This window comes from Cibotium barometz, chromosome 25 (genome assembly GCF_041138505.1).
Source record: "Cibotium barometz isolate CiBa-2024 chromosome 25, ASM4113850v1, whole genome shotgun sequence".
NCBI lineage: Eukaryota > Viridiplantae > Streptophyta > Polypodiopsida > Cyatheales > Cibotiaceae > Cibotium > Cibotium barometz.
In genome coordinates, this window is record NC_141070.1 from 14,502,109 (window position 1) to 14,646,287 (window position 144,179).

The following is a 144,179-nucleotide window of genomic DNA, read 5'->3' on the forward strand; positions in this document are numbered from 1 at the left end:
AATGTCCTGACACAAGCACAAGCAAAACAAGTGGGCGAGGGGAAAAACCCAGGAGGTGGTACAACCTCTAAAACTGGGAGAAGGAGAAGAGTGAAGAAAGTGGGCAAAGGTGCTACCATGATCAAAATTCAGGATGGATTAGACGAAGATAATATTGACACCGGATCCACCCAATCAAAGGAAGAAGACAACAAAGTGCTGAAACAGGACGGGCATGCCCAAGAAACTATAAAGAAGAGACTACAAACCCCTAAGGGGATTGAGAATATCCAAACGTTGACGAAGAAATAAAGAAGCTTGAAGATGCTAAGGCCATGGTTGAGGAGTGCCAACAAAATCACAAAGCCAAATTAAGGGCTAACAAAGCTAGGGATACATTGTATCCAAAGGAAAAATGAGTTGATAAAGGAAAGGAAATTGGATGTGCCTACTCCAATTCTAGAAGGGTCCAAGGAAGGGACTCACAGGTGACCTCATGGTAAGAATTTTTGAGGAAGCAGAGCAAGAATTGTCCATCCATTCATTCCCTAGGGTTGAATATGTGACAAACACATGTAAGGAATCCTCACTTGCCAAGGAGCCTAGAGACATAGGTAGTCTCGCAGCCATATTGTCCACCACCATCATCAAAATGCCACTGGGACCATTGTTACGCAATATGCCAGCATTATGGGCATATGTCAAGGACTGGGTAGAGGGAAGATTAAACCCAATCTCCACTCTAGAGGAGACTCAGTCAATAGGATTCCTTGTAGAGTGATTTGGAAAAACTTGATGAAATCAGGCTAATTGCATCACATGGCTTATGGTCGGAGAAACTATGAAGGAAACATTGGTTTGACCATAACCTGAAACACAAGGAGCTAGAAACGGGGGACCTCATCCTCATGTATGGTGTTGGAAGCACCAAGAAAAAGAAGCTCAAATATAGAGGGTTAGGACCCTTCAAAGTGTCTGAAAGCACCCCTCAAGGGTCGGTCCGAATTAAAACCATCGAGGGAGTAGAAATGGAAGGATACATCAATGGGAGAAAACTCAAAAAGTATTTCGGACTCCTAACCTAGGAAATGCTCACACAAGAGCATCTTCTCAAATACAAGAAGGAGCTAGCCAAAGAAAAATTAGACAAGTTGAGAAGAAGCCAAGGCAAGGAAAGCCAAGGAAAAGCAAATACTTCGGGGAAAAATGCTACATGTGAACATGGCTTCACTCACCTTGCTTGATGAGGATGACTTGGACATTAAGCCTGCACGTCCTAGTGTAAAAGTCTCTACGAAAGAGAGTCACACTAAGAGCATTGCATTAATTGATATGGGATCAAGTCATAACTTGATCTCCTATGAAACATGGGTTGCTCTAGACAAACCTCACCTCGAGTCCCCTAATGAACAAGTTCGCAGAGTGTGCATTTGTCAACTACGAAAACCATGGGATTTTTTAATGTTAATAATTCTATAACAAATAATCCCTTAGTTGGAAAGGTTTCATGCTTGTAGGATCCATGGAAGAATAGATGATTCTTGGATGATCCTGGAGTTACGCCAGTAATTGTCACATGCAATGGGAAGAACGGGCAGTGCAATTCAATGATGGCAAGGACACCATCATTGTGCCATTGTGGAGTCCATTAAATAAAGGAAAGCAGGCAATCCCATGTGACATGGAACCGCCAATACCAAAGAAAGCTGAGGCCATAACAGAGAAAGCGTCCACGTCACAACCTCCTCTCCATATAAGAAAACCACAAGAAAAACAACAAAAGTATCAAGTACGTTAACAGTGGATTCCCAAAGCCCAACTTTCTGCAAGCCCAAGGGTACTATGATACAGACAAGACCTCATGGGAATCCAACCAAAAAAGCCACGCTACAGGTAAGGGAGTAGGAAAGCACCCCAAGGACGACATGAAGTAGTATTCCAAGCAAGCCCATACTTAATTCAGCATTTAAAAGCGGTGGATCCAAAAGCAGTGGGTCCAAAAAGGATTTACTAGCAGCACATGGCTACTATCAAGGGAATGCAACAATATGGGTGCCAAAGACCAATCTAAGACCCAAATCTGTGTGCACCTTCACAACAGCATACGAGGCCCATAAACACAAACAAACCAATCCACTGCTAAATCGTGTGATAAAGAAGAACCAACATTGGTCTGGCAAAAGAAAGTTGTTCAACCAAGTAAACAGGGAAGTGCGAAACCGCCAATGTCATCCACCATAGAGAAAAAGCTGAACCAAATTATGGACCACGGTAAAGAAGACGTGCACTCACATGCACAAGAAATACCAGGATTCAGTGGATGCACTCCTCAACTAGATGGAGGGAAAGATCCGAAGCTCTCACTCTGAATTGAAACGGTTGTAACAACAAATACCCACAGGTTCCAAAGTACCCCATTGGTTTATGTGGCAATAAACGGAGAAGGATCATAAGAGGTACCCATCCCTAAAGCAAGTGGGTACAAGGTAAAGGAGTATGCCTTTCATGCTGTGAAACATGTTCACTTGTTTCACGTGTAATCTTGTTCTCCTCTAAATGCATAATGTGTGGCCTTGAGTGTTTGAGCATGTAGGAAGCCATAGGGTATCAAAATTTACATGCATAAGGGATCGAACAATTTCACGTTGTGAACTAGTCCGGATTACTTCACACCGTGAAATGCTCGGAACTATCTCACGCCATGTGTTAATCCCATTTTGGATTAACAAACATGATCCTCCAATTGAGGACATTAATAAGTGTCATGAAACGGCACTATAAAAGTTGTACATTACGAGATATTGGCCACCCAAGGCCTAGTTAAGTAAGTTTTGGAGGCCCAAGTGTGAATAAGGGCCAAATGTATATAAGGCATTTTCTCATAAAATGAAAAGACACAATCCCCTTTGTGCTACAGAGAGCTCTTCCTTGTGTCTTGAGAGAGAGAGAGAGAGAGAGAGAGAGAGAGAGAGAGAGAGAGAGAGAGAGCATTATAGCATTGTTCCTCTTCTATGCTTGTATGATTCATGCTTATGTAGGAGAGTGAGTGAGAGTGATTGCCTTATGTAGGAGAGTGAGAGAGAGTGATTGCCTTATGCGACGGTGCAAGCGACTCTACAGTGACAACGTGGAGGTGGAGCTTGGAGGTTGGAACTTCACAAGTGAGCTTGGAGGCCTCAAGGGACTCAAGTTCAAAGCTTGGTATGTGCCCTACGATAGTTGTGATCTATTTCTCATCCTTTAGGTGAATACATTGAGTTCCCTCTTGGAGGTGTGGTAGCCCATAGCATTTTTGGCGCTGCTGTCAGGGAAAACACCTTTTTTTCTTCCATCCTCTTGGAGTTTTAGATCCCATTGCATAAGATTCATGATTGCCCTTGCATTCTGGTAGTGCATTATGTAGAAAATGAATGGATAAGATTTGTGTGGTAGTAAGAAATTATGTAAAATTGGTTGTGATGTATATGTGTGTGGTGGAGTGGTCTTAGAATAGAGCTTCACTGTTTTTTCTTGTTAATTTTGATATTTGCATCATTGGAAGCATTAGTGAATGAACAGGTTGGCGTTCTATTTTCTTCTTTTTTTAAAATTCATAAAAATAAAAAACATAAGGAGCCATTGACTGTGCCATGAACTTGTATTCCACTCCTTAGGTGTGTGGCATAATCAATTTGGGATCCATTGGATAAGTATTTTGCACCCAAAAACATAACATTCGACGTGGGAAGTTTCCACGTGAAACTAAAGAAAAACGCTCACGCCGTGAACTTTTTCTACAACTTCACGCAGCGAATTGCTCTCGACATCAACGCTGCATTAACGTTGCAAATCACGAGATTGCCTTGCCAAAAATAGGTAACCTTATCCTAACACCTCTGATGTCATAAAGTCTGACAAAATTTTTGAACATTTGAAAGTTCAGAAAAACATTCACACATGAACTTTTTCAGAACTGTGAACCAATTTGTTCACGATGTGAATCAATTCACGGCATGAACCCTTTTTTGTTCACGATGTGAACTTTTCCAGCAAACTCACGATTTAGTCCAATCCAACCGAACAGTCAAAGTCAAAGTCAAAGCTAAGGCCATGAAGGTCAGTGTAAGGGAGGGATGCCTATACAACAAAGAAGAGGGGTTTTGACCCTAAAAGCAAAAAATTTTGAACACGTGAAAGTTCAAAAAAACGTTCACATCGTGGACCGTTTTTTGACACTTCACGCCCGTGAACTATTCTTTGCAGTCTCACGGCTTCAGAAACAGAGTGATAGAATCAGATCAAAATCAAATTGGGTCAACAAAGTAGCTTATCAAATCATACATACATGCACTTAAGATCTGGAAAACTCATCGAAGACAATCTTACACTTGACGATAGTGCATCGAATCACCCAAGATCTTCCTATCAAAAAAGTGTGGGTTCCGGTTATTCAGCCAAGCACCCACCTAAGTGTCTTAAGGAACCTGACCATCGTTGAAACTAGTAGTGAAGAATCCATGGAAGAAGGTACTCTGGGTTTGGGGAAGAGGAGAAACCACCCTCCCAAATCGAGCCCAGTGGTATCATTGATATGGTCTGGGGATTTTTTGTTCTCCAAACCAGTCATGACAAAGAAGCACAATCTATGGGCATGGGTTGGTCAACCAGCGCTGGACTTGGTCCACGACAAGAAGTGCCCATCCAAACGTCGAATTCTAGGCTGTCACACACCTGCACCCCCCGAATGAGATGGGACTTGGAAAGTGCGGCCAAGATGGGTCAAATATTCTTCCCCACCTCAAAGGAAGTAGAGTTAGATCTCAAAAGGCGTGAGGTGGGACAACACCTACGAGAGTTGAGCTTAAGGAAATAAGAGCTCGATACTCGAAGGGCGAGAGCTGAGCAAAAGGAAATGGGAAGTTTAAACCTACTCCAATCATAGGGTAAGGAACCGGAATTGGTTATTGGAGGAAGTGAGGGAGAAATTCCAAACTTGGAACCCATAAATGAGGAGCCCACAGCTGAGGAAGCGTTTACAACCATAGAAGAAGAGGATAACCTAACAAGAGTGTGGCGGGCGAAGTGGAGGACCGTCTGTAAATGAGGAGCCCACAGCTGAGGAAGCATTTACAACCATAAAAGAAGAGGATAACCTAGCAAGAGTGGCGGGTGGAGTGGAGGACCGTCTATACACCAAAAACGATATTGAGCAGATGATAATGATGAGCCACTCCAAGGTACAGCGGGACCATCCCATGGACCGGAGATACCTAGAAGAGCCAATACAGGAAGGGGACGAGGTCTAGGAAGGGAAGGGGACGAGGTCTAGGAAGGGGGGGGGAACAATTCCTCAAAGGCCAAGAATGGATCCAACCATTGACGTTAATGCAACCACAAGGACAGATCTACTAAATATGGCGGTAGAGTTGGGACGAGGAATGGTCAGACAACTAGGCACTGCTCTAGAATCCCAACCCTCCCAGATGAAGCTAGATACCATTTCCAAACTCGTCCAAAAATTCTCTAGGGACGGAGATCCTATCCAACATGTAGAGATTTTTGAATCCAAATGTGAAACTTGGGGGCCTGTCAGTGATGTGACAATGATTCATGCCTTCTCACACTGACCTTGGAAGGGAAAGCACATCAGTGGTTCCGAACCCTCAAGCCTGAGGATAAGGTTAACTTCACAAGACTCAAGAATGTTTTTGTGCCCAACTTTGCCCGAAGTGGTGACATGGAGCCCTATAGCACAGTTACATAATATCAAACAAAAGGAAGTTGAGTCGATGAGAGACTATGTATCTCGACTTAAGCTCTTAAATTCAAGGTGCAAACTACGGGAGAGGTCGATCAGTTATTGCCTTGCTTCTGGAGAGGGGTTAGAGACCACAAGATGCATGATTATCTGGTACTAGCCTGACTCACTACTCTTGATGCATGTTGCAAACTGGTAATTGAATATGAATATAATATGCTGGAATTGCTGCAGCCGAAAGATGTCAAAACATCTTCAGCAACTACGACTTCACGTGTCTCGAGTCAGCAAGAAATTGGAACTCGGAGCAAGCAAGTCGGAAACATGAGGGTGGATGAGCTCAATAATGCTATATTAGAGAAATTGAAATTAAAGGAGAGGGACTAGAAATATTTGGGCATGGTGTGGTGATCTATGTGCAAATTAAATCACACTACCACCAAATGTCCACAATTAAGAGCAAGGGCATTATTCTATTATGCCCACTGTGTAAAATTAAGGAATCATGACACTTTAATGTGCACCAACCCCAACAAGTGGCTGCTATGCCCAATGACATGCCAGTACTCACTTGTACTAAATGTGCGATTAATCATTTGATCAAGGATTGTCCATACCACGCAAGTGGTTTGACTTCTACTGCCAATCAAGCCACCATCCGAACCATTAGTGTGCAACCTGGAAATATCACACTACTCAATGTCCTAACTAAAGCTCAAACTCAATTAGGAGACAAGGGAAAGAACCGAGCAAATGTGACTATTTGCAGAACTGGCCATAGGAGAAGAGTGAAAAAAGTGGGTAAGGGTGACACAAGGGTCATAATCCGATGGATCTGAAGAAGATACAATCGACACCGTATCCACCCAATCGAGAGAAGCGGGATATCAAAGGATCAATCACAAGGGGCCTAGAAGAGCAAAGGGAGCAACTAACAACTCCTAAAGGAGTCGGTGAATACCCCAATGCCGACGAGGAAATAAGAAAGCTCGAAGACGTCAGGGCTTTAGTCGAAGAATGCCAACGGCTTCATAAAGCCAAGCTAAGGGCTAACCGGGTCAGGGATACAATTTATCCACAAAACGAGCCAACCAAGGAAAGGGAATTGGACGTACCTACCCTAATTCCAGAAGAAATAGAAGAGGGATCCCAAGCAAACACAATGTCCAAAATGTTTGAAGAAAATGCGTTGGGGGACTCCATCCATTCCTTCCCTATGGAGGAATGCGAGTCACACACGTGGGAAGAACCCTCTATCTCCAAAGAACCCAGAGATATATGAAGCCTCGCAGTTGTACGTACTGTCCACTCCTATACAAATGCCATTAGGGCAACTATTACGCAATTTACCAACCCATGGACAGACATAAAAGAATGAGTAGAGGGTAGCCGATAGTATAGATGAGGCTCTGCCACCTCTGGTAGAAAGAACCTTGAGATACACAAGGAAAACTCGAGTCATTAAGATACCAGTTAATCAATTGGGGCGTTATTACGAAAGCGACGACACAAATGCTACAATCCCGATTCATCATAATGGGTACTAGGCACTGGCTATCCTCGATGGGGGGGCGGGGGTTAGCATCATCACAAAACCTTGTTGGGAAAATTGGGGAAAACCTTATCTAAAAAAGCAAATCTAATTGTTAAAATGGCTGACGAAACATCTTCAAGGTCCATTGGACTTTTGGAGAATGTGAAACTAAAACTCTTTACATTTTGCTACCATCATACATTTGTGGTCATGGACTTCCTGCGCCAACTTGATTCATATGACATAATATTGGGGAGACCCTTCATGAGGGAATCCAAATTGGTGTATGATTGGGCCTTAGAACACGTGTATGTATGTAGGGATTCACAAATTTTAAAGATAGATCTGCGAACATGGAAAGCACACCCCATGGAAGGGCAATTGTTTGGTAATGATTCGGTCACAACAGAACGGACCACCTCTGTACAAATATGTCAGCCATGGTGGGAAATCCCAAGGAAGAAGAGGAAACGGAAATGTATGCATCACTTCCTCCTCCGGGCTTCAGTGAAAACTAGATGCATGTGTTGGCTACCATAGATGTGATGCAACCCAGGGGGACCCAGTATGTGGAATCTGGAACTGTCCCTTATGACCTCTATCTGTATGGTTAATTGGTAGACCATTGATAAAGCATCAGAAGAGGAGACATCAAGTACATAAGGGAACATAGCACAAGGCCGTACCAATGCCCAACGCCTTAGAAGGTGGTAGAAACAGAAAAGATATATTGCTCGACGAAATGCCCTAAACCCACGGATGCCTAGCGGCGGCGGCTGAGATACCTTGAGGCCACTAATGTACACGATGAGTTGTCTAAGGATGGGGTGAGGAGTTAAGTAAGATATCACTGGAGGGAAGACACAAGGAGAAAGTCACACTTCAAGATCCAGAAACACCTAAGCTTACAAAAGCTGGGCGTCGAAAACACAATAAAGCCTTGGCAGAAGTAGAACGTGAGGCTAGAAAGATCATGACTACAACCAAAAGTGAAAATGAAGACAAACCAGACTTGCTCTCAATACCCGACCACTTCAAAACCTATACTATTGATGAGCGAAAAGTGGTCCGACTGATGGCAACAAGGGTTAAGGAGGATGGGCTGTCCACATCATACGATGGCCCACCAAGACAAAAGTCAAGGAAGTGGATATTGCGGGACTAGGGGAGGAATCTCAACTCATATACATTGCTAAGGACTTGACTTTGGCTGAAGAAGATGAGCTTGTCACTCTCCTTAAAGAATTTAACGACTGTTTTTCCTGGAATTACAAGGCGATGAAGGGGGTACCACCTGATGTAGTATAGTATACGATTCCAATCATGGAAGGGTCGAGACCAACTAGGCAAAAACCATACTAGATGAATCCTAAGTATGTGGAAATTGTAAAGGAGGAAATAGACAAGCTCATTGTTGTGGATTTCATCTTTGAAATCGAACATACAGATTGGTTGTCACTAATCGTAATAGTGCCAAAAAAGAATGGAAAACTTAGGGTATGTGTTGATCTTAAAAAGGTCAACGCAGCTACTAGGAAAAACCATTATCCACTGCCCCTATATGGAACATGTTTTGGAAAGAGTGGCTGGGGAAGAAGCTTACAGCTTCTTGGATGGATTCTGCAGTTACAATCAGGTATCCATAGCACCAGAGGACTAGCATAAGACAGCTTTGAATACAATGTGGGAGACATTTGCATACAAGGTTATGCCCTTCGTCCTCACCAATGCCCTAGCAACATTTCAATGATCAATGTTCACAGCCTTCAAGGACTACTTACAGAAGTGGTTGGAGGTATTCATTGATGATCTGCGTGCACACTCTTGATGGGCAGACCATCTGGCCTGCTTAAGAAAAATGTTCGAGCGATGTCGATTATATCGTATATCCTTGAACCCTTTAAAGTGTCAGTTTTGGGTCAAACATGGTGTGATATTGGGACACATTATCTCAAAGAATGGTATATCCACGGATGATAGCAAGGTCAAGCTAATATTAGAGCTACCACTGCCCACCAATTACAAAGGTGTGCAAAGATTTATGGGCCATGTGGGGTATTATCGCCGCTTCATAATTTTCTATGTTGAAATAGCCAGACCATTGTACAAGCTCCTCATTATCCTTGAATGGAGTGAGGAATGCTAGGAAGCATATGATCGACTGAAGCAAGCATTGGCTAGCGCGCTAATTCTACGACCCCCCAATTGGGATCTCATATTTCACGTGCATATTGATGCATCAAATTTTGCTATTGGTTGCGTACTAGCCCATCTTGGTGAGTTCAAATTGGACTATCTAGTCTACTTTGCTAGTCGTCAGTTAAATGATGCGCAGAGGTGAACTACACCACCACAGAGGGAAGGATTGGCCATGGTTTATGCCATCAAGAAGAAGATGAGTTCGTCACAATATTGGATGAAGCTCATTCGGGGATAGCAGGTGAGCATTTTGTTGGAGAGATCACAACTCAAAAAGTGCTTCAAGCAGGACTATGGTGGCGTAAGTTATTCAGAGATGCCATAGAATTTGTCAAAAGGTGCGAAGAATGTCAACGTTTCGCTATCCCACAACAAAACGACAAGATGTCGGTCAACCCTATTATTGTAAGGCAACCATTCGAGAAATGGGAAGTAGATTTTGTTGGACCTATTAGTCCAGCGACACATCCATCCCAAGCCCTATACGTGATCATGGGCCATTGACTATTTCACAAAATGGGCAGAAGCTAGAGCCTCAAAGAGAGCTAATGCATGAACAACAGCAAAATTCTTATAGCAAATTATCTTGAGGTTCGGCTGCCCATTAGAATTAGTTAGTGATCGTGGCTCACATTTTATTACTGAGGTGATTGATCATCTACTTGCAAGATTCTTAGTGGTCCATTGGAAATCATCACCTTATTATCCACAAGCCAATGGTTAAGTAGAGAGTACAAACAAAATTTTATGTACTATCTTGACAAAAACCTTGGAAGCAAGTCGAACAGACTGGGAACATAAGCTGACAGCAGACCTATGGGCATATCGAACATCATATAAGGTAGCAACAGGATATACTCCCTTTCGTCTAGCTTATGGTGTTGGGACAGTAATGCCTATATGGAATACCTAGTCTTGAGCTTAAGGATTGCAGTACAAGAACGTTTGACAAAGAATGCATTAGCTGAAAGGTTAATTGACTTAGAGAAGCTTGATGAGACTAGGTTAATAGCATCACATGGACTCATGGTCGAAAAACTACGTAGGAAACATTGGTTCGACAAAAATCTAAAACAAAAAGAACTGGAAACAGGGGACCTTGTCCTCATGTATGGAAGCACCAGGAAAAAGAAACTCAAATACCAAGGTCTGGGACCATTCCGAGTATCTGAGATCACACCTTAGGGTTCTGTTCGAATTGAGACAATTGACGACATTCAGACGGAGGGTTACGTCAATGGAAGTAAATTAAAAAAATATTTTGGACCACTAACCCTAGAGATGCTCTTGCAAGAACATCTCTTAAAACAAAAGAAATAGCTCGCAAAGGAAAAAATCCAGCAAGCTCAAGAAGAAGCTAAGGCCAGGGAGGCCAAAGCTAAACAATTACTACAGAAGAGACTGATACATGTTAACATGGCTTCTGTGACTCTCTTGGACGAAGAGGATCTAAACATTGAGCCAGCACGACTCAGGGTGGGACTTACTACAGCTAAAGGCCATGAAACAATCATTGCATTAATAGATATGTTGTCAAGTTGATCTCGTATGAGACCTGGGTAGTATTAGATAGACCACGCCTCGAACCCACTAATGTGCAAGTACATAGTGTTCACTTAATAACTACGTGACTTGAGGGATTTTTAAATGTTAAAATTTCCATAAAAAATAATTCCTTGGTCGTCGGGAAGGTGTTTGTCATGCCTGCAGGTTCCATGGAAGAGGAAATGATTCTAGGATGATCGTGGATCTATGCCAGTAAATGCAATATCCAATGGGAAGAGAGGACAGCGTTGTTGAGTGTGGGCGACAAGGTCATGTCCATACCCTTATATGGAGCTTGACAAACAGAGGGAAACAGATTATAAATGATGAACAAACAACACCGAATACAGTGGCAACACATCTTAAAACAGAACAAGCATTAGTCCCACGAAGTCGCACACACAATACCCAAAATCTAAGGGTACACAGAAGTGGGTGCCCAAGATTCAACTTAAATATCAACCAGACAAAAAGGACACCATGAAAAATATGGGGACCACAAGAAGAATCTACAAAAAAAAAAAAAAGTCAAGCCTTGCTGACATAAACAGATTGGCAGGACTGCAAGCATCCCAATAGACCTCAAGGGTTCCATAAGCAATGGGTCCGAAAAGACTTACTAGCACAAGGATACTACCAAGGCAATACGGCAATATGGGTACCCAAATCCCAATCAGTGTGACCAACACCACAAGCAGTTCAAAGTCATAAAAAAGAGAGTAGTAAAAGCATACAGCATCAACTCCCAACTCAAGCAGGAACCTCACCAACCTTTGTGTGGAGGAAAAAGACAACTCAACAAAATGGGTTGGGAATTGCCAAAGCAATGACAGTTGCCACCCAACATTGTTTAGGTGGGTGGAAGGAACAACTAAAAACTCCCGCATAGAGCTAAAACAACTGCATCAACAAATGCCCAAAATTTCTTTCCTCTCTTCGGTCATTTTGCATCATGTGACCTTTGCTTTCCGATTGCACGTCGCTTCCATCCCAGATTTTGGGCCTAATCGACTGTCTCCTATCGAGGTGGGAGCTTGATCCTTTGCCTTTTCTTTTCTTTTTTCTTCTTGTATTTTTTGATCTTCATGATTGATTGATCAAAATCTTGTCAGCAATGCTTATTGTACATACATCATAATTATTCTAAAAATTTCTTCATGGTATCCTCACATGCATTAAGCACAGTTGGCATCTTAACAACGAAAGCAAAAATGAAAACCCTCATAACAAATGGCACCTTCACTAAAGATTCACGATATTATCACGGAACCTTAGGTTCGTGAACCTGCAGTTTCACGAAACCTAACCGAACCACGGAACCTCAATGTTTCAGGGAACCTCAACAGTTCATGGAACCTCACTACTTCTCACGAAACTTCAACGGTTCAACGGTTCATAAAACCTACCCGGTCCACAGAACCTCAACGATTCACGAAACCTAACCACTTCATGGAACCTCACTGTTTCACGGCTAACCATTTCATGAAACCTCAACGATTCACGAAACCTAACCACTTCACGGAACCTCAACGATTCACAAAACCCAACCACTTCATGGAACCTCAATGGTTCACAAAACCCAACCACTTCTTCACGGAATCTCAACGATTCACGAAACCTAACCACTTCACGGAACCTCAATGGTTCACGAAACCTAACCACTTCACAGAACCTCACTATTTCATGGCTAACCATTTCACGAAACCTCAACAGTTCACGAAACCTAACCACTTCACGGAACCTCACTGTTTCACGGAACCTAACTTCACGGCCTACAAGTTCACAAAACCACTCTAACCCTGCACCTTCATGCCACAGCCTTCACCTGTCTATTAACCCACCCTATGATTGCTCCTACACTAACACACTCCTCAATTCAACTAACTAGTTACCCACCATTAACCACAAAAAAAAAGATGGTATCCACCCCATGTGTCGGAAGACTAATGTGCTTTTCATGTACAGATGTCAGCCTCAAAGTCGCAAGCTCTCGAGACCCCAACTACAGCTCAAGCCAGCACCACTTGATCCCCACCAGCAAGTTAGAAAAAGAGGCCAGTGCAGGTCCCAAATTTGCATTTTTGGGGCCCTTATGCCCAGGCCTTCCATTGGGCCATCATCAAAGAAGCCCTCACGGCCCATGGAAAGGTAGCCCTACATTACCATAGCCCAGAATGCCTCCAAATTCTAGAAGAGGCCAAAGTCAAAGCAAAGCTGTGGACAAGGTTGGCTTGGGAAAAATGGCACAAATACTCCCAAGAAGTATCGACACAGGACTTTGCGCCGAAACCTCAAGACCTACGACAAGGGCACCAAAAGGGGAACTATCACCAAGGCTGACGTCACTATAGAGCAACTCCTCATCACAAAAGAGCTCATACGGGATGCTCTGCACAGCAGCTCCCGCCCCTCGCAGTCAAGGTCCATGCCCACGCAATCGACAAAATGCCTCTAGACGCAATGCTCAAGAAAAGTTCTTACAACTCAATGGGGTTGAGTATGAAAACATCCGTGAAGAGGCTACGAAAAAAGCTTGCAGGGCCATGTCATTAATGATGCAGGTGAAGCCCGTGGATAGATATAAAAGGGTGCCCTTGAACAGAATTGCAAAGGTACATGAGGAGGAGAAAGAGGAGGATTGGGCCTACTATGTCCATAGAGAGATGGAGAACTACTTGAAGGCCCACCAATCCAAGATTTGTAACCCGTACCTACTCACAACACAAGTTCTAAATCACGTAGCAAAAAGGCCTCTCCTAGAGCCCAAACCAGTGGAGCACTCAGCTGGCATTGTTGGCAGAATAACCAGGCAGAATAACCAACACTAACAGCTGCTGACGATATGCAAGAGGGGCAGGCTATCTTTATGGAGACCCATGCAATAATGAAGGAAATCAAGAAGGGGAGAAAGAGGAAGATGGATGAGAAGGTGAGAGGAGTAATTCCAGATATAGCTACCGAATCGCAAAGATTAGAGACGGAAGTGGCCCAGGAAATCCGAACATACCAAGAGGCATTGCAAGAGACCAAGCCACACAGGAGCCCCTGCAACAAGTTACTCCTCCGACAAGCTCGGCTCAACTAATATTTACGGATCTATCTCCTCTCAAAGAATTAGCTTTGGCAGACATGCCAACAGAGAGAGCACCCAAACAAGAAGCACCAGTACAAGCTGAGGAAAGACAGGCGTTGAGGCGGCCATAGCTCAAGTACAAGAAACAGAGGCTCCCAATGAAGTAAGCAAAAGACAAAGAAGTGCAGAGCCCTCTAGTCAAGGCAAAAGAAGGCAGTTGGAAGATGAAGAAAGAATACCCCAGCTGGGGCCTCCCTATAGAAAATGGACTATCAACAATTCTTGCAAGAGACCATGGAAGGGCTAGATGAGCTGCTCAACCAACCACAGGCTGGGCTCGAAGAAGAAGCAAGCACAAGTGCAATCTGGGAGCAAGAACAAAAGGTTTGGCGGTGCCACCTCCTCACAACGCACATGCTCCACGACCGTAACGCCGCCCTTTGGAAGAAGCTTAATGATGCATGCACACAAGTGCAAACATTAAAAGACCACTTTTGGCAGCACAGCTGAAGCCACCCATAAGGATGTAATCATGAAAAGCTTGAAGGCCACGGAGGAGTAAGAGAACAGGTATAAAGCCCTGGAAAGCAATAACATGGTCCTCACCCAAACAATTGTACAAAGAATCAAAGAAAATGTGGACCTCAAGGCAAAATTAAAACAAGCTAAGGAGCAGCTTCAGAAAGAGGTCACCCACACCACCCAATGAGCTCACTACACTTCATGCCCACCAAGTACAGGAGCTCCAAACCAATGCTAGGGCCAAAGAAGAAGAATTGCAAAGCCAAATCCAGCAGCTAACCTCACAGCTAAAGGCAGCGGAGGAGAGGGCAACTCACTGACATCAAGAGAGGAAACAAACAAACAAGGCCCATGCAGAAAAGATTAGAACACTTCACGACACAATAAGTGCAAGCCAGGTCGAAGTACAAAGGAAAGAGTTGGCCCACCAAGAGGCAATGGCACATCTTACACAACAACAACTACACGACATTCAGAGGGACATTCAGAGGCTGGCTGCTGCCCAAAGGCTCCAACAAATCACCGAAGCTCAAGAAAGAGAAGCAATGGCTAGGCATGCCCAAGAGGATGCAACCAGAAGATTCGAGGAGTTAGATGCTGCAAGGATGGTTCAGGAAACTGCAATTTCAAACCTCCTCAGCAACATTGACTCTCACTTACAAGAGTTAGAGCGTCAGCAGAGCAGGCGATCCAAGACAGAAGTCAGTGTAGTCGGAGCCTAACGATGATCTTTGCCTCCTCCTTGAGCGTGCCTCTGAGTTGGGTTAGTTGGCCAGTAACTCCTCGGGCCCCTGCTCAAACTCTCACCTTGTTTTTGTCTACACGTGAATAAGGGCCAAATGTATATAAGGCATTTTCTCATAATGAAAAGACACAATCTTCTTTGTGCTATAGAGAGTTCTTCCATGTGTCTTGAGAGAGATTGAGAGAGAGAGAGAGCATTCTAGCTTTGTTCCTCTTCTATGCTTGTATGATTCATGCTTGTGTGGGAGAGTGATTGCCTTATGCGATGGTGCAAGCGACTCTACGGTGACAGCGTGGAGGTGGAGGTTGGAGCTTAACAAGTGAGCTTGGAGGCCTCAAGGGACTCAAGTTTGAAGCATTGGTAAGTGCCCTACGACAGTTGTGATCTATTGCTCATCCTTTAGGTGAATGCATTGAGTTCCCTCTTGGAGCTTGGAGGCCTCAAGGGACTCAAGTTTGAAGCATTGGTAAGTGCCCTACGACAGTTGTGATCTATTGCTCATCCTTTAGGTGAATGCATTGAGTTCCCTCTTGGAGGTATGGTAGCCCATAACACCATGAAACACTTCGAAATGGTTTACGTCTCATGAACCGACTCTAGCACTTCACGTTGTGAAACGATCACAAGCCCTCCAACAAACACAAGGGGATACCATTTAAGCTAGCCGCCCCACCAAGACCGACGGTTGAATCATAAATACTTCTTCTTTCTCTTTTTGTGCATTTTTCCTTGATCTCCTCTATATGATCTTCGTTTGCCCTTGCATAGTGGGTAGTGCAGGTAAAGTGGCCATTGCAATTAAATAGATAAAGAAGTGCCATTTAATAATGCAAATAAATAAATGATGGAAAACTTAGCTCTTGAAATCGTTGAATTTGTTGTCAGATGTTTAGTTTACGCACCGTCCTCCATGAATTGCTGATATTTCTTTGACGTCCTTTGATGCCAAAAATCTTATTGCAAGAGACTCTCAATTTTTCAGAAGAAGAGATGAAATCTTTTTTTTCCTGAAATTGTTCTGTAAATTTTTCTGAAATTTGAAAATCTAAAATTTTCCTCTTTTCTTTGAACTCCCTTTTGAAACCTTTTTAAGATAGTCTTTTTGAAGCTTATATAAGGTTATATTGTAAGGCTTTACTTTTGGGCTTCCTATAATATAAAGCCTTTTTTCAAACAAAACTTACTAAAATTTAAACAAACGTCTTCTCTCTCTTCTGGGGAAACTAGGAATAAATATGTGTGAATTCTCCTCAATCTTTGGAATCCTCTTCAGCTATATAAAATAACCAACAATAAATTGGTAAACAAATATTTTATAAGTATACAAACCATAACTACACACATGTTTTCCAAGCACAAGTAACCCAGGAATCACCTTTCTATACAAACCAACTAAAACAAACATTTGAGGCCCCAAACATACGTTAATATCCACCAAACTTATTAATATTTATAATGGCATTACCCATGATATTAACATGATTTGGCTTGACGCAAAGATAATCCAAGCATCCCCGAATTATCTAAGAGGGTAGAATAATATTTTTAAGAGGGCTTAAAATATATTCCCATAACAACTTTTTTAATGCATTTCAAGTTTTTAGGTTTTTGGTTTAATTGTTGCACTTTTTTCCAGGAAAAAATCATACTTGTATATGCAACGGATTATGATTGAAAATTTGAACTGTGCAAAATAGAATGAAGTCAAAAGATTATATCCAAAAACAAGTAATCCATCATAGTTGGAGAGATTTTTACCTTTGTTCTAAAAAATGATGAGTAATTATGAATCCTTCTACTTTGTCTTTCGGCACTTTGGATTCTAGAATCTCTTTTGTAAGCTCAAAATCTTGTCAAATTGGATTCCATAATGCAAAATGTCTTCATCAAGTGTTTTGTGTTTTTAGTCTTCATTTTTATTCTAGTTTCTAGGTTTAAAATTCTTTACCTTTTTTGGGAATCAAGAATCCGAATTTAGTAGTCAACGCAGCTCTATTGTTTGTTTAGTAAAGCCTTTCCTTCTTGTTCTCTCTAATAATCTCTTTATATTTTTTATGAGAATCAAGACCCACGTGCTAGCTTGAAGAGCATTCCTCATTACTTTGAGCAACATTTTTCTCGTTGTTGTTGACAAGAAAGAAAGAGGCAAGAGGAGGCACAAGTAGAGAATATTTTCAAATGTGATTACATTTGTTTCTGACAATGTTGATGAAATTCCGATGAAGTGGTACGTGCATGCGGGAAGGGTTGAATAAATGGACCATTTTGTTATAGCACTAGCACAAAAGGCCTTCTCTGATATGAATATAGTGTACCAACTCATTGTTTGGTAAGTTCAAATCAATCGTAAGTTTTGTCATTACTCAAAGTTTTAAGTTTTGTTTTGATATTAGCTTTATTTTCTTATGCAAGACAAAACCAAACATTCATGGTTACAAACTTGATCAACTTTCATGGACTTGTGAGTTTGCCACAATCGATTTTCACTCTGCTTCAGATTTGCAAGGGAAAGGAAGCTCTAACTTTGCCACAAAAATAAGCTACACAAATGTTTTTGAAACACTTAGCATCTATAAGAAGTTTAAGCACAACAATGGTGAGTTACAATGTTTCATTAATCCATATCAAAAACCCCAGCTTTTGATGATGGATTCAGTTGACCTTCCTTCAATCAAGGGAGAGTGGATAATGGACCCCTTTACAGTTACAGTTACTACAACTGTGAGTGTAATTAAAAGAGGCAGAAATGTGGTTGCAGTGGAGTGTGAAGACCCACTGCAAGTCAAGTTCATTAAGCAAAGAGTGAGTTCCCTAAAAGAGTTTCCTGATCAATTCCAAGAGGTTGGGATAATAAGCGTGCAGTTTGATTCTCAATTTCTTGACACATCAGGAAAGCCCCAACCTCCCATTGGTGACCGGGATGTTGGAGAGATTGTGGATCTTGTGGACTATGACTATGATGTTAGAGAGATAGTAGAAAGAGTCATAAGTACCCCTCCGGTGAAAACTCAATGGCGAGGACGAACGCAAGAAGAGGAAAAGAATGCATACGAGGAGCGTGAGCCGGAATACCCTGTCCTTCGGTAGATTTCTAGATAGTTCTTTTGTTGTGCTTAGAAATTATTATACCTTAGAAATGGTTTTTAGTTCACTCTAGAAGGGTTTTGTCACGAGCTAAACATTTTCACATTTGACATCTAAACTTCCTCTTCATTTTGGTGCTCCATTTTCTAGTTGGCAACACACTATAGTTCGTGTGGTTTTTACTTCTCTTTTTTTTAAAAAATTTGTTACGAGCACGATTATTTAAAGTGAGTGCCTTTTTTGCAACATGTGAAACTTGTTCATATTGAACTTCTACTTGCTATGGTTGACACATCAAGATCAATGATTGTAAGAAAAATACAAGTTTTTTAGTTATGCAGGGTATGGTTAGCACATCAATATCACTAGTTGTAAGAAGACTATAGGTTTTAAGTTATGCTCATATTGAACTTCTACTTACTATGGTGAACTTCTACTAACTATGGTTAATACATTAAGATCAATGGTTGTAAGAAGATTTTATTATGTATGCAATATTACCATGATTGATTTTCTTGTATACTTAACAAGTTGTGTTTAAGTTTCTCTATAGTGACACGTGTATTATTAAATTTTAATTTTTTCTTGATTTTGTGTAAAGAAAAACTTGTGAAATTTCTCATATTTCTAAAATATAGTCTTAAACTAAAAAAGTTAGAGAGTTAATTGTACTTTATGCGTACACATTTTAAAAAACAGTCGCTTCTTAAAACCTTTAGCAAATGGAGATGACCTTTTGTAAATGTGCACTCACGACTCGTGCACATTTTTTATGACTCATTGTTAATGGTGTGAAGACGAAGATCATGCTCTAATCATAAAATTTTTGTATTAGCATTTAATTGATCATTTTTAGCCTATCATGTGACTAGAGTTTATGTGCGTATGTGCACAAGATTATTTAATGTGCATGTGTACACAAGTAGTTGTGTTTATATAGATCCATTTGTATTTATTATTGGACAAGATTTTATCATGTAGAAATCTTAAAAACTTGGAACAAGGTGTATTTATTATGACAAAGATTTTATCATGCATAAATCTTAAAAACTTGGGATAACATGTATTTATTATTAGACAAAGATTTTATCATGTATAAACCTTAGAAACTTGCTCTAAGGGCTAAAAATATGAATATGACATAAGTATCATGTGTGGGAGAGAAAGCCACACACGTCGACGAGGAGATCGTATCCAATACTTTTGTTCTTGCATTATTGAGTATTTTCTTCTTCTTAGGGTATGCTATGGTAATGTTTGCACCCTTGTTTATTTGAATGGCAAGCTCACATAATTAATTAGAGATAAGATCATGTTTTGAAGACCTACTAAAACCATCCAACCACTAAGGGCACTATCTAGAATATAAACCAAGCGTATGTGTCAACTCGCTCAACCATGGCTTCTCATCATAATGAGAGCTTGACAAAACATGAGCTAACTAAACCCATACAAAACAAAGTGAGGGTGGACATCGATAATTAACACACAATGAGTAGGTTCTAAAATTTGGATCTACTATGGGACGATTATTATCTAACTATATTAAATAATTCTTAACACATTAATACATAAATTACTACTATTAGTGAATGGGTTTAGGACTTTAGTCCACAAAGGGGAGAAAAAGAGAGCATTGCTCTTCTAGATCCACCCAAGGCCGTCAACTTCCGTCTAAGACCCACATAACTAGAATTTTAAGTACAAACTATTCAACCCTAGTAGAACTCTTGTGGTTTTATGGAGAGAGAGAGAGAGAGAGAGAGAGAGAGAGAGAGATTAACATCTTCAAAAGACCCAATGGGTCTATTAGACTATAAGTAGTAGAGCAAGTCCATGGAGTATTAAATCATGGAAAAGATTGAGAGAGAGCGAGAGAGAGAGAGATGGAATATAAATATTTTTCCCTAGGACTTGAATAACTACGTTTAGCGTGGGACTTACGGAGGATTTGAACCCTCTAATTTGATTCTTTGCCAATACTAATGGTATGGTTTCTATGAGAACCATGTATGAAGATGAGATTGCTACACACACAAGGGTCTTTGCAACTAGTAAAATAAATAAATTCAAGGGACTTTTATCGAGGATAACTGTGCTTCGCTTTCCATAGCAAGATGCTTAATGCATATATTTCTCTCCATGCCCCAACTGTGGATGCAAGCAAATTGGGTGATGCAACAAGAAGCAACGTGACATGGTGTGTAAGCCATGTGAGGAAGAAGGGCAACATTCATTTTTAAGAATAAAAAGATAGAAAAGGTAGATCGAATTGGTCAATTACAATGGTGGACACAGGGAGAGTTGGAAACAAAAAAAAAAAATTTGCAGTTGATCGGAGGTGGTAATAACAGTTACCAGCAGCCTAGCTTTATTCCCCCTTGACTACTGCAAGCAAGTTTTACTAGATGGATGATCGTATATTGACCTTTGATTTGCATAGAGACTACTCAAGACAATGTCTGTAATTATTGAACAACATATGTATATGGCGCATTGGATGTGACGATGCCTTGAACAATGTTAGGAGGACAAAAAAAAAATGTATTTTCCATTGAAAAGAGGTTAGTTACACAACATCATATTCCAAAGGCGATCTTTTATGAGTATATCAAGCGATATAAGCAAGACTGAAGAAAATCAAAGCACAAAAAGGGCATTCTATTTTTAAGAAAAAGTGAATAGGAGTCCCACTCTTTTTTCTTTTTTTTTTAAAGCATCGATGGAGCGGATGGCAAAAAAAAACAATAGGATCCAGAATATTAAGCTCTAATTGAATGTATACAAGCAATTGAAAAATCTATATGTGGCTAGCATGACACTAAAGAAATGTGAACCTGGTCACAGCCACCTTTCAACAAGATTTGGCATATGGAGTTCAAAACATGTCAGCTTAGCCCACACATGTCAACTTAGCCCACACAAGACCACTAACAAGGATGTTTTTTTTTGTTTGGAGTGGCTGGAAATTTGAAAGTACACTACTCACACACACTAGATGCCATAGCTTGCACAGGGGGAGATTTGAAGCCATCACCTAGGGACTCTCAAACTCCTTACCACTGCACTAATGTGTGATTGGCAAGGATGTTAACACAATGCCTGCCCAAAAAACATGTGCTGATACCTTTGCGACTACATATTCTAATTATATACATAATATTGATGTACTTTATCTTTATGCTTACTTACATGAGCCAAAAACACCTTGCTCGAATTTAAAAAAAGCAATTCAGTACATGCTCAACTCCTATTGAGATAACTAAGGACACGTTATGACAGTGAGCCAACCATATAGCATGGAAGAGCAATTACTCCTCAACCCCACCCTCACACCCTCACCCCACCCCCCTCCTTTCCCTTCCTCCTCCAAAAAAAAAAACAAAAGATAAAAGACTTGAATTCTTCGCCATTCAATTCAAAATCCTGAAGCTTCTGCATAATCCATACCAAACTGAGCACTCAATGTACATCACAAGAAAAGCAGGATCTGCATCTAAAGAACGAAAAAGAATCCCTCCCTTCAGTGGTTAAATTGAAACGTTTTGGCAAGTCCACTAATCATGCACTACAAGCATCTTGTCCTCATGCAAACAAATCAATGCCCCAGAATTTGGCAGGCTGGTTGGTACGATACTTCTTGTCCACACTTTTGATAGCATCCATATCCTCTTCCGACAACTCAAAATCAAATAGGTTCATGTTCTCCTCAAGCCTCTCCAGCTTACCAGACTTTGGGATGACTACTGTTTTTCGTTGGATCCCCCATCGAAGAGCAATCTGCGCAGGTGTCCGGCCATGCTTCTTTGCAAGGTTCTGGGGCAAAAGAATGATGACATACTTATCAATGGGTGAGAGAATGCTTATCAATGTGTTACACAAACACACTAAACTTGTGGGTGACCAGGTTTAACAAGAAGAGTGGGAACCAAATTTTCCATACCCTTACTGAGGCCACGTGAACATACGTATATATAACCCGCCCGTCCCCACCTGGCCATAGGATGGGTAGTAGGTGACAGGGCTGCTTTGGAAGGGACATGCGGGTGCAGAATCTGCACCCCTTTCTACTTTCTTGGGATGGAGGTCTATCAGTCTTTTGATGGAGTGTTTCGCCAATACAGATATTTGCAGCATCTTTAACGTTCTTATGCATTCCAAGTATGTTTATTATATTTGAAAATGATACATTAAAATTGGCATTCTGATTGAGATACAAATAATTAAGGCCAATTTTTCATGCAATACTACCCCAATAGCTATCATTAAGATAACAATAAATGTTCCATACATATGGTATCAACATGTTTATTAACAAAGCATACCTGGATGACAGGTTCATCGAGGGCAGAAACAGACCCAAACCACTCGGTGTTTGCAACACCTCCACCTAAAGGAGTATGCGCTGTAACTACAACCCCATGCTTTTGACAAAACTTCACCAGTGACTCCCTCTGAAAGTAAGGATGAGTCTCAATCTGGTTCACTGCCGGCTTGATTTTCGAGTAGGCTAGACAGTCTCGAGTCAAAAAGACATCATAATTGCTACAAGAGGGGAGGGAAATCAATGTAGTTAATAAAAACTACTTCCTCACAAAAATGCCCACTTGTCTGTGCACACACACACACACAGGAAATTTGTACTGTAAATGACAAAACAGTATACCTGATACCAATGCTTCGCGCTAATCCTGCAGAGACTAGATCTTCCATTGCATGCCATGTAGTTTCAAGGGAGATCGTAGTGTCTATGTCCAGCACTCCATCGCTATCCAAAGCACTGCTTGTTGTTCCCACACCTTCACACAACGCAAGAGTACTATGTATTGAGAAGACTGGTGATGTCTGCTCCACAATAGGAGGAAACCAGAGGAAAAGTCGACCTATAACAACAGAATGATATAGACCTGTATGCCTGGTGGCAATAGGAAAGTGAACCAAATAAAGATCCAGATAATCCAGCTGAAGATTTTTCAAACTGTCTTCACAAGCTTCATGAACATGTCCGTGATCAGAGGTCCATAGCTGGGAGGTTAAGCTTGTTTATTAGTAACTGCAACTCACAAGATAGATTTCTTGGACAAAAAAAACAAAGAGACAACTATCACCTTGGTGGTTATAAAGAGATCACTCCTCTTCACCAAGCCTTGCCGTGTGGCTTCCGCAAGAGCCTGACCCACTTCCTTCTCATTCTTATAGTCAGCTGCAGGACATCAAACCCCACAAATGAAGGACTCGATCAGCCCATTTTCCAACAGTTTTGGCAGTACAACCTAACCTCAAGAAGATAAATATAACAAGACAAGGTTGATAGGTCATGAAGTATTTGCATCCCTTTGCTGTATTGGGAAGAATGTGCATGGTGGGTAGCAGCAAAGGGAATAGCAGTGAGAGAAGAGAGGGAGGGGGGGAGGGGGGAGTTGGGGCTGGGGCTGGGGCTGGGGCTGGGGGGGGGGGAGACACACACACACACACACACACACATGTGTTTCCTAACGTCATAGCCAAGCCAGAAGATCACATGATCCCAATGACGGCACCGGAGTGCACATGCATGTGCGCACACAGCAAAAAAAATCTTCTCTGGCAGCCTGTAAGGCTATTTGGACTCTTGTTTACAGAGACAGAGAGAAGACTCCTTCAACTCACTCAACACAGAAAATGACATAAACTGGTGAAGTACGTACAGAGAAATGAAGAAGAAATGTTCTACAAGAGAGATGAACTAGTTTCAGCTACTGTGCAGGATGAAGACAGTAATCTTGACACCCCCCTCTAAACGAAGACAAACGCTGTCTGGTTTCATCCACTCTGCAGGATGAAAACAGTAATCTTGACATCCCCCTCTAAATGAAGACAAACGCTGTCTGGAGGAGCGGTGCTCCTGATGGCTGAAACCACAGGTGCTGAATGCTCATACTGAAAGTGGGGAGGCCCTTAATAAATAGGCCAAATACAGTCCTTAGGTGCAGGTTGGACTGCATACAACCAGATTGGGCTATGAAGATATTACCTTCCTAAAGTGCCTGACTTTGTGTCAATACCTGGGTGCCCAACTCTGCTGTCTGGTTACCCAGCCTGTTGTCTGGCCACCAAAAACTTCCACACAGGGCTCAACTCCTTCCACCACACCTGTGATCAGCCCGCCCCCATCATGGAGAGTGCCTGCCTAGCTTCTGAAACATGCCTGTGACCTTACTAACGGTAACCATGGTTAGATGTGACTCACTTTTCCCCTAAGATTGTCATTTCTAATCTCCTCGCAACATATCCCTCACAAATTTTATCCACTTAAACTTGATTTTCCCTAAATTTTATTGATGTCTTGTCACCAATTGGCCGACCATTTGGTCCATTCCTAGTTATTGCGTCTCGTTCACTTGAGGCCAGGCCGGTGTCTCATGTGAAGAGGCCAGTATTTTGCTGACATGGACGGGAGCCAGACTAGTGCCACCCGTGTGTTAGCAGGATGGTGTCGTATGGACGGGAGCCAGACCAGTGCCACCCGTGTATGACCTGGACTGTGTTCGATCCATGGGACTGTCACGCCATGGAAGAGCCAGTATTCGTGCCGTGTTTTACCTATGGGACTGTCACACCATAGGGAAACTCGTGCCTGGAACTGTGTCTTACCTATGGGACTGTCACTCCATAGGAAGACCAGGTTTTTATGTTTTTATGTCGTGCCAGTTTTGTGCCGACAGATATTTTGTACATGTTCCATGAACGGGAGATATGTCCATGTTACTTTTTGCACATGCACACATATTTTGCATGTTTGAAACTGTTTTCGCATGACATGTATTTGTGTGTTTGCCTGCTTGACGTGTTACTTACTGAGCGGGGACGCCTGCCAGTGAGTCGTGAAGTCTGCTCTGTATTCTGACAAGTTTTAGTGCATGTGAACAGGTGGTAAGTATGTTACACATGTTGTTTTAATATTTTATCTCTAACCCTTTATTTTATAAAGTTAAGGTGTTCACACTTATTTAAAAGTGGGCACCCCCTTTGGGCACCCACTTTGGGGCCAAGGTGGGGAGCCCCACTTTTAAGTGAGTGTGGGGGTGGGCATGGTCACCTACCCCCACTAGTCCCCCACATGCAAACGTGGGTATGACCAAGGTTAACTCCACATGATTATTATTAAATAAAGCTCTCTCCATCAAGCGTAGTACAACATCGCTTCCATCCTAGTACGTGAAATCAGCCGGCGATCACCTTCTGGCGTGGAGAAGACTATTAGGCGATCATCTAGGCGCTTGCTATCTCCAGCAGGCGACTCCTTTTGCTTCTCTACAGGCTGCGCCTGCCACAACCAGCAGGCTGCGTTTCAGCATACAGGTGGCGGCTGAGCCTTAAACAACCGCCGCAGCCAGGCAGAGCTCATCAAACTGCACACCATCCTCAGCAAGCTGAGCCTGTTGTCCAGCCGGCTGCATACTGCACAGTAGGCGGTTACACAGGCTGCAGCCACGTGGTTGTGCACATCAGCTAGGCGGCCCCTGTGCTTTAGGCGGCTGTTTTTCCTACAGGCGTCTGCTCCTATTCGACTGCAACTCCTACTCCCCACAGGCAGCTGCAGCAAGTATCCCCCTTCTCCATACAAGGTGGTTGCACTTGATCTTCAGCAGGTTTCCTTTTTACTCTTGCAGGCAAGTGTGGAAGTACACTCTCTTCATAACAGGCTGCTCCTCCACATAGCAGCCAGGTCTCTATCCGCCCTTGCAAGTGGATACTTCTTCTCGCACAGCAGGCGGCTGTGGTTTTCCTTTACGGTGGTACCTGCCTTGGTGGTTCACCACGAGGCGACTGAGTCTTCATCAAAGGAACTTCGCCTCTCCTGGGAGGCTTCTTCATACTTCGAGTATGGGTTTTCTATCAACCATCTACAAGTAAGTGATTTTCAGATTTGAGTAAAGTATTATATGTTTAAATTTGATAAAAGATTCATCCCGCTCGGCCAACACCCGTTCAGTGCCGGGTTGTCCAAGCTGTATTGGCGAACCTCGGTCCAAAGGTGCTGAGATCGGGAGAGCCAGGCGTTAGTACGAGAGCGCCTGTTTGTGCGTGGTCTCGGAACACCAGTGAGGCGCTCTCCGCGGAGTCCAGTGAAAGCACAGGACCGCAGAGATTGGACCACACTAGTGGTCGTTCTGCTTCGAGCTTCTACATCGAAATTCGAGCCTATTTGTTTGGTACTGTTTTCATATGTACATGGACATTATCTGGTTCTCAGAACCCATGGAGCATTGTATTCATTAAATACTCCCAATAAATATATCATATACTGAGGGGGGGGTCGGCCCGTTCCGGCCCCAGTGCTGGTGTCCATCTTTCCATTTCATTTCATTTAAATTTCAAGTTGTTTTAAGTTGTCCATTTCATATTTGTGGTTTTAAAGTTGTGCTATTAAGCGTGTGGGTGTCCAACGGAGTCTTTCCCACTTGACGGAATCGGTTTCATTGGTATCAGAGCACGGTTGTTTCCCTCTTCCTAGTGGGGAAACGAACCTGTGTGCTGGACATCCCGCTTTTAGCAAACTTTGAACACAATGGACAGCCAAGGCAACCCTTTGGAAGTACCTAATTCGAGGGGTCCCTCTAGTGCCTCTCGTGGGTCTGATGCGGGGATAGAGATCCCAGGACTACAAGCCTATTTTGGAGGGCTTTATTTGATAATATGGGTACTAAGCTTGAGTTTTCATCAGCTTATCATCTCCAAACGGATGGCCAAAGTGAAGCTGCAAATTCAGCCGTGTTGGATTTATTGAAATGTTATGTGGCAGATCAAAAGAGTGCATGGGAGAAGTATCTTCCACTTGTTGAGTTTGCCTACAACAATACGATCCATGCTTCCACAGGAAAGGCTCCGTTTGAGATTATTTATGGCAGAGTGGTCTTGCCACCCATCCTTCGTACTAAGGATGAGATTTTTGCAGCTGATGAATATGTTCGTGACTTGGATGTTGCCTTTGGTCAGGTGCGGACAGCCATTGCAAGATCTCAAGATAAGCATAAAATGGCTGCTGACAAGCATAGAAGGGACATGGAAGTCAAAGAAGGTGATTGGGTATTGCTGAAATTTGAGAAGGCTAGGCTTCGGAAGAGGCCAGGACGAGAAGGATCATATCCTAAGCTTTCTCCTCGCTATTATGGACCCTTCAAGGTGATTCACAAAATCAATGAAGTGTCCTACAGGCTTGCTTTACCTAGTCATTGGAAGATTCACAATGCTTTTCATGTGAGTTTATTTCGGAAATATGTGGGGCCAGATCCTGATGAGCCTGTCACAGAAGATCCGCCAGAGATTGAAGAGCTTGAGGAGATTCTCCAGCCAGAACAGATTGTTTTTCACAAGGAGAGAAAGCTACCTGCAGGAAAGCTTTCCAGGAGATACCTTGTGAAGTTTAAGAATTATTTGCCTATTGATGCCAAATGGGTAAATGAAGATTATTTTGCAGATTATCCGCAATTGTTGCAGGCATATCTTGAGGCTTTTCAGTTGAGGTCAACTCTTTAGAAGCCCGGGGGGATGTCACCAATTGGCCGACCATTTGGTCCATTCCTAGTTTTTGCGTCTCGTTCACTTGAGGCCAGGCCGGTGTCTCATGTGAAGAGGCCAGTATTTTGCTGACATGGACGGGAGCCAGACTGGTGCCACCCGTGTGTTAGCAGGATGGTGTCGTATGGACGGGAGCCAGACCAGTGCCACCCGTGTATGACCTGGACTGTGTTCGATCCATGGGACTGTCACGCCATGGAAGAGCCAGTATTCGTGCCGTGTTTTACCTATGGGACTGTCACACCATAGGGAAACTCGTGCCTGGAACTGTGTCTTACCTATGGGACTGTCACTCCATAGGAAGACCAGGTTTTTATGTTTTTATGTCGTGCCAGTTTTGTGCCGACAGATATTTTGTACATGTTCCATGAACGGGAGATATGTCCATGTTACTTTTTGCACATGCACACATATTTTGCATGTTTGAAACTGTTTTCGCATGACATGTATTTGTGTGTTTGCCTGCTTGACGTGTTACTTACTGAGCGGGGACGCCTGCCAGTGAGTCGTGAAGTCTGCTCTGTATTCTGACAAGTTTTAGTGCATGTGAACAGGTGGTAAGTATGTTACACATGTTGTTTTAATATTTTATCTCTAACCCTTTATTTTATAAAGTTAAGGTGTTCACACTTATTTAAAAGTGGGCACCCCCTTTGGGCACCCACTTTGGGGCCAAGGTGGGGAGCCCCACTTTTAAGTGAGTGTGGGGGTGGGCATGGTCACCTACCCCCACTAGTCCCCCACATGCAAACGTGGGTATGACCAAGGTTAACTCCACATGATTATTATTAAATAAAGATCTCTCCATCAAGCGTAGTACAACATCGCTTCCATCCTAGTACGTGAAATCAGCCGGCGATCACCTTCTGGCGTGGAGAAGACTATTAGGCGATCATCTAGGCGCTTGCTATCTCCAGCAGGCGACTCCTTTTGCTTCTCTACAGGCTGCGCCTGCCACAACCAGCAGGCTGCGTTTCAGCATACAGGTGGCGGCTGAGCCTTAAACAACCGCCGCAGCCAGGCAGAGCTCATCAAACTGCACACCATCCTCAGCAAGCTGAGCCTGTTCTCCAGCCGGCTGCATACTGCACAGTAGGCGGTTACACAGGCTGCAGCCACGTGGTTGTGCACATCAGCTAGGCGGCCCCTGTGCTTTAGGCGGCTGTTTTTCCTACAGGCGTCTGCTCCTATTCGACTGCAACTCCTACTCCCCACAGGCGGCTGCAGCAAGTATCCCCCTTCTCCATACAAGGTGGTTGCACTTGCTCTTCAGCAGGTTTCCTTTTTACTCTTGCAGGCAAGTGTGGAAGTACACTCTCTTCATAACAGGCTGCTCCTCCACATAGCAGCCAGGTCTCTATCCGCCCTTGCAAGTGGATACTTCTTCTCGCACAGCAGGCGGCTGTGGTTTTCCTTTACGGTGGTACCTGCCTTGGTGGTTCACCACGAGGCGACTGAGTCTTCATCAAAGGAACTTCGCCTCTCCTGGGAGGCTTCTTCATACTTCGAGTATGGGTTTTCTATCAACCATCTACAAGTAAGTGATTTTCAGATTTGAGTAAAGTATTATATGTTTAAATCTGATAAAAGATTCATCCCGCTCGGCCAACACCCGTTCAGTGCCGGGTTGTCCAAGCTGTATTGGCGAACCTCGGTCCAAAGGTGCTGAGATCGGGAGAGCCAGGCGTTAGTACGAGAGCGCCTGTTTGTGCGTGGTCTCGGAACACCAGTGAGGCGCTCTCCGCGGAGTCCAGTGAAAGCACAGGACCGCAGAGATTGGACCACACTAGTGGTCGTTCTGCTTCGAGCTTCTACATCGAAATTCGAGCCTATTTGTTTGGTACTGTTTTCATATATACATGGACATTATCTGGTTCTCAGAACCCATGGAGCATTGTATTCATTAAATACTCCCAATAAATATATCATATATTGAGGGGGGGGTCGGCCCGTTCCGGCCCCAGTGCTGGTGTCCATCTTTCCATTTCATTTCATTTAAATTTCAAGTTGTTTTAAGTTGTCCATTTCATATTTGTGGTTTTAAAGTTGTGCTATTAAGCGTGTGGGTGTCCAACGGAGTCTTTCCCACTTGACGGGATCGGTTTCATGTCTCCTCCAAGCTATGATCTTTTTTCCCCCTAAGAATGATCCTTCTATTAGTCGAAAAAAAACCTCCCCACAAAACCGACTATAACCCTCAAAAGAGGTCAATAACAACCCTCTAGTGGTCAAGATGCAATGCAAAAATAGAAGGGGGAGCTCCCTCCTTGGCTGGCCTTGCTCTCAGAGGGAGGCTACATCAGGGGGAGAGGATGGGGATGCCTCTCTTGGGGCCTAGAATGAAAACCACCACTGTTGCATGTGCGGAAGCCTTGCTGTACTGATCCACAACCCTAAGCCTAATTAAGAACAAGATGCTAATTAAACATGATTAAGACGGAGGAGAGAGAAGAAGAGAGAGAGTTCGTGTCACGGTTTTCTTTATTCATATGGTACAAAAAGGTGACTGTATGACTGTACATGACTTAGGCCTTTGGTCAACCCCTTAGGGGTGACCTTTGGCCCCTTCTACATGCTTATGCTGATTTCTAGACTTCTACAAATGATGATTGCTTGATGAATGTGCAAATGAATGACTTTATCCTTATATATCTGCAAGAGGTGCTGGTCGGCCATTTCTAGCTGTCAGCCTGCTCTGGACATGGAATATTTATGAAATTATGCTATAAATGCTGTGCTTGCTTTATTGTCTTGCCCACCCTTGCTGGCTGCCGACCGGCGGCTGCCAACTGGGTCCTCATACCATCCAATGGTGTTGATGCTGATGATGATGTTGAGGCTGAGGCTGATGATGATGATGATATTGATGATGCGACTGCTGGTGATGATGATGCTCTAAATGTTGTCCTGATCAGGGATTATGTTGTTCATGCTGCAGATTAGCCATGGCATGGGCGTGCACGTGACAACCACCACCCTTACACCAGCGGGGGAGAGGCTGTAGCAAAAAGCATCAATGTGGTGAACAATCTTGAAACGGACCTGTATGCCTAGGGGAAAAGCTTGCAAGCTCTACTTGAGTCCCTCGTAGCTCGTGAGGTTTTTACGATGGGAAGTAGTGACAATCCATCTTGATGAGGACACACTCCAGGTGGGAAAAAATGTGCAACTCCACATAAGACCACTCGGGACTTGCTCGGATCCAGGGGACCACAATGTAGAGCTCTTGTGCCTATGTGCTAGAATTTGTGAATAGAAAGAGGAAAGCAGCGGAATTCAAACAAGCATCACACACAATAGCCATAAACTACCGAATTGTATTATGTACAAGAAAATTTGTTACAACTGAATTTCAAGTACAAAAGGTTAATAAAAATGTTTACCACGATTCTCACCCCAATGCTCTACTGAAGTTTCTCCTTGGCCAGCCCACACTTCAGAGAACCGATTTGTAAGGCTCCAACGCATGAGAGTTTCTTGATGACAATGATGATTTTCCCACGCATGTATAAATAGCACCTGTTAGTGCTAGTCGGCCTGTTATAGTGCTATCCGCCTGTTTTGAGGACTGCCCACAACCTGAATGTACCTGGCAGGCTGGCTGACCTCCTGTGTCCACTAGCAAACTGCCATATGGCATCTGCACATGTTCAGAAGCCTTTGCACGCTGCCCAACTGCCTACTAACTGATGCCTGGTTGTCATATAGATCTAACCACCGGCACAACACATTACATATGGGATACTTTTGTGTCTGACCTCAAAGCTAGGTTTCTTCCACTCCAATACATGACAAATTTGGAGGATGAGTTTTACAAACTCTCCTAGAATGGGTCTCCTATTCTGACCTATTCTAACAAGGTCATTACCATGGCATTACAGTTGGGGAAGTCATAAGAAGAGAAGCTGAAACGGTCAATTGTGTGGAAGTTTTCTCCATTAAACTTCTCAATGAGTAAATGGGAAGCCAATTTAGGCAAACAATGGGTCTTAATAAAGGATGAAATCCAATGTCAGTGTCTAGTCCCTTACAGAAAATGCCCCAAAAATTAGGGTTTCTAGAAATTAGGTTTTTAGAATTAGGGTTTTTGAATAATGATGCTATAGAAAGGCTATCGCAACATCTTAATGCAAGGAATGCACCCTCAATTTTCAAAATTGATGAAGTACTAGGGTTTAATGCTTTGATTTAGCAAGATTATACAAAAGAAGGGAAATGCCCAATATTGCTCTGTTGAAATGATGAAAAGCCCCAAGTATACCTTAGCAATGATATTTGTACCTTTGTACTAATTTTGCAAAATGTTGAGTTGCAAGTGCTTGCATGGACTATTCTTCTTCTCTCTGCAGGTGTATGGCCAGGGGAAGCTTCACGGGCAGCAGCCTATTGGTGGTCGACAGCAGCTCGTAGATAATGGGGGCAGCAGCATGCACATCAGATGGCAAAATTAGTACCTTTGTACTAATTTTGCAAAATGTTGAGTTGCAAGTGCTTGCATGGACTATTCTTCTCTCTGCAGGTCAGGCTGCAACACAGCAGCAGGTGTATGGCCAGGGGAAGCTTCACGGGCAGCAGCCTATTGGTGGTCGACAGCAGCTCGTAGATAATGGGGGCAGCAGCATGCACATCAGATGGCAAGGATTGCAACAGAATGCAATGGCGGGAAGCATTGGGAGGATAGAACCATACTCCGATACCATGTTGGATGTGGTGGAGCTTGAGCTGCAGGCTGTAGAGGCTGATAAACAAACTGGCTCAGTGAAAGCTTAACCAGAGAGTGTTAGAATACACTCTAGTGAGAGAGACTTGCACGAGTCACTTGTGTGTTTATTTCAATGAAAGTACAAGTCCTTTATAGGCCCAAAGATTCTTCTCTTCACATCATTGCTTATGTCACATCACACAACTATCTAGATATTATTGAGACCCCTCTAAGAGGTGGCTCACACACACGTACACAAACACATGAGTGACCCCTCTAAGAGGTGCTTCACATGCACACACGAGACCTTGATTCCCAACACAGACAAGCCCCAAACTCTTACAACACAGACACACACACCTTCATCATCCCAGCCACGTAAGGAAGCACAAAACAGCAAAGGCAATAAGGATAGCAAGTCTTACAACAACTTAGGCACGAAGAAAAACATAGAGACCAAGCCTAAAAAGATGTATGAAGAGGAGACAAAGGAGGGCATTATTAGAGGTTATCTCCAGCCAGACGAGCAAAAGTGGTACCAGGCAGAGAACCGATGTTTGACGCTGAAAAGATGCACGCTATATTGGACTAGGATATTCCCAAGACTGCTCAAGAGATCACATTGTTTGTTTTCCAACCTCGAAGCACCTCTCAGAGATCTACTTAAGGGAGTGAAGACGCGTTGCCAAAAAGTATCAGTTACGAACAAGGCTCTTTACACCTTCCATGCATTGAAGAAACTGGCCTTAGAAGCACCACTTCTTAAGCTAGCATTATGGGATGACCCATTTGAGGTTATTACCGTCACTACTAATCTTGCCATTGGCATTGTTTTACAGCAAGATGACAGACCTGAATGTCATCGAGAAGAACTACGGGATTCACAATGACAATTGATAACCATGCACTTAAATGGTTGCAAACCATGCTTAGTGCCGAATGGAGTGATAGGCAAGCCAGGTGGACTCAACACTTCCAACAATTTAGAGGCATGATTGAGTATGTCCCTGGCAAGAATAACCCCGTTTGTTGATGCTCTTAATCGAAAATCCACCATTCAGACATTGCAAGAGTCCACTATGCCGAAAATTCAAGGCAAAGATTTGGTTAGTATGAAGGTGCAATATCCAGATTTTGTGGAATTCAGGACTCCATATAATTTAGCCCTCGGTTCACAACTGGGCCATTATACAATTCAAGTTGATTGGTTGTTCTACAAAAACCAGCTATGTTTATTAAGGAAGAAAATACAGGCTCTTCTTCATGATACCCATGATTTTGGGGGTCATCGTGATTTCAACAGTACCTTAGAGAAGTTAGAGCAGTTATTCTATATTGGCCAAAAATGAGAAGAGATGTCTACCATTATGTCCAAGCATGCCAAATTTACCAAAGTGAAGGTTCCACACTCAAAGCAAGTTGGGTTACTTCAGCCTTGCATGTTCTCGAGGAACCTTTCCAAGATATCAGCATGGACTTCATAGGCCCTCTTCAAATAGCTATGGGAACCAAGATATAGTATGACCATTGCTGACCAATTCAATAAGTTTTGCATGCTTATTCCGTTCAAGCAAACAGACACAACAAAGGATATTGTTTGCCTATTTATCCGACTTTGATACCCTATTTGTGGTTTACCATGGACAATTACTTCAGGACAGAGATCCCAAGTTTACTTCACATTTTTGACGACATTATTTGAAAACTTTGGGACTAAGTTGCAGTTGTCTAGTGCATTTCATCCACAAACTGATCATCTGACAAAAATTTATAATCAGTTTGCCATTGATGTTGTCAAATCCTATTACCATAAAAAGTAGTCGAAATGGAAACAGTATCTTCCTTTGATGCAGTCTATCCTGAACAACACTCACTCATCTGGTATTAGCAAGACTCCATATGAGGCAGCTTTTGGTCATCGTTTCTCATCTCTTCTTATGAGAATGGTGTCACCATCATTGGAGGACAACAAGACCACATAAACATTTTCAAAGATTATCCAATTCGTGAAGGAGAGCCTCACCAAAGCACAGGAAGCCTACAGCAGGCAAGCCAACAAGTCTAGATGAGATATCAACTACAAGAAGGGAGATTGGGTATTTTTTGCATCATGAAGCAATAGTTAAAGCAAATGGGCAAGCGTTGTTTCAAGCCCTCTTTTCAAAGCTTTGGCCCATTTCCCATCGTGAAGAAGCTCGGTGATGTTGTAGGGAACATCATCGTACGAATTGCATGACTGTGATGCATTGTAGCTAGCAACTCACCACCCAACCATAGATTCAATGTCTCGAGCCATCCCCGAGCCTGAGGTCTAATTATCAACGAGCCTGCTTGGTGCCGATTGCCCCAACTATCACGTGCATCCTGCACTTCGATGCCACATGAACATGGCACATATCTGAAAAAAAGGTGTAGAACCTGGAGTGGAAACTAGTCCCATGTGAGCCCAATTTGGGACGAGTCAACCAGGGTTCCACTCTAATGTCCAAGGTCACGTGTGCATTGTCTTGCACATGAAGCAGTGTCATGCCGTACTCTGAATCTCTCTCTGGAATGATGTCAGATGTTCTGAGTGTTGGATTTGCAACCAGACACCACGCATCTGTAGGAAGCATGTAGTACGGGGCCATCCCTTAGGACTGTGCGTTATCTTTGTCGCGAACAATTGTTGATTTCTGAACATTGAAGTTACCGATTCTTCCATCGAGCTTTCACATGTTACATTGATATCAGAGCCTTCTTCAAGTGTGAAGATTCAGCCAAAAAACCAGAAAAAAAGAAAGAATTTTTTTTTCTCGCTTGTGTGGTTTTTTTCTAGACTCGAGAGGACCACCCCTTTCAGTGTGACTCCTGTCCCTAGAAGGACGGTTGGTTTTTAGCCTCCGAAAAGTCTCCCACACGCATAGTAGATTGCGTTCCGGAAGAAAGGAAGTGCATTTTCCCACTATGGCGAGCTTCGATGAAGAGAGAGACCAAAGAACCCGTTTTCCAGCCCCTTTTTCTCTCTCTTCCTCTCTCTCCTTCTGTTTCCCACATCTCAATAGCAAACCCCCTACTAGATAATCCTTCTGAGGAGTTACGGCCGGATAACCCTTCATCTCTGTGGTGGTCAATCACATGGTCACTACGAAACGTATTTCGTTGCTGCTGAAACGTGAAACGTGTCTCACTATTGAAACGTTTTAGTCATGGATGTTTCGTCCAACGTTTCACGGCAACTGAAAAGTCCAGAAGGAAGAAATAAAAACGTTCAATATTGAACATTATTGTAATTTGTGCTTATGGCTCCACCAATTATGAGGCATGTTATTTTTTTTTTATGTAACATGTATATAGTATGACTCACAATGAGGAAATCACTCAGAATTGTCCATGGATACAATCAACAATGCATTGTAGTTTTAAACTTTGTTTGGTTATTCGCTATTGGATTTTAGTACTTTTGTTTTCTTGATTGTAAGTATTAAAGTAAAATTGTAAATAAGTTTGAAGGCCCAAATTTGAAATTTCAGATTTGGGCCCCCAAATTGGAGAGGAAAATTCTTTCGCTCTCCAATTGAAGGTCCAAATCTGAAATTTCACATTTTGGAAGGCCCAAATTTGAGCCCCCAAATTGGAGGGAGAAATTGCACTTTCCCTCTCCAGTTGAAGGCCCAAATCTGAAATTTCTCCTAAATTAGAGGGAAAAATTGCACTTTTCCTCTCCAATTGAAGGCCCAAATGTGAAATTTCAGATTTAGGCTCCCAGCCTTCAGATTTTATGTATATAACCGATTCGGTCTATCGTTTCATTGTCCACTTGCCCGGCATTGAAACGTTTCGTTCCAAAATAAATCATTTCAGCAATGAAACGTTTCGTGGTGACCTTGGTCAGTCATGAAGCCAGTGAATAACAACTCACTCTATAGTCATACTACCACAACCATAAGAGCACCACTCTTCAAGTCTAGGAGATTCACTCCCAATCTGTAGCATCCAGCCACAACCATAGAGCTTCCCTTTTTCATTCAAGGCGCACCGCTCCAAATCTGTAGCACCCCACCATAGCCATGCCAAAGAACACTCCTACCAGGAGCTTCTACAACCACCAGGCACCACCTGGTAAATCAAGGGCTTCATGAACACTCAATCCTACAAATACCCACTCGAAGGACCACCATCATGTGCTGTCCACACTGGTTTTCACCATGACCAGCCATGCTTCATGGCTCAATTTCACCTGTGCACTGCACAAGATTGAATCCAAGTCATCAGCATTCATCAAGATAGATATGAAAGAAGTCCAGAAGACAAAATCCAGAAAAATCCGATATTCGTCAAAATAGAATGGCAACTCTTCTCCTTAGACGTAGGAGGTACTTCAACCCAAAAAAAAAAAAGTAGTTCTAGGCATTGCGGCCATTCCATTGATATATTCAAAATTGTTCCATAAACCAATTCCAGACTTGTCATCCATGAATATCGTCCTGAAACACATTCAAAACACATACCTTTCTCCTTGCCTTTTCAAACCAGAGTGAGTTTGCTTAAAACAAAGCGAAAAGCAAAAAAACTGAGCATGTATATATTATTTCAACAAAAAGTACAACTTATACCTAGTATGGTACTTAGCTGAAAATCAATAATAAACATCAGAGGATTTGACCAAAATCATAGGATAAAGCTACGCCAAAATCATCCTGATACGTACTCCTCATAATATCATCAATTGAAGGATCATCTCAAATGTCTCGAGATTCTCTGACAGTTTCATCTTGCTTAGAATCAACTTGCTTGGTCGGCGGATCGCAAAGCACCATCATGTGTTCGACAAATGCACAATTGTGACAAACTGGGGGTAACACAATCTTTTGGCTGGGTTCACGAGGTCGGAATATTCCACTAAAAGTTGAAAAATTATCTAAGTCATTTAAAAGCACAAGTTTCACGCATTGAGTTAATTCACGACCCTAGAGCCTACAATACTGACAAACTAGATGTGAAGTCTATTGATCTCGGTTTCCAGCTGTCCAGAAAATCGAAGTGTTATATCAAGCTAAAACTGAACATCATTTTCAACCCTGCACTTGGGCTTTTTACCACGAGGCCTATCCCGAAATCGAGGTGGTAAGTCAGGGGTCTTTTTTAAATCTTCGTTCTCAACCAGAGGTGTCACTGAAGAAAGACGATGTCTCTTCTTTTCATAACCCGAGTGAGAGTCCAAACTACCCGGTCTCTTATTTCTATACTGCAGAGGAGGATATGGGATCGTATGCTGATTAATCGGATTTACCTCAATATCCTCGTTCTTCCATAAATATCTATACGCCAAATCTGTGGGGTTCTCTGCAAACATCCGAGCCAAATCACCAAATATGTCCATAACTCTCCTGTCGCGGGCCACCTTGCCACATAGTAACTTATCCACATAAGGATAACGACGTAGCATCTCAGCAAAGCCTCGCAAATCAGCCAACTTATTTGTAAAAAATTCTTTTGAGCATCTAGAGTCTTTTGAAGCTCTGAAGCCATACTCTGAAACAATTTTTTCATGTTATAACCCAATAACGCCGATCTATCCATAACAAGGATGTCTCTGAAACTATGCCAATCCGGATCCTTCCAAGATCTTTGCTCTCCTCCAGTCAGCTAGAGAATCTGTGCTTTGATACCAATGTAACCAGTCAGACCTGAAACACTTCAAGTACACACAAAGTATCACAACAAAAAAACACAAAAAGTGGACAACACTCTGAGCCAGAACGGCTAGCCCCCCATAGGTAACTTCTTTAATAATCAGAAGCTGTTACAAGAAACCCAAGATGAGGGTGCTCTAAGCACTAGATTTCCATAAAATCCCTTCAAAGCTTTTACAAAGCTAGTTCTTCTTCCTTCTACCAACAAAAGGAGTCCCAATCTTCCCTCCAACGAAAGGAGTTATATTCTGTAACCTCAACAATCCTCAAGTGATTGTAGCACAAGCCCTCCTCATAGAAGTTCATCCTTCTGCCAACAAAAGGAGTCCCAATCTTCCCTCCAACAAAAGGAGTTATGTTCTGTAATCTCAATAATCCTTGTGATTGTAGCACAAGCCCTCCACAGAAGTTCATATATTTCACCAACTTCAACCCTATCAAATCAGTCTAAAAAAAACAGACCAAAACTGGCCACAGTTGAGATGATAGCAACCCAGCCAGAAGGGTAGGAGAAGCTGTGATAGTAGCCAGGTGCAGCCCGACTAGAGGAGTGGGTTAATCTGCTGCTGTACGGCCTGTATGTGGGCAACCAGTAGAGAGAGAAAGGAGCGCTGCTATATGGCCAGTTTGAGGGCCCAAGAGAGAAAATCTGCTGCCGGCCTGTATTGTGTGTGAGAGAGAGAGAGCAGCTCGCTTCTGCCGGCTTGATATCTCTGAAGGAGAGGGCATGCTATATTTGTCCAATAGAGAGAGCCTCCCTTCTCTCTAGCGCCTCAGCCCAGCCCCCCTTTTCTAGAGTCGGCCAGCTCTAAAAGGGGTGGCTCATGCTTTTTCTCTTCCAAAAGTGGCTATCCACGCTAATAATGTCCAAACTTATGCTTTCTTTAGCCAAAAATGCTATAAATGATAAAAGTCAGCCATCATTAATATCCATGCTATAAAAATATTCCCCAGAGGTGGGCGCCCAGCTTTTGTTGCCCTCGTAAGCCCAAAAAGCTTGCCCAAATGTCCATGTATGATGCCCATGTACCCATTTAATGTTACCTGAAGTCCATAAAATCCCTTGTTAAGTGCCCAAGCCTCAAATATCAATGTGAACACCTCAGAACTTCTTCAAACAAATGCTCAATCTTATCCGACTTGCCACGGCATTGGGAGGCAAGAATTGTGCATAAAATCTCTGTTTAAAGTCCTCCCATGTCAAAACAGGGCTGCTTGAGAGCTTTTCCCGTGATCCACCTGAAACCGGCCTCTGGTAGAAACCAAAGTGCGGTAGACTAGCAGTCACCCTTCCACTTGTAGTCCAAATAAGAAACAAAATTAACTGGAGCTAGAGTGCCCCAAAACTGAAATGAAATCGACACCTGTTGGCCCCAAAGCTTGGCGCCCCTTTTGGTATTTCTTTATTCAAATTCAAAGAGATGTAGAACGGAGTACAACAAAACCAGCCAGCAGAATACACCTGTATGTCCAATCTGGCAGCCCACAAGACCTCTTAGCACAGAGGATTTACACACAGATCTGTGTCCCACAGCTGGAGATTCAACGCTTGATAATGTTCAGGACTGAACAGTATTGTTTATGTCTGTACATGTCCGTATAGGTCAGCTGTACTCATAGTTGTCACGGTACGAAAATACGATACCGTACGGTACGATACCGTACGGGAATATTCGGTACGATATGAAATTTTGGGATACGGTACGATAAAATACGGTTTTTTAAATTAAAGAACACCTCACCTACAAACATAGACATTTTCAATTTGGAAGAGTAGAGTCTAGAGAAGTTGTTTCAAACCAAAATATCATTAAAAACAACTAAACAAGTTTGAAGTGACAAACAAAAGTACATAAAGTATAGAGGTGCGATGCGATCATGCGCGCTAGGCGCGAGTACAAAAAGAGAGGCTAGAGCCAAGGCCCAAGGAGAGACTAGACAAAGGCATCACTATCAGAGCTCTCGCTGAAATCATCCTCATGAGAAGAGGACACATCAGTGGCCTCGCCGAAGTCGCCATCGCTAAGAAGGTTGCCCTCATCATCGAACTCGGGCTCTCTAAGCTCATGTGAGAAGCCAAAGGGAGCATCCTCATCTGCAAGAGCGAGTGTGGAGCTACCCGATCCATGCCGCACATAGGTATGCACTATGTCCCTGGGAGCACCACGAACCGTGCATCCACGGCTTCCTACTTGCACTCCTCTGCCACTACCTCCACGCCCACGACGAGTGCGAGTAGGTCGTCGATCAAATGACTCGAGCTCTCGATAGATCTCTGCATAGATCCTCTCCTCCTCCTCATCCTGCACTTTGTTTACACTCTGAAGAGTGCCCCCTGTGAGCTTGAATGCATCCACATTCACCTACATTGTACAATGATCAAGTGACAAGCAATGTATTAGAATTTGGTTCCAAATTTCAATAAACATTGAAGTTTGAAATTTGAATGCTTATAACTTATAACTTATAAGTTGTAACTTATACCTGTCTCGCTGATTCCATCTTTTGCATTGCGCGCAGCATGCGCAAGTTAGCGCGACAATACAATAGCCGCTCTAACTGTTGCGTGCTCAAGCGATTACGTAACTTCGTGTGTACAAGTGAGTAGGAACTCCAGTTCCTCTCACATACACCTGAAGAGCAATCCTGAGCTAGGATTCTCAAAGCCACCTTTTGGAGGCTTGAGAGCGCATACCCAAATGTCTCCCACCAAAAGAGGGGCTTCACAAGGGATTCCCTCTTCCAACAGGTAGTAGATGCAAACGCAGCTCCTCCCCTTTGGTCATTGTAGCTTATGAGCTCCTCAAGGAACTTCCCATGGCGATCCTCCGGCAATGCTTTGGGCAAGTAAGCATCTCGGGCTTCAAGTAGCTCCACGTTGGTGAAGAGGGCGGGTGATTTGTAAGCCGGATGCAATAAAGCGGCAAGACCATGGATAGGTCTTCGCATCCACTTCCATCTCTTCTCCACAATGGCCAACATACCATCGCGCTTCTCCTCGTCGATGGAAGGAGAAACGCGTAACTCTGCTATGGCCTCTCCCATGAAGTGAACAAGAAGGCCCATGGTGGCTCCCTCCATGTCGGTCATCCGCAATACCCTATAGAAGGGCGTGACCGCAATGACAATAGTGCGGACCGACTGCCAAAACTCCTCCTTTAGGCAAAGCCGTTGCATGGCTTTGGCCTCCGCCGATTCTCGCTCATCCCACTCATTCCACATTGTGGAGACCACTGTTTGGCGAAGGGAGGATTTCACATCGTGGAGGTGCTCCAAGAGGAGCCACATGTAGGCGAAGCGTGTAGATGAAGGCTTCTTCAATTCCAACTTGCTATGTTCGCGGAACATGGCAAGCACCTTCACCTTTGTGGTGAAGAAGGTAACAATAGAGATAGCTTCGGTCATTACTTCCTTCATCCACACTAACTTGCCCATATCCTCCATGAGCAAGTCAATGCAATGGGAGGCACAAGGCGTCCATACTATGGAGGGATAGTCCTTCTCGAGCAACTTCCCCATCCGACGGCAATTTGAAGCGTTGTCGGTGATGACTTGCACCACGTTCTTCGATCCAACCTACATGTCACAATGCACATGAATGGATGCAATGAGCGTATGCGGTATGAGACTTGAGTCATGACTCATGATATAGCCACATATGATCATATCACATATACTAAAGCCTAAACTTTAAAGACTTTAGTGCAATTTGAAAGTTGAAACTTACCTCCATGATGGCTTGCTTGATATGGCGATATATGAATGCACCCGATGTTTTCCTCCCCGCCTTTCCGGAATCCACGCCCCGCACAAAGTATGTGCCAAGAGGGCAAGAGACAAGTATATTGATGATGCCTCTCTTCTTCCGGTCACTCCATCCGTCGGAGAGGATGCTACACCCATACTTGGACCATGCCGCCCGCACCGGATTGAGAGATCTATCGATTCTTTCCCTCTCGTCCACAAGCCTCTTCGTGCGCATGTCATGATAGGAGACGCCGGTCCATCCTTCACATGGGCCCACATTTGCAATGGCTTTCACCATTGACTTCCATTGATCTACCTTGAGCACATGGAATGAGAGATTGCACTCAATAATGGTGCGTGCAATCTCTATATCCGCTAGCCGTTGCCGTTCTCGGAGATGTGATAGAGAAGAAGAGAACCCCCCGGTGGCTTGGGCTAGAGTGGCTTGCCTCATGGGAGACTCAAGCCTTTGTCTCTTTGAGGAGGCGGAGGCGGAGGCGGCACCGATGGAGGCGGCGGGGGAGGATGTATCACAAGGCGGGGAAATGACCTCATCATCCGCCCTTGAGCTTCTACCACTATCATAGTGAGCACCCAATCCACCCTTGTTCTTGTTGAAGATCTCATCGGATATAGCAAGGGGGACTTCCTTGCATGGCGCAACTTGCCCCCCCACCTTTCCAACATGTTGGAGAAGCCTAGTAACTCCACTTGTGTATTGTTTGCCACAATACTTACAAGTCCACCTATATGACTTGGACTTTCCATCGACTTTCTCTACATGGATAGCATGCACATTGAAGGCTTCATTCTTCTCCCTTGTCATTGTAATAGAGAGAGAGAAGTTAGAAGATTCAAGAGATGGATAGGCTTGAGAGAGAGAGAGAGAGAGAGAGAGAGAGAGAGGCTTGAGAAAATGAGAGAGTGAGGCTTGAGTCTTGACTCTTGAGAGAGAGAGAGCCTAAAGGCTTGAGAGAGAGAGAGGCTTGAGAGAGGGCCTATGGGGGAGAGAGTGGCTTGAAAGTTGAGAGTTGAGAGAGAGAGAGAGAGAGAGAGAGGGGGGGGCTTGATGGTCACTTGAGCAAGACTCAAGAGAGGGGGATGGTTACAACTCACTAGAGTAATGAGCATTGAGAGGCTAGAGCTTTGAGAGAGGCTTAGGGGGTGGGCATTTTATAAGGCCATGTAGCATGGGCCATGGCCAATGGGCACATGGGCCACAAAGCATGCCCAAAACGGCCAGCAAACGGCTACAAAACGGCTACAACAACGGACAGAAACGGCTACAAAACTGCGCAGTCGGCGGCGGCGCAACAGCTAAAAACGGGCAGAACTGGCATATCGTACCGTACGATATCGTACGGTATCGTACCGTACGAATCGTACGTACGAATTGATTCGTACGCGTACGAGAAACAACCATGGCTGTACTCCACTGTACCAGTCCGTACAGCACTGTAGTACTGTGCTGTACTTATCCGTACAGTTTTGTACGTGCAGTTGCTACCTGTTTCAGCTGTCGTACAACAACTGTACCAGCATGTGTCAAGCGTTCTGCTGCACCTGAACTGTTCAGCCTGCACAGTCCCCTTCTGTGCGCTAGTCTGTACCGTACAGTACTCGCCTGCACAACAGCCGCCTGCAGTCTGAACCTGCCAACGCCGCCTGTACTAATCCGTACGCAGCAACCTGAACCTGCAGTCGTATAGCAGCCACGTGACCTGTTCCTGCAAGATCTGTACGGCCTATTCTGTACGGAAAACAGCAGCCAACACTCCTCTAAGCAGTCGACTGTTCTTCTCCTCTCTTCCACGCATGAAACTTGCACGTTTTTTCCAAAAGCAAGAGAGAGAGAGATGAGAGAGGCGTGTAACTCCAAAAGTGGAGTTGCCCCTCTCTCCAAAAATATCTAGGCCCCTTACTTTAAAATTCATTAAAGTTCCTAGGGGCCACCCATGGCTAGAACATTAAAAATATTAATGTTCTTGGTCCCCCTTCACACCTGAAGATGTCCACACATCATTCCCTTTGTCCGGGCACCCCAAATATGAATCATTTAATATTTATTTTGCTCAGCAACCACCATGCTCACACTTGTGCTGTTCCATTTTCACAGGGTCATGACATACCCCCCTCTTGAAAAATGGCAAGCGTCCTCGATTGCAATCTGGTGATATAGCAAAATATCCAAAGTGAAATATACAATATGGCAAGATCAGCGTCCCAATCTTTCTAAGCCATGCATATGAAACAACATTCACTGCAAACCAATGGTGTAGTAATAGTCCAAGTTGTATACCACTGTGAACCATACACAACCACAACATCCAATGTGACTAGTACACATATATCATAGAAGTCCCATAAACAGATGTACTGTCAGCCATCAGTACCTTCGGGTGAGACAAAAACTGCACCAAGCGACCTCTAGATGTCATCTGAGCCTGTCTGTATCAAGGGAGTGGAGGTGCTACCCCCCTCTTGAGCATCAGGCAATGCTCCAGACCCATGCTCTGCTGAACCTGAATGAGCCGTAACAAGAGTCGGCTCCAACTCAAAGGCATCGAGATAAAGCTGCAAAACCTGAGGTGAATCTGTTAAGTCATCTTTCTCCATCCACTTCGCATCCATCGGTGAATAGTTCTTGAACTTCACAAGATAGCGACGGGAAACTTTACCTCGTACCTTTCTTTCCTTATATGCCCGTATTTGCTCTGGAATAAGAACCTCATCAAGTTCCTCAACTTCCGGCTGAGCCTCATCTGATACATCCTCAGGCACATCCCCACGGAAAGGTCTAAGGAGACTCACATGAAATGCATTGTGAATCCTCCAGTGATCTGGTAGCTTCAAGCAATAGGCCACCTCACCAATCTTTTCCAATACCTGAAAAGGCCCATAATAACGCATGCTCAACTTAGGGAATAAGCGCTCTTTACCCTTCATCTTCTTGAGCCTAGCCTTTTCAAATCGCAAAAGAACCCAATCACCCAATGCAAACTCTAAAGCACGTCTGTCACGGCCTACGGCTTTCTTTTGCTTTTGCTGAGTTTTCTGGAGTGCCAACTTAACTCTCCGATAAGCTTCATCCATGTTTTCCACATACTGATCAGCCTCAAAGATCTTATTCTTTGTGTGCAAAATGGGTGGTACCTTCTTCCCTCCTTCCACAATCTCAAAAGGCGCCTTGCCCATCGAGGTATGGACAGTGTTGTTATATGCAAACTCCACCAAAGGAAGATACTTTTCCCATTGTTGCTTGTGCTCTGACACATAACACTTAAGAAGATCTAACACTGTAGAGTTAGCCTCTTCCGATTGACCATCTGTTTGTGGATGAAATGACGATGAAAACTTGAGAGTTGTACCCATGTTGTCAAACAACCCTCTCCAAAATAAACTCGTCATCCGTGGATCATGGTCACTAATGATAGACGTAGGCAAGCCATGATACCTGAAGATGTTCGCCATGAACAACTTCACCATATGATCAACTTTGATCGTCTTACGCACGGGAATGAAATGAGCCTGTTTACTGAACCTACATATGATAGTCCAAATGCCATCATTGCCCGTTTGTGTACATGGAAGATCAAATATAAAATCCATGGCAACGCTCTCCCATGGTCTATCTGGAATAGGTAAAGGCTGTAGTAACCCTGGTGTCTTTTGACGGTCAAACTTTACCTTCTGACATACGATGCATTGCGTAACAAAAGCATCAACATCTCTTCTCAAGGTTGGCCAATAAAAGAAAGTCTCAACTACTTTTACCATGGCGTCAATACCTCTATGACCTGCATACGGTGGAGCATGACTTTCAATCATAACCTTGAGGCGCAATTGCCTGGTAACAGACAGTCTCCCATGAATCAACAAGAACCCATCTCTGAGAGTATAGTGCTCATGCCACTGACCCTCAGATATTTGATCATACAACCTTTCAAAGTCCTCATCATGGGCATATTGCTCTTTCATTTCATCAAGCTCATGATGATAAGCAAGTGAAACTGCTGAGACCTGTGGCTTGCGTGACAAAGCATCTGCCACAACATTCTTTTTGCCTTCCACATGCACAATCTGGAAGTGGAACATAGACAAAAAGTTTGCCCATCGCATATGCTTCTCTGAAAGCTTAGTTTGCGTGAGGAAATATCGCAAAGTCTGATGATCTGTCTGCACAGTGAAATCAGCCCCAAGCAAATAGTGTTTCCATGTAGAAAGAGCATGAATTACAGCCAACATCTCTTTCTCATAAACCTGTAAATGCTTCTCGGTATCCTGCAATATTCGACTCTCATAGACTATCACATGTCCTTTCTGCATGAGAACTGCCCCAATGCTGTTTCCATATGCATCACACTGGACAACAAAAGCCTTTCGGAGGTCCGGTAAGACCAATACTGGATCCGAAGTAAGCTTTTCTTTTAGCTTTTTAAAGGCTGTAATTTCCTGATCAGCCCATCTAAACGGAGTTGCCTTCTTTGTTAAGGCATGAAGGGGCGAAGCAATTTCAGCAAAATACCGTATGTACCGCCTGTAATAGGAACACAATCCCAAAAAGCTGCGTACATCATGCACGGTCCTCAAATCTGGCCAATTAAGAATTGCTTCCACCTTCGATGGATCCATCCGGACTCCATGCTTAGACACGATATGCCCCAAGAAATGTATCTCTTGCAAGAAAAACTCACTCTTCTTGCCATTAATAACCAGCCTATGGTTCCGGAGTTCTGCAAACACAATGGCCAAATGCCTTCTATGCTCCTCCTCAGTTTGTGAATGCACAATCATATCATCAAAGAATGTGCCCACAAACGCTCTATGAGGCTGGAAAATCCTGTCCATCATTCTGTTAAATGTAGCAGGTGCATTTGTCAAACCAAAGGGCATAACCAAGAACTCATATAACCCAAACGTGGTTCGAAATGCTGTCTTATGCACATCCTCCGGTCTAATACGTATCTGATGATACCCGCTTTTCAAGTCAATTCGACTAAAGACTGTGGAGCCCCCAAAATGTAATCGATCCTCGGAATGGGAAATCGATTCTTGATGTATTTCTTGTTCAACGCCCTGTAATCAATACACATGCGCCAAGAACCATCCTTCTTTTGCACTAAGAGTACAGGTGAGCAAAAGGGTGATGAGCTAGGCTGTATCAACCCTTTATTCAACAGCTCCTGTACCTGACTCATAATTTCTTCTTGTTGGGCTGCACTAACACGGTACGGCGGTCTATTTGGTGGAGTACTACCAGGAATTAGATCAATGGCATGATCTTCTGGCCTTTCCGAAGGAAGTTCCCCTGGCAATGACTCGGAAAAACAATCTTGGAGCCCACATAAGAAATCAGTCCTGTCCTTATCTAACATAGACAAATTAGACTTAGACTCATCATCTTTTGCATCCTTTACATAAATCAAGTACGCGGAAAGATGCTTTTTCATTACTGATGAAATTGCCGAAGCTGATACAATAGGAACAGATTCCCCTTTTAGCTTTACATCCAAAACATATTCTTTCTCTCTATGAGTCAAAGTGATCTTCCTATCGTATGTATCCACCACCGCATGTACTGTGGCACCATGGCATACCCAACAAAACATCACATCCATCAAGTGGCATGATGAAAAACTCTTCACTGTCCACATAACCCTGTAAATGAAGCCTAAGATTCCCAATAATAGGAGTGACGGGTTCTGTATACCCAGGGCAAGCCATGTTAGCCTCATATAAAGGCCCCATCTCCTCTGCACGAATCCCCAATCGGCCAGCCAAATCCAGTGAAATAAAGTTGGCTCTAGTACCTGTGTCAAAGAATATCAAGGCATTTTGATCTCTCACTTTGCCCCATGCCCTGCACAACTCAGTCTCTTCACCACCTGGCTGTTCCCCAACAAGATCAAGAACTAACCCGGCAGATGGTTTTGGTTTCTTTGACTTGGGCTCTCCTTTGGTGTCAGAGTTCTTTTGGGACTTTCTCTTGGGACAATTAAAAGACATATGTCCCTCTTCTGTACAGTAGAAACATTTCCGAGCATCCCTCAAAGCCTGTCTCTCCTCAGTTCTCTTGGGCATTGGCAACTTCTTATACCGCGTCTCTGTAGACCCTTTTGCATCACGCGAAGCATGCCCTGATTTTTCAGATTTCTTGCTCGAGTTCTTACTGCCTTTAAATCCAGATGAGACTCCAGTGAGTAACGCATTAGCTGTCATAGCATTCTCTATCATCTGTGACATATTTGTTACTCGAGTCTTGAAGCAATAGTCACGCACTTCCTTGGGCAGCCCACAACAATACTTCTCTACCTGCTCAGACAAAGGCACTACACGGTAAGAAGTAACTGGGAGTAAAGCTTTCCAAAACTTCTTATTATAATCTTCAAGATTTTCACACTTTGATGCATCCAACTTGTGCCATGCTGTCATTACATCCACCTCAAAAGTAGATGTGAGCCATACGGAAGAGAACACCTGCTTAAACTGTACCCAAGTAGATGGTGCTATGCCCTGCAAAAGAAGAGTAGACCACCACTGCAATGCATTGCCTCTGAGAAAAGTCGCAGATTTTCTCACCTTAGAGGACTCCGTGTAATTACCACCAGAAAAAGCAGCATCAAACTGATGTAAAAAGGTAAGTGCTTTTAACTTATCTTTGGCTCCACTGAATGTATCAAATTTCACAGTAGCTCCCCCTTCCTTATAATCCTTCACCTTACCCATAGGCGTTAGATTATCGTAAGGAAGTGGCTTCACAAGATTGCTACCCAGCATTCGTGCCCATCATAGGGTCAACATTACCAATTCCCACACCTAGCATGCCATACATTCCAGCCATGTTTCCAAACATACCATTATGCATACCGGGCTGCATGCCCCCATACATATTTCCTTGCATTCCAGGTTGCATGCCCCCAAACATGTTTCCTTGCATTCCGGACTGCATACCACCATACATATTCCCCTGCATACCAGGCTGAAAATTGGCTCCAAAAGTCCCTGGCATACCCATGTCTCCCTGAGGATAACCCCCAATCATGGATTGGAACACAGAGCCACCACCAAAGTAACCTAGATGCATAGACTGCTGAGGAATAGATGGCTGTCCGAAAAAGGAACTCTGAGAGTTAGCACCAAAAGCATGTTGCATGTTCGGAAACTATCCAAAAGATGGATCCTGTGGGAAGGCAGCACTATGACCCCGAGGAAGGTTCTTAGAACGCACCTTCTTCTTCTTCTTTTCAGGCTCAGAACGGGATCTCATAAATTCAGCAAACTTCTCACTTTGTGTGAGCTGCATAAACACATCCATTACACCGGCCAAACGATTTTTAAACTGAGCATCATCTTCCTCTTTACTAGGCATATTTTCTGGCTGTGTTACATCCTCATATTGCTCATCATCTGCAGCCTGTTCTCCTGCAAGAATATCCTCAGATTCATTTCTCTCAAGAGAGGTCTCTTGCTCTTCCTCTTCATTGTAAAAATATTCGTCTTCTGTATCAAACATGTTGCTGAATTTTTCAGCGATGACTTTCCTCGAGTCAACCACGAGCTCACCCTACCAATTCAGTGCGTGGTTTTGCACCCGTGGGACCGATCGTACCAGCCTGTACTTGCCAGAAACTGTCTGTACTTTTCTCCCTGCAACCACTCGACTGATGCACCAACTAGGCTCTGATACAGCACTGCCAGCTGGAGATTCAACGCTTGATAATGTTCAGGACTGAACAGCACTGTTTCTGTCTGTACCTGTCCGTACAGGTCAGCTGTACTCCACTGTACCAATCCGTACAGCACTGTAGTACTCTGCTGTACTTATCCATACAGTTCTGTACGTGCAGTTGCTACCTGTTTCAGCTGTCGTACAACAACTGTACCAGCATGTGTCAAGCGTTCTGCTGCACCTGAACTGTTCAGCCCGTACAGTCCCCTTCTGTGCGCTAGTCTGCACCGTACAGTCCCCTTCTGTGCGCTAGTCTGTACCGTACAGTACTCGCCTGCACAACAGCCGCCTGCAGTCTGAACCTGCCAGCGCCGCCTGTACTAATCCGTACGCAGCAACCTGAACCTACAGTCGTACAGCAGCCACGTGGCCTGTACCTGCAAGATCTGTACGGCCTGTTCTGTACGGGAAACAGCAGCCAGCACTCCTCTTATAAAGCAGTCGACTGTTCTTCTCCTCTCTTCCACGCATGAAACTTGCACGTTTTTTCCAAAAGCAAGAGAGAGAGAGAGATTAGATAGGCGTGTAACTCCAAAAGTGGAGTTGCCCCTCTCTCCAAAAATATCTAGGCCCCTTACTTTAAAATTCATTAAAGTTCCTAGGGGCCACCCATGGCTAGAACATTAAAAATATTAATGTTCTTGGTCCCCCTTCACACCTGAAGATGTCCACACATCATTCCCTTTGTCCGGGCACCCCATATGAATCATTTAATATTTATTTTGCTCAACAACCACCATGCTCACACTTGTGCTATTCCATTTTCACAGGGTCGTGACATCACCAATGGGCAACCGAGCCCTTTAGGAACAAACTCACATGGAGAATCTTTGATTTCTCAGAGAGCAACTCATCACTGAAGGCAATGTCAAATAGGCTATTAAAGCCATTGTCTTGCTTACATCATAATCACCATGATAGGCTTCAAACTTTACAGATTTGTCACCTACTTTGAATTCTTTCAACCTTTTGGCATGGTGACCGTCGTCTTCTAGCTTTCTTCATGGCCATGTATGTAGACCTAGCAGTAGCCTACAAAAGCGACAGTGGGGCACATGGCATGCAATTGCTAGCCGCCTGGTATTCTGCAGCTAGTGTGGCAATCCTCATAAGACCCAACGGCAGCATTGCCTTTGGGGTTGCACGAAAGCACAGTAGGGTTTGGTGGTAGATCTTGCGCCTCCACTTCGACTCTTGGCACCTTCAAGACCATCACTTGGGAGACCCAACACGTGGACCACGAAGGTGGGAGCCCTGATATGGTTCCAACTTCCCATGTATGTAGGCCTAACAGTAGCCCACCAAGAGCCTTGCAGGGGGGCACATGGCATGCAATTGCTAGCTACCTGGTATCCTACAACCAGTGTGGCAATCCTAATAAGACCCAACAGCATTGCCTTTGAAATTGCCTGAAGGCACAATAGGTTTGGTGGCAGATCTTGCGCCTCCACTGTCACATGCACTCTGCACTGTAGTGCATGGTGACAAGATGGCTCATCATCATCAGTGCAACATTGTACATAACTAGCACCTTTTAGGATGATAAATTGTCATACGCTGTGACCCCATTGTAATCCTTAGTCCAGGATAAGTCAGGCACGAGCTACGTAGGTCATTCTCAGCCTTAGACAGTCAGTCACTCAATCCAAGTTCCTTAACCCACTTGAAGAGATGCATTCATTCATGTAGAGTTAGTAGAAGCCTCAGGACAAGACGTGTGCATTTATGCATAGCATTCATCCCATATGCATGTAGGCCATCTAGACCATTGTAGAAGCCTTCAGATATCATCTAGCATTCATTAGAATTTACCCAATATTATTCCCATAATTTACAACAATTTTTTGGGCATTTTTACATCATTTCTTTATTTTATCCAAGACAGATGCAGTCGGCCAGCTCTATAACCAGCCGACCAGCATCTCAAGTCCATATAAATAGCTGAGCATATCATCCATTCATTCATTCATATCTCATTCAGCCTTGAAGCACTCAACGCTTGGAGCCTTCAACACAAGGAGCATAAGCGATTGCAAAATTCAGCACATCAGCCTTCAGCGTTTTCCTCATCAGCATCTAGGAGCATCAACGCTTGAGCAATTCAGCCTCCATACAGCAAAATGCAGCATCTACAGCATTCAGCCTTCAGTACCCCCTTGCGTTTTCAGCATTCATTCAGTTTTCAGTATCCTCAAATTACAAATACTTCCGCTGCATGTTACATTGGTATCAAATTCAGCTTGTCCACACACACCGTATCCTAACGTGAGGGCATCCTTGGATGGTCAGATTGCGTTCCAGCACGACCACCGACTTCAGCATCATGCCTACAGAGGAGAGTACCCATCAGCCAAAAGACGTCTCCCCGAAGGAGACCTTGCTCTTCCGACTACAGCAGACATCATAGCTCTACTTAGAGCTCAGAACCAACTTCTCATGGAGCACCTCCAACTCTTGGAGGCAACAGCAACACGTCCTCCTCCGTCTCCAGCAACCCCCGACTGCATCTCCCTCTTCTTTCAGATGGAACAACAAAGAAGAGAAGACGAGGCTAGACGGAGAGAAGAAAAAGCAGAAGCTGAAGCAAGAAAGCAACAAGAAAAAGCTGAAGCTGAAGCAAGAAAGCAACAAGAAAAAGCAGACAGATGGGACTATAAGGAAGCCCAACGCAGGATGGAAGAAGACCGGCGTCAAGTTGAACTCGCCGCTCGGGAGCACCAACGAGAGCTCGATCGAGAACGTATGTTACTCGAGCACCAAAGGGAAAAGGAGGCCATGCATCTTAGATACCAACACCTTTCTTCAGTTTCCCTAGCCTCAGGTGCCACCATCCCGTGACATCGACTATCATCATTCGAAGTCAACCGAATTTTAGTAAGTATGATGGTAAGTGTGATCATTTGGCAGTTAATCAGTTTATTCATCAATTTACTGCTCATTTTCCATTAGCTAGGATCAGAGATCCTCAAGATAGAGTCCACGTAGCGGCTCCCCACCTTACAGGTGAGGCAATCACTTGGTGGCAGCATTGGTCTAGTCTTCAAACAGACCAGACCACAGGTGTCAACTTTTAGCTGGGATATGTTTGTTCATGACCTAAAGACCAGATTCCTCCCGCCACAATATATAACCGGCCTGGCACATGAGTTCTATGGACTCAAACAAAACGGGTCAGCAGTGCTTCCATTTTCTGGAAAGGTTATCACTTTCGCACAACAGTTAGGGCTATCTGCGCAGGCCAAGATGGATCAATTCATTCGTGGATTAGATCCCAACATCCGGTTCACAATTCGCAACTTTGAACCCAGTACATATGACCGGGCTTTGACTCTTGCTCAAAATGAAGAAATGAAGGTGAACGGAGGCAAGCCCAAGCAATCGTCACAGTCCAGTACCAAACCCTAGTAGCAGCACTCTGCTGCGCAGCCAGGGAAAGGTAATGCATCTTCTAAAGATGCTAAGAAGGACGACAGTAATAGCTCTAGTTCAGGGGGTAAGAAGAATAAAGAATCTAAGCCTAAGAAAACCCCTGAGGAAAAGGCTAAAGCAGGCATCACTGCAAGTTATCTTCCTCAAGAGGAGCAAAGGAAATACCAGTCAAAAAATAGATGTTTTTTCTGTCATATCATAGGGCATGGTAAGAAGGATTGCCACAAATGGCAATTTGTGGCAAGCGGAGCAAGCCTCCAAAGCACCTTCTGCCACAGTTGCCACAGCATCTCCAGCTCCTCCAGCCCCGCCTACTACCACCAATGCAATTCAGCTTTTACCTTCTATGCATCCTATGCCATCCGTGGTACTTGATACTACGCAAGAGGGTGAGAGCGATGCTGCACTCCGAGCTTATGGCTCTGCCAAGGGCCGACAGTTTGTAGTCCTGTTTGACATGGGCAGTTCTGAGGACGCCATCTCTCCCCAGTTAGCTAACAAGATGAGCTGCACATTAGTACCATATCATTTGGATGTGGACGGGTTCACACCTGGTCTCCACATCCACATATCTTAGAAGGCACAGCAATTTGCCCTTGAAGTTCAGAAGGCCTCGTTCCAACAACATTTCATTGTCTCGCCTCTTTTGGGGTGTGACATGATCTTAGGAATCCAGTGGCTTCGTCAATACGAGCCTATTCTCGATTGGGAGCAGGACACTTTTACTATAGAAAGGGCATTGGGTATGCTTAGGCTACCCAAGAGGGGCCAGGCAGGCCCTAGGACTTGCCCACCAGCCCAAGGAAGGGCTGGGCAAGCTGTCGGCCAGCCCAAGAGACTTGGCCAAGCAGTCGACTGGCCTATGAGCCAACCCAGCTAGGTGGCCACACCTGGGTGCTGCCCAGCACCCAGTCGACTAGGCCAAAAGGCGCTGCCTAGCACCTGATGGCTAGACCCAAGCACTACCCAACAACATGCGCAGGGTGGCCAGGGTAGCTTAGTGTGAAAAGAAGGCATTTATTGCCAATTTAACCTGCTTGTGGGGTTTCACCAAACAAGCCGACCCCTATAGAGACAACCAACAAGCAGCATGAACAAAGAGCACCACACAGTCCTTCAAAGGCAGCAGAGATGGGTGTGCAAGATATGTTCCAACAGATGATGCAAGCAATCGCAAAATAGAGCATCAAATTGGAACAGCAGAAGGTGCAGATCTTGGCCTTGGAAGAGCACACCCGTTTTCCAGCCCCCTTTTCTCTGTCTGCTCCTCCCTCTCCTTCTATTTCCCAGATTCCCATAGGAGATCCTCTACCGAATGACCCTTTTGAAGGGTTACGACTGCAGCCGAGTTCGACCCTCGAGTTGCAGATGCGAGCAATGGAGATTCGATTGATAGAAGACCGTGTGGCAGCATCTCGTGCTGCTGCTGCAGAAGACAACACCAGACGACGCGTGGAACACAAAAGATATCTTGCAGCTTTAGACGCAAGAATGACACCAGCGGCTTCCTCGAGTCATTTTCCTGAGAAGATGAACTTCAGTAAGTATAATGGTAAGATTGACCCCACAACTGTTTATTCTTGGTTGTATCAATTTGAAGCTTATTTTGTTGCAGTTAGAAAGAATGATATTTGACAGCGTGATCTTAGCTAGTTGGTACTTGGAAGGTGAGGCCGTTCCTTGGTGGACCCAATGGGCTCATGCCCACACTAGATTAGGTATGGCAGCTTATGTTTGGGACAAGTTTGTCCTCAACCTTAAGCGACGGTTTCTACTGCCCCATTACCTTGAGCGACTTGAAGCCGAGTTTAGGGAGGACGCATCAAAACGTGCAACCAGTCCTACAGTTTGCCAATAAGATTTCAAACTTATGTTTGCAATTGGGCATATCTGACAAGGACAAGAAAGGGCAGTTCCTTTATGTCCTTGACATGCAAATCCAGTGGGAAGTGCATATGTTTCGACCAGCCACCTTCGAAGATGCACTCTCGCTTGCGCTAAGTGCTGAAATGAAGTACAATGGAGGAAAGTCCAAGACTTCCCAGCTTGTCACTCCCAAGGCAACCACCTTGGGAGGGAAAGGACGAGATCTTCCCCACGACAGAGCACGGGAGCCTCTGGCTCCAAGAACTCAACTAACGCGCCCAAGCTTACTTCAAACCAAAAAGCTCAGGCAGGCAAGATCCGTGGAAAATTAAGTACTAATGAGACAACTCGATACAAGGAGGGTAGGTGTTTCTTTTGTCACACAAAAGGACACACTTCTAAGGATTATCCAAAGAAGACTACCACCCCACAACAGCCACCCCAGCCTCCACGGCTTCCATGGTGAGCCCAGCTTTCATAGACCCCAGCGGCTGTCCCTAGTTCTTCAGATCTCAGTGCTTCAATTGGTGCAATTGTTAGCCGAGAGCTCGAAGATAAGTAGAAGGGCGCCCAAGACCAGGAGTATGAGCGCAACGAATTGCTCAAGACTTTTCACTACATAGGTGGCCAGAGAGTCGTCGTCTTGTTTGACAGCCGCAGCACGAAGGACGTGGTCACAAAACACACCGCTCGGCGAGCTCGTTTCGTCCCGACTTCAGTAGACAAGAAAGTAGAGGGATTTAGATTGGGTAATACTTACCACCTGTTCACATGCCACACAACCATGTCAGCAGACAGTTTCACACGCGCGGTTCACGGACAGGCGTCCCCTAGCCCGGAACTACACATAGGTCATGCAGGCATGAAAACAGCATGCAATTTCATTTGTTGGCAAGCACATAAAGATGCTATGCAATGCAGCATTGGAATGAGCAATTTTCGTTCATGAAACCATATAAGACCAGGCGTTTCCAGGCAAGTATTTGCGATACCAGACCCAGTGGAAAGCCAATCCTCCAGGCGTGTACACAAAGGCACAAGTCCCAGCGGAAAGCCAAGTCCTCCAGATATTCCGAGCATGATAGTCGAGTCCCAGCGGAATATCATATCCAACTATACAACATGACACGTGTCAATCACATGCATAGGCACATTCCATAAGCCATGGACACCAATCCAATATGTACATAGTGTGAAAGCAAGAGTGAACCATTCGGGTGGCGAAATGGTGACATTCCCCCCCGCTTCTAAACAGTTGTCCGCAACTGAAATGCATCCAAACATGTCTGAAGCACATGCGGGCAATCTTTGAAGAACTCTTCATCTACCCATTTAGCATCAATGGGAAGATAGTTCTTAAACTTCACAAGGTAACGCCTCACAACTTTGCCTGCAGCAAGCTTGCGTTCCTTGTGATACACAATCTGCTCTGGTTGCAAGATCTCCTCAAGCTCATCCACTTCTGGTGGATCCTCAATGACCATTTCACTGGGCTTCGGCCCTACATACTAGCGAAGGAGACTCACATGAAAAGCATTGTGTATGTGCCAATGACTAGGTAATGCCAATCTGAAAGCCACTTCATTGATCTTCTCGATCACTCGAAAAGGCCCATAGTACCTGGTTGCAAACTTAGGATATGCATCCTCTTTGCGAGGCCTCTTTGCAAGTCTTGCTTTCTCAAATTTCAGCAATACCCAATCATTCTCTTTAACATCCAATTGCCTTCTATGCTTGTCGGCAGCCTTTTTATGCTTGTCTTGTGACCTTGCAATGGCTGTCCGCCCTGAGCAAAAGCAATATCCAAGTCTCTTACATACTCATCAGCTGCAAATATCTCATCCTTTGTGCGAAGGATGGGTGGCAAAACCACCTTACCATAAACAATCTCAAACGGGGCCTTTCTCGTAGATGCATGCACTATGTTGTTGTATGCAAATTCCACAAGCGGTAAGTACTTCTCCCAAGAAGACTTCTGATCCGCCACATAACATTTCAAGAGATCCAACACGGCTGAATTTGCAGCCTCACTTTGCCCATCCGTTTGAGGGTGATAAGCTGATGAGAAGTCCAATTTGGTGCCCATATTATCAAATAAGGCCCGCCAAAAGAGACTTGTAGTCCTGGGATCTCTATCCCCCACAATGGACTTCGGCATTCCATGATGTTTGAACACTTGTGCAAGATATATTTTAACCATATGCTCAGCTTTGATGGTCTTTTTGACCGGCAAGAAATGAGCTTACTTGCTAAACCTGTCCACAATTGTCCAAATTGCATCATTACCCTGTTGGGTACGTGGCAAGTCCATAATGAAATCCATTGTAATACTTTCCCATGGCTGCGTGGGAATAGGCAATGGCTGAAGCAAACCTGGTGCCTTTTGCCTATCAAATTTGACCTTTTGACAGGTGATACATGTATGTACATGTGCCTCTATGTCCTTCCGCATACGTGGCCAAAAGAAATACTGCTCAATCATGTGCGTAGTAGACATTATGTCTCTATGACCAGCATATGGAGGAGCATGGCACTCATCCAAAACCTTTTGTCTCATGTCAGACACCACACATAGGCAATTATCTTTCATGAGATAACCCTCTTTGATCACATATGAGGCATGTGCATGACCAGCCATCAAATCAGCCCAAATAGTGGCAAAATCAGCATCCGTATGATACAAATCACGCATGGTAGACAAGTCCCCATGAGAGGCAACCAAGATAGCTGCTACATACGGCTTTCGTGACAATGCATCGGCCACTACATTCTTCTTTCCCGGGGTGTGCAAGATCTGAAAATGAAACATAGAGAGGAAATTGGCCATCCTCATATGCTTCTCTGACAACTTAGTTTGAGTAAGAAAATACCTCAAACTCTGGTGATCTGTCTTCACGGTGAAATCAACCCCAAGAAGGTAATGTTTCCATATAGTAAGTGCATGAATTACAGCCAAGAGCTCTTTCTCATATATACCAAGAGATAGCTCCGCATCATGCAACCTACGGCTGTCATAAGCCACGGCGTGTCCCTCTTGATTAAGGACAGCTCCTATGCAATTTCTAGATGCATCACATTCCACACAAAAGGGCTTTTGCAAATCCGGAACGATCAACACTGGACCATGAGTAGTTGCATCTTTCAATTTGAGGAATGTATCTCTTTCTACATTAGTCCATTTGAACACGGCCTTCTTTGTCAAATCATGCAAAGGAGAAGCAATCCATGCAAAGTGCCGAATGAACCTACGGTAGTAAGAGCATGATCTAAGAAAACTACGGATCTCATGCACCGAACTCAATTCGGGCCAATTCCGAATTGCATCAATCTTTGCAGGATCCATCCGCACTCCATCTTTGGACACAATATGCCCAAGATAATGTATCTCTGACAAGAAGAACTCACTCTTCTTTGCATTTATGAAGAGTTTATGCTTATGGAGCTCTTCAAAAACAATAGCCAAATGAGCTTTATGAACTTCTTCGGTCTTCGAGAAGACTAGGATGTCATCAAAGAAGACACCTGTAAATTTCATGTACCCACGGAATATGTGATCCATCATTCTATTGAATGTAGCCGGGGCATTTGTAAGACCAAAAGGCATAACAAGATACTCATAAAGCCCAAATGCTGTCCTGAAAGCAGTTTTGTGTACATCCTCAGGCACTATACGCACTTGATGATATCCACTCTTGAGATCAATTCGGCTAAAGCATGCCGATCCATCCAACTTGTCAAGGATGTCGTCTATGCGTGGAATCGGAAACCAATTCTTGATGGTAAGCTTATTCAAAGCTCTATAATCCACACACATACGAAAGGATCCATCCTTCTTTTGAACTAAGAGGACGGGTGAACAATATGGAGAAGAGCTTGGTTGAACCAAACCCTTCTCAAGAAGCTCATTCACTTGCTTCATAATCTCCTCTTTTTGGGATGCACTTACACGATAGGCTGGCCTATTAGGTGGTGAGCTACCCGGCACAAGATCAATGCGATGATCTTCCGGTCGTTCAGGTGGTAACTCATTTGGTAACTCATCAGCAAAACAATCATTGTGCTCTTGCAAAAATTTCAGCCTATCATTACAAAGAGTGTTTACATGTACATTATTTTCCTCAACAGGATCTCGTACAAAAATCAAGTACGCAAAAATACTCTTTTTCATTACTTTCTTAATTTGTACATGAGATACAAGGGGAATGGTATCACCCTCTTCACCAGCATCAATTACATGTTCTCGACCTTTATGCATGAAGGTGATCCTGTTGGTCTTGTAAGCCTTGCACGGATCAATACGTGTATGCCAAGGCTTTCCAAGCAATACATCACAGTCATTCAAAGACGCCACAAGAAAATCCTCATGATCCACATAGCCTTGAATGTGTATGCGCAACTTGCCAAAAATAGGCATGACCTGCACTTCTCTACCAACAAAGGCAGCCCCTACCCATGTCCTTCACTTCAATACCCAAAGCAGCTGCCATCTGAGTGGATATGAAATTCTCCGTTGCACAATCATCAAACATAAACAAAGCGGGCTGATTCTTGAGTTGTTCCCAAGCTTTGCATACAACCCTATCTTTGCTATCATGGATTGTATCCCCTTGCACATCGGGAACCATATGTACCTTGGGCTTCGGTACATTAGCATTTTCAGCTTTGTTCTTCTTATTTGGGCATGCTCTTGCCATGTGCTCAGTGCTGCCACAAGTAAAGCATTTGTCTTCACGCATATATTGCTCCTTCTTCTCAGCACTAAGACCAAAGTTTGCCGGCTTATAAGGGCACTTTTTAGCAAACTTATTTTCAGCTTTTGGACCTGATTTGGCTTGGTTTTGGTCCCTTTTAGGTGGCTGTCCATCATTTTGCAGGTTTTGGACAGCCCTCTCTTTGCCTTGAAGTGAGGATTTAGCCTTATTGGATCAACTCAATTTGAGTTCCAATTGCTCGGTGGCAGTGGCGGCTGCGATTAATTGGTGTAAGGTATGACCAGGATACATTTGTAATCCCGCTTTGTACACGGGTTGCAATCCCGATTGAAACCTTCTCTTCCTTTCCGCCTCGGTGACATGCATAAATGGAGACACCTCCAAGAGCGCTTTCCAAAACTTTTGTACATATGCATTTACCGATTCCCCCTCATTTTGCTTTACCCAATCCCATTTCATTGTTATCTCATTCAATGCATTGGGAGGCAAGAATTGAGCATAGAATCTCTCATTGAACTCTTCCCATCCTTTCATGAACATGCTTACATGCCGGATCGTGGATTTCTGAGTGAAATCCTCATCACTGAAAGCAATATCAAACTGGGCAATAAAAGCAAGTGCCTTTGATGCATCATATTCCCCATGATATGTGTCAAACTTCACAAATTTGTCTCCGGCTTTGAAGTCACGAGACTTTAATGCATGTGTGTGCATCTCAACATGTTTTCCCCTATGTTTGTCCATTGGGACAGCCCCTGTGACTGGCATCATTTTTGGACCAAAAGGTGATGCATAAGGCATAGATACATGTGCCCTGTAAGCATGAGGCATGGCTGGCCCCTCAACATGCATTGATACATTTTCAGCCATAACTTCTCCCTCACGAGCACACTCGAAGGCATGAGTGGCATGAGAGATACGCGGAATACCTGCACCAACAGAAAATTGCAGCCCATGTTGCATGTGTTGTGCATGTATATTTCCAGCCATAACTTCTTCCTCACGAGCATACTCGAAGGCATGAGTGGCATGAGAGATACACGGAATACCTGCACCAACAGAAAATTGCAACCCATGTTGCATGTGTTGTGCATGTACATTTTCAACCGGCAATCGCATTTGACATACGTTTTGACCACTGCCATAAACATTGTATCCTTCACGGGCTACATGAGGTATTCCTGCATGGCGTGAAGTCACTAATTGTTCCTCTCCCATAGCATGGAGATTTATCCTCTTAGACATAAGTTCTTGTTCGGGCACCAGTGGGAATTCCAAGACATGTGGGATGGTTGCCTTTTCTGCATAGGCATCCTCGGTACAAGCCAAGTATGCACGTGCTGCATCCCTCGGTTGCATGTGCAACTCTTGAGCAATCATTGCCATTGCATGATCCATATAAGATTCAGCTTTCTTGGCCTTCAAACGATCATGTACTGTCACGTGCATCCCGCACTTGGATGCCACGTAGACATTTCTGTACAGAAGGTGCAGGACCTGGGATGGTGAACTGGTCCCATGTGAGCCCAGTCCGGGATGAGTCAGCCAGGGATCCATCTCAGTCGTCCGAGGTCAGGTGTGCATTGTCCTGCACATGAGTCCAAGGTCAGGTGTGCACTGTCCTGCACATGAAGCAGTGCCAGATGTCAGATGTTCTGTGTATCTGGTTTGCAACTGGATGCCAGGCCTCTGTAGGCATGTAGGTTTGCATGTAGAGATGGGGCCAGCCCATAGGGCTATCCCAAGTTAGAAGATCTTGCACTTGCACTTGTAGTGTGGGCATGGGGGAGGTGTAGAACCACCCCCAAGGGGCCAAGAGGGCCCACATTGTGCCCACCAGCCATGGCTTGGGCTGGAAGGGCTGTCGGCCAGCCTTAGGGCCTTGGGACAGCCAGCCGGCTGGGCAACAAGGTCTAGAATGGCTGTCAGCCAAGTGTGGGACAGCACACACAGACTGCCCAGCAGTACAGTACCCTTGCGCAGGGCTGTCCAGCAGTCAGGGGTACTCTTCTTGGTTCATGTGCATGGTGCCCAGCAGCCAGGATGCTGCCCCAGAAGGCTGCGCAGGCTGGACAGCAGTGTGAATACATGCGCAGGCTGGACAGAAGGTATTTAGAGTGTGAAAACACTTTATTAATGAAACTCAGTCGTGGAGCTCCCTGAAGCCAGCCGACTGGATGATATGAGAAGTATAAAAGCCCAGCCAAGAATTCATTGTAGTCATCTCATAATTCACCAAGTGCTCCAAGCAAACAAGGGCCAGGACAGCCAAGAACATTGCTAAAGCAAAAGGGGTGAAGGACTGAAGGTCAAGGGCAGGTTTTCCAGCCAAGAAAAGGTCAAGTACTTTGTATTTGTTTTCAGATTTACATCATTCTAATAAAGCAAATACACCATCCGTGGTGGGGGCCCTACAGAGGGTAATTGGGACCCAATACTGTGTCCTCTCCATCTCCCCTTCCTCTCTCTATTTTCTGCACATCGTCTTTCAGTTTTGTGCGTTAATTCCGTCGCGAAAAGAGTGCTGATTTCTGAGTTTTGAAGTACCGAAGCTTCCGCATATTACAGTGGTATCAGAGCTCACTTCAAGGACGAAGATTCAGCAAAGAAAACCAGAAAATTTTTTCGCTCGTGTGGTTGTTTTTTAGACGCCGGTGGACTACCCCTTTCGGAGTGACTCCTGTCCCTCGAAGGACGGTTGGTTTTTAGCCTCCGGAAGTCTCCCACACAGATAGTGGATGGTCAGATTGCGTTCCGGAAAGGAATTGCATTTTCCCGCTATAGCGAACTTCGGCGACGAGAGAGAACCAGAACCATGGGACCAGAGTGCACCAAGCAGCCCACCTAGGGCACCCGGCTTGAGTGTACAAGACATGTTCCAGCAGATGATGCGAGCAATCGCAGACCAGACAACCAAGTTGGATGAGCAGAAGGCGCGGATTTTGGCTCTGGAGGAGCGTTCTCGCTCTCCAGCGTCGCGTTTTCCATCTCCTCCTCCCTTTCCTTCCGTATCCCAGATACCAGATCCTCGTCACAGGGACCCTCTCGCAGGGTCACAGCCGCAGCCAAGCTCCTTGCTTGAGATGCAGATGCGCGCATTGGAGATTCGACAACGCGAAGACGACGCCCTGCGACGAGTGGAACACGAGCGTTACCTCAGAGCTTTGGACGCCAGATTGACACCGGCGGCGCCCTCGAATCATTTTCCCGAGAAAATGAATTTCAGTAAGTATAATGGTAAACTCGATCCCACTACTCTGTATTCATGGTTACATCAATTTGAAGCTTACTTTGCCGCAGTTAGGAAATCAGATATTGACAAAGTGATCTTAGCCAGTTGGTACTTGGAAGGTGAGGCCATTCCTTGGTGGACTCAGTGGGCTCATGCCCACACCAGATCAGGTATGGCACGAGTTCGTCCGTGACCTTAAGCAGCGGTTTTTACCGCCCCACTACCTTGAGCGACTCGAAGACGAGTTCAGGGGTGCGCGTCAGAACGCGCAACCAGTCCTTCAGTTTGCCAATAAAATTTCGACCTTGTGTCTACAATTAGGCTTATCTGATTCGGACAAGAAAGGGCAGTTTTTGTATGGCCTGGACACGCAAATCCAATGGGAGGTGCGTATGTTTAGGCCAGCCACCTTTGAGGACGCACTCTCGCTTGCGCAGAGTGCAGAAATGAAACACAATGGTGGCAAGCCCAAGACTTCCCAGCCGGCTTCTCCCAAGGCTAACGCCTTGGGGGGCAAAAGCCAGAACCAGACGGGGTCTTCCCCAGGACAAACCCCGGGAGCCTCTGGCTCCAAGAACTCGAACAATGCATCTAAGCTTACTCCAGACCAGAAAGCGGAGGCAGGCAAGACAGGTGGCAAGTTGAGTGCTGAGGAGCTTTCTCAGTACAGGAAGGAGGGTAGATGTTACTTTTGTCACACAAAAGGACATACTTCTCGGGATTGTCCGAAGAAGCCTCCAAAGGCCGCCGCCGCCTCTACAGCTTCCGTGGTGAGCACAGCTCCCACACAGACCCCAGTGGCTACCCCTAGTTCTTCAACCCCCGGTGCTTCCGTTTCTAGCAATTATTAGCCGGGAGCTCGAAGATAAGCAGAAGGGCGCCCATGACCAGGAGTATGAGCACAACGAATTGCTGAAGTCCTTTGGCTACATAGGTGGCCAGAGAGTCGTTGTCTTGTTTGACAGCGGCAGTACGGAGGATGTGATCACGGAAGAGACCGCTAGGCGTGCCCGTTTCGAGCTAACTCCGGTGGACAAACAAGTTGAGGGTTTTAGCACAGGTATGACAACGAGCGTCAAGTATGAAGCTCTAGGTGCTAAATTAGTCATTCAGGGCATAGAGTTTGTGCGTGACTTTATGGTTGCCTGATGGGGAGAAAACCAGAATTAGGGTTAGGTTAGAGTATTCATGGGAGACATACACAGAGAAGCAAGGGAGAGAGAGAGAGAGAGTTGTGGGGATAAGTCAACTCATGAGGCATGAGTGTGTGACTCCCCTATCACACATGTATATTGCACTAGTACACATAGTGCACTTAGTACATTAAAAGTACTAAGTGTACTATGTACTATAACTTATGGGCTTGTACACACTATAAGGGTGGGCATAACGCCTTTACCCCAACAACCTCCCACTTAAAGGCAAAGTGCCCTTAAGTAAAGGAAAAGAAAAAATCAGCATGTACATGATAATATACAAGGCCATATCAAGGCTGAAAATGGCCTCATCCAATGCCCATCAAGTGTCTGCAATGAGCAAACCGCTCCGGAGGCAAACTCTTCGTCAACAGATCAGCCGGGTTGTCATCCGTATGAATCTTAACAAGCTGAATTTGCTTGTTCTCTATCACCTCTCTGATGAAGTGATACTTCACATCCACATGCTTCGTCTTTGCATGAAAAACAGGGTTCTTTGCCAACTGAATGGCACTCTGACTGTCACAATGCAACAATGGAATATCCCCTGTATAGCCCAAATCAACCACTAACCGAGATAGCCATAATGCCTCCTTGCAAGCCTCTGTGGCTGCAATATACTCGGCCTCTGTAGTAGATAAGGCTGTGCACTTCTGCATCCTGGATATCCATGACACAGCACCTCCTGTGAATGTAAATACATAACCGGTAGTAGACTTCCGGTTATCTGGATGACCGGCATAATCCGAATCCGTGTAACCATGCACTAATGCATCCTGTTTGCCAAAGCAAATGCACAAATCCTGTGTGCCCTTCAGGTATCTCATGACACCTTTCACTGCTTCCCAATGCTTCTTGCCAGGGTTGGCCATGTATCTAGAAACCACTCCCACTGCAAATGCAATGTCCGGCCTAGTAGCAACCATGGCATACATGAGACTGCCACAAGCTGAAGCATACGGAATCTTGGCCATATCGGCCCTGTCACTATCCGACTGTGGGCTGTCCATAGCACTGAGTTTCACATATCGAGGCAAAGGAGTACTAGCTTTCTTCCCCCCGTCCATATTGAACCTCTGCAAGACTTTGCCAATGTATTCCTTCTGAGACAAATACAACACATGCTGATTTCTGTCCCGAAGTATCCGCATACCCAAGATGTGATTTGCATCACCCAAATCCTTCATATCAAAGGTTTGATGCAGCCTCTGCTTCAAGGCATCCATCTCTTTACGAGATTTCCCGGCAATCAACATATCATCAACATACAAAATGAGAATCAATAGACTGCCATCCAAAGCTTTCTTGGTGTACAAGCAGTGATCTATGTCACTTCTCCTGAATTTCTGTGATTTCATGAATGTATCAAATTTATGATACCATTCTCTTGGTGCCTGTTTGAGCCCATAAAGACTCTTTTTCAGCTTGCATACAAGCTTCTCCTTTCCACTCACTGCATAACCCTCTGGCTGCTGCATATATATCTCCTCATGGAGATCACCGTGAAGAAAAGCAGTCTTCACATCCATCTGAATCAAGTCCAGATCATCATGTGCAACCAAAGCTAACACAGCTCTAAGTGTGGTCATTTTGACCACTGGAGAGAAGATCTCATCAAAGTCCACACCATATTCCTGCTTGAAGCCCTTAGCCACTAACCTGGCTTTGTATCTTGGCTTAGCATCTGATGCAACTTTGAGCCTGTATACCCACTTGCATGGCAAAACCTTCTTGCCTGCAGGCAAAGGCACCAACTTCCAAGTTCCATTTTTGTGCAGAGAATCCATCTCTGACTTCATGGCACGCTCCCATAGAGCTTTGTCTGCCCTCTGTAAAGCCTCTTTGTAACATGAGGGCTCCCCACAGTCAGTGAGCATCAAGTAGTCAACCCCTGGAACAAACCTGTCAGGGGCTCTGGAGGGTCTAGTGGACCTCCGTACCCAATGACCATCATTTGCAGGTTGCTGTCCAGCCTGCATATCACCCATTGGTGGCTCCTGTTCCATGCCATAAGGCTGAAAAATCATGCCCGGTATATCCTCCAACTGTGGTATATCCATAGGGATATCTTCTGCCATATCTGGCTGTCCATTTGGACCATTTTCAGCACCATTTAAGGGCTGGTTTTCCTGCTGTAATGGCTGATTTACAGCCCTTTGTTGTTGTCCATGATGTCCATCGTCATCAAAGATGACTCTGCCAGGCTCCTGTTGCCTTGCAGGCTCCTTATACATGCATGTTTCATCAAAAATGACATCATTGCTGCGTATGATCTTTCTATTCATGGGATCCCAAAGTCTATACCCCATTTCACCTCTGTCACCATATCCTAGGAATATGCATTTGTGAGACTTAGGATCAAGTTTGGTGCGCATTTCCCTGCGTATGTGCACGTACGCAACGCAACCAAACACTCTTAAGTGCTTGTATGACGGAGGCTTCCCTGTCCATACTTCTTCTGGCACTTTCCCACCAAGCCTCGTGTTAGGTGACCTGTTTATAAGGTGAACGGCTGTCATAACAGCTTCAGCCCAAAAACCATGAGGTAATGCAGCATGTGACAACATAGAACGGACCTTCTCCTGTATGGTCCTGTTCATCCTCTCTGCTGTCCCGTTTTGTGGAGGATCATAAGGAGTAGAGAGCTCCCTCTTGATGCCTTTAGCATCACAAAAGTCCTGAAACTGTTTGGACGTATACTCTCCACCATTGTCGGAACGCAAAGCCTTCAGTGTTTTGCCAGTTTGATTCTCAACATGAGCAACAAACTTCTGAAACACTGAGAATGTATCACTCTTCAAACGAAGAGGATAGACCCACACCTTGCGTGTGGCGTCATCAATAAAAGACACAAAGTATTTTGCCCCTCCCAAAGAAAGCTGAGGCATCTCACATACATCTGTATGCACAAGCTCTAACTGAGCATCTTTCTGTCCAAGAGCTTTCTTGTGGGGGCACTGTAGTTGCCTACCATATATACAATGCTCACAAAACTGAAAACTTGAAAACTTTAGAGAAGGCAAGTAACCCAAACGAGACAATTGCTCCATTCCTTTGACACTCATGTGTCCCAACCGGCTATGCCACATAGAAATTTCCGGCAGCTCGGTTGCATTTACATTAGCATGGTGACAAACACCTGCATGCATGAAGTAAAGAGTGTCCACCTTAGAGCCTCTGGCAACAACCAGTGAGCCCTTACTAATCTTCCACTTTCCACTACCAAATGTGGTAACATAATCAGCATCATCAAGCTGTCCAGTAGAAAGCAAATTCTTCTTGATCTCAGGCACATGCCTGACATCATGGAGCATAAGCTGTGAGCCATCTGAAAATACAAGCCTTACATCACCTCTGCCAAGAATTTTGCATGCATGGTTATCACCCAAATAAACAACTCCTTCATTGCCAGCAGTGTACCTGACAAACAAGTCTCTGCAACCTGTGACATGAAAGGAGGCACCTGAATCAATGATCCATGAGTGCATACCATGACCACCTGTAAGAAGTGAATGGGCATCAAGTGAAGACGTAAAGAGGACCTCATCCTCACTGCCACCTGCATGTGACACATTGATTTCTTCGATCTTGACTCCACTTTTGCCCTTTGGCTTTGCATCTTTGGCTTCATCTTTCTCTTTGTCTTTGCCTTTTCCCTTTTCTTTCTGATCATTTTTCCATTTGTAGCATTGCTTTTTAATGTGTCCCTTCTTGCCACAATAATGGCATTCCAAATCCTTTTTGGAGCGAGACTTGCTCCTTCCCCTTTCTTGGCTTTTACCCCTTTGCTGGGATCTCCCACGTGCATTCATTGCATTGGACTTTCCAACAGAGTTGTTCTTCCTGTTCATCTCTTCTTGAAGAAGAGCACCCTCAACATCTGCATATGACAGCATAGCATTCGAATTGCTAGTGGCTGTCCTGAATGTGTCCCAACTCTCTGGCAAAGTGCATAACAAAAAAGTGGCTTTGAACTCATCGTCCATTGCCAACTTTTGATTTATAACCTGGCTGACAATACCATTAAACTCATTGAGATGGGCTGTCATAGAAGCCCCTTCCTTCATCTGAAGACCTATGAGTTTCTTCAACCAATACACTTTGCTTGAGGCACTTTGTTGGGCATACAAGTCCTGCAATCTCTGCCACATTCCCCAAGCTGTCTTCTCTTCACGAATGCTGAAAAGTAATGAGTCTGACACAGACAACATGATAGTAGATCTTGCAAGCTCATCCATATCTTCCCACTCTTCAGTTGTAAGAGAAGCGGGCATCACACCCCTTTCTTTGATAGGTTTGTGCTGCTTTTTCTGAAGCAACACATTGTAGCACTGGGTTTGCCAAATGTCATAGTTATGCGAGCCTTCAAGCTTCTTGATGTGAAGCAATGAAGAGCTGTCACCTGTGGTTGCCATAGCAATATGCAACCTTTAATGCCTGACTCCCTGCAAATGTGCAAACACTGCACCCAAGATGTGCAAACACTGCACCCAAAGCACACAAAGTGCTCACAAATGTTCTCCCAAGCTTTATCTCCCACTGCGGAAGCAAGAATGCAACTTTTCTCCCACTTTATGTGATGAAAACACCAAAATCTGGTTGCTGCAGATTTTGGACAGCACCTTGAATGTGCTCTTTTGCCCTTCCAAAGTACTGTACAGCAGTACTAAGTGCTTACAAATGATGTGTGACATGTGAGAGATGGTGACCGTAGTAAACACAACCTTAGTCTAGATAAACTGCACTTAATGATGTTTAAGAGATAGACAAAGAGATAGACAAGTATGTGTCAATGCAGTGCAGCTATATTAAATGAATGAATGTGGTTACAATGAGATCCAAATGGATCTATGCTGCTGAATATGCTGACTATGTGCTGAATATGCGGGCTGAACTGCTGTCCACTCTTTCCCTTATCTCCTGGGAAGGAAACACTGAAGGGAGGCTTTGGAACAGAAGCTGTATGCTGAATGGATGATGAAACGCTGACCTGTTGGGCTGAACTGGCTGCGTTTGCTGATGAGGATGGCTGATGGAGATGATGCGTTAACTGAATGCTGATGGAGATGCGTTGAATGCTGATGGAGATGCGTTAACTGAATGCTACTGCTGATGATGATGGCTGAAACGCATGATGCTCGAGAGGAGGCTGCGTTTGCTGATTATGGTGCTGAGGCTGATATGCTGAAACGCCTGATGATCCAAAGGATGATGCGCTTCACTCTGATGAGCCTGCTGAAGACTGAATGCTGCTATGATGAGGTGCCTAAAGCTGAATGGAGAGGCGCCTATATATATGTCCATGAGAGGGCTGGTCGGCCAGCACTAATGCAGTCGGCCAGTACTTATTTCCCATAAAACACTAATGAAATACCATAAAGGTAATCGGCTGCCCCAATAATGCCTGATAAATGCCTTAAATACCTGAATAATGTCCTGATGATGCTGATGATGCCATGTCACTGTACACCTGACTGGTGTGCACGTGACATTCCCCGCTGCTAAACTGTTGCTGGGTGGATACCTGGCAACCTTCGACTCGTCTGCGATCCTTCTCCTCCGAACCACTGCCCCCTTTTGTCTTCTGCTGGGACTGAGGCCGTCTGCAGGAGTGAAATCCTTGAGCCAAGACTCTATGTGCTGTGGGAACTGAATGGCAACTACCTGAGTCACCCCTGACCTGTTCCTGGAAACCTTTCACCTACCATCTCCGTCGTACCTGAAGCTCTGAACCTCCTGAGGCGAATGTTGGAGCAAACTTCCGTCTTTTGTGGAAGAGAAACCCCCTGCTGCCAGTTGAAGCCAAAACTTATGTGCTCCTTTGATGATGGATGTCATTCTTCCCTGAGAGTTCATGGGCAACATGTATGCAAGACTGACTGCTAAGATGTCTGCTATGCAAGCCATGTGCAACCCTATATGCTTGTGCAAGAATGCAGATGGATGGGTTACTAATGCAGACCTAAGGGAAAATCCCTAAGGGTGGCTTGCAAAATTTTGAGAGTTGGGTTTAACTGTGCGGAAGCGATGAAAATGATGACTGACTGAATGACTGCTGGAATAAACATGCTCTAAGGCTGGTTACCCTGTAACGCTCTGATACCAATGTGACATGTGAGAGATGGTGACCGTAGTAAACACAACCTTAGTCTAGATAAACTGCACTTAATGATGTTTAAGAGATAGACAAAGAGATAGACAAGTATGTGTCAATGCAGTGCAGCTATATTAAATGAATGAATGTGGTTACAATGAGATCCAAATGGATCTATGCTGCTGAATATGCTGACTATGTGCTGAATATGCGGGCTGAACTGCTGTCCACTCTTTCCCTTATCTCCTGGGAAGGAAACACTGAAGGGAGGCTTTGGAACAGAAGCTGTATGCTGAATGGATGATGAAACGCTGACCTGTTGGGCTGAACTGGCTGCGTTTGCTGATGAGGATGGCTGATGGAGATGATGCGTTAACTGAATGCTGATGGAGATGCGTTGAATGCTGATGGAGATGCGTTAACTGAATGCTACTGCTGATGATGATGGCTGAAACGCATGATGCTCGAGAGGAGGCTGCGTTTGCTGATTATGGTGCTGAGGCTGATATGCTGAAACGCCTGATGATCCAAAGGATGATGCGCTTCACTCTGATGAGCCTGCTGAAGACTGAATGCTGCTATGATGAGGTGCCTAAAGCTGAATGGAGAGGCGCCTATATATATGTCCATGAGAGGGCTGGTCGGCCAGCACTAATGCAGTCGGCCAGTACTTATTTCCCATAAAACACTAATGAAATACCATAAAGGTAATCGGCTGCCCCAATAATGCCTGATAAATGCCTTAAATACCTGAATAATGTCCTGATGATGCTGATGATGCCATGTCACTGTACACCTGACTGGTGTGCACGTGACATGATGTACCAAACCTGTACCGGCAATTTCAGCAGCTGAATTTGAACCTTTTGATCACTCAAAACAGTGTATAGCCATGTCAAAAACATGCACAAAGCTGTGCCAAATCTGTACCAGCAGGTACAATAGCAATAAATGCTCTCCTGGCTGTCCAAATGAGTGAAAATCAGACTTTTACAGTCCTGTACACTGCATAAAACAGTCCCGAACAGAAATTGGGCAAAAGCCCCTTGACTGCAAGCTGATTTTTGAGGATTCAAGGCATAAAAGTCTCGCCTGCTGCTTTGCCAAGCTCAACAAGCATACAAACTTGAAAAGCCCCTTGATTTGAGATCAATTTCTGATCATGCATGGTACATTGGCGCACATGAAGGCATCCTGAGTGTTCACGATGTTTCCCCCTGGCCACATATACATCAAATACATGAAAGCCCCTTGATTTACAGGCACATTGAGTGCTTGTAAGGCATCAGCACATTAACCACAGCATCAAATGCGATCGCCTGCATGCAAATCAACCAAATCGGCACAAAAGCCCCTTGATTTGCACTGCAATTTGCTGCAATTTGCTGCAATTTTGCCCAAATGAATCCTTGCACTTCAAAGACCTTCAGAGAGGTGATAGGCTCACACAGAAGAAAAAACGACCAGCAGCTCACACAGAGGCAGGAAGAGGGAAGAGGGAAGGAAGACCTAGCTCTGATACCAGTTGATGGGGAGAAAACCAGAATTAGGGTTAGGTTAGAGTATTCATGGGAGACATACACAGAGAAGCAAGGGAGAGAGAGAGAGAGAGTTGTGGGGATAAGTCAACTCATGAGGCATGAGTGTGTGACTCCCCTATCACACATGTATATTGCACTAGTACACATTAGGGTTTAGAATCATTCATGGGAGACATACACAGAGAAGCAAGGGAGAGAGAGCGAGAGAGTTGTGGGGATAAGTCAACTCATGAGGCATGAGTGTGTGACTCCCCTATCACACATGTATATTGCACTAGTACACATAGTGCACTTAGTACATTAAAAGTACTAAGTGTACTATGTACTATAACTTATGGGCTTGTACACACTATAAGGGTGGGCATAACGCCTTTACCCCAACATTGCCCCTCTTGTAGGAGCAGACATAATTTTGGGTATCCAGTGGTTTCACAAGTTTCTTCCTGATGTCAAGTGGGACAAGCACACGTTCCAGATTGATCGGAATGTGTCAAACACCCCGGTGACCATTAAATGTGAGCCAGGTATTCCAAACTTTCCGCTCATAAGCCACTTGCAGGCTAAGCGAGCAGTCAGGAAAGGCGCACAGTGTGCGATGATTTACATCCAGACAGCCCAGACGGTGGCCAGTGCTTCCGAGAAGTACTCGGTTCTCCATAAAAAGTTCCAGAAGATTTTTCTTCGGGACAGTCTCCCTCCCCAGCTTCCCCCGTCCAGACCGGAGGATCACAAGATTGACCTCCTCCCAGGCTCGGAACCCCCGAGCAAGTTTCCGTATCGCCTGTCTAAGGCAATGGAATCGGAGTTGGACCGCCAACTCCAAGAATTGTTGCAAGCTGGCTTCATCCGCCCCAGCGTGTCGCCATTTGCAGCACCAATCTTATTTGTCAAGAAGAAAGATGGGTCTTCTCGGTTGTGTGTCGATTATCGTGCACTCAACAAGCTGACTATCAAGAGCAGATTCCCGATGCCTCGAATTGACTATATTCTCGAGAGGCTGAATGGAGCTAAGGTGTTCTCTAAATTGGATTTAAAGAGTGGGTACCACCAGGTTCGGATTGTTGAGGGGGACATCCCCAAGACAGCTTTCCGTACAGAACGGGCCCACTATGAATTTGTGGTTATGCCATTTGGATTGACGAACGCCCCAGCTACATTTAACCGCATGATGATGCGTATTTTCCGGGAGTTGATTGGAGTGTGTGTGTTCATATTTCTGGACGACATACTCATATTTTCAGCTACAGTTGAGCAGCATGACATTGATGTGGAGAAAGTCCTTAAGTTGCTGGAAAGCAACGAGCTCTATGTCAATGAAAAGAAGTCAGAATTTTATCTGTTCCAGGTACATTACTTGGGATATATAATCAGTGCCGAAGGCATTCGACTTGATCCGGCTAAAATGGCCGAGATTGTTAACTGGGAAGTACCTCAGACTGCTTATGACATTAGATCATTTGTGGGTATATGCCAGGCATATTCCACCCACATTGCCAAGTTTTCTAACCTCTCGGCAGACCTCACCGATCTGCTAAAGGGAGTGAAAACAAGGAGGCAAAAGATTCGAATGACTCCACGAGCGTTGGAGGCATTCCAGAACCTCAAGGTGGCTTTATCAGAAGCGCCTTGTTTAGCCCTTGCCTCGTGGGACGAACCATTTCAGGTGATCACCGATGCGAGTAACATCGCAATTGGAGGTGTATTGCAACAGAATGGTCATCCAGTAGCTTACATGTCTCGTAAGTTACTGCCCGCCGAAAAGAATTACTCAGTCTATGATCGTGAACTCCTAGCAGTCATTCAGGCCTTGAAACATTGGAAACATTTCCTGTATGGCCGTGACTTCGAGGTCCGCACTGACCATCAGGCATTGCGCTGGATTCAGACGATGCCAAGTGCACAGTGGAGTGATCGACAACACCGCTGGAGTCAGATATTCCAGCAGTTTGGTGGCATGATTGAGTACCTTCCAGGAAAGGCCAATCCAGTGGCCGATGCTTTGAGCAGGAAGGGACAAGTATCTGCGATTCAGACCACTAGACTTGACCTTGTTGGTACAGGACTAGAAGACATGAAGCACACGTACGCGGATTCCGAGAAATTCGGTACACAGTGGGAACAGGCATTGGATGCCACAGGACCATGCCATTTTCTGATACGCGATGGTTGGCTTTACTACAAAGGCCGACTGTGTGTCATGAAATCATTCCGGGCAGCTCTTCTCCATGATGCCCATGACGCCATTACAGGTGGTCATAGGGGCATGAATTCGACTCTGGAGAAATTAGAACGGCAATACTTTTGGCCAAAGATGAGGCATGATGTGTTTACATATGTACAACGCTGTGACATTTGTCAAAAGGTGAAAGCTCCTCGTGGAAAGAAGATAGGGTTGTTACAGCCTTTGCCAATTCCTGAGGGTCCTTTCCAAGACATTTCGATGGACTTTGTCACGAATCTGCCTCCCAGTCCGAGTAAGCGTAATACACAGTGTTTAACTATTGTTGACAGGTTCAGCAAATTTGTGATGCTTATTCCTTGCATGGCCAATGTGACCGCCGAGGATGTTGCCCAGCTATTCATTCGGCATTGGTACCCGATTGGTGGGATTCCTAGGACCATAGTGTCAGACCGAGATGCCAAGTTTACCAGTCATTTTTGGAGGGCATTGTTTGATAATTTTGGTACTAAGTTGAATTTTTCCAGTGCATTCCACCCACAGACAGATGGCCAGACAGAGATATACAACCAGTTGGCCTTTGATGTGCTGAAGTGTTATGTCCACGATCAGCAAGGTAAGTGGGAATCGTTTTTGCCTTTAGTTCAAGCTGTTTTGAATGACTCTTTTTCTTCAGCTATTGGCAGGACTCCATATGAGGCAGCGTTTGGAAGGCCTTTCCAGTCGTTGTTAACCAGGACTTCGTCTTCCGTACCGGAGGCGAACAGAGTAACGGAGTCTTACAAGGAGATCCTAGAGTCCGTTAAAGACAGATTGGCTAAAGCGCAAGAGGCCTACACTCGACAGGCCAATAAAGACCGAAGGGACATGAAGTTTTCCGAAGGAGATTGGGTGTATCTTCGGATTATGAAGCAAAGATTGAAGCAGGTGGACAAGCGATGCCCAAAGTTGTCTTTCAGGAGCTTCGGACCATTCCCCATCCGGAAAAAGATTAATGAGGTGTCTATGCAGTTAAAGCTACCTCCGAGTTGGACTATGCACGATGTATTCCATGTCAGTTGGTTAAAGCCATATGGAGGTCCACCCCCTTCAGAGGTCAAAGACGAAGCGGAACCAGACATCATTGATGAAGCAGAAGTAATGATTCCAGAACAGATCCTTCTGCACCGGTTCAAGCATGGCTCAGGCCGAAGACTACGACAGTTCCTCACGAAGTTTTAGGACCGAGGAACTCATGAAGCGGTATGGCTCGACAAAGAATTTTTCGAAGACTATCCGGCATTATTGACGGATTATTTGGAGGCTATGCAGCTTCCGTCAAGTTAAGCAGAAGGGGATGTCACGTGCATCCCGCACTTGGATGCCACGTAGACATTTCTGTACAGAAGGTGTAGAACCTGGGATGGTGAACTGGTCCCATGTGAGCCCAGTCCGGGACGAGTCAGCCAAGGGATCCATCTCAGTCGTCCGAGGTCAGGTGTGCATTGTCCTGCACATGAGTCCAAGGTCAGGTGTGCACTGTCCTGCACATGAAGCAGTGCCAGTCCGCGCTGTGAGTCTCCCTCTGGAATGATGTCAGATGTTCTGTGTATCTGGTTTGCAACTGGATGCCAGGCCTCTGTAGGCATGTAGGTTTGCATGTAGAGATGGGGCCAGCCCATAGGGCTACCCCAAGTTAGAAGATCTTGCACTTGCACTTGTAGTGTGGGCATGGGGGAGGTGTAGAACCACCCCCAAGGGGCCAAGAGGGCCCACATTGTGCCCACCAGCCATGGCTTGGGCTGGAAGGGCTGTCGGCCAGCCTTAGGGCCTTGGGACAGCCAGCCGGCTGGGCAACAAGGTCTAGAATGGCTGTCAGCCAAGTGTGGGACAGCACACACAGACTGCCCAGCAGTACAGTACCCTTGCGCAGGGCTGTCCAGCAGTCAGGGGTACTCTTCTTGGTTCATGTGCATGGTGCCCAGTAGCCAGGATGCTGCCCTAGAAGGCTGCGCAGGCTGGACAGCAGTGTGAATACATGCGCAGGCTGGACAGAAGGTATTTAGAGTGTGAAAACACTTTATTAATGAAACTCAGTCGTGGAGCTCCCTGAAGCCAGCCGACTGGATGATATGAGAAGTATAAAAGCCCAGCCAAGAATTCATTGTAGTCATCTCATAATTCACCAAGTGCTCCAAGCAAACAAGGGCCAGGACAGCCAAGAACATTGCTAAAGCAAAGGGGTGAAGGACTGAAGGTCAAGGGCAGGTTTTCCAGCCAAGAAAAGGTCAAGTACTTTGTATTTGTTTTCAGATTTACATCATTCTAATAAAGCAAATACACCATCCGTGGTGGGGGCCCTACAGAGGGTAATTGGGACCCAATACTGTGTCCTCTCCATCTCCCCTTCCTCTCTCTATTTTCTGCACATCGTCTTTCAGTTTTGTGCGTTAATTCCGTCGCGAAAAGAGTGCTGATTTCTGAGTTTTGAAGTACCGATCCTTCTCCGAAGCTTCCGCATATTACATGTACCAATGGATTCTCGCGGCGATAGAGATTCAATTCTTCTTGTTGTGCATGAAGAAGAGCCTGCATATGAGTAAGTTCAGCCCTCAAGACTATGGACTCTTCTTCTTGCATCTTCTCTTTGCCACGGGACGGTTGTCCCACATATTCATGTTCCCTATTGTGCACCACATGAGTTTGCTCATCCTGTAAAGCATTGGAGGCATGCATTTCATTGTCCCTGCCTCTTGTATTAGCATCTCCAACATTCATTGTATGGCTGTCCATAATGTTCTAAGTGTAGAGATAGCTAGTGTTCACGGTGATCGGCTCTCACGATAGAAGTGAAAGAGAACCGTATGCTCTGATACCAATGTAACTTTGTTGAACACAATGCTAATCAATACACTTGAATACACTAAGATTTGAAGGACGCTTGCTCAAATACAAGAAGTAAATTGCTGAATTGACAAGAGACACACAATGAGCCGGAACGGCCGACCCCTCCCTTGAGTAAATTGTATTACTACTGGAGAAATTCAATACATAGCTTCACGGGCGTCCTTTGCCAAATCCTCCATGCCAATGCATATGAAATTCAGCATTTAGAAAACAATGGTATGTTGATGTAGATCACCAAGGAGCTGCCTTGATGCCCGGCCCGACTTCAGTGCCCATATTCTCTACCATTGGCTCTATGTTCTACCAAGCAAGGTAGCAACATCTTCAAGAGCACATAGGACAAGAGAAATACTACACAGGGCGGCAAAACAAGGAGTCCTGCCCTTCTACTGAATAAGTAATGACAACACATTGTCCAATTAGTTTACCAGTCTTCATAGAAGTTGTTGCAAGCGGAAGCCTTCGCGTTGGAAGCTTTAGAAGTGTTGATATCTTCGATTTGCCGCAATCCTTCATACAAAGTCTTCAAGTGGATGAAGGGAACCCTGGGAAAGCTTCCCCTATGGTTCAATTTGAGAAAGGAAGGCTGAAATTAGGGTTTTCAGCAAAAAGACCAGAAATTACAGCAAAAAGACCAAAAATTACAGCAAAAATGAGAGCTGTTTTGCTGAATTTCAATCATTGGGAGTGAGTAGGAGAGTGATTAGCACTTGGAAACACTCTTGGAAGCTTGGAAAACACCCTAGCAAGTTGGGTATGGCTATGGAGAGCTTAGAAATGGAGAGAAATTTTGGAGAAACAGAGTTTTCAGCCTCCAAAAATCCTCATGAAGAGAAAACATGAATTTTCTCTTAATAAGTAAGTGAATTGGGATCCAATCAGGTGAGGGGACATGGGGAGATGCCCATTTATGAGTAAAAAGGGAGGATCAGGTCGTGGACATTGAGTCTTGTCTGCCTCGGAACTTCAATGAGTGTGAACTTGGAAGCGGTCATAATTTATAAGTGACTTTTGGACGCCCAAACTTTAATGAAGTGGGAATGCACTCACTTATAAATATTGGCCAAGTCCTAAGGGCTATTTGAGCCTAGATTGGGTAATACTTACCACCTGTTCACATGCCACACAACCATGTCAGCAGACAGTTTCACACGCACGGTTCACGAGCAGGCGTCCCCTAGCCCGGAACTACACATAGGTCATGCAGGCATGAAAACAGCATGCAATTTCATTTGCAGGCAAGCACATAAAGATGCTATGCAATGCAGCATTGGCATGAGCAATTTTTGTTCATGAAACCATATAAGACCAGGCGTTTCCAGGCAAGTATTTGCGATACCAGACCCAGTGGAAAGCCAATCCTCCAGGCGTTTCCGGGCATGTACACAAAGGCACAAGTCCCAGCGGAAAGCCAAGTCCTCCAGATATTCCGGGCATGATAACGTTAAGTCCCAGCGGAATATCATATCCAACTATATAGCATGACACATGTCAATCACATGCATAGGCACATTCCATAAGCCATGGACACCAATCCAATATGTACATAGTGTGAAAGCAAGAGTGAACCATTCGGGTGGCGAAATGGTGACACCAGCCGAGCGCCAGGCGGCTAGGCGCTGCGTTCCAAGGGCCAAGACAACCAAGGTGAAGTGCTCAGCCAAGGTGAAGAAGTGCAGGTCAAGAACTAGTCTTTATTTCAGATTTACATCATTCTAATAAATCAAATACACCATTCGTGGTGGGGACCCTACAGAGGGTATTCGGGACCCAATATTGTGTCCTCTCTCTCTCTCTCTCTCTCTCTCTCTCTCTCTCTCTCTCTCCCCACATCTTCTTCTATGTTGTGCGTTATCTTCATCTCGCGAACGATTGCTGAATTCTGAGCATTGAAGTTACGGATTCTTCCACCGAGCTTCCGCATGTTACAATAGAAAAGTGTGCTATGGAGTCACACATGGAACATTGTCCTTCTAACTGCTTAGCTTGGAACTCTTTCTCAAAGAGACATCAATTCCATGCACTCCCACTAGAAACTATATGGCCTAACAGCTCCATGTTTAAAATTATCCTTACCAATCTCTTGCTAGTTTGTTGGTCGCTTTTGGGCTTAAAAGCTTACCATCCCTCAAGGATTGATACCAATCAAACCACATTCCAAACAAATAAAAGCAAACAACTACAATGTGTCCATAAACCTGGAGACCTGCTCCTCGCGATCCACCATCCTATAAGCATCAACATAAGCTGAGGTCCTCATTTTCTTTCTTTTTTTCTGGGAAAAAGATCCTTCCATTAGTTAACAAAAAACAGCCACGAAGGGCTAAATACAACCATGAAGGGCTAGATACAAACTCACCTCCATGTGCGGGGCGAGGATCAAAGAATCAAGCCGTGGAGCAAGATGCCCTTCTCCTCTCGTTGGCCGCTCTATGAGGAGAAGGCTATCTCATTCAGGGGGAGGGGGAGGGGGAGGGAATAACCACACAAGTGGTTTGTAGTGCCAAGTGGGCTCACCACCTCTATCTGTGAGAAAAGGGCTAGGCTGCCACAGCCTCAAGAAGGCTTCCCGCCGCTTCCACATGCGGTCAGAGCCACCCTGCAACTTCCCTCACTAGCCACTGAGGGTATGCATGATGTCAAGCCAAATGCTCCTGGTGGACTCCGCAAGCGGAGTGAGGGTGCCTTCGATGGCTTCGCTTGTAATATGCAGCGGAAGTCTTTGTATTGGAAGGATCCTGTCACACAAATGCTCACACCGTCTTCTATATCCTGAGTTTCGTGAGTTTAGCAATCCACTTTAATACTTCAAACTTTAAAGAGATATTAGAGAGATATGAGAGCTGTACACCAGATTGGGTCCCAAATTACCCACTGAAGGGCCCCCTATCCCGTTAATGAGATAGTATTTGCTTTATTACTTTAGAGAGAATGACTGTGGACTGTAGATAAGCCAAATGCAAGATCTCGGAGGATCGGAAGCTTGGCTCAACTGTACACGGCTGTAGAAACACCTCAATGAACTGATCTCGAGCCTATGCACTCTTCCCAAGGGCATGAGGAAGGGCTGCACACCTGAGGCTGAGAAAGGACTGCAGTGGACTGTTCTAAGCTATGTAAATATGCTGAAAATGCTTATGAATGATATGTTACCTTCACCAGATGACTGTAGCATGTATGGATGATACACAGAAGGCGGAGGCACTGCTGTAGGGCTGAAACGCAAGGTGGAACTGCTGTAGAACTGTAAACGCAAGGCTGCAGGGAACTCGACACAGGCCGGCTGTGATATATGCAGAAACGCAGAGGTATATGCTGAATTGGGGCTTGTGGAGGTACTGAAAGGCTGCACCTATGGTCTGTAGAGACTGTACTGCTGTATGGCAATGTTGAATCTGCTGGGTTGGAGTACAAGGGATGCTGTACTGCTGTATTGGACTGCTAGGGCTGACTGAAGCAGAAACGCAGGTTCTCAAGGGGCTGGAGAAGCAAACGCAGAAGCTCCAAGGGCCTGGATGAGTCTATGGCTGCAGGCGTGGATGCTCCTAAGGCTGAGGATGAGAGGCGCCTGGCTTCTGAAGACTGAATGGGCTTCTAAGCACTATGCAGCAAATTTCCTAAGGCTTCTGTGATGTTCTAAATGATGCACAAGCATATGAATGCATATTATGCAAAATGCAGAGTGCTTTCTGATGCAAACCCTAAGGCTTCTACTGACTCTACATGCATGAATGATTCTCTCCAAGTGGGTTAAGGGACTTGACTGACTGACTGGCATGCTAAGGCTGAGGAATGACCTGCGTAGCTCGTGCTTGACTTATCCTGGACTGAGGATATACAATGGGGTCACGGCATACGACAAATATCATCCTACTGGGTTCTAATAATGTAGGAATGTTACACTGTTGATGATGAGCCAATGCACCAAGTGCAGAGTGCATGTGACATCACTACATCTCTCCAAATGTGCCAAGCATAGTTGTCACGGTACGAAAATACGATATTGTGCGGGAATTTTTGGTACGATATGAAATTTTCGGATACCGTACGATAAAATACGGTTTTTTTTTCACTTACAACTTATGGAGCTTCAAGCTTGAATGTGAGGGAAGGTTGGGGGGGAGGATGTTGGAAGGTTGGCGATTTCGAGCGTGTGATCTATGGCTAGAAGGTGCCTTGGATTATCCCATAAGTGGAAGCATGGGAAGTTGAAGAGCCATATATAGGCTAGAGTGGCACCTTGTCATAATCATCTCCTCCGGCCGGTGTTTTGGGAGGCAGCTCACCGGGAGATGGGAGCCCAGTGGAGGGATGCTGTAGTGCCCGTTGGAGGTGTTCGTGGAGCTCGATGGTGATGCGTCTCCTACGTGCATTAGTCTTCCGCTGCACATTCTGACATGGTATCAAAGCCCGAGCGTGTGTGGTCATGTCTTCAGAGAAGTTTCGGGTTACAATGCTTGTTTGATCTGTGGACAGAGTTATGCCACAGGAAGCCGCCTTGGCGCAGAGAAAGACTTCTCCCGTGGAAAAAGGACGGAGCGAAATGTTACCCGCCCAGTTAGGCAATAATCGAGGTGACAGGATTCGAACCTATGGCCCTCTGTACCCAAAACAGATGCGCTACCAGACTGCGCTACACCTCGTGGGCCATCCCCAGTAATGGTTGAGGGCCGGCTACAGCGATCGATTAGCGCTTGGCACCCGATCTCTCATCACTCAATCTCGGGTCCTGGGCAGCTCAAGCGTGTGGTCCTGGGCGACCCCCTCGCGCCTCGGTGGCTTGCGGAGCTCGAATCGAGGGAGGGTGTTGGAAGGTTGGCGATTTCGAGCGTGTGATCTATGGCTAGAAGGTGCCTTGGATTATCCCATAAGTGGGAGCATGGGAAGTTGAAGAGCCATATATAGGCTAGAGTAGCACCTTGTCATAATCATCTCCTCCGGTCAGTGTTTTGGAAGGCAGCTCACCGGGAGATGGGAGCCCGGTGGAGGGATGCTGCAGTGTCCGTTGGGGGTGTTCGTGGAGCTCGATGGTGATGCGTCTCCTACGTGCGTTAGTCTTCCGCTGTGCATTCTGACAAGGTGCTTGAGGAACCAGAACATGGATATGTCTCTCCCAGTTGGATCTCCCGATTGTCTTCAAAAAAGAACCTAGATGGGTAATGCAATACCAAAGGTCTCCCAGTGTAGCGTTTATGACTAAAGGACTGTCCTTGCACAAATACGAGCAGTGCATCTAGGGTGATAGGTTTAGGGACTCCTCTCTAGATCAAAATGGCCATGTCCAAATCTTCTCCCTCGTACATAACTTGAGAATCTAATTGTCTAGCCTACCTATACCAGGGATCTCCAAGTGATGTAGCAAGATTCTCTCATCCTACCAATCAAGTGTACACATCTACCTTGCCAGATTTTTTAAGTCTCTCAACAACCCCATATGGAATACTGAGTGGACACGAAAGTTGCAAAGTATTGCAGGCATTTGAGATCTTCGTTAAGCAGGGTTTCTATATTTTTTTTAAGCATTTGGAATTTTTTTTTCAAAGTCTTTTTTTTTTGGGGGGGGGGGGGGGGGGAGGGGAACAACAACTCCTCCTCGTACCGTACGATATCTACCGTACGAACCGTACGGTACGAATGGGTTCGTACCGGTACGAGAAACAACGATGGTGCCAAGCTACAACGTTGCTACAAATCTCCCATCCCTGGCACGAACCTGGAGTCCAATGATCGGTAGATGGGGCTAGGATTGCACTGCCAGCCGACATGTTTTAAGGACAACCAATTGGGCACCCTGAAGCATATAAAAGGGCAGGTTCAGATCGGTCCATAAATCATCAGACATAAATCACAGATTATCATCAGAAGTCAAGCATGTGTGCCTAGGCTCTTGCCTATGCATACTTAGTGCTCTCAGCCTAAGGCAAAGAAGCTCAACCTCTTCAGGAGTATTCAGCACACCTACCCTCAGTCTCGAGCCGCTGTATTTCTCTCGAAGATAGCTTCAAAGTCGCCTAAAGCTTATGTATAGTTCAGTTCTGCTTGGTTGCTTTGTCCTTGTGTTCGGCTGTCAGCTAGTCAGTTTGTCCACTCACTCTTGTGGACACAGTTCAGCTTATATACAATTCTAAGAAGAAATAAAGCAAATACTCCTGCTTGCAGAGAGGGGCCCTTCAGTGGGTAATTCGGGACTCCATCTGGTGTCGTCTCTACTACATCTATTTCAGATTCATGTATGTTGTTTAAAAGGATTGCTAAAGACTCAGTAAACTCAGGTTTAAAGAAAGGCTTTGTTGTTTCACACGGTCCTAACTTGGCGCATGCTACATTGGTATCAGAGCTAGGGACGTGATTCACCCGAGCAACCTAGGGTGAGGGCATGGATGGTAAAACTGAGATCGCAAAAAACCACTCACCCATCCACAATGGCATCGAGCTCCAAATACATCACTAAAGAAGAAGAACCATTCGAAGAAACGCTTCCGCAAAAAGAAGACGAAGACAACCAAAAGCTTAAGGAGCAGATACGGCAACTCCAGATTCAACTCGAAAGAGTGCAAATTGAAAAAAAACTGGCGGAATCACAGGCAACCTTGGCCCAACCAGCAGGAGACACCTAAAGAACAAAGTTCCTCAATGGAACAATGGTGTAGATGGATGACTAAAAAGGAAGAGCGAGACCGTGAAGCAAGACTGGCCGAACAGCTGGCAAAGAAAGCCAAACGCAAGGCCAAAGAGAAGCAATTGTGGACGGAGCTCGAAGCGAAGGTGAACCAAGAGCGGCAAGCTCAAGAAGACTTGAGGGACCAGTTCCAACAGACACTCCGGACTCTAGTAACTTCTTTCCACCCTTCTCAATCCTCCACAACCCCAACCATAGCCTTGACAACAATTATCCGTGCCTCACCGAACTTCACCAAGTACAACCGCAAGTGCGACCATTCGGTTGTGACTCAGTTTATTCACCAGTTTGTTGCCCACTTTCCTCTTTCAAAAATCACAGAAACCCAAGACAAAGTCCATTTGGCGGCTCCACACCTCACAGGTGATGCAGTCACTTGATGGCAACATTGGTCCCGTTTACACACAGATCCTTACATTGGCTTACCAAACTATGATTGGGACACATTTGTGTCCGATTTGAAGACCAAGTTTCTACCTCCGCAATACATGACAAATCTAGAAGATGAGTTCTACAAACTCACCCAGAACGGTTCCCCTGTGCTCACCTACTCCAACAAGGTGATCACATCAGCTCAACAGTTGGAGGAGAAGCTCAAGCAGTTCATTCGGGGATTGGATCCAAATATTCGGTTCCCCGTTCGAAATTTTGAACCTCAGGCATATGACAGGGCTTTGACTCTTGCACAGAATCATGAGACGATGCTCAATGGAGGCAAGCCCAAGACCACTCCAGTCACCCCCAAACCTCAGCAACAGCAGACACAGACCAACCAACAGAACCAGACGTCTAACCAACATGCAGGTAAGGGGGCTCCCAACAACAAGGATCAAAAGAAGAAGGGCCAAAATAGCTCTGGGAAGGAGCGACAAGATGGACCTAAGAAGACCCTTGAAGAAAAGATCAAGGAGGGCCTTACAGGAGGATTCCTACAGTTAGATGAGAAGGAACGGTACTTCAAAGAGAACCGTTTCTTTTTCTACCACCACACGGGACATGCCAAGAAGGATTGTACCAAATGGCAGGCAGAAAAGAGCAAACAACCAACCTCTACAGTGAGTACCGCCACAGTTGTACCACCCCCTCCACCCCTGCTCTCAACCACCAATGTTGTTCAGCTTTTGCCCGCTTTGAATGAGGTACCCGCAGTGGTATTCGATGATAAGCAAGAGGGCAGAGTTAGGAGCGTCAAAAAGGTCTTATCAGAGCTTATGGCACAGCAAAGGGGCAACTTGTCCTCTGAAAAGATGCACGGGGGAAGAGAGCTTGAGCTCTTGCAAGCACACACACACACTCACAAAACCCTAATAGAGAACACACAAGATAAGAGGCTGAAATCTTCTTCTTCTCTACTCAACACTCAACACACCATATACAAGAATAAGAGTACACACAATATGAAAGGTACTCAACCAATACATACACAGGTTCTCTATAGTGTGAACCCGACTAAATGAGCTGGTGCTATAACTATGCCAGTCTCTAGAATGGCTGTCACACAGCCTGTCATCCCACTGGCCGCATATCTCCCATGATCTCACCAACCATGCCAGTGGTGTAAGTGTGGGGCCTATCCCCCAGGCGGGTCATCAGTGGCCATCGCCTCACTAGACGAGCTCGATATCTCAACACTCCCCCTCAAGCTCAACTCCATCTCATGTACACCAAGCGAAGCCCTGAATCTGCGGAGCTTCTCTGTACCCAATGCTTTCAGCTACCTAATCCTCTGTGCTGACATAAACAAGGTCAAGGTCTCCTGCCAAGACCACCTCTCTGACGAAGTGGTAGTGGACCTCTATGTGCTTCGTACGAGCATGAAAGACTGGGTTCCTGGCCAACTGTATACTGCTAATGTTGTCACAAAAAATGACAACTTGTCTATCCACTGATAGACCCAAATCTGCAAGTAGCTTTCTCAACCAAGCTACCTCACATGCTGCCATAGCAGCTCCTCTGTACTCGGCCTCTGTACTCGATAGAGCAACCGTAGGCTGCTTCTTGCTGCTCCAAGTCACAGCAGCACTCCCCAAAGAAAACATGAATCCACTGGTAGATCATCTATCTGAGATACTACCAGCCCAATCAGCATCTGTGTACCCATGTACACATATCTCTGTCCCAGTCTCATAGAATAGTCCACAATGCAAAGTAGACTTCACATACCGCAGTATGCGTCTCACTGCATCCAAATGCGGTTTCCGTGGAACCTGCATAAACTAACTCACCAACCCAACAGCATAGCTCAAATCTGGTCTGGTGATCGTCATATAGATCAAGGTTCCTACTATGCGCCTGTACATAGTAGGATCCTCCAAGATCTCTCCTGAATCTGCACTCAACTTGCCATTCTGATCTAATGGCACAGAAATAGGCTTACAGCCTGTCATACCATACTTGGACAACATGTCCAAGCCATACTGTCTCTGCAGTAATCCAATACCATGTGGTGACCTGATCACCTCAATGCCCAAGAAATATCTGAGCTCCCCCATATCCTTCATCTCAAACTTCTGTCTAAGCAAGATCTTTATATCAAAGATCTCTGCATCATGGTCCCCCGTAATGATCAAGTCATCTACATAGATGACAACAAGCACAACCCCTCTATCACCATGTCTCAGATACAATGAGAAATCTGCATTGGCTACATGAAAGCCAATAGTGACAAGATATTCAGAAATCTTGTCAGACCATGCTCTTGGTGCTTGCTTTAAGCCATACAAGGCTTTCTTCAACCTGCAAACATGCTCGGGGTGACCCACATCCTCATAACCAGGTGGCTGCAACATATACACCTCTTCTTGCAAATCCCCATGCAAGAATGCATTCTTTACATCCATCTGACGTAAAGACCATTGCTTTGACGCAGCCACTGCTCTCACAACTCTCACCGTTGCCATCTTGGCAACTGGGCTGAAAGTTTCCTCATAATCAATCCCATATGTCTACGCATATCCTTTTGCTACCAATCTAGCCTTGTACATGTTTATGCTTCCATCACTGTTATGTTTAACTTTGTACACCCACTTGCATCCAATGGCTTTCTTGCCTTCAGGCAATTGCACTAAATCCCAAGTCTCATTTCCATATAGTGCATCCATCTCCTCGTCCATAGCTTTCTCCCAACACACATTTCCAACAGCCTCATCAATGCATGTGGGTTCAACAACCTGCACAACCTTTGCCATATATGCATAGTGATGTGCCACATAACCATCATATGTAAATCTCTGCACAGGGTTCTTCACTCTCCCTGATCTTCGCAGCTTTTCATTCATGGCCTCCATAGCCTTCTTTACACCAGGTGTTCTCATAGCTGGATCCCAAGCTCCTCATCAAGGCTCATATCTGAGCCACTAGACTCTCCATCAACATGAGAATGCCCTGCAGAAATGTCAGGCATACCAAGGGGCTCAACCACTTTCTCTTTTCCTTTACGTGATGTAGTAATCACATTTGCAGGACTGGTATTATGACGCAGCCTGCCACTCCATGGTCTATCAACAGACCCACTAGATGAGGACTCTCCTGGTCCACTCAAAGACTGTGATTGCTGACCTGCATTCTGTGCAACCACACTTCCACTCACATCAGCCCCAACAACTTCTTTTTCAGCAGCATACCAGCTGCTCATCTCATCAAAGACAACATCCCTGCTTACCCTCAACTCACGTGTAGCAGGGTTATAACACCTGTATCCCTTTTGCTCAAGGGAATATCCAATAAACACACATTTTTCAGCTTTCGGATCCAGCTTAGTTCTCAGCTCATCTGGCACATGCACATATGCAATGCATCCAAAAACTTTCAGATGAGACAAATCTGGTTTTCTGCCAGTAAACTTCTCCTCTGGAGTTACATCATGTATGGCTGCAGTTGGAGTCCTGTTCATGATGTATACTGCTGTAGAAACAGCCTCAGCCCAATAGCAATGCGGCATATTCTTCTCTTCCATCAATGCTCGCGCAATCTCAGCAATGTGCCTGTTTTTCCGCTCAGCAACTCCATTTTGCTGCGGAGTGTATCTGCATGTAAACTGTCTCCGAATACCATTCTTCTTCAAAAATTCAGAGAACTCATTGGAGAAGTATTCTCCCCCTCCATCTGACCTTAGGCACTTGGCATATTTCCCTGTTTGCTTTTCAACCAAAACTCTGAAATTCTGAAAGTGAGTGAACACCTCACTCTTTTCCTTCATGAAATATACCCACACTTTCCTTGTGTGGTCATCAATGAAAGTCACATAGTACCTGCAGCCTCCCATAGATATGGTCTTCGTAGGACCCCATACATCTGAATGCACAACATCTAGTGCATTTCTACTCACATATCTGTTACGTGGAAACACATGCTTTGTTTGCTTCCCAAATTGGCATGCTTCACATATTTTCTGCATACCTTCCACTTTAAATTTTGGCAGCCCTGTCACAATTCCTTTTGTCTGCATAGACTTTAATCTCTGCACATTTACATGTCCAATTCTTTTATGCCAAATGTCTGTGTCTGCAACTATTCCTGAACCATTTGCAAACATCGCAGCACTCATCTCAGGCATGTCTACATCCAACGTAAACATTCTGTCCACTCTCTTGCCTTTTGCAACCAACCTGCACTTGTCTTTAAAATCTTCAACATAACATCCATCAGGGTTAAACCGAACCTGCAAACCCTGCTCAATCATCTGGCCAACTGAAACCAGATTCTTTGTTATATTTGGTACATGAAGTACATCTCCAAGGTACTTCACTTTGCCATCCTGCATAGACAATGGCACATCTCCAACATGGGCAATTGGATGAGCAGTGTCATCCCTTGTTTCCACAAAACTTGGTCTTTCCGAGTTTTTCATCTCCTTGAACCACTCCCCATGACTCGTCATGTGGTTCGAAGCGCCTGAATCCACATACCATACATTATCTTTTTGTGCTGCATCAACATTTTCAGACATGGCATTCACGACATGCTGCATAACAAACAACCTTTTATTATCCTCATTATTTCTGCTTGAGGATGCATAGTTGTTTTGCTGCACTTTCCCATTTTGCATGTCAGCCTGCTTCTTATAACATTCTGACTGCACATGTCCAGGCTTACCACAATAATAGCATTCACGTGCATCATTATATTGCCTTTGCCAATTTCCACGGCCTCTTTGACTCCCCCTGCCTCTGAATTTGCCTCTTCCACCTGCGTGTTATTGTTGTTGTTGTTGTTGATTCTGGGACTGTTGTTGCTGTTGCTGCTGCTGGCCATAATTCTGATTACCTGTTTGGCCACCTCCTTGACCGCGTCCACGGCCTCCTCTACCTCGTCCTCTTCCTGAACTCGTGTAGAAGGCCTGTTGCTCTGAACTGTTTTTGCTTTGTGAAGACTGTTGGTCTTCACCCAAGCTCTTCTCTTCGATAATCAGCATAGACACCAAATCTGTAAAGTTGGGAATGTTTTCCCGAGTCTGAATGGACGTCTTGAACGCCTTGTATTGTGGCCCGAGACCACGCAGACAGACTTCCACCTTGTCATCATCATCTACTGACACACCAATAGATGCAAGGGATTCCACAATACCCTTTATCTTCAGCGCATAGTCATTCACAGACATGCTCTTTTTCTCCACAGTATGAAGTTCATTCTTCAACTGTATCTTACGTGCCTTGGTATTTGTTTCATAGAGCTTTACCAAGGTGTCCCACGCCTCCTTGGGGGACTTGGCATCCTGAATGTGCCCAATCATGGTGTCCTGTATACTAATGGAAAGCCAATACATAACCTTCCTGGCTCCTTGGTTCCAGTCTTTAAACTCTTTCACATCTGCAACAGTCGGATTTATATCCGGTATCTCCGGTGCCTCTTCATGCTCACCTTCTATGTAGTCCCAATAACCTTTTCCCATCAGGAAATTCGTCAACCTGAACCTCCAAGCATGGAAGTTATTCTTATCCAGCTTCTCAGCCACAATCTGTGTTATGCCATCATTAGACATCTTGCCAAACACACAATTTTACCAAAAACTGCACTCTGGTTTTTCTGCTCAAACTGCTGTATTTTCTGCACAACGGTACTGTAGTACTCTCAAATGTCACAACCAGTGACTTCAATGTGCATACATACACCCAATGGCAACTGTAGACCTCTTTGCAGCACCCACAGTGTCTGCACAGTCAATCTGTCTTCCTGCAGTTCTTAAAACAGAGTTCTGCAGAGAATCGATGACTTACCCGCAGTGCTCGAAATCGCCTGCTTTCTGAAAAACGGAGCTCCAGACGCGCTCGAAACGCGTTTTCTGCCCGGAAATTGCAGTCCGATAGGACTATATAGTTGCCCTATAGCTTTACTCCCGCGAAGAAAGCTCCTCAATCAGAGACCGTTTGCCGGTGCCTCCCTCAGAGCTCCCGACAAGGATGTAGTCACCAACACAATAGGGAAGAGTAGTTGAAGCTCTTACCCTCGTACCGCTTCCTGTGGTTCTCTTGCTTGCAGCTCAGCCCTTAGCACGAACCAGGCTCTGATACCATGAAAAGATGCAGGGGGGAAGAGAGCTTGAGCTCTTGCAAGCACACACACACACTCACAAAACCCTAATAGAGAACACACAAGATAAGAGACTGAAATCTTCTTCTTCTCTACTCAACACTCAACACACCATATACAAGAATAAGAGTACACACAATATGAAAGGTACTCAACCAATACATACACAGGTTCTCTATAGTGTGAACCCGACTAAATGAGCTGGCGCTATAACTATGCCAGTCTCTAGAATGGCTGTCACACAGCCTGTCATCCCACTGGCCGCATATCTCCCATGATCTCACCAACCATGCCAGTGGTGTAAGTGTGGGGCCTATCCCCCAAGCGGGTCATCAGTGGCCATCGCCTCACTAGACGAGCTCGATATCTCAACACTCTTCGATATGGGCAATTCAAAAGATGCCATCTCTTCGCAATTGGCGACCAAGATGAAATGTGCCCTTGTGCCGTATCATTTGGACGTGCACGGGTTCACTCCCGGCCTACGTACTCATATTTCCCAGAAAGCTCAACAGTTTGCCTTCACAGTCCAAAAGACCCAGTTTCAGAGGGACTTCATTGTCTCACCCCTTCTCGGGTGCGACATGATCCTTGGAAATCAATGGTTCCGGCAGTATGCACCCATTCTTCATTGGAGGCAGGACACCTTCACAATCATCAAAGGTTTGCCTCAGCCTACTATCATTCGCGGGGATCGGAGCATTTAAGGTATTCCACTTATTTCCCACCTTCAAGCCAATAGAGTTATCAGAAAGAGAGTTGAGTGTGCAATGATCTATGTCCGCCCACAGCACATAGCGACATCCACCGTGACTCCATTAGAACCCCACATGACCGACCTCCTCCAGCAACTTCAAGACATCATGTTGAGGGATGAAGACCCCCACCCTCTCATCCTAAAGACCATCGTATCGAATTGGTACCTGGAGCTAAGCCACCCGGTAAGTTTCTACATCGTCTTTCCAAGGCATTGGAAGCCGAGTTGGAGACGCAATTAGCACAATTGCTGAAGTCTGGTTTCATCAGGCCTTCTTCCTCTTCATTTGTTGCACCGATTCTGTTTGTGCAGAAGAAAGATAAGACTGATCAAGAATAAGTTCCCCATGCCAAGGATAGAGTACATCCTTGGAAGGCTCAACGGTGCTCAGTACTTCACGAAGATCGACCTCAAAAGTGGCTATCATCAAGTCAGGATTTTCAAGGCCGATACCCCAAAGACAGCCTTTCGAACAGAATGAGAACATTATGAGTTTGTGGTCATGCTACCTTTTGGTTTGACCAATGCACCGGCAACATTCAACAAGATGATGTCACGAGTCTTCACCGTACTCATCGTTATATATCTTCGTTTTTTTGGATGACATTCTTATTTTTTCTGCCACTGCAGTGCAGCACATGAAAGATGTGCAGAAGGTCTTGCAGCTTTGCGAGACGCGACGAACTCTACATTAATGCTAACAAGAGCATATTTGGAGTTCAAGAAGTCCAATACCTGGGCTATGTGATCGGTTCCGCCGGAATTCGCCTTGACCCTGAAAAGATAAAGGCAATTCTTGATTGGGACGTCCAAAGGATATGTTCTTTCGTGGGCTTGTGCCAAGCATATAGCTCACATATGGATCGGTTGTCTAACCTTGCAACACCATTGACAAATTTGCTCAAAGAAGTGAAGACCAGATGACAAAAAGTTTGTCACAAGTAAGGCTATAGAGGCTTTCTTTGCTTTGCAAAAGGCAGCTTCTGAAGCACCAATTCTTAAACTTGCATCTTGGGGGGATAACCCTTTTTGAGGTAATCACTAGATCGAGATCCAAAGCTTATATCTCACTTCTAGCGAGCTCTGTTCGACAACTTTGGTACCAAATTGCAATTATCCAATGCATTCCATCCTCAGACCGATGGCCAAACCGAGATTTACAATCAGTTGGCTTTCGATGTGCTTAAAGCATACTACCGTGATCAGCAGTCGAAGTGGGAGCTTCATCTCCCGTTGGTACAAGCGATTCTAAATGACACACTCATGCAGTGTAGGCAAAACTCCGTACGAGGCAGAAGATTTTCATCCCTTCTCACAAGGATGATCTCTCCTTCCTTGGAAGCCAACAAGACGACAGAAACTTTTTCAGCCATCATTGAGTCCGTTGAAGAGCGTCTTACCAAAGCTCAGGAGACTTACACCAGACATGCAAACAAGTCACTGAGATACGTCGATTTCAAAAAAGGTGAATGGGTATATTTAAGGATCATGAAGCAAAGACTCAAGCAGGTGGGCAAGCGCTGTCCAAAGTTGTCATTCAGAAGTTTTGGTCCTTTTTCCATCATAAAGAAGATAAGCGACGTCGCCATGCAACTCAAATTGCCAGACAATTGGGTTCCCTATCAAGCAGGATCATGCGAAGTCCACTCCCCCGGAGTCCCACTCGAGGCGTGAGAGGGACCGGCTCTCCCAAATCCATAAACGCGAGTCTCTCCCTAGTCACCTTGGCCGGTGGAAGGTCAATGTGCCACTTGTACTTGAAATCCGCTCACCCTCACCCTCTGTAAGGTGCATCCACTAACGTCATCCAAAGGGGACTTTGATCTCTCTAATCTGCCATGGGGTCCAATCGAAAAAGTGAGAAAAGCACAGCTCTCTTCCGCGCCATGAACTACCAAGAGAATATCATGCCTAGTAAACACACCCAGCCACTGCCGCGCGGGGCGGGCCCGGGGGGAGGGGGGGGGGGGTTCAAGTCTGTGATAGGGATCAACTACTCCTAAGAAATAGTAGAGTCAATGTCAAGGCTGAATCTGTCTCTACCCCGGATCCCAGCCAAGCCAAGAGGAAGTTGTCTGAATGCAAGCCAATCTCCAAGGGATCTCGCAGCTCCTATGCTCAACGCTCCCAGGATACATGAGGCCAGGCCCCAGCATGTGGCCACTGGATAAATGGATCAGGGAATTCCAGATCAGGGGCTGCCGAAGACGCTCCTCCAAGGCTACCAGAACAGACTACTAGAGGACCGGCCCGAGGTGATCCCAAGCTCAGAGTAGGATGGCGGCAAATCTGTCCTAAAAAGCTGGGCTAAAGCCGCGTGCCCACATCTCTGTGAAGATCCATCTGGTGCTCTGCAGCCAAGGGCCCCCCAGGTTCGAAGTACGGACTGAAATCCTGGCCAAAAGAACGTCCTTCCAAGGCTCACCACCTGGGAGAAGTCCTCAAACAATCAACTTGCCTAGTAGGGCACAGCTCTAGCTCTGAATGGCAAGGTCAATAATGCCTAGGCTCCCTTAGTGTCGCAGCTGAATGATCACTCTCCACGCCACCTTGACCCGGATTGGCCTCCCATCATTGCCGGCCCACAAAAAGTTGCGGATCAATCGATGTACCTGACCAATGCAAGCTAGAGAAGTAATATACCACATGGTAGCAAGAAGAACCTTGTTCACTACCACCACACGGCTAAGGAAAGCCTCGCATAACTCCAGTAAAAAAGCTTCTTCCGAATGCTCAAAAGAAGAGGGGCTATCTGCTACTCCGGGGAGATATCGATGCCCACCTCGCATCCAAGATAGCGGACTGGAGTGCCCCTCAAGATCCACTGGAAAGCCTCAACTGGACGCCAAGTTGGGGTGGGTGTAAAGCCTACCCAAAAACCACATGACTTGTGCCAGTTGATCTACGCTCCTAATGCACGACAAAAGATCTCTGTCACCTTTGTGAATCTCTAGAGATTCCCCACATCTCCGGATAAGTATGTTGTTGTGTCATCTGCAAACTCTGAGTCCAACTTCAATGGCTTCAATATCTCAATCTAGCAGTAGACAAAGTAGAAGCTCATCTTCTACGTTTCAAATAGAAAGTCACTCTGATGAGATCTCTATACACAACAGAATAGATTAGAGGGCAGAAGATAACTATAGAGCTAATTTGATAGTACAACAAATGCAAAAACGTCAATAGCGGCCCATGGGACTTGCTCATTAACGGATCCGTCAACTTTTCCCAAGCATCCAAAATATGTCCTGTTGGAATTCCACAAGCCTGGACCATTAAAGCTTGTCATGGTCACTGGACCAGCACCGTTCCTCTGCTGCAAGTCAGTTTCAAGCAGTAAAGCCACTGAACATTCTCTTGCTGATAATGTGTCGAACAGAACATAATCCGTGCATTCCCTGTACCTTGCAGATGAAGTGTTAAGCGGAACAGAGCCTTCCCACGCCCATAACACCGGCAGATGGGTGCAGAAATGGGATCAAAAAAATACATTTCCAACTACATAGATTCCTTCAAGAACAAAGGGGAACCTTGTTTTTCCAATTACCACAACAAGAAAGCATAACGTGGTAAAGAGCAACACAGGAAAGCTGCAAAAAACCATCGAAAGCAGAATTTTCCTACCAGCGCAGTCGAAGTGGCGGTAGCCAAGGCGGATGGCCTCCAGGATGAGGCTGTGGAGGATCTCGGGCTCTGCACGCCAGACACCCAGGCCTACAAGGGGCATCTTGTGGCCGCTGCTGAGAACGATGGATGCATCCCCCATTGTTGTGTGCAGCCTGTGTGTAAGACGGTAGGTTTCTTACGACTCGCACTCTGTTGTCTTGCTAAATATATATTCGAGGTTTATGCGGATGACGACATTATTATCGCTGTACAGTGGACCTGCAAGGTTTTCATTTTTATCCATAAATTTTATTTTGTCAATTTCAAAAAATTAAAGGCCTTTTAAGTTGTTCAAGATAAGTGAGTTGTGATCAAGAGGGGAGCCAATTTAAACTCTGCTTTCGAAGGAGACTATGTGGAAAATCCTGTGGGTAGGAGACCACTCACTAGTGAAGATCTGGACTAAGGGGGACTATTTTGAAGAGCAAACCGCTGAGGGATTCACTTCTAATATTCTGTTAATTGCTTACATAAAGTTGGGCTTCCACATACCTTGGGAAATATCTTTTTTTGTTTGGGAGGATGACAGATGGGATTTATTATGTGATCTTCTCAATAGGGACTGGGGATAAAAGTGATGTGGTAATGGTATAAAAAGACTTATTGTAAATGGTTGTTTTTGCCCTGTAAATATAAATATATAATTATTGTTCCAAAAAAAAACTTAGCTCTCATCCTTTAGTACCTATCCTTTCACACATAGAAAAAACAAAAAAAAACTTCAAGATGACCACTAAAATTTGTACTCATAAGTTTTACGATCTATTGCAAAAAATGTTTTATTTGAACAGTAACGCAAGCGATCGTGAATGGCGTGCTTCTTGTCCAAGCAGTGAAAACTTTCATCTTTAAAAATTGGAGGTATTTCTTACCAATTCTTTCTTGGCTTAGAAGTGATGAGGTTCAATCATCTCTTATAGAGGTTGTTGCCACCCTTCATCAATATTCTTGTCATTAAGATCCATTCTTGAACCCCCGGCTAATCTCTCTTCAAAAAGTTATATGATCTCACGTGATCCAGAGGTTTGATCAATTGTTTGACTAGTAGAGCTTTAGGATGAATGGTCTCAAGTTCTTTAGTAGCCTTAATCCTAGCCTCAAATTCCTTTTGGCACTCATGTACCATCTTTTGGCTTCTTCCCACTCACTCGTCTCTTATGTAGGATCAGGATATTCCCTCTTTCCCTTTGAAGTCTTTGATCAAGTCTCTTTTTGTGTAGTAGCAACTTTAGTTGTGACCATGGCATGCTTAAGTTGTTTCACTATTATAGGAGACTCTTTTTTAGGAGGAGTAATGGAGGAGGTGGTGACAGTCTCTCTTCATCTGCGCCACTTTTTAATAAAAAGGACTCTTTTGTCACCTCTGCCAATATTCTTCACTCTTCTTCTTTTGAAGGCTTGATCACGTTCTTCTCTAACTACCCGCCTTCCTATTTGCTCAACCTCACCATATCCACCCCGCGGATAGGGTTGTAGTTGGAGGGTTAGTACATAACCACCACCTGGCATTCCATAAGATGGTGTCATAGGTATCTCTTTTCCTCCTATTGGAGGGTTAGTACATAACTACCACCTGGCATTCCATAAGATGGTGTCATAGGTATCTCTTTTCCTCCTATTGTGACTAATCTTGTCACTTTTGACGTTTCTACAACATTCAGTTTAGGGTTGATGTGTACATAACCACACTCTGGCATTCCATAAGATGGTGTTGATGTGTACATAACCACACTCTGGCATTCCATAAGATGGTGTCATAGGTACCTCTTTTCCTCCTATTGTGACTAATCTTGTCACTTTTGATGTTTCTACAACTCCCTCGACATTCAGTTTAGTGTTGATGTGTCACTCATTTCGTACGACACTCTTGCACATATCTTGATTAATATGTTAATTAATATCATAAACAATTCTTCTTAACAGTAACTTGTGGTGTGCAAACTTTTGTGGTTTCTTGATATTACATTGTGTAAACACTTATGTTCCTTGTCTTGTGTTTCTTAATTTCAACCAAGAAAATAAAGAATGCTATATAGAAGTCTATGGTGATTCTAGCAGACATCATTTTCATTTGCGAACATGGTATCAAAGCATCTAGATTGCATAAAGTGAAAAAACAAAGTGACATTGCTAAGAAGTTGAAGATGATGATTTTAAAAGGAAGTGGAGAGCTCAATAGAAGAACATTGGTTAAAAGCAATCAAAAGCAACATCAAAATACTGAGAATCATAACAGAGGTATGGAAAGCTCAAATACATAACTTGAAGGTGGTTCTAAACTAAATAAAAGTAACTATGGCATGTAAAATCTTAGAATTGATGATATATTAGTCATAAATTACAGTTGGGACATAAGATCAGGTAGAAAAATGAGACTTGTCAATAAATTTAGAATACATGAATGGAAAAGGAAGTGAAAATATGCATTACATTTCATTAGAATGAAGACATTGTTTTGAGTCAGTAACGTGGCTTAGATACACCAAGGGATGTTGGAGAATATTGAAAGAGTGTTGTAGACAAGTTGAAGATAAAAGGGTGTTATAGAGAAGTTGAAGATGACGATTTTACAAAGAAGGTGGATAGAAGCACATTGGTGGTTAAGAGCAATCAAAATCAACATTAAAATACTGAGAATAAAATAAAAGTCTTGGAAAACTCCAATACATAACTTGAAGGTGGTTTTTAATTAAATGAAAGTAACTATGGCATGTAGAAGCTTAGAATTGATGATATATTAGTCATAAATTATTGTTGGGGAATAATATTGGGTAGAGAAAGGAGATCTTTATGAATTTAGAATACATGATTGGAAAAGGAATTAAAAATGTGCATTACATCTCATTAGAATGAATGTGCAAGACATTATTTTTAGTCAGTTAAGTGGCATGGATACACCAAGGGATGTTTGGGAATACTTAAGTCACATATGAATTAAGAAGCACACCTAGGACACTCACTCTCATAAGTTTCGAGACGACAAAGTTATAGGTTAGTGAATGGAAATGGTCATGCATACATCTTGAGGTTGAGAGAGCTTTTGACAATAGTGTTGAATGAACTAGGGGAAGGTTATGACAATAGTGTTGAATGAACTAGGGGAAGGTTATGACAATAGTTTTAATAAATGAACTAGTGTTGAATGAACTAAGCGAAGGTTATGACAATATTGTTAAATAAATGAACTAGTGTTGAATGGACTAGGAGAAGTTTATGAGAAAAGTATAGCAGTCCAAAGCGACAAACCAAACCTTAATGAGCTTCAAACTATCATGTTGGAAGAAGAGCATAGAACACATACAATCAAGGAGAGGAAGGCCAACAATTCATATCAAAATAGAGAAAGAGGTAGATGAAACTTTTCTTATTCTTCAAATCATCCCCAATAATCTAACAATAACAACCCATCTTCATCTTATGGAGGAACCAATGGAGGACAATTATGGAGAAACCAATCCAATGATTCATCTAGAGGTGGATACAACCAAAAAGGAGGCTACATTAAAGAGAATGATCACATAGAAGAGGTAACATGAAAAGAGGTAATGTTAAATGTCATTGTTGTATGCCAAATATTATAGGAAGAAAGCATGGCATATGTAGCATGGAAATCGGTCCCATTATATGAGCACAACAATCAAAGCATGCGTGACGAAAATGATACAATAGTGAGTATGTACGATGGACATTAAGGATGGTTGCAAAGTGGATAGCTTAAATGATTACATGAATGGATAAGAAACATGGTACATGGATAGTGGTGCTTCCAACCACATGACATTACACGGGGAGTGGTTTATTGAAATGGAGAATGTGGATAGATAAAATGCAATGGTGTATATAGCTAATCATGGGAAATGCCATTAAAGGTCAAGGTTCAATACTCATGAACTTACATAATGGTAAGAAGACTAGAGTTGACAATGTTTGTATATGCCCAACTTATCAAAATAATTTGTTATTAGTAGGACAAATGGTGTCGAAAGGATACAATGTTTTATCCAAGCCAAAAGAAAAGGTTAAGAGTCACTCATGGAAGGTAAACTTTTCAGGCATTAGTTTCAAATCTACATTCACTGAATGTAAATCACACAGAGATACCTACTTTAGAATCGTGACGTAAGAGGTATGGTTATGCAAACTTCAGAATTGTGGCATAAGAGAGGTATGGTTATGCGGCGGCATGCATGATTTGGTCACTTTAACTTTGGTAGTTCACTACATTTACATAAGCATGACATGGTGACATCTTGAAGCCCCTATTAAACATGTTTGTGAGGGCTGTATACTTGGAGAAATGTAGTGGGTATCATTTCCCAAAGATGGTTTCACTAGAGCTATCCAAAAATTGTAGCTTATACATAGTGATGTATGTGGTCCTATGAGGACACCATCTATTGGGGGTTACCTCTATTTTGTCACATTCATTGATGATTATTCTAGACGTACAAACCACCCCAGCATTTAGGTTGATAGATTTTATGTCAACTGGTGAGACAAAGAGGCCTTTTCCCTTGGCCTCCCCAAAATAATTTTTTCAGTAGAGAATTAAACTCTTTAAGATAATTTTGTCTCCAATCCATTAAAGGAATGGAATACAACTAACGATGTATCAAAATTGATTGAATAATTCTCTGTCTTACATGAAAAAGCCACCATCAGCTTTCCAATATGCTCTTTTAATTCTGAGTTTTCATATAATCCATTCCACCACGTATTTGTTAGTTACATCCACTTCCACTAAGTGTCCTAGATGTCTAGAGAGATTCCCCCTAGTGAGTCTCTTCCCAAACCATATTAACTAATCAAAATGCTAAGTAGAGATATCAATTAATGATGATATTTGAATATTTAACTCCAAACCAACAGCTAGAGAAAGGAATTTCAAGATATGAATACATTGTTACAAATCAGCATTTAGAGCTTGCAAAAACATGAAAGTATCATTGCCCAAGAGTTTATTTGGCCTGAATTTTAATCCAATAATAATTCCCTAATCTGCTTATTGTTCAAGATAGCAAAATAGAGGGTGAGAAGCTATTGCAAAACAATAGGGGGTTGATGGGGCAGCCTCGCCTAATTGATCTTCTTATATGAATCTCATCGGACAACTTTCCATTAATATAAATCAAGGATGTGGCATTTGAAGGAAAAATTTGATGCGGTTAGCACTTTCTAGAAATTTAAGCAATGGTTGAGAATGAGACAAATAGGAGAATCAAATGTTTGAGAGAGTATGTCTCACATATATACAACATATGAAGCATTTACAAACCTCAAACCTAAAAGTAGTCATTTGGTTATCTTGGTTTTATTCATTTTAGTAAGAGTCAACACAAAAACTTGATGTAAAAGCATGTATTTTGTGAGCAAAGGAAGGGCTAAAGTCTCTACTAAAAAAAATCTCATACACTCCAGGCATAATCACCTTCTAGTGTGTGGCAATTGCACTCCCTTCAAGTGCTTTTTGAATTCTTTTTGCAACTTCCTTTGAAATGTTTGGTCGATACCTACCATTCCTACCACCACGTGTCATGTTGTTGGTTAGAGTTTTGATTTGCGAGTTTCTAGTGCTTTCATTCACAATGGGTTGTGTAATCAACGACTTTCGTTTATAAATAGAACCCTACATCTGTCAATGCTTTCACCTCACCTTCAGATTGTTAATCCCATTTTGGATTAACAAGCATGCTCTTCCAATTGAGGACATTAATAAGTGTCATGAAACGGCACTATAAAAGTTGTACATTATGAGATATTGGCCACCCAAGGCCTAGTTAAGTAAGTTTTGGGCACCCGTGTGAATAAGGGCCAAATGTATATAAGGCATTTTCTCATAATAAAAAGACACAATCCCCTTTTGTGCTATAGAGAGCTCTTCTTTGTGTCTTGAGAGAGATTGAGAGAGAGATCATTCCAGCATTGTGCCTCTTGTATGCTTGTATGATTCATGCTTGTGTGGAGGAGTGAGAGAGAGTGATTGCCTTATGCGACAGTGCAAGCGACTCTACGGTGACAGCGTGGAGGTGGAGCTTGGAGGTTTAGAGCTTAACAAGTGAGCTTGGAGGCCTCAAGGGACTCAAGTTTGAAGCATTGGTAAGTGCCCTAGGATGGTTGTGATCTATTGCTCATCCTTTAGGTGAATGCATTGAGTTCCCTATTGGAGGTGTAGTAGCTAAAAAGATGCAGGGGAGAAGAGAGCTTGAGCTCTTGCAAGCACACACACACTCACAACACCCTAAAAGAGAACACAGAAGGTGAGAGGCTGAAAATCTTCTTCTTCTTCACACAACACTCAACACACCATATACAAAGATAAGAGTACACACATATGAAAAGGTACTCAACCAAATACATACTAGGGTTCTCTATAGTGTGAACCCAACTAAATGAACTGGCGCTATAACTATGCCATGGCTGTCACACAGCCTGTCATCCCACTGGCCGCATATCACCCATGATCTCACCAACCATGCCAGTGGTGTAAGTGTGGGGCCTATCCCCCAGGCAGGTCATCAGTGTCCACCGCCTCACTAGATGAGCTCAATATCTCAACACTCCCCCTTGAGCTCAACTTCATCTCATGTACACCAAGCGAAGCCCTGAATCTACGGAGCTTCTCTGTACCCAATGCTTTGGTGAAGATGTTAGCGACCTGATCCTGTGTGCTAACATAAACAAGGTCAACGTCTCCTGCCAAAACCTTCTCTCTGACAAAATGGTAGTGGACCTCTATATGCTTCGTGCAAGCATGAAAAACTGGGTTTCTAGCTAACTGTATACTGCTAATGTTGTCACAGAAAATGACAACTTGTCTAGACCCAAATCTGCAAGTAGCTTTCTCGACCAAGCTACCTCACATGCTGCCATAGCAGCACCTCTGTACTCGGCCTCTGTACTAGATAGAGCAACCGTAGGCTGCTTCTTGCTGCTCCAAGTCACAGCAGCACTTCCCAAAGAAAACATGAAGCCACTAGTAGATCTTCTATCTGAGATACTACCAGCCCAATCAGCATCTATGTACCCATGTACACATATCTCTGTCCCAGTTTCATAAAATAGTCCATAATGCAAAGTAGATCTCACATACCTTAGTACGCGCCTCAATGCATCCAAATGTGGCTTCCGAGGAACCTGCATAAACTGACTCACCAACCCAACAGCATAGTTCAAATCTGGCCTGGTGATCGTCATGTAGATCAAGCTTCCTACTATGCACCTATACATAGTAGGATCCTCCAAAATCTCTCCTGAATCTGCACTCAACTTGCCATTCTGATCCAATGGCACTGAGATAGGCTTACAACCTATCATACCATACTTGGACAACATGTCCAAGCCATACTGTCTCTGCAGTAATCCAATACCATGTGGTGACCTAATCACCTCAATGCCCAAGAAATATCCAAGCTCCCCCAGATCCTTCATCTCAAACTTCTGTCTAAGCAAGATCTTTACATCAAAGATCTCTGCATCATGGTCCCCCGTAATGATCTGGTCATCTACATAGATGACAACAAGCACAACCCCTCTATCACTGTGTCTCACATACAGCGAGAAATCTGCATTGGCTACATGAAAGCCAATAGTGACAAGATATTCAGAAATCTTGTCAGACCATGCTCTTAGTGTTTGTTTTAAGCCATACAAGGCTTTCTTCAACCTGCAAACATGTTCGGGGTGACTCACATCCTCATAACCAGGTGGCTGCAACATATACACCTCTTCCTGCAAATCCCCATGCAAGAATGCATTCTTTACATCCATCTGATGTAAAGACCATTGCTTTGACGCAGCCACTACTATCACAACTCTCACTGTTGCCATCTTGGAAATTGGGCTGAAAGTTTCCTCATAATCAATGCCATATGTTTGCGCATATCCTTTGGCTACCAATCTAGCCTCGTACCTGCTTATGCTTCCATCACTGTCATGTTTTACTTTGTACACCCACTTGCATCCAATGGCTTTCTTGCCTTCAGGCAATTGCACTAAATCCCAAGTCTCATTTCCATATAGTGCATCCATCTCCTCATCCATCTCCTCATCCATAACTTTCTCCCAACACACATTTCCAACAGCCTCATCAATGCATGTGGGCTCTACAACCTGTACAACTTTTGCCATGTATGCATAGTGATGTGCCACATAACCATCATAGGTAAACCTCTCCATAGGATTCTTCACTCTCCCAGATCTTCGCAGCTTTGCATTCATGGCTTCCATAGCCTTCTTTACACCAGGTGTTCTTATGCTGGTATTCCAAGATCCTCATCAAGGCTCATCTCTGAGCCACTAGACTCTCCATCAACATGAGAATGCCCTGCAGAAATGTTAGGCATACTAAGGGGCTCAACCACTTTCTCTTTGCCTTTATGTGATGTACTAATCACATTTGCAGGACTAGTATTATGACACAGCCTGCCACTCCATGGTCTATCACCTGAACCACTAGATGAGGACTCTCCTGGTCCACTCAAAGACTGTGATTGCTGACTTGCATTCTGTGCAACCACATTTCCACTCACATCAGCCCCAACAGCTTCTTTTCCAGCAGCACACCAGCTGCTCATCTCATCAAAACCAACATCCCTGCTTACCCTCAACTCACGTGTAGCAGGGTTATAACACCTGTATCCCTTTTGCTCAAGGGAATACCCAATAAACACACATTTTTCAGCTTTTGGATCCAGCTTAGTTCTCAACTCATAAGGCACATGCACATATGCAATGCATCCAAAGACTTTCAGATGAGACAAATCAAGTTCTCTACCCCAGTAAACCTCTCCTCTGGAGTTACATCATGTATGGCTGCAGTTGGAGTCCTGTTCATGATGTAAACTGCTGTAAAAACAGCCTCAGCCCAATAGCTATGCGGCATATTCTTCTCTCCCATCAATGCTCGCGCAATCTCAGCAATGTGCCTGTTTTTCCGCTGAGCAATTCCATTTTACTGCGGAGTGTATCTACATGTAAACTGTCTCTGAATACCATTCTTCTTCAAAAATTCAGAGAACTCATTGGAGAAGTACTCTCCCCCTCCATCTGACCTTAGGCACTTTACATGTTTCCCTGTTTGCTTTTCAACCATAACTCTGAAATTCTGAAAATGAGTGAACACCTCACTCTTCTTTTCATGAAGTATACCCACACTTTCCTTGTGTGGTCATCAATAAATGTCACATAATACCTGCAGCCTCCCATAGACATGGTCTTGGTAGGACCCCATACATCTGAATGCACAACATCTAGTGCATTTCTGCTCACATTTCTATCACGTGGAAATCTGCATAGACTTCATTCTCTGCACATTCATATGTCAAATTCTTTTATGCCAAATGTATGTGTCTGCAACAATTCTTGAACCATTTGCAAACATCGCAGCACTCACTTCAGGCATGTTTACATTCAATGTAAACATTCTGCCCACTCTATTGCCTTTCGCAACCAACCTGCACTTGTCTTTAAAGTCTTCAACATAACAACCATCAGGGTTAAACCGAACCTGCTTACCCTGCTCAATCATCTGGCCAACTGAAACCAGATTCTTTGTTATGTTCGGAACATGAAGCACATCTGCAAGGTACTTCACTTTGCCATCCTGCACATAGACAATGGCACATCTCTAACATGGGCAATTGGATGAGCAGTGTCATCCCTTGTTTCCACAAAACCTAGTCTTTCAAGGTTTTTCATCTCCTTGAACCACTCCTCATGACTTGTCATGTGGTTCGAAGCACGTGAATCAACGTACCATACATCATCTTTATGTGCTGCTTCAACATTTTCAGACATGGCATTAAGGACATGTTGCATAACAAACAACCTTTCATTATCCTCATTGTTTCTGCTCAAGGATGCATAGTTGTTTTGCTGCAATTTCCTATTTTGCATGTCAGCTTGCTTCTTATGACAATCTGCCTGCATATGTCCAAGCTTACCACAATAAAAGCATCCATGTGTATCATTATACTGCCTTTGCCAATTTTCACGACCTCTTTGACTCTCCCTGCCTCTGAATTGGCCTCTTCCACCTGCGTGTTGTTGTTGTTTTGAATTCTGGGACTGTTGTTGTTGCTGCTGCTAGCCATAATTCTGATTACCTGTTCGGCCACCTCCTTGGCCGCATCCACGGCCTCCTCTACCTCGTCCTCGTCCTGAACTTGTGTAGAAGGCCTGTTGCTCTGAACTTTTTTTTTTGGTGAAGATTGTTGGTCTTCACCCAAGCTCTTCTCTTCTATAATCAACATTGATACCAAATCTATAAAATTGGGAATGTTTTCCCGAGTCTGAATAGACGTCTTGAACGCCTTGTATTGTGGCCCGAGACCACGCAGACAGACTTCCACCTTATCATCATCATCTACTGAAACGCCAATAGATGCAAGGGATTCCACAATACCCTTGATCTTCAATGCATAGTCATTCACATACATAGTCATTCAATGCATAGTCATTCACATACATACTCTTTTTCTCCACAGTATGAAGTTCATTCTTCAACTGTATCTTTCGTGCCTTGGTATTCGTTTCATAGAGTTTTACCAAGGTGTCCCACGTCTCCTTGGGGGACTTGGCATCCTATATGTGCCCAATCATGGTGTCCTGTATACTAATAGAGAGCCAATACATAACTTTTCTGGCTTCTTGGTTCCAATCCTTGAACTCTTTCACATCTGCACAGCAGTCGGATTGATCTCCGGTATCTTCGGTGCCTCTTCATGCTCACCTTCTATGTAGTCCCAGCAGTAACCCTTTCCCATCAGGAAATTTGTCAACCTAAACCTCCAAGCATGGAAGTTGTTCTTATCAAGCTTCTCAGCAACAATCTGGTTTATGCCATCATTTGACATCTTGCCAGACACACAAATTTACCAGAAACAACACTCTGGTTTGTCTTGCACAACTGCTGTATTTTCTACAGCGGTACTATTCTACACTCAAATGTCACAACCAGTGACCTCAATGTACATACATACACCCAATTGCAACTGGTGACCTCCTTGCAGCACACACAATGTCTGCACAACCAATTTGTCTTCCTGCAATTCATTAAACAGAGTTCTGCATAGAATCGATGACTTACCCGTAGTGCTTGAAATCGCTTGCTTTTTGAAAAATGGAGGTCCTAACGCGCTCGAAATGCGTTTTCGGCACCAAAAATTACTGTCCGCCAATAGGACAATAACATTGCCCTATAGCTTTACTCTCGCAAAGAAAGCTCCTCGATCAGAGATCGTTTGCCATGCCTCCGTAGAGCTCCCGACAAGGGTGTAGTTGCCAACACAAATAGCGAAGAGTAGATGAAGCTCTTACCCTCGTACCGCTTCCTGTGCTTCTCTTGCTTGTGCAGCTCAGCCCTTAGCATGAACCAGGCTCTAATACCATGAAAAGATGCAGGGGAGAAGAGAGCTTAAGCTCTTGTAAGCACACACACACTCACAACACCCTAAAAGAGAACACACAAGGTGGGAGGCTGAAAATCTTCTTCTTCTTCACACAACACTCAACACACCATATACAAAGATAAGAGTACACACATATGAAAAGTTACTCAACCAAATACATACTAGGGTCCTCTATAGTGTGAACCCAACTAAATGAGCTGGTGCTATAACTATGCCAGTCTCTAGAATGGCTGTCACACAGCCTGTCATCCCACTGGCCACATATCACCCATGATCTCACCAACCATGCCAGTGGTGTAAGTGTGGGGCCTATCCCCCAAGCAGGTCATCAGTGTCCACCGCCTCACTAGATGAGCTTGATATCTCAATAGTAGTCCATACCATTTTTAGCGTCGCTATTGGGGAAACACCTTTATTTCTTCCTTCCTCTTAGAGTTTCAGCTCCCATTGCATAAGATTCATGATTGCCCTTGCATTTTGGTAGTGCATTGTGTAGAAAATGAATGGATAAGATTTGTGTGGAAGTAAGAAATCGTGTGAAATTGGTTGTGGTTGTTGTGTATATGTGTGGTGGAGTGGTCTTAGAATAGAGCTTCACTTTTTTTTCTAGTTAATTTTGATATTTGCATCATTGGAAGCATCAACGTGAATGAGCAGGTTGGTGTTCTATTTTTCTTATTTTTTAAAAATTCATAAAAATAAAAAAAAAAGGAGTCATTGACTGTGTCTTTTGAACTTGTATTCCACTCCTTAGATGTGGCACAATCATTTTGGGAATAGTTGGATAAGTATTTTGCATCCAAAATCATAATAGTCGACGTGGGAAGTTTCCACATGAAACTATAGAAAAACGTTCATGCCGTGAACCGTTTTCTGCAACTTCATGCCGCGAACCGCTCTCGAACATCATCACGATTAATGCCACAAATCACAGGATTGCCTTGCCAAAAATAGGTAACCTTATCCTGACACCTTTGATGCCATGAGTTTTGATAAGATTAAGAATAGTGAAAGTGCAGAAATTCATTCATGTCGTGAACTTTTTTAGAACTCTTCACGGGGTGAACCAATTCATTATGATGTGAGCCATTTTAGAAGACCTTCACGCTGTGAACCCTTTTTTGTTCTCATGACGTGAACTTTTTCCTATAAACTCACCATTTAGTCCAATCCAACGCACGAGTTTGGTATAGTCAGGTTAAGGCTACGAAGGTTGGGAAAGGAGTGATGCCTACAACAAGGACGAGGGATTCTGACCCCAAGAGCAAAAGTTTTTGAACACGTGAGTGCAGAAAAACATTCACAACATTCACGACGTGAACTATTTTCTAACACTTTACACCGTGAACTATTCTGCAATCTCACGGCCTCAGAAACAGATCGTCAGAATCCGATCAAAACTAAATTGGGTCATCAAAGTAGCTTATCAAATCATACATACATGCACTTAAGATCTGGAAAGCTCATCGGAGACGATCTTACACCTGACGATAGTGCATAAAATCACCCAGGATCTTCCTATAAAATCACCCAGGATCTTCCTATAAAAAAAGTGTGGGTTCAGGTCAGTCAGTAAAGCACTCACCTGAGTGTCTTAAGGAACCTGACCACTTCACGCCGTGAACTGTTCTCTGCAATCTCATGGCCTTAGAAAAAGATCGACAGAATCTGATCAAAACTAAATTGGGTCATCAAAATAGCTTATCAAATCATACATACATGCACCTAAGATCTAGAAAGCTCATTGGAGACGATCTTACGCCTGACGATAGTGCATCGAATCACGCAAGATCTTTCTATCAAAAAAGTGTGGGTTTAGGTCACTCAGTAAAGCACTCACTTGAGTGTCTTAAGGAACCTGACCACCATTGAAACTAGTAGTGAAGAGTGCATGGAAGAAGAGCTAAGGTACTTTGGGTTCGGGGAAGAGGAGGAACCTGACCACCATTGAAACTAGTAGTGAAGAGTGCATGGAAGAAGAGCTAAGGTACTTTGGGTTTGGGGAAGAGGAGAAACCACCCTCCCCAACCAGATCTAGTGGTATCATCATTGATATCGCCCGGGGATGACGAAGAAGCGCAATCTGCAGGCAGGGGTCCGTCAACCAACGCTGGACTTGGTCCAAGACAAGAAGTGCTCATCCAAACGACAAATTCAAGGTTGTCGAACACCAGCAGCCCTCGAATGAGACGGGACATGGAAAGTGTGGCTAGGATGGGTCAAGTATTCTTTCCCACCTCAGAGAAAGTAGATTTAGATCTCAAAAGGAGCGAGGTGGAATGACAGCTACCTATGAGAGTTGAGCTTAAGGAAACAAGAGCTCGATACTCGAAGGGCAAGGCTGAACAAAAGGAGATGGGAAGTTTAAACGTACTCCAATCACGGGGTAAGGAGCCGGAATTAGTCATGGAAAGAAGTGAGGGAGAAATTCCAAACTTAGAACCTATAAATGAGGAGCCCAAAGCTGAGGAAGGATTTGTAACCCTAAAAGAAGAGGATAATCGAGCAAGAGTGGTGGGTGAAGTGGAGGACCGTCTGTACACCAAAAAAGATATTGAGTAGATGATCAATCATCCTACGTTCCTATAGGGCATGGACCTTTTAATTCTGCAAAGGCATATAGAGGCAACTAATGATAAGCCACTCCAAGGTATAGTGGCAAGACCATCCCATGGACCGGAGATACCTAGAAGAGCCAACACAAGAAGAGGACGAGGTCTAGGAAGGGCGGGAACAATTCCTCAAAGACCAAGGATGGATCCAATCATTGACCTTAATGTAGCCACAAGGACAGATCTGTTAAATATGGCGGCAGAGATGGGCCGAGGAATGCTCAGAGAACTAGACACTACTCTAGAATCCCAATCCTCCCAAATAAAGCCACATATCATTTCCAAACTCGTCCAAAATTTCTCTTGGGATGGAGATCCTATCCAACATGTAAAGATTTTTGAATCCACATGCAAAACCTGCGGGCCTGTCAATGAGGTGACAATGATTCATGCTTTCTCACTGACCCTGGAAGGGAAAGCGCATCAGTGGTTCCAAACCCTTAAACCCGAGGATAAGGTTAACTTCACATGACTCAAGAATGTGTTTGTCCCCAGCTTTGCCAAAACTGGTGATAGATGGAGCCTTGTGCCACAACTGCATAATATCAAACAAAAGGAAATGGAGTCGATGAGAGACTATGTGTCTCGCTTAAATTCAAGGTGAAAACTACGGGAGAGGTTAATTGACGATTAGTTATTGCCTTGCTTTCGGAGAGGGGTTAGAGACCACAAGATGCATGATTATCTGGTACTAGCCCGTCGACCAGCCACTCTTGATGCATGTTGCAAACTGGCAATTGAATATGAAGATAATATGCTGGAATTGCTGCAACAACTGGAAGATGTCAGAATATCTTCAACACAACTATGACTTCTTTTGTCTCGAGTCACCAAGAAATTGAAACTTGAAGCAAGCAAGTCGAAAACATGAGTGTGGACGAGCTCAGTAACGCAATACTAGAGAAATTGAAGGTAAAGGAGGGAAGAGAAACATCTGGGCATGGGCATAAAACCATCTTTACCCCCACAGGGAATTGGTGTGGTGCTCTATGTGAAAATTGAATCACACCACCACCGAATGTCCACAATTAAGAGAAAGGCCATTACTCTATTGTGCACATTGTGTAAAATTAGGAAATCATGACACTTCAATGTGTAGATATGCAAGATTTCAAAATGTTGCACATCTACCATCACCTAGAGCTCCACCATTGGCTTTACCAACGCCACCTGGACAAATCATTGCTGCTGCAGGACAACCCAACTCTTCCTATTTACCTAGGGGGATGTTTCGGGTACAAGACGCTTCACCTCTGCCACCACTAAGGCTACCACCACAACCTCTGCCACCACCAGGGCTACCACCACAACCACCGCAAACTAAAATCAACCAAGTATTGATTGAAGAGCCGTTAGAAGTTGTTGATGTGGTATGTGACGTAGAACTTACTAGAGAGTACTATGACGAAACTGCGGAGGTCACGCCTGAATTCTATGTCATATAGAATAACACGCCAATACCTGTGTTTCAACGGTATAGTGGAAGGGCAAGGACATGAACTCGAACATGAGGAGAGGACCGCTACAATGTTTTGGCTACGGAGGGCTGCATCAAATCGTTGAGTGCCCAAACAAGAATATGGTTCATACGCACTAATCCCAACAAGTGACTGCTACACCCAATCACATGCCAGTACTCACTTGTACTAAATTTGGTATTGATCATTTGATTAAGGATTGTCCATACCATGCAAGTGGTTCGACTTCCACTGCTAATCAGGCCACCATGCGAACCATTAGTGTGCAGCCTGGAAATACCACACCACTCAATGTCCTGACACGAGCCCAAGCTCAATTAGGAGACAAGGGAAAGAACCGAGCAGATGCGACAATTTCCAGAACTGGCCACAGGAGAAGAGTTAAAAAAGTGGGTAAGGGTGACACAAGGGTCACAATCCAAGATGGATCCGAAGAAGATATAATCGACACCGGATCCACCCAATCGAGAGAAGAGGGGGATCAAAGGATCAACCACAAAGGGCCGGACCTAGAGGAGCAAAGGGAGCAACCAATAACTCCTAAAGGAGTTGGTGAGTACCCTAATGTGATGAGGAAATAAGAAATCTCGAAGACGCTAGGGCCTTAGTATAAGAATGCCAATGTCTTCACATGAAGCTAAGCTAAGGGCTAATCGGGTTAGGGATACAATGTTTCCATAAAACGAGCCAACAAGGGAAAGGGAATTGGATATACCTACTCCAATTCTAGAAGAAACAAAAGAGGGATCTCAAGCAAACACAATGTCTAGAATGTTTGAGGAAAATGCATTAGGTGTTACAGATTGTATCATCCACAGTCAAAGCATATCTTGATTAGTCGAGATGTTGTTTTTGTGGAAGATGCTGTACAGCCTTTGTTATCATGTACCAAAGAGATAGGTGTGAGCTCATGGGATGTATTTGATACGTTGTTGCCTCTGTTTATAGGTGGGAATTCAAATGTAAGTCCTAATGAGGCAAATATTCAGCCTATGCAGATTTCAAACGACATCATAGATTAGCCTATTTTTGATGCAGATTTACGTGCAATGCTTGTTGCATGGCCTTTAGCTATAGTAAATTCCACCTTGAGTCATGTTGGCTCAATGTTCAGTTCCTCTCCTTGACTCTCTCCGTCTGAGAGAGTCAAGGAGGACATGTTGACATGTAATAGTCTCTTCTGGAGTAATTGTTTAGCTTTGGCCTCCCTTGCCTTAGCCTCTTCTTGAGCTTACTGGATTTTTTCCTTTGCGAGTTATTTTTTGTTGTTTTAAGAGATGTTCTTGCAAGAGCATCTCTTGGGTCACTGGTCCAAAATATTTTTTGAGTTTGCTTCCATTGACATAACCCTTCATCTGTATGCCATCAATTGTCTTAATTCTAACCAACCCTTGAGATGCGACTCCTCAGACGCTCGGGCTTGTGATGGATGTGCCATGGGATTGATAGGTCCAACAAAATCTACTCCCCATTTTTCGAAGAGTTGTCTTACAAGAATAGGGGTGAGAGGCATCTTGTCCTTTTGTTGTGGGATAGCAAAACGTTGACATTCTTCGCACCTTTTGACAAATTCTATGACGTCTCCGAATAACCTAGGCCACCATAATCCTGTTTGAAGTACCTTGCGAGCCGTGGTCTCTCTTGCAAAATGCCCGCTTGCTATCCCTAAATGAGCTTCATCCAATATCGTGAGATGAACTCATCTTCTCTCACACATCTTCTTAGCACATTATCTTTTGCTAGCTTATATAGTTCTCGCACAAAAACAATCAGTTGATAAGGTTCAGCAAGCTTGATAAGCCGCTGCATTTTATCTTTGTTCAAAGGTATTTCCTACGAAAAACCATGAGCTAGATAATCCGATATTTCCTCGCTCTCCATTCGGGTACCATGTCCAGTTTGAACAAACAAGCGTCAGGGAGATCATCTTCGACACCAATTGTTAGTTCCCCATTGGGAATTCTTGACATATAATATAGTATATGCTAACTAGCATATACTTTATGCTAGTTAGCACACACTATGTAGAAGCTTGTTAGTGAACAATTATCATATACTGCGGTAGTTAGCATACACTATATGCTAGTCAGCATATACTGTATGCTAGTAAGCACACGCTATATAGTAGCTAGTGTGCATACAGTTAGCATATACTGTGCTAGTTAGCATACACTATATGCTAGTTGGCATATACTGTATGCTAGTTAGCATACGCTATATGCTAGTAAGCACACAATATAAATTAGGTAGTTAGTATACAGTTAACATATACTGTGCGAGTTAGCATACAATATATGCTAGTTAGCCCATACTATATACTAGTTAGCATACTTTATATGCTAGTTAGGATACACTGTATGCTAGTTAGCATACGCTTTATGCTCGCTAGCACACACTTTGTAGAAGCTTGTTAGTACACAATTAGCATATACTGTGGTAGTAGTAAGCATACACAAGATACAAAATAGAATAAAAGACCATGACGCTCATGTCAAAAATCGAGTGGCATGCTGTTATAGATTGCTTCATAATCTTCGGGGGTGATTGTGTACATTTGCCTTCTCTTTTGCATGTGTTTCATGGGTATCTTGATACAACGTACAAGATTTGAAAGTATGTGAACAACAGGTTGATTGTAGTCTAGTTTGAAGGTGTATGCATCCACTTGCTTGTAATACAGTCCTTGCACGACATAAGAGTCTTTGTCAATTACATTGTTCCACTCATCAATGTAACCCTGTTTTGCCTTTTCTTTTACTGCAATGCACTTTACCAAGTAAAAGTCTACATTCTCATCATTGGTAGTAGCATCCGGATTCACTGCAAAAGTGTCACCAACACACAAAGCACTACTTAATGCATCATGGTGGCCTTCATACATGAATTTTTCATATCCAATGATCTGTCCTTCAAGGGCATCATCAGTCGGAGTGTCTTCTTCATCCTCAACTTCATCAGACAATGGCATCAGAATGTGATAATCCCAAGGCTACATATGAGATTTGTTAGTGTAGCAATTCCAACTATGGTTCATGCATGCATCACAAAAGCATGCCAATGGTCTTGTGGCAATGGCAGTTGCATCCTGCCGGTTGTGACCGTGAAAAACATGCAAGGTGCGAGACTTCTCAACCGTGGCATAATTCCATTTAACCTCCCTGTTTACACCACCTACTTTGATCTCCCAAAACACACGGGCACATTCCCTTTCTTTTAGAGGATATGATGCAGCTGCTCCCTTTGATAGGTTGGCTTGGCAATAGGCAACCACATCTGCAGCACACTTTAAAGTGGCCCCATTAGGCTTCAGCTGTTCATGTGTCAACGATCTTTTAACAACTGCGCCGCCTGCACCGTCATGCTCTCCCTTGCCGTGTCCTGATCCAAAGAAGAACCAGCTCATCTCCATTCCTGTCAGTCCAGCACACCTTGCAACAAAATAGAAAGGCCTAGCAGCCTTAAACTGTGAGGCAGCACCATCTGACCAGACCCAGTGACGTTTTGGAGTGACACCTTCTCTCTGTAACCAGCCACAATGCAGCATAAAACAATGTTGGACAAACAATGTGTCATGCACTTTGTCATCTGATATGAAGAAGTGGATTTTCTTGACTACTTCCCCTTCCCTGTGGTAGTATGTTATGTGCACAAAAATAGTTACTTGACTTGAGTGCCAATGCATGGATTGAATCTCATTTTGCTCCTTGAATGCATAGTTTTCTGCAAAGTCTATAACCGACAACCACATCGTCAGGAAATCTAAGAATATAATCCTTGAACTGTTGTGCTTGCCATCGAGCGATATAGTTATGTTTGATAAAAACCTTCAGCTTGGTCTGTAAGAGTTGAAGAAACTCCCAGCACTGCATTTCTTTAGTCACAAGATCTTTTCTCTTTTTTTTTTGTCTCCGTGCTTATCTGTTGTTGCCTCCACATATGCAAATAATTTTACAAAGATATTCTTACCTGGGCTTTGTGTCTCTAAGCAGCATGTTTCTAGCTTTTTCACACCACATTTCTTACATTCGCCCATCAAACACTCACTATTGTGGTAACCAGCATCTATCTGCTTTAGGCAGAGAACTGACTCCCATAGGTGTGTGACACCTTTGAAAGTTTGACATAAAGCCATGCAACCCCTGCTAGTTTCATCACCTCTGATGCAAACGCTGCATGTACATCTGCATTGGGCTCCATGTAGCCAGAATGACTGAGACCGCATATGGTTAAGTGTGTCCTTTAAAACGGACATCTGCACATGATATTCACAGCAGCATGTGTATCTATCTTTCAGCCGTCGTACAAAAAATGGCTTCATCATCTTAAACATTCTCATACCTATTTTGCAATATGGATGCTTTTCTTTGAATTTGTAGAAGAGCTCAACCTGCAATTATGAGAGTTAGAAGGCGATTATTATGCTAGTTATGCTAATTAGTATACAGGCCATGCACGAAAGCATACTGTATGTAACCAGCACTTACAGTATGCAATTATGAGAGTTAGAAGGCGATTATTATGCTAGTTATGCTATACAGGCCATGCACGGAAGCATACTGTATGTAACCAGCACTTACAGTATGCTAACTAGCACTTAGAGTATGCTTCCATGCATGTGCAGTATGTTAACTCACAGTATGCTAACTAGCACTTGCAGAATGCTAACTAGCACTGACAGTATGCTAACTAACACATTCAATAGGCTAATTGGTACATTCAGTATGCTAAGTAGCACATTCAGTTAGCTAATTGGTACATTCAGTGCTAAACTAGCACAAACAGTGCTAAACTAGCACAAACAATATGCTAACAAGCACATTCATTATGCTAACTAGCACATTCAGTATGCTAAGTAGCACTTAGCATACTCTATGTGCTAATTAGCACACTCTACATGCTAGAACATGCTATACTGTATATGCTAGTTCAAATCTTCAATATGTTGATCACCTCACAGAGTACGTTATTTATCATATTAGTAATGCTAATTAGTATACAAGCCATACCTAGAGGCACACTGTAAATGCTAGTCAGCAGACTGTGTATGCTAGTTAGCATACTCTATGTGCTAATTAGCACACTCTACATGCTAGTTAGTATACAAGCCATACCTGGAGGCACACTGTAAATGCTAGTTAGCATACTCTATGTGCTAATTAGCACACTCTACATGCTAGTTAGTATACAAGCCATACCTGGAGGCACACTGTAAATGCTAGTTAGCAGACTATGTATGCTAGTTAGCATACTCTATGTGCTGATTAGCACACTCTACATGCTAGTTAGCATGTAAATGCTAGTAAGCATGCTGTGAGTGCTAGTTCGCATATGGTAGGTGCTGATTAGCATACTGTAAGTGCTAGTTAGCATACTCTAAGTGCTAGTTAGCATATTCTAAATGCTAGTTAGCATACTCAAGGTGCTAGTTAGCATACTCTAAGTGCTAGTTAGCATACTCAAGGTGCTAGTTAGCATAATGTAGGTGCATCTTAGCATACTGTAAGTGCTAGTTTTAGCATATGATTAGTTATAGTTAGCACTCTGTATGTGCTTATTAGCATACTGTGAGTGCTAATTAGCATACTTTAAGTGCTGGGGTTAGCAAAGTTTCACATGCTTTTTAGTGTACTCGAATAATGGTGCTTTGGTTAGATCAATTACTTGAGGTTCATCAAGGAGGTGTACAGGGTGCTTTATGTAATTTTTTCTCCCCATCCTCTTTCGACAAATCTTTTTTGTTAGGGGATACACGTGTCTCATCCCTCCAAAATGTGTAAACCAGCTCTTTCATTTCATCTGTGATTGTGCTACGATGGGCATGTTTTTGACATGCAGCCAATGAAAACATTCCACCGTCAACATTCGATGTCACCCGCAATTTAGCCTTGTACAAGGATCAACGCGGAACTTTAAGGAGTCTCGAGACTTTTGACATTTGCATGTTCTACTTTGAATTCAATATCATGGACAATGCTGTATGCTTCAAATACAACTCCTCATTACAGCTTGGCTGCTTTACAAGCACCAAGGTGTTACGAACATTGCACATGATTGCACTTTGAATAGTAGACTCCTCTGGACACACTGCTTGCATGACAGGATGATGAGATACTAGATTCCAAATTTCTTGCTTGTCTTCTGTACTAATTCCTTCAGTCCTCCTCTTGAACAGTGCCACAATCTCAGACGAGATTTTCTTCTTCTTTTCCTCCTCAAAGGCAAGCTCTCGAACCTGAACCTGCTTAAGTTTTTTCTTCTCTCGTTGTTTCCTCTTTCTTTGTCTCTCATAATCCCTAATGGCAGTACAAGTTTCCTCCAAGTTCGTATTCATTGTCTGTAAAGGATCCCTTCTACTACCTTCATCTGCTGCCCTTGAACGTGCAAGTAAACCTACCAGATCAGATTGCAAGGTATGGTTCGCCATAACTCTATGAGATGGGGAGGAAGTGGGCTACACGGAGAGAATGCGAGGCAAAGGGAGAGGGTGAGACTGTTTGAGCAGCATCAGAGAGAGAGAGAGAGAGAGAGAGAGAGAGAGAGAGAGAGAGAGAGAGAGAGAGAGAGAGAGAGAGAGAGAGAGAGACAGAAGAGAGTTAACATGCTTCTACCCTAAAGAGAGCAAATTACAACAAAGCTATGGCAAGGAGAGATGCTTGTCGAAGATGGAATAGTCCCTCGAAAGTCTGAGAAGAAAGGAAATTCGATTGTCACGAGCGGGAAGTTTCAAACAGACTCTTACGCTCAAAGATGGACTAAAATCTCATGATAAAGACATGCTGGAGAAGAGAATCAAAAACAAAGATGGACTAAAATCTCATGATAAAGACATGCTGGAGACATGATAAAGACATGCTGGAGAAGAGAATCAAAAACAAATCTCCCTATTCATCTCGCACGCTTCTGCCACCATAAAGTACTGTTCTATTTTCTATTTTTCACTCTTTTTTTGTGGATTTTCTACGTTACGTTGGCCTTCTCCTGATTGGTTGCAAGACATTTTCTCCAAACCCTAAAAGGCCCCAAAATGAGCCCCGAATTCTTCTAATGAATCCATAATGTTGCTTCTCTATGTTCATGCTGCTTCTCTATGAATCCATAATGTTGCTTCTCTATGAATCCATAATGTTGCTTCTCTATGTTCATGCTGCTGGTACATTGCTACTATAGACCCCTTGACCTTGGTAACTAGGTGCTTCTTTACATGTTCCCATATGAAGGATGTGCTTCTACAGACCCCTTGACCTTCGTCACTAGGTTCTTCTTTACATGTGCCCTTATGAAGGATGTGCTTCTTTATGTGTGCCCTTATGAAGAATGTGCCTTGCTTTGGTAAATCACCATTTGGGTAATGCTTTGGTTGCACGCGCCTCCTCTTGGCGGCATGCCAACTTCTCTTCTTTCCTCCTTGCTCAACCATGATCGCATTGGCTGCTTAGATTCTTAGGTATTCACAATAGCCCTTCTCCTCCTACAACCTTGCTAATGTCACACTCTATTTCTTCTTTCATTCTTATTACTACTCTTTCAGTAGTATCTTTCTTTTAATTCAATGATATTCCCTCCATATTGGATTAATCTTACTCTCTTTCTATCTATTCCTTAACTACTAATGTAACCATGAGTGTCCTATTTCTCACATATACAACCACCTCTTTCTTGTGTAACCATCGATGTCCTATTTTTCACCTATATAACCACCTCATTTATTCTGGTTGGTACTCCTCTTTAAATCTTGTATTACTCTAAAACACACTATCAAGAGCAACAAAATACTTCTTAAAAGCTAAAATTTAGTAGCTAACCTTTCCTTCATAAAACTCTTTCTCAACATATGTGCCTCCTCTTCTTACACACACAGACAAACCTCCTCCTTGAGGAGGTTTGAGGATGACACAATGAACAACATGGCTATAGTAAGATTCCCACAACTTCCATGCTCTTCTTCTTTTCGCAGAGCATGTTTAAGTGTGCTTTCACAATTTTCATTGAGAAACCAAAGGTGTATCATCATGAAAGCCATCAATGGCTCCCACATATCTTGCTCATAATTTATGAGCAACTTAACCAACACAACCCTCTTTTTGGTGTGCTCAAATCTGGGCTCTTAGCTCTAAATTGCACAAGCTTACACCTCTTCATGTTTCTTGCCAAATGCAAAGAACCATGGGATTCATATATCCCATCACTTATCAACCCTTCTTCACATATTGAGCAAGCATCGTCTATGCTCAAGATGGCTCTTCATGAGGTAAGATAATCATAAATCTAACCCTTTTGGGGTAATCTTCTTATTACATAGCTTGAGAGCTCAAGAGCTTCAGTCAATAGCTTATAAGAATGGCCAAAAACATACTCTTTCTTTAGCTAACATCTCTTTTATAGAGATGTCACTAACCCTAACCCTAGGCCTCTTTCACACATGGACGGACAACCCCATAATTGAGCCTTGCTTAATACACTTAGAACTCTCATTTAGAACCCACATTGGCCTAAAACGATTTACATTGCACTTCGGCACAAAAATATGGAAAAATTATGTGCGTCTTTATGTTCCCATGGCTACAATCCCGCTCTCGCATTAATTGCTTCCGGCCTCCTTCCATAATCCGTGTTCCCGTGAGTGTTCCCATGGAACAACTTCCATGTTGAGTGTATCATCTCTTTTAGGGGAACCCTTTCTTGTCCTTGTAACATCATTATGTACATATACGTGAGGAACTCACAAGTAGTCCATTATTATTTTATTGATGTCTTCCCTGGTGTAAAGTTTTTCCCTCCTCTAGCTCACCATGAAGCATAGTTGTTTTTCCCATTCTCCTTTTGGTCTTCTAGATTGGCTTTAAGGGTGGCATTCCTTCTACCAAATATTGTGTAATGCTCAGGCTTATGTTGCAGCCCTCATTCTATCCCTTTCTTGGGTGTGTCAAGCTCTAGAGCATATATTGTTTCAAGGTTTATCCATTTAGCTAAGGCCTTTCTAGCATCTAGTTCTTGTTTTCTTTGATTTAGGATTTTTGTTTTTCTCTCGACCTCTGTGAATTTATTTCTACCTCCATCTCCTCACTCGTTGAAAAGATGTCTATCTAGTCCTTGTTTTGATGCCTTATATGTCCCTCTTAATCCTAGAGTAAACGAGATTTTCTTGTTTAGGATGGCTATAGCTTTCTCTCTATACAAATATATGTATGGGAGTTGCTGCTTGCACAACTCCTCTTCATGTTGGTAACCTTTGAATGTTTTTCATTGTGTGACCCTCGTTAGCACAATGGCAGGCAGCGGCTGAGTGAGCCTCTTGATCTGTATCCGGCTACAATATAAATAGCCCTTTAGCAGTGTTATAAAAATATCATCAAATATTGTGGGGAGTTGCATACCTAGCCTCCACTCACTCATCAATCATTTGAGCTTATTCCATGGATTCTTCACACTAGTTTTTTTTAACTCATACCTTTCCAAGCGAATACACTTTATTATGTGTGTTAACTAAAGTATTGGGTCCAATACTTCTTTGTTAGAAAGATCCTTTTTGCTAGTTAAATGCACTATCCTCTAGACCTATTTCATCTCCTAGAATCTTTCTAGATCTCAAGTGAATGTAAGAATGTTTCATCAGGCCAAATCTCAATGTCTAGACCCATTTTTTCTTTGCTTATGAGACTCTTTGGTTACCTAAGTGCTGAGTTATTCATGGCTTGAATAAATATATTTTTTACATCTAAATAGTTCACTCACCCTTCAAACTCAAGGTGATAACATGGACTAGTACTCTTCCCACAACTGATTCCAACCACAATTGAGCCATTCCAAAAGCGTGAATATCTAGGAGATAGTCATGGTCTGAAAAACTCAAGATAGTCCTAGTCGTACTCTAGTTTTCACACCAAATGGACTTGATCTTTTAAATAACCTTTATGTTGAAATAACTTAACAAGCATGCATGTGTGTGCATTACACTATAGTGGGGAAGAGCCTAACTATGCTCATGGTGATAGTGTGAATATGAGCTATCTACTACGATAGTGCCTAGAGCACGACTTAAGAGGCCTAGAATCTAACCTAAGATAGCTCTAAGATACCATGTTGAAATAATTGAACAAGTATGCATGTGGTGTGCATTACACTACAGTGCGTGGAGTCTAACTACACTCATGGTAATAGTGTGAATATGAGGCTAGAGTACCAAATATAGTAAAAGAAACAATGCACAAGAACTCAATTGAGAAAACATCAAATGAATTTCATTACATAGTGGTGCCTCTTTTATAGGCTTTACAATAGGTGGTTTTAGGGTAACTAGTGGTATGATAAAAACAAGTGGCTCATAGGCTTCCCACTAGCTTAGCTATGTCCATGGGTTTAGGCCACATCTTTCAAGAATGTGTTTGAGTTTTCAACACTTTAATACTCAGTCTAGAACATGTAACCTTAATAGCCTTAATAGATGAAATTATTTTTGGCATGATTTTCTCAAGAAATTCATAGCTCTAGGAGAGATAGTCATACATAAAACAACTCAAGATAGTCATACAGAAAACAACTCAAGATAGTCATGGCTATGAAAAAACTTCAGTTTTTCATGCCAAAAATTTTCAAGATAAGAGGATAAGATTTCAAGGATAAGACTATTTATTATTGGCAAGGTAATCTCTCAAACCGTTGCATGATTTTGAGACTTTTTTAGGGCATGAATTTCATTGATTTTTCACGTCCTGATAAAACTCCCAGGTATGAAATTTTGGTTTTTATATTTGATTTGATTTTTAGGGATACAAATCCTTTTTTTAATTACTCAAAAGGTGCAATTTGAGCTTGCTTACTTGAAATAAAGTATTAAAAACTTTAGCAAGACTAAAACAATATTATTTTTTATAATTTTATGATTTTGTTAAAAAGTAAAAAACACCACACTAGTTTTTCATGTCAAAAAGCAAAAATGATGAAAACACAAAAATATAAAAATGATTAGTTTTCTTCCCTCCAGGCTTCCCAAGTACACACACAACCCAATTCTTTAACAAAATCAAAGTTTTATCATACTTTTCACCATTCTGTGGGTGGGCAGCCTTATTCACTCAAAACCTCACCAAAACAAAAATTGTAGAAAAAAACATGCAAGGCAAGAGCTGAGTGCTCTTTCCTTTCAAGTCTTCACTCAAACCTCACCAAAATTGAAATTGTAGAAGAAACATGCAAGGAAAGAGCTAAGTGCTCTAAGAAGAAGGAAGAAGCAACATTATATCCCCCAATGCGACACCAAAAATATTATGGCCCATTTCTACCTCTTCAAGTTCTCTCTGTCATTCATGTAGGAATGGAAATAGATAACAACCATTGTGGGGGTAGTTACTTTACTTCCAATCTTGGGATCTTTAGGACCTCCAAGATTCACTAGGGGTAGCTAGCTCCAATCTTCTAATCCTCCCTCGTGTTGTCAATAAGAGGTTTGCTACACCTCCTTATAGGGACATGCCTCTCTCACTCTCTCACAAAGTATAAAGAGGCACATGTACTAGGAGAAATCAAGAACCTCCTCTTAACTCTCTCTCTCTCTCTCTCTCTCTCTCACACACACACACACACACACACACACACACACACACACAAGAGCAAGAACAAGGGAAAAAAATCTCACTTACTATAAAGGAGGATTGTGTCTTTGCATTATGAGAAAATTTCTTATATACATGTGGCCCTTATTCACATTTGGGCACCCAAAACTTTAAAAGTAACTAGTAAACTTGGTTATAGCTATCTTTTCTCATAATATACATAACTTTTATAGTTCCTTTTATCACCCTTATTTCTACTCCAATATATAGTAGATAGCACTTTTGTTAACCCCAAAATGGGTTAACAACTCTAATTCCCACTAGCATCAGTGTGCACATGAAAAATAAGCTTCCAATTAGGTGTAATTTTAGTATAAGATCCTGTACCACCATGTGCTTGAGGAAGGCAAAGGACTTATCCTGGTATGAGTCCCAATGATACGGCATACCTACATGTAACAACCTATTAAGAGGGAAGCATATGTTTTTTAAAACCTCCTTGGATAGGGCTAGTGTTCCCCAAGATCCCTTGCACTCCCTTAGGGTTAATCAGGGGACAAAAGCTAAAATGATCTTTTCTAGATCGAGGGAGAGACCATTTATAGAGATCACATAACCCAATAAGGCATAGTGGCCGACTAGGAAGTGACACTTAAAGGGGCTAACAAAGCTCATACACTTCCTAAACACCAAGGTGAATTGAGGCAAGAAATAATCAAGTAATATTACCTCAAGCTCATACACTTCCTAAACACCAAGGTGAATTGAGGCAAGAAATAATCAAGTAATATTACCTCAAGCACACACACACACACACACATCAAAAGTGTCCTTACACACATTCCACAAGTCACTTATATACGATTAATCTTTTCTCGACTGCCCACACTTATGGGGTGCCTAAAACATGTTCTCATTATACAAACTCAAGCCTTATATGGGCCTAATTTTATTAAAATGGTAGGCCTTTGGCCATATACAATGTGAAACACCTAAGCTAGGGTGGGGATTACAAAGAATATACAAAAAGGATTAACAACCCCCTGTCTAGGCCATTATCCTCAAAGGCAGTTACCTGAAGACCATTAGGTTGGTGGTAAAATTATCTCTCTCTTAATCACACTCCACACCTAGTTAATCACAAGCAATAATCAAGTAAGCTTACCTCAAGCGCACACACACACACACACACACACACACACACACACACACACACACACACACACATCAAAAGTGTCCTTACACACATTCTACAAGTCACTTATATACGATTAATCTTTGCCCGACTGCCCACACTTATGGGGTGCCTAAAACATGTTCTCATTACAAACTCAAGCCTTATATGGGCGGACTTTTATTAAAATGGTAGGCCTTTGGCCATATACAATGTGAAACACCTAAGCTAGGGTGGGGATTACAAATAACATACAAAAAGGATTAACAACCCCCTTGCCTAGGCCTTCATCCTCAAAGGCAGTTACATAAAGACCATTAGGTTGGTGGTAAAATTATGGAGGGCCTGAAAATGGAGGAGTGGTTTGATTAAATAGGGCTGGAAAATATTGGGCATCCTTGCTTGAAAAATTTTAGTTTAAAAACTCTTTGAAGGTTTGCCAGAGATAGTGGGCTAGAAGGCATGTGACTCACTTGTAGTAGCCATAGATTTATTGTTGTATCAAGCCGAGTGGCAAAGTCAAACGCCAACTATTGGTGAGGGTGCTCATAATAAATATTCTAGCATTTTCTAATATTTACATCTTAAAAATTTTCCAAGCAAATCAGAAGAGTTGTGAATTCGATGTGGCAACAACACAATGATGCCCATCAAATCCATTGGCACTGTCTTATTTGACAGCAACACTGGCCCCAACTAGGCTACCTTGGACAATGTCTATCTTGTCCCTAATTTAGGTCTCAACGTTCTTTCTATATCCCAACTTACCCAACTCGATCATGGTGTTTATCTCAACAAAAGAGTTGTTGAGGTAATTGATGAAACTATTGGTCTTGTTGTTGCCAAAGGACAAGCTCCAAAGGATGGCTTGTACCGGATGTCCACTTTTCTAACTGAGTCATCTTCTGTTGGCTCAGAGTTTCATTGGGTTGTTTGGGCCTATGTGACCCAAGCTCCCTCCAAAATTGAACGACTATGGCACTTTCTCTATGGTCATCTACCCTATTCCACTCTCTATGAGCTATTTCGAGACAAGTTAGTTAAAGGTATACCCAGCCTCAAACTGACAAAGGATGTATGTCAGCCCTGTCAACTAGGTAAACAACATCACTCCCCATTCCCACAACACGCTATCGAGCTTCGGGAATTCTTAGGTTGATTCATTTCAACTTGAGTGGCCAATCCCTAACCCCTTCCTTGAATGGATCTCTATACTACATGCTGATTGTTGATGATTATTCAGCATACATGTGGGTATATTTCCTAAAGCATAAATCTGACGCTTTCCAATATTTTTCCACATGGGTTCGGTGAGTCACCAATCAAATGGGTGTCTCAATTGGGATTGCTCGTAGTGACAATGGTGGTGAATTTATCTCCCACCAATTTTCTTAGTTCTTGAAAGATCATGGCATTCAATGCCAACTCACCTCCACCAACTCTCCCTACAGAATGGAGTGGTCGAGCGCAAGAACTGAACAGTCATGGATATGGCACGCTCCATGCTTTTTGCAACTGAGCTTCCTGAACGCCTCTAGTCAGAATTGGTCAACACTGCAGTGTATCATCTGAACCGTTGCCCTGGTTGCTATTTCCCACAAGACCCCATTTGAGGCATTTTTTGGCGAAAAGCTAACCATTTCCCATTTTCGTGTCTTTGGATGTCGAGCATATACTCACACTCCGAATGATACAAGGGGCAAGCTTGGAGTGAGTTGCTCATTTTGTGGGTTACTCTTTTGAATCAAAGGCTTACAAAGTTTTTGATCCACAATCAAACAAAGTTTTCATTCGTCTCGAGACGTTTTCTTTGATGAGCGAGACTTACTTCACCTTCCCACTGCCCATACCAACTGAACAAGAATCTCAGATTGTGCCAAATGAACCCCATCATTTACCTACATGTTCACCTCTTGAGGAGGCTTCCTCCTCTCGACAACCACCAAGGGACCTTTTACCTCACTGGTATCAACAAACCATGCATGATTCTGGTATACTTTCCTTTGATATCCCTTTTGTTAACAATCCAAAAATGGGATTGATCATGGGGTGGTGATAGACATAGATTAAGCAACATAATTAAGGTGGATTAAACCACCCTAAGAACTCCATAAGAGAGAGAGAGATTGCACACTCAACACTTGATCTCTATTGCATATCACAAATGAACCATACAATGATATAGGCTTTCTAAACTTATCACACTTTACATGTCATCATCCATGTGGGAACTCCTTTTCCACTCTTTTGGTCAACACTCACATTGGGTCATCTTCCTCCTTGCAGTCTCTTTCTCTACATACGCCATAGTTATTGTCATGTTCCTTTTACATTTCGAGATCACCATATCCACGAACTCAGTCGTTCGCAGGAAATCTTTTGTGCTCTGCAACAATCAAGCTCACCTACTCAATGTGCAAGCCACAAGCTATTGCTACCTCGACCATGAACTGCGCCATATGTGCTTTTGTGTGCTGCTACTACTGATTGGTCTTTGCTTTCTCTCTGTGTGCTTTGCGCACAAGTCTCCACATCCTCATTAGCTTGCAGTTATCTTATTCACGGCCGTTTCTTTGGCCTAGCAACTCTACCAGTGCCGGCTTCCCACTTTGCTGCAACCACCTGCTCCGTCGACCACTTTGTCTGCGTATCTCTTGATGATCTACGGGGCCTCCATGATAGCGCCGCTAGCTCTCCTCCCGTGAGCCTTCACTCCACTCCAAGGCTCACAAATATTTGGACTTCAGTTCACTGGAGCTTCTTTTGCTGCTGAGCTTCCCTTAAGTTTTTCTCCACCGTGACCTCCATCATGGCGATGGTGTGACCGGTTTTCGGTTTGCTATCCTGGCTGTCCACAACCCCTTGTAGTTTTGGGGCCCACATTCTACGCTGGCAGACCATAGCTTTACGAGCTTATCCCTCTACTTGCCTCATCTATTCAACCTCCGTCTTGAGGTTTAACACACAGCCATCACAATGACCACCAACTAGCTCCCCATTGAGCTCCAAAACTTGCTTACCTTAGTAAAACCTCCCTCATAAGGTTTTCATACCATTCAATGGCTGTTGTAGCTCACCAATGAGCTTATCAAAGTCTATATGCTCCCTTTCTTTGCATGCAGAACATTAAGGGTGCTTTCTTCAAGTGGTTTCTCTTGAAACCATAGGTGCACAAAACTTTGTGAAGACTCCTCCACTGTCTCCACCACAAATGAGTGCATCCCACTCTCGGTGCGCACACATGGACTCCATCTTGAGTCTCAAACCTTCTTGCTTTAGCCAAGCAAAACATGCACCTTAAAACATGCTCTTTGCCCAAATGCAAGAGCCATGCGATCCACATATCCCAACAACCAGCAACCCTTCAACATTGAGCATTTTTCCATGCTCAAAACCAAAACTTTGAGGCAAAACTTCACAAAACCAACCTTCTTGAGACACCGTTGTCTCCTTGGAAGCTTCCTTGTTGACACCAAACACTCCATAGCCTTCATACTTGCTGAAATCTCCATTTTCAGCTTCCATGATAATGAGCAGGTTTCCCATGTTGCAAAAATCCCATTTACAACTCTTGGGCAGCTTCTATGCAACCTCCTTGTTGCAAATCTCCTCTCAAACTTGAGAATGGTAGCTCCAAATCTCTCTCAAATCCTCACAAATGCAAATCCAAATGATAATATGAGTGTGCATATTTTTTTTTCATATAACTGAAAATAATGCTTAATCAAAGAACTCATAACCAAGAAAAACTATACATAAATTATCACCATGACCAAGAGCCCACCCAAGCTCTGATACCATGTTAAACAATCCTAAAATGGGATTGATCATGGTGATAGACACAAGATTAAGCATAGATTAAGGTGGGTTATACCACACTAAGAACTCCATAAGAGAGAGAGAGAGATTGCACACTCAACACTTGATCTCTATTGCATATCACAAATGAACCATACAATGATATAGGCTTTCTAGCCTTATCCCACTTTACATGTCATCATCCATGTGGCAACTCCTTTTCCACTCTTTTGGTCAACACTCACACACCATACAATATTACATGTGGTAGTCTTATCTTGCCACAATATCTTGCACCTCTAGGGTGCTTTCCCACATACACATAACACTGCGATTACATCTCTCAACATCTCGTCTTAATCGAGGTGTTCCACAACTCACCCATATCCATGTAGCATTGCACAATCGTAAATCGCTACCTTTCACGGTCCTCGTAGATCCACCAGACTTACTCCTCATGCCTCATTTGCCTCTGTTTTTTTCGCAGACTATGTGGCACATGATGAGCCAACATCGTGATTAAAATTCCATCCTGGATACAGGCCATGGAACTCAAACTCGAAAGCATTGAGCGTAATGACACATGGTCCCTTGTGGATCGCCCTCGTCATCATAAGAAGGTCATTGGAACCAAATGGATCTTCTGCACCAAGCTGATGGTACCTTGGACAAATACAAAGCCCGGCTTGTCGTGCAAGGCTTTTGCCGAAAGAAGGCATTGATTTCATGAGACTTTTGCACCCATTGCTTGAATAACCACAATCCGTCTTTTACTCAATTTGGCTTCCAACTATAAATGGCCAATCTATCATATGGATGTTAAGAGTGCCTTTTTAAACAGCATTCTTAAAACGAGGAGGTCCACGTTGACCAACCTCCAGGTTTCCATCTCCCTGGTCTTAAGAACAAAGTCTTTCACCTACAAAAAGCTCTTTATGGGCTTAAGCAAGCACCTCGGGCATGGTATCATCGCATCGACAAATTTTTTCACAGCCAAGGTTTTCACCCATCACACTGTGACCCCAATCTCTATATTCACACTGATTAGGTGATGGTTTGCTACCTTGTATTGTATGTCGATGACCTAATTATTTCAAGTTCCCATCATGTAAGATCCCTGTCCCACCGCGCTCAACGAATTCAGGGGTACTAGCACAACGGAAGTAGCACTTCTTGCGTGGGGCAGGGTCCCACACTCGGGGCCTCACCCATGGATATCCGGACAAGATACTGATCCATCGATTCTTCCAAAATCGAACCCAGAAAAACTTCCCTTTCTCGGAAAGCACAGGCGATTCCTCCAGGATAGCTTTTCTCTAACGTAGTCAAAAGCCTTAACTAGTTGAACTGATGTGATCTGATCAAACCCGTAGTATCAAAGTCAGATCAAGGAAAAGATTGCACTTGGATCATAGACCAATGCTTTTTTCCTCATTGAGAGGCACAGCCGTTGATTCTTTTCCATAGAACACTTTTTATCCGAGATTTACTTCATCTATCGTACCATAACAGAATTGAGTCTCATTTTAGGGATCCATCAGTCCAGCCTAACCCCATCCAGTCCCATGGGTTAGCTAACCACCCAACCACTGTAGTGATGGGATCCAATTAGGAATCTGGTTAGGTTTTGTCTCGGGTACCAGGGAAAGAGTTCCCAGGCCCCCTAGCCGGATATTCATGCAAACTTAAAACTAGTCACACCACTCACACTCTTCACAAGATTAACGTTGCATAATTTCCATAGGCCACTCAACTGCAAAATTATTGCCTTACTCTCACCTCATAGCAGCCTCATGCCAGAATACAATAGTACAACCTCCAACAATATCTTCAACATCTATCTCCTTGGATGAGCTGGCTAAGATCAAGAAGGGGCTTGAAATTTTCAAGAGGGATCCATAGGATAATGCAACACTCAAGAAAGAGATTAAATAGAGCTCAAAGTCAAAGATCCCAAGACGGTCCATGGTGCACAACTCACAAGGCCGTCTCCCTGGGTGATTGTCGCTCTAAGAAGTATTACTCTAAGAGTTGAATAACTCTTTTGAGGGCCTTTGTATTGCTAATTATGAGAATATTCTCCTCATATATGTTGAAATTTGAGCATTGTGATGAGCTATGGTGGATTAAACACTAGAATCAACATCATTAACAAAGTGATTAGCAATAATTAAGATGGGTAATTAGCAAATAGATTAATGTAGGCATGGATACTCAAAAACCAGCAAATTCTCATCAGGGCAATGCCTCAATTTATAGAGTTTACATCAAGCATCAAATCCCACTGATTTCTCCATGATTCACTCCACCTCTTTTCCCCGATTCTCCCCACCTCTTCACTTTTCCCAGAATATCTCCCAGAATAACTCCACACTTCCTAAATCTTCTCATGCTACCCCTTTATTCTCTCCAGTAGATTCTTCTCACCTTTTCACAATTCTTTCACATTTACTCATCCTCTTTTACAGCCTCTAACCAAGTGCTTGTTCCCGCACACACCCTATTCACTTGTATTTTCAACACCTCCCCTCAAGTGAATAATCCTAGCACACCTAGACCCTATACCAAGTTTGCCTCCCCTTACTTGATAGTCTGCGACTAGTGTCTACTCCTCCCCTCAAGTTATCTTAGAACACCTAGACCCTGTAACAAGTTTCTTTCTTACTTGTGACAGCCCGCGACCAGTGCCTCAAGTCCCTAAACTCCATAGTCCTTGACACTCTCTCTCTCTATGTGTCCAAGGCTACTATAAGTGCCCGCGACCTTGACTAAAGTGCTCACACATACATCTATCTACCACTTGGCCTACATCATCAGTGGCTCAGAGGTGGTTTTACTTTGTTGGGGCAGGTTACATTGGGTTGTGGGGTCTCTCTCTCTTTCTCTCTCTCTCTCTCTCAGAGATTTTCACATGGCTCCTCACTCTTTGGAGCCTCACATCTTCTCTTTTCTTCAGTCTTCTTGTCGTGGCAGCATCTCTTCTTGTGTCCATATCTTCCTTTAGATCTTCTTGGTGTGGATCTTCCTCTTGAAAAGAGATATTCTTCTTCTTTCATGGCTGGGGCCATGAGCTTGTCCGTCAGGTCTTTTTGCTCCATGTGAGCAACATGTTTCAATGTTTTGCTGACAGTTCCTTTGGGTTTTTGATGTTTATCTTGTGTCATTATGCAATGAAAACCCAAATTTATGTGGGAGGTCTTACCTCTTGCCTTATTCTGGACAAGGGCAGTGTCTGATCCCATATTTACACTGATGCAATACATAATGCGTATAGCATTCATTCTCATGCACATTCCCAAATGCAACTCTAGCAATGAATAATCTTGAATTTGAGTGAGATTTACAAGCATTAACCAAGGGTTAAATGCAAAATGATGATTATCACAAATTTATCAGCATAATTTTCCCAGAAATTACATTAAATCAAGGGTAACCAATTTGTATGGGATGGTTGGAGTATCAAACCAACTCCGAATTACAATATGAAGTTATAGGGATCTGTATTAGATACCTAATGGTTAATTTGAACCCTCAATTATACCAAAAAATAGTGATTAGCATTGATTAATCACTGATTAGCAAATTAATCCACTGTTTTGTGTGTAGAAAACAGAGTATGCGGGGAGTCCAGATCTTGTGCCTTAGACTTCAAATGAGCTCAAATGCTTTCAAAGCCATCAATAGCAATGAGTCTAGTAAAGGATTAAGCCAAGAAACACAAGATTTGACCAAATATTGAAAGCTTAATCTCTGTTTTACCAAAGTCACCTCTGCAGATTTGATGAAGAGCTTGGATCTCACTATAGACTTGATGAAACTGAATTTTGTCTTCACCAGCTTGTAGAGCATGCTTGAAAACACCTTGGGCTAGGAGGAATTAGAGACATTTGATTTGAGCAAGAAGAATTCTCCAATCTCCTTCAGGAAAACGGCGCTTGCTAAATTCGTAAATTCAGCTGCATCCGTCCCCAGCGACAGTTTGCTGCGTGGAGTTGATGGGCTTGAAGAGCCTTGAGATGGCTAGCTATGGTTAGAAGCACTAGGGCTAATTTTGACTGTGCAAGGAGAATGGACTCCTCCACTGGCTGGGGGTACAGAAGTGAAGTGAAAAATAACTAAAATTTTGATTATTTTCTAATTATCTACTAATCCTAATTAATTAGATAATGGACTCATAAACCTAATGGATTCTAGGCATGGCTCTGATACCATGTTGAAATTTGAGCATTGTGATGAGCTATGGTGGATCAAACACTAGAATCAACATCATTAACAAAGTGATTAATAAATAATTAAGATATAATTAGTGGGTAATTAGCAAATAGATTAATGTAGGCATGGATACTCAAAAACTAGCAAATTCTCATTAGGGCAATGCCTCAATTTATAGAGTTTACATCAAGCATTAAATCCCACTAATTTCTCCATGATTCACTTCACCTCTTTTCCCTGATTCTCGCCACCTCTTCACTTTTCCCAAAATATCTCCCAGAATAACTCCACACTTCCTAGAATATCTCCACACTTTCTAAATCTTATCATGCTACCCTTTATTCTCTCCAGTAGATTCTTCTCACCTTTTCACAGGTTCTTTCATATTTACTCATCCTCTTTTACAGCCTCTAACCAAGGGCTTGTTCCTGCACACACCCTATTCACTTGTATTTTCAACAATATATCTCGGCCACCATCATAGCCTCCTTAAGGGAAAGAGGCCTTTAAGTATTCACCAGCCTTTGAGCATTCACATCAGCACCACTGCGCTAGGCTTCAAGCCCTTCATGAACTTAATCATTTGGTACTTTTAACTCACCCCTTCCACATGTAAAGCAAGCTTCAAAAAATGGTGTGATTAATCCTTGACTCCTCAAATGGCATCCCATTCTTGCATCCTTTAGCTTGTTGGGAAGCATTTGAGAAGCTCTATCCTTCCAATGCCCTAAATCTTGAAAGTTTTAAATGTACCCACATGCGGTAGGAAAGTTTTAAATGCCCTAAATCTTGAAAGTTTTAAATATACCCACATGCGGTAGGAAATTGCCAAGTTGGTCAAGAATTTGGAATCTAATTTCTGTGCTTGAAATCTTGACTCAAAGCTTATGGAATATGATGCAAGGTATGTGATCCCTTTCAATTCAGTCTGCATGGTTTTGGACTAAATTAAACTATTTCAATTCAGCGATGCATAGTGAAACTATAAATTTTTTGCCATAGTTTGCCCCAAAATCAATGCAAAAGTCAATCCACAATATCAACTGACTGATCTAACAATTGCATGAACATTTTTGGATCAGTTCACGGCATGAACTTTTTTAGATTATGAATGTGCAAGATTGATACCTTCTATTTTTTATTTTTTATTTTCTTCATGCTCAGTCATTCAAACATGCACACATAATGAGTGAATGATACCCAGTTTACCTTGTACCCATTATGCAACAATTTGATACCTTCAATTTTTATTTACATGAAAACCAAGGTGACACCTTGGCACTTCTGGGTAGTTGATGCAATCGTTTTAGCTCCATGTGGGAGTTTTTGATTCTTCCTTCCACCTAACTGAACAAAGTTGTTACTGGGTCGTGTGGTTGGGGGTTTTTATCCGTGTCCCTTTGCTGAACTTCTTTGTTTCTACCTTTAGGGTCCCTGTTCAATTTTGTGACCAAAGTGGTTACTGACATTGCTTTGGCAATTCTCAACCCATTTTGTTGAGTTGTCTTTTTCCTCCACACCAAGGTTGGCACAGTTCCCGCATTGGTTAGGAGTTGATGCTGTATCCTTTTACTACTCTTTCCTTTATTATCGGAACTGCTTGTGGTGGTTGGCGCAGATCCAAGATCGTCCTAGAATCATTTCCTCTTCCATGGAACCTGCAAGCATGACAAACACCTTCCCAACCAAGGAAGTATTTATGATGGAAATGTTAACACTTAAAAATCCCTCAGCTCTTGTAGTTATCAAGTGCAAACTGTGTACTTGCGCATCAGTGGGTTCAAGGCGTGGTCTATCTAATGCTACCCATGTTTCATATACGAGATCAAGTTATGACTCTATCACATATCTATTAGTGCAATGCTTGTTGCATGGCCTTTAGCTGTGTAAGTTCCACCTTGAGTCGTGCTGGCTCAATGTTAAGTTCCTCTCCGTCCGAGAGAGTCAAGGAGGACATGTTGACATGTAACAGTCTCTTCTGGAGTAATTGTTTAGCTTTGGCCTCCCTTGCCTTAGCCTCTTCTTGAGCTTGCTAGATCTTTTCCTTTGCGAGTTGTTTTTGTTGTTTTAAGAGATGTTCTTGCAAGAGCATCTCTTGGGTCAATGGTCCAAAATATTTTTTGAGTTTGCTTCCATTGACGTAACCCTTCATCTGTATGCCGTCAATTGTCTCAATTCTAATCGACCCCTGAGGTGTAATCTCAGACGAAAGGGTCCTAGGCCTCTGTATTTGAGTTTCTTTTCCTGGTGCTTCCTACACCATACATGAGGACAAGGTCCCCATTTTCAGTTCTTTTTGTTTCAATTTTTTGTCGAACTAATGCTTCCTGCGTAGTTTCTCGATCATGAGTCCATGCGATGCTATTAGCCTAGTCTCATCAAGCTTCTGTAAGTCAATTAGCCTTTTAGCTAATGCATTCTCCATCAGACATTCTTGCATTGCAATCCTTAATCTTGGAACTAGGAATTCCATAGACATTACTGCCTCAACACCATAAGCTAGACGAAAGGAGTGTATCCCGTTGCTACCTTATATGATGTTTGATATGCCCATAGGGCTGCTGTCAGCTTATGTTCCCAGTCCATTTGACTTGCTTCCAAGGTTTTTATCAAGATAGTACACAAAATTTTGTTTATACTCTCTGCTTGACCATTAGCATGTGGATAATAAGGTGATGATTTCTCATGGACCACTAAGAATCCCGCGAGTAAATGATCAATCACCTCATTAATAAAATGTGAGCCGCGATCACTAACCAATTCTAATGGGCAACCAAACCTCAAGATAATTTGCTCGTATAAGAATTTTGATGTTATTTGTGCGTCACTAGCTTCTGCCCATTTTATGAAATAGTCCATGGCCACGAAAACATATCGGGCTTGTGATGGATGTGCCATGGGACTAATAGGTCCAACAAAATCTACTCCCCATTTTTTGAAGAGTTGTCTTACAATAATAGGGGTGAGCGGCATCTTGTCCTTTTGTTGTGGGATAGCGAAATGCTGACATTCTTCATACCTTTTGACAAATTCTATGGTGTCTTTGAATAACGTAGGCCACCATAATCCTGTTTGAAGCCATGATCTCTCCAGTAACACGCCCGCTTGCTATCCCTGAATGAGCTTCATCCAATATCGTGAGACGAACTCATCTTCTCTCACACATCTTCTTAGCATATTATCTTTTCCTAGATTATATAGTTCTCTCGTAATCAGTTGATAAGGTGCAACAAGCTTGATAAGCCGTCGCATTTTATCTTTGTTCAAAGGTATTTCCTACGAAAAACCATGAGCTAGATAATCTGATATTTCCTCGCTCTCCATTCGGGTACCATGTCCAGTTTGAACAAACAAGCATCAGGGAGATCATATTTGACACCAGTTGTTGGTTCCCCATTTGGAATTCTTGGCATATGAGTGGCTAGCATATATCGTGTTTCTTTTCTTACCGACTGTAAAGTCGAATTCCAACAATAATAGCAATCATCATGTGATTCTTCCTGTGGTGCAAAGCTTATTCACTAAGTACAATAAGGCTTGATGGTCCACACAGAATATGAATTTGTTGGCCAATAGGTAATGTCAATACTTCTTTACAGCATAAACCATGGCCAATCCTTCTCTCTCTATGGTGGTGTAGTTCACCTCTGCATCATTTAATTAATGACTAGTGAAGCAAACTGGATAGTCCAATTTGAACTCACCAAGCTGTGGGCTAGTATTCATCCAATAGCAAACTGGATAGTCCAATTTGAACTCACCAAGCTATGGGCTAGTATTCATCCAATAGCAAAGTTTAATGCATCAATATGCACATGAAATATGAGGTCCCAATTGGGGGGGTCATAGAATTGGTGCGCTAGCCTATGCCTACTTCAGTCGATCATATGCTTCCTTGCATTCCTCAGTCCAATCAAAGACAATGAGTAGTTTGTACAAGGGCCTAGCAATTTCAGCATAGAAAATTATGAAGCGGCGATAATACCCCAGTGGCCCATAAATCTTTGCACACCTTTGTAATTAGTGGGCAGTGGCAATATCAACTTGACCTTGCGATCATCCATGGATATACCATTATTTGAGACAATGTGTCCCAATATCACACCATGTTTGACCCAAAATGACACTTAAACGGGTTCAGGGATACACGATATAATCGACATCGCTCGAACACTTTCCTTAAGCAAGCCAAATGGTTCGACCATTGAGAGTGTGCACACAAATCATCAATGAATACCTCCAACCACTTTTGAAGGCTGTGCACATCAATCGTTGGAATGTTGTTGGGGCATTGGTAAGACCGAAGGGCATAACCTTGTATGCAAATGTCCCTCACATTGTATTGAAAGTTGTCTTATGCTGGTCTTCTGGTGCTATGGACACCTGATTGTAGCCAGAGAATCCATCCAAGAAGCTGTAAGCTTCTTCACCAGCCAATCTCTCCAAAACATGTTCTGTATAGTGTAATGGATAATGGTCTTTCCTAGTAGCTACGTTGACCTTTTTAAGATCGACACATACCCTAAGTTTTCCATCCTTTTTTGGCACTATTACGATTGGTGACAACCAATCCGTGTGTTCTACCTCATAGATGAAATCCGTAGCAATGAGTTTCTCTATTTCCTCCTTTACAATTGTTGCATACTTAGGATTCATCTGGTATGGTTTCTTCCTGGTTGGTCTTGATCCTTCCATGATTGGAATCGTATATTGCACTACCTTAGGTGGTACACCCTTCATCTTCTTGTAATTCCAAGAAAAATAGTTTTTAAATTCCTTAAGGAGGAGGCAACGAGCTCATCTTCTTCAGCTGAAGTTAAGTCCTTAGCACCATACATGTGTCTGGCTTCTTCTTTTGGTCCCGCAATATCAACTTCCTTGATTTTCGCCGGGCCATCATATGATGTGGATAGCCCATCCTCCTTAACTCTTTCTGCCGCGTCAGTCAGACCACTTTCCGTTCGTCTCAACAGTGTAGGTTTTGAAATGGTCTGGTACTGAGAGCAAGTTTGGTTCATCCTCATTCTCACTTTTTGTTTTAGCCATGACTTTTCTAGCCTCACGCTTGGCTTCTCCCAAAGCTTTGTTCTGTTTTCAATGCCTAGCTTTCGTAAGCTTAGGTGTTTCTAGCTCTTGAAAAGTGACTTTTTCCTTATGTTTTCCCTCCAGTGATATCCTACTCAATTCCTCACCCCAATCCTTAGAAAACTCATCGTGTACCTTAGTGGCTTGGAGGTATCTCCTCATGCACTAGGCATCTGTAGGGCATTTCATCGAGCAATATATTGTTTTTGTTTTTGCCATCTTCTATGGCGTTGAGCGTTGGTACAGCCTTGTGTTACAGTCCCTTGAGCGTTGGTACAGCCTTGTGTTACAGTCCCTTCTATGCTAGAGGCCTCCTCTTCTGATTCTTCATCAATGGTTTGCCAATTAACCATACAAACAGAGGTCATAGGGATAGTTCCAGATTCCACATATTGGGATAGTTCCAGATTCCACATATTGGGTCCCCCTTGGGTTGCATCACATCTATGGTAGCTAGCACATGCATCTAGTTTTCATTGAAGTCCAGAGGAGGAAGTGATGCATACATTTATGTTTTCTCTTCTTTCTTGGAATTTTCCATTGTGGGCTGGCATATTTGTACAGATGTGGTCCGCTCCACTGTGACCGAATCATTACTAAATAGTTGTCCTTCCATGGGGTTTGCTCTCCACGTTCTCACATCTATCTTTAGAATTTGTGAATCCTTATGCACATACACGTGATCTAATGCCCAATCATGTACAGATGTGGTCCGCTCCATTGTGACCGAATCATTACTAAATAGTTATCCTTCCATGGGGTTTGCTCTCCACGTTCTCACATCTATCTTTAAAATTTGTGAATCCTTACGCACATACACGTGATCTAATGCCCAATCATGCACCAATTTGGACTCCCTCACGAAAGGTCTCCCCAATATCATGTCATATGAGTCAGGTTGGCCCAAGCAGTCCATTACCAGTCAGGTTGGCACAAGCAGTCCACAAATGTATGATGGTAGAAAAATGTAAAAGGTTTAAGTTTCACATTCTTCAAAAGTTCAATGGATCTTGAAGATGTTCCGTCGACCCTTTTAACAATTAGATTTTCTCTTTTTAGATCGGGTTTTTCCCAGTTTTCCCAACAACGTTTTGTAATAATGCTAACCCCTGTCCCACCATCCAGGATAGCCAGTGCATGGTACCCACCACATGATGAATCGGGATTGTAGCGTTTGTGTCATCACTTTTGTAATAACATCCCAATTGATTAATTGGTATCTTGATGATTCGGGTTTTGCTTGTGTGTTTTAGGGTTATTTCTGCTAGAGGTGGCAAAACCTCCTCTGTAGTGTCGGCTTAGTCCGCCTTCTACCCATTTCTTTATGTTTACCCATAGGGTTGGTGAACTATGTAACTATAAAGTCGAATTCCAACAATAATAGCAACCATCGTGTGATTCTTCTTGTGGTGCAAGGCTTATTCACTAAGTACAATAAGGCTTGATGGTCCACGCAGAATATGAATTTGTTGGCCAATAGGTAATGTCGATACTTCTTGACAGCGTAAACCATGGCCAATCCTTCTCTCTCTATGGTGGTGTAGTTCACCTCTGCATCATTTAATTGACGACTAGCGAAGCAGACTGGATAGTCCAATTTGAACTCACCAGGCTGGGCTAGTACGCATCCAATAGCAAAGTTTGATGCATCAATATGCACATGAAATATTAGGTCCCAATTGGGGGGTTATAGAATTAGCGCGCTAGCCAATGCCTGCTTCAGTCGATAATATGCTTCCTGGCATTCCTCAGTTCATTCAAAGACAATGAGTAGCTTGTACAATGGCCTGGCGATTTTAGCATAGAAAGTTATGAAGTGGCGGTAATACCCCACGTGGCCCATAAATCTTTGCACACCTTTGTAATTAGTGAGAGCGATGGGAGCTCCAATATCAACTTGACCTTGCTATCATCCGTGGATATACCGAAGTTAAGTCCTTAGCAATGTATACGGGTCTTACTTCCTCCCTTGGTCCTGCAATATCAACTTCATTGACTTCTATGCCAGGCCATCGTATGATGTGGATAGCCCATCCTCCTTAACCCTTGTTGCCATCAGTCACACCACTTTCTATTTGTTCAACAGTGTAGGTTTTGAAGCGGTCGAGTACTGAGAGCAAGTTTGGTTTGTCCTCATTTTCACTTTTTGTTTTAGTCATGATCTTTCTAGCCTCACATTCTACTTCTGCCAAAGCTTTATTGCATTTTCGATGCCCAACTTTTGTGAGCTTAGGTGTTTCTAGCTCTTGAAGGGTGACTCTCTCCTTGTGTCTTCCTTCCAGTGATATCTTACTCAACTCCTCACCCCAATCCTTAGAAAACTCATCGTGTATCTCAGCCACTGGGCATCCGTGGGGGTTTTCTTCGTAATAGGGCATTTCGTCGGGCAGTATATCATTTCTGTTTTTGCCATCTTCTGAGGCATTGAGAGTTGGTACGGCCTTGTGTTATGGTCCCTTCTATGCTAGAGGTCTCCTCTTCTGATGCTTCATCAATGGTTTGCCAATTAACCATACAGACAGAGGTTTAGGGACAGTTTCAGATTCCACATACTAGGTCCCCTTGGGTTGCATTCACATCTATGGTAGCTAGCACACATACATCCAGTTTTCTCTGAAGTTCAGAGGAGGAAGTGATGCGTACATTTTCGTTTCCTCTTCTTTCTTGGAATTTTCCACCGTGGGCTGGCATATTTGTATAGATGTGGTCCGTTCCGTTGTGACTGAATCATTACCAAACAATTGCCCTTCTAAGGGATGTGCTTTCTATGTTCTCAGGTCTATCTTTAAAATTTGTGAATCCGTATGCACATACATGTGATCTAATGCCCAATCATGCACCAATTTGGATTCCCTCATGAAGGGTCTCCCCAATATTATGTCATATGAGTTCGGTTAGCACAGGAAGTCCATTACCATAAATGTATGATGGTAGCGAAACGTAAAGAGTTTGAGTTTCACATTCTCCAGATGTCCAATGGACCTTGAAGATGTTCCATCAGCCATTTTAACGATTAGATATGCCTTTTTTAGATCGGGTTTTCCCCAGTTCTCTCAGTAACATTTTGTGATGATGCTAACCCCTGCCCCACCATCCAAGATATCTAGTGCACGGTACCCACTATGATGAATCGGGATTGTAGCATTTGTGTTGTCGCTTTCGTAATAACATTCCAGTTGATTAACAGGCATCTTAACGACTCGGGTTTTCCTTGTGTGTCTTAAGGTTCTTTCTGCCAAAGGTGGCAGAACCTCCTCTATAGTATTGGTTGGCTTTAGACTACCTTCTACCCATTCTTTTATGTACATCCATAGGTTTGGGGAATTGCATAACAATTACCCTAATGGCATTTGTACAGGCGTGAACAGTCCTACCGCGAGACTTCCTATGTCTCTGGGTTCTTTGGAGATTGAGGGTCCCCCCCCCAAGTGTGTGTCTCGCATTCATCCATAGGTAAGGAGTGGATGGACTCACCCAACCCATTTTCCTCAAACATTCTAGACATTGTGTTTGCTTGAGATCCCTCTTCTGTTTCTTTTAGAATTGGAGTAGGTACGTCCAATTTCCTTTCCCTTGTTGGCTCGTTTCGTGGATACATTGTATCCCTAACTCGGTTAGCCCTTGGCTTTTAGCTTCATGAAGCCGTTGGCATTCTTCTACTAAGGCCCTAGCGTCTTTGAGATTTCTTATTTCCTCATCGGCATTGGGGTACTCACAAACTCCTTTAGGAGTTGTTGGTTGCTCCCTTTGCTCCTCTAGGTCTGGCCCTTTGTGGTTGATCCTTTGATCCCCCTCTTCTCGATTGGGTGGATCCGGTGTCAAATCATATCTTCTTCGGATCCATCTTGGATTGTGACCCTTATGTCACCCTTACCCACTTTTTTCACTCTTCTCTTGTGGCCAGTTCTAGAAATAGTCACATCTGCTCGGTTGTTTCCCTTATCTCCTAATTGAGCTTGGGCTCATGTTAGGACATTGAGTGGTGTGATATTTCTAGGTTGCACACTAATGGTTCGGATGGTGGCCTAATTAGCAATGGAAGTCAAACCACTTGCACGGTATGGACAATCCTTGATCAAATGATCAATACCACATTTAGTACAAGTGAGTATTGGCATGTTATTGGGTGTAGCAGTCACTTGTTGGGGTTGGTGCGTATGAACCATATTCTTGTTTGGGCACTCAGTAATTTGATGCAGCCCTCCACAACCAAAACATTGTAGCGGTCCTCTCCTCATGTTCGAGTTCATGTCCTTGCCCTTCCACTGTACCATGGTTTGAAACATAGGTACTGGCATGTTATTTTAGATGACGTAGAATTTAGGCGCATGACCTCTGCAGTTTCCTCATAGTACTCTCCAATAAGTTCTACTTCATGTACCACATCAACATCTTCTGATCAATACTTGGTTGATTTTAGCTTCTTGCGGTGGTTGTGGTGGTAGAACTGGTGGTGGCAGAGGTGAAGCGTCTTATACCCGGAACATCCCCCTAGGTAAATAAGAAGAGTTGGGTTGTCTTGCAGCAGCAGTGATCTGTCTAGGTGGCCTTGGTAAAGCCAATGGAGCTCTAGGTGATGGTAGTTGTGTAACATTTTGAAATCTTGCATATCTACACATTGAAGTGTCATGATTCCCTAATTTTACATAGTGTGCACAATAGAGTAATGGCCTTGCTCTTAATTGTGGACATTCGATGGTGGTGTGATTCAATTTGATGGCCTTGCTCTTAATTGTGGACATTCGATGGTGGTGTGATTCAATTTGATGGCCTTGCTCTTAATTGTGGACATTCGATGGTGGTGTGATTCAATTTGCACATAGAGCACCACACCAATTTCTTGCGGGGGTAAAGATGGTTATGCCCATGCCTAGATGTTTCTCTTCCCTCCTTTACGTTCAATTTCTCTAGTATTGCATTACTGAGCCCTCCTTTGAGTTCTAATTTCTTGAGTGACTCAAGACATGAGAAGTCGTAGTTGTTGAAGATATTCTAACATCTTCTAGTTGCGGCAATTCCAGCATATTATCTTCATATTCAATTGCCAGTTTGCAACATGCATTAAGAGTGGCTGGTCAAGCTAGTACCAGATAATCATGCATCTTGTGGTCTCTAACCCCTCTCCGAAAGCAAGGCAATAATCGTCAGTTAACCTCTCCTGTAGTTTGCACCTTGAATTTAAGTGCTTAAGTCGAGACACATAGTCTCTCATTGACTCCATTTCCTTTTGTTTGATATTATGCAGTTGTGCCATAGGGCTCCATCTGTCCTCACTTTTGGCAAAGCTAGGCACAAACACATTCTTGAGTCATGTGAAGTTAACCTTATCCTCGGGTTTGAGGGTTTGGAACCACTGATGCGCTTTCCCTTCCAGGGTCAGTGAGAAATCATGAATCATTGTCACATCATTGACAGGCCCGCAGGTTTTGCATGTGGATTCAAAAATCTCTACATGTTGGATAGGATCTCCGTCTCCCCAGAGAATTTTTGGACTTCCATAGCTCCGCTGCTATTACTAATAATTCTCAATTTAATTGAGAGAATGAAGTTTAATATTATTAGTATGATTTAGAATGACCACTAATTGGATCATTAACCAATTATGGATTGATTCATAATTTCTCTATGAAATAAATATCATAAAAGCATTAAAAAGCCATTATTTTGGCCTCCAATTAAACAAGCATAAAAATTATTTCCATAGCTCCGCTGCTATTACTAATAATTCTCAATTTAATTGAGAGAATGAAGTTTAATATTATTAGTATGATTTAGAATGACCACTAATTGGATCATTAACCAATTATGGATTGATTCATAATTTCTCTATGAAATAAATATCATAAAAGCATTAAAAAGCCATTATTTTGGCCTCCAATTAAACAAGCATAAAAATTACTTTTGGATTAGAGAAATGCTTCATGAGAATCTTCATTTGGATTGAGAATAGGTCATAGGAATGACCTTTCTTTTTGGGGGGAGAGAGAGAGAAAGGCTTAAAAACCATTAAAATTAAGCATAAATGGAAATTTATGTGTTTCTTTATTACAATACATTAAAGCATTTCAATAATATTCAAAAGCCATTCAAATTAAAGCTTCTCAAGCTTGAGAGGGGTTGAGAAGAAAGAAACATTTAGAAATTATAGAAAAAAGACCATAATCCACTCTTTACCTCCTAAAATGCTTGATTCTTTAATCACTGTAGAGGCCCCCAACCAATCAATTGGTTTGGTATGTCGTAGGAGTCACCAAGGAAGATTGAAGAGAGAGAGAAGCTCTAATCTCTTCAATTTTGTAGAGGTTTTTAGAGGATAATAGAAATTAAGCTTAGTTTAGAGTAATACCGGCATAGTTTAGTTCACAGATAATATTACAAAGGAATGAGGGTTTATTTATAGGAGAGGGAGGCCACTAACTGAGTCCAACTGAGTTCTATAATTTTTCAGCTTCAGTTTGAATTTGGACAAGTTTTGGACCAGTTTGGCTCCCTTTTTGATTTGGTTTGATTTAGGAGAGAGGAGAGATAAAAATATCCTATTATTTTTGAGTTTTAAACTCATCCAAGCATGTGAAATAGGCGCCTCCTTGAAGGTCTCCCTTTTCCTTATACATGTGTCAAAAATGAATGATTACTCCAAAATATCTTATTTTTTTGTTAATACACCATAATTTTTAACTAATAAACCTAGTACTTGGTCAACTCTTCATCTTATGTGGGCATTTACTCATTTTTGGGTATTTTATTTTATTCTTTGGATTTATCTTGTCCCAACACTTGGATTAATCTTATTGGTCCATAGGAACCTTAATTGGACCATAATAAAAAAATTTTCAAAAATCTGGACCCTTAGGCTAAGGTCTTCTGAATCAATTTTAATTAATTCCAATTACACCTTGCAAAATCTATTTTGATATTTGAAGAATTTATTTATCCAAAAATATCCCAATTTTGATTTACCACTCTCTAGAATTTTTTATCTCACTAGGCAAAACAAGGAAAAGTGATATTTTCTTGTATTCAGAATCATAGAATGATTACAAGGGATTGAAGTAGAGGCTTATTTGATATTTAGGTTGCGGAGGAATCTTACAAAATAAGTATTATGAAACGGCAGTATAAAATCTTACAAAATAAGTATCATGAAACGGCACTATAAAAGTTGTACATTATGAGATATTGGCCACCCAAGGCCTAGTTAAGTAAGTTTTGGGCGCCCAAGTGTGAATAAGGGCCAAATGAATATAAGGCATTTTCTCATAAAATGAAAAGACACAATCCCCTTTTGTGCTATAGAGAGCTCTTCTTTGTGTCTCGAGAGAGATTGAGAGAGAGATCATTCTAGCATTGTGCCTCTTCTATGCTTGTATGATTCATGCTTGTGTGGCTCTCTAACTCTCTCTCTATTGTACTCTAATGAGCATCAAGCTCTAATGAGTATAGCTCCACTTCTTTCTCTTAATCTATTTTAGCATCATTGAAGTAGATTAATCTATGATTAGTTGAATGCTTCTTTCTTTCTCTTGTGTATGCATGCTTGTAGTGTGTGTGTGTGTAGTAGTCTCCATTGATGCAAGCTCTTGCCCACTTCATTGGCAATGAGTTATTCATGGATAGACTCTCTCTATGAGCTTGTGGGTTTGTGAATGTTACATTCTATGCTTGCTTAAGCTTGTGAGTTAGTAGATGCACGCTTATGGGTTTGCTGGCATTAGAGAAATCTAAGATTTAATCAATGTTTGAATGGGATTAAGAGATTGCCATGCATTGCTTGTTCTCTTGATTAGTGTAGTGGATTTAAGGGATTGAGAGATTGATTGAGGTGTTGAATGGTTGAATCGTCAAGTGGTGGTTCGTGTATGTGAGCTCTCCCTCATGGGATAAGCCTTCATGCACTAATCGGGTCGAGTCCTCGGATTGACATTGTGTTTCTTAACACATTTGTTGATCGGTATAGCGCCGCTGCCGGGGAAAGAGTGCCTACATTAGTTGAGCACCATACACACACTACCACTCCTTGTTAAGCTCCAATCGGTTGCAAAACTTTTGGATAGGAGAGCAGGCTTTGGGACTAATTTTGGTACTTATTTAAGACTAATCTGTTGTGTTAGTGCGATTGGCTAGCTACGCTTCTCCCTTGAGGTCAGGACAAGGATTCAACACACGGGAAGGATTGGAGGTAGGTGCTAAACCTGCCAATTTCATTTTGTGTGCGAAAGAGAGAGGCCTATTTTTGCATTTCTGTCATTCTGTTTGAGGATAATTT

The 144,179-nt window shown here is 43.5% G+C and overlaps 3 protein-coding genes and 1 non-coding gene across 4 annotated transcripts; all 4 read right to left on the reverse strand.

The window, feature by feature from the left end:
* Positions 1–21,804: 21,804 nt before the first annotated feature.
* Positions 21,805–94,767, reverse strand: LOC147624277 (NADP-dependent D-sorbitol-6-phosphate dehydrogenase-like). The gene is made up of 6 exons (XM_086819252.1): positions 94,556–94,767; positions 23,527–23,621; positions 23,326–23,443; positions 23,085–23,217; positions 22,744–22,963; positions 21,805–22,234 (listed from the first exon to the last, which is right to left on the reverse strand). Exons 1-6 carry the CDS (start codon positions 94,695–94,697, stop codon positions 22,004–22,006), a joined length of 939 nt encoding a protein of 312 aa, XP_086675378.1. The 5' UTR covers positions 94,698–94,767; the 3' UTR covers positions 21,805–22,003.
* On the reverse strand, positions 40,136–41,927 carry LOC147624278 (uncharacterized). The gene has a single exon (XM_086819251.1). The coding sequence runs from the start codon at positions 41,873–41,875 to the stop codon at positions 40,835–40,837; it is 1,041 nt and encodes a 346-aa protein (XP_086675377.1). The 5' UTR covers positions 41,876–41,927; the 3' UTR covers positions 40,136–40,834.
* LOC147624279 (uncharacterized) lies at positions 41,876–42,702 on the reverse strand. Its single transcript, XM_086819250.1, has one exon. It carries the CDS (start codon positions 42,555–42,557, stop codon positions 42,033–42,035), a length of 525 nt encoding a protein of 174 aa, XP_086675376.1. The 5' UTR covers positions 42,558–42,702; the 3' UTR covers positions 41,876–42,032.
* TRNAP-UGG (transfer RNA proline (anticodon UGG)) lies at positions 81,537–81,610 on the reverse strand. Its single transcript has one exon. It is a non-coding gene; the product is annotated as a tRNA-Pro (tRNA).
* Positions 94,768–144,179: the final 49,412 nt, after the last annotated feature.

What these genes read in the sequence shown, in the direction of transcription:
- LOC147624278 (XM_086819251.1), bottom strand. Translation starts at nt 41,875, where the DNA reads ATGGGGAAGTTGCTCGAGAAGGACTATCCCTCCATAGTATGGACGCCT.
- LOC147624279 (XM_086819250.1), bottom strand. Translation starts at nt 42,557, where the DNA reads ATGAGGCAAGCCACTCTAGCCCAAGCCACCGGGGGGTTCTCTTCTTCT.
- LOC147624277 (XM_086819252.1), bottom strand. Translation starts at nt 94,697, where the DNA reads ATGGGGGATGCATCCATCGTTCTCAGCAGCGGCCACAAGATGCCCCTT. An exon ending in GCGCGAAGCATTGGTATCAG is followed by an intron (nt 22,964 to 23,084) that starts GTATACTGTTTT and finishes CCCCTCTTGTAG; the next exon opens with CAATTATGATGTCTTTTTGA. An exon ending in TCGATGAACCTGTCATCCAG is followed by an intron (nt 22,235 to 22,743) that starts GTATGCTTTGTT and finishes CTTTTGCCCCAG; the next exon opens with AACCTTGCAAAGAAGCATGG.